This window comes from Lepidochelys kempii, chromosome 25 (genome assembly GCF_965140265.1).
Source record: "Lepidochelys kempii isolate rLepKem1 chromosome 25, rLepKem1.hap2, whole genome shotgun sequence".
NCBI classification, from domain to species: domain Eukaryota; kingdom Metazoa; phylum Chordata; order Testudines; family Cheloniidae; genus Lepidochelys; species Lepidochelys kempii.
The window spans coordinates 2235814-2355534 of record NC_133280.1 but is presented as its reverse complement, the minus strand read 5'-3'; the positions used below and the strand labels follow the sequence as shown (position 1 = coordinate 2355534).

General features: G+C 46.9%; 1 protein-coding gene across 5 annotated transcripts; it reads left to right on the top strand.

Annotated features, from left to right (window-relative positions):
- Positions 1–18487: 18487 nt before the first annotated feature.
- LOC140903365 (zinc finger RNA-binding protein-like) lies at positions 18488–111719 on the top strand. 5 transcript variants are annotated; one of them, XM_073324582.1, is made up of 19 exons: positions 18488–18983; positions 52981–53201; positions 53922–54050; positions 65283–65501; positions 65598–65890; positions 68265–68447; positions 73364–73595; positions 74651–74811; positions 77119–77238; positions 83481–83626; positions 85506–85644; positions 93866–94056; positions 94914–95085; positions 97026–97167; positions 97748–97845; positions 99119–99214; positions 107315–107426; positions 108111–108208; positions 109967–111719. In XM_073324582.1, exons 1-19 carry the CDS (start codon positions 18919–18921, stop codon positions 110144–110146), a joined length of 2997 nt encoding a protein of 998 aa, XP_073180683.1. In that variant the 5' UTR covers positions 18488–18918; the 3' UTR covers positions 110147–111719. The 5 variants fall into 5 exon arrangements, with proteins under 5 accessions (XP_073180683.1, XP_073180685.1, XP_073180684.1 ...); XM_073324579.1 differs by lacking the exon at positions 18488–18983 and adding an exon at positions 47803–48029; XM_073324580.1 differs by lacking the exon at positions 18488–18983 and adding an exon at positions 47807–48029 and having other exon boundaries at positions 52981–53200; positions 53936–54050.
- Positions 111720–119721: the final 8002 nt, after the last annotated feature.

The following is a 119721-nucleotide window of genomic DNA, read 5'->3' as shown; positions in this document are numbered from 1 at the left end:
CAAAATCGTAGCGAAAGCAATCTCGCTGCGGCTAGGGTCCGTGATGGCGGACGTGGTCCACCCAGACCAGACCTATACTGTCCTGGGTCGCAGCATTTTCGACAACCTCTTTCTAGTCCGAGACCTTTTGGAACTCGGGCGGAGAGATGGTCTGTCGTTCGCCCTCCTGTCTCTTGATCAGGAGAAGGCGTTCGATAGAGTAGACCATGGGTACCTCCTGAGCACTGTGCAGGCGTTTGGATTTGGACCTCAGTTTGTGAGTTTTCTCCGGGTGCTGTATGCCTCCGCGGAGTGTTTGGTTAGGCTCAACTGGACCCTGACTGAACCGGTCAGCTTCGGGCGAGGAGTGCGGGCCAGTTGTATGCTCTGGCGATCGAGCCTTTCCTCTGTCTCCTCCGCAGGAGGATGACAGGGTTGGTGCTGCGGGAGCCGGAGCTGCGGCTGGTCCTGTCGGCGTACGCCGATGACGTACTCCTCGTGGTCCAGGACCCGGGCGACTTGGCGCGAGTGGAGGCATGCCAAGCCATCTATTCGGCAGCCTCCTCCGCCCGAGTCAACTGGGTCAAGAGCTCTGGCTTGGCGGTGGGGGACTGGCGGCAGGTAAGCTCCCTCCCACCCGCACTTCAGACCATCCGGTGGAGTGCGGGTCCACTGCTCTATCTCGGCGTTTACCTTTCCGCCACGCATCCTTCCCCGCCGGAGAACTGGCAAAATTTAGAGGGCGGGGTGATAGAGCGGATCCGGAGATGGACGAGGCTACTCTGATGTCTCTCCCTCCGAGGGAGAGCACTGGTGCTTAACCAACTAGTCCTGTCCACGCTCTGGTACCGGCTCAACACCCTGGCCCCGGCCCCGGGTTTCCTGACCCACCTTCGGAGATTGATTCTGGAGTTCTTCTGGTCAGGAATGCACTGGGCCCCTGTTGGAGTTCTTCATCTACCCCTGAAGGAAGGAGGGCAGGGCCTGAAGTGTCTGTACACTCAGGTCCGCGTTTTCCGCCTCCAGGCCCTGCAGAGGCTCTTCGATAGTGCACGTAGTTCCGCGTGGAGCATACTGGCGCACACCTTCCTGCACCGTTTCCAAGGGCTTCGATATGACCGGCAGCTCTTTTATCTTTCTCCGAGGGGTTTTCCGCGAGACCTCTCCGGGCTGCCGGTCTTCTACCAGGACCTCCTCCGGACCTGGAAATTGTTTCTAACAACCAGGTCCGTGGCGGCCACCGTGGGAGCAGATCTCCTCACGGAGCCCCTGCTACACAACCCCCAGCTCCGTGTGCAGGTGGCGGAGTCCCGCTCGGAACGCCAGAGGTTGGTCCTGGCGGAAGTCACGAGGGTCGGAGACCTCCTGGACTACGATCGGAGAGACTGGCTGGATCCCCTGACGCTCGCTCGGCGCATGGGGCTCTCCAGCCTCCGTACCCCCCGGCGCGCACTTCAGGAGGTGAAGGCCGCCTTGACCCCCGCTGCTCGGGCTTATGTTAGCCGAGCCTTGTGCGAGGGCGCACCCCGCCCATCCCCTACCCCAGGCCCGCCGGACCTTTCCATTGGACCCCCACCCCGTAGATCCCAACAAACCCCTCACCCTTTCACTGCAAGCCGGCTGCACGAACTGCAGCCGGTTAGCTTTCAAATTGCTTCACGGAAATACTTATATACACTTACGCTTCACACCCTTCACGCCCACACCCTGGTGTCCCGCCCCGATACAAAGTGGCGGGATCTCCTGCCACCTTTGGAGGGTGAGCAACCTTGGTGGGCCAGCCTGTATTCCACCTTGGTCCCAAGGCCCGTCGGGGACATCAGTTGGCGGCTCCTTCACGGAGCTGTGAGCACGGGCGTGTTCTTGACACGGTTTACCCCCATTCCGGACACTTGTCCTTTTTGTAATGTGAGGGAAACCCTGGCGCACGTGTATTTAGAGTGTGCCAGATTGCAGCCCCTTTTCCGGCTCCTCACAAATATTCTATTACGCTTCTGGCTTCATTTTCCCCCCCACCTTTTTATCTATACACTTCCCATCCGTGGCCCCACAAAGTCGCGGGATCTTCTGGTCAACCTCCTCCTAGCTTTGGCTAAAACAGCCATTTATAAAACCAGAGAGAGGAGGTTGGCCCATGAAACGTCCTGCGATTGTGGGGCCGTTTTCCAATCCTCAGTACATTCACGTATCCGGGCAGAGTTCCTCTGGGCGGCGTCCACCGACTCCCTTGAAGCATTCGAGGAGCGGTGGGCACTGTCTGGGGTTCTCCGGTTCCCTCCGTCTGACCCTTTGATTGAGGGGAAGAGCGAGAGACCCCAGCCCCAGCTGTTGCCGCTGTGGATACCATCATTCCTGTCATCTAGGAGGGGTCCTATAATACATGGGTGTCTACCCCCCCCCCAAACCGCCCACCCCGCAGCCGTGCCCATCTTACCGGGCACTCTCAGGAGAGGGAGGATCGGTGACACTGGGCGCGGCACTGGGTAACTCGAGGGGGTGGAAGACCACGAGTGTCGAGGAAGCCCCCCCGCTCTAGGCCACCAGGTAACTCAGGAGGGTGGAAGACCACGAGTGTCGAGGAAGCCCCCCCGCTCTGGGCCCAGGCTAGCCTGAACACTTCTCCCTCCTGAAAGCTGCTGTGTTATACCTTCTGATTGCGTTGTTTTGTTGCATAGTTGTTTTGTTTCCTTTGGTAATTTTGTAAGCGTTACCAATAAACTTTCTTTCTGTTTCAAAAAAACCTTCCCTGTTACCTTACCCATGGAAAAGGGACCTACTTAGCCTGCTCTCCTGCTGCTGCCCTCTGGCCTGGGCTTTCCTTGCTTTTTGCACCTGCTTTTGGCTCCCCCGCTACTGGGCCAGTCGCTCTCCCCCCTTTCTTTGCTTTTTATTGTTTTTTTTTCTTTCTCCGCTGTTGCTAGAGTGCTGGCCGGCTGCCGGCCAGCTTTTAGCCTCCCCCCCCCCCCTCCCCGCCCGCCCTCGGACGCTGCTGCCGCTCCAGCTGAAACCAAACCACCACCCCCCGCCCCGAGAGAGGGGGGCCTGCCGGCCCGCTTCCCCAGAAGGGGGGAGTGGAAGGACCCAGCCCCCAGACCCAGCTGCTTGCTGTTTGTCTGTGGACCCGTCTCTGGCTGAGAGATTTCTTATCATCCGCTCCAGCATACCTGGAATGCAAAAAAGAAAGCCCGGAACAGACAGAGAAACAGCCGTCTACCGGAGGAACACCGCACAGGGAATCTACAAATCGCCGTGGAGGGGGCCCAAGACTGAGTAACTTTCGAACTGTGCTCTCGTGTGGGGGGAGGCCTTGACTGTGTCGTGACTGTGTCTGAAGGGACACAGGGGGTGTGGCACGGAGCTGCCCCCCGATCCACCTGTGTCCTCCCAACCCCCACACCACAATTCTCATCACTGCCCCCTCCATTGTAATTGCTGGCTGTTTAACATCTGCCTCTGGACTTAGCTGCTCACCCTGATTTCACCGTGTGGGCCAGAAGCACCAGCCAACCAAACAGGACTCTCTGGACAAGCGTACGGTGGTTCATGTGCCCCCCCCCCCCGAACTGCCCATCCCTCAGCCTGTCCCTTTTCACATGACCCCAACTCCTGTTAACCACCTGCCACCGCCCCCACTGGGGCATCGGCAATGGAGGGCACCGGGATGACCTCCGCCGCTGCCATGCCCACCGCCTCCCCAGACTCTAGGGGAGCCCCCCCAGCTGGTGGGAAAGGCCAGGGCAAGAAGAAGGGGAAGGGCCCCGCTAAAACCACCAGGCCCTCTATGGTAGGGGCCACCCCCACTGCTGCGGCCCCGCCACTGACCACGGTGTCCCTCCCCGCTGCCTGCTTCACCAGCTCTGCGGGTGTCCCTCCCTCACCCCCCAGGACGTATGCCTGGGTGGCGGCAGCCCCCCCACCTGCCGCCTCATCATCTCTCCCACCCACCGCCTCCGCCACCATCAACAGCGGCCGGGGCCCCTTCCCCACCATGACAAGGAAGCATGGTGTCTGATGCCTCCTGGTGCCCACCTCACCCCACGTGGAGACCTACGTGTGGGCGTTGGCGAGGGTGGTGGGGCCCTCAGCCATTGTAGCGGCCTCCAAAATCTATGGGAAGGTCGTTGTCTTCTTAGCATTGGAGGCTGCCGCCCAGGAGGCGGTGGAGAGGGGCCTGGCGGTGGGGGGGTGTTTGTCCCCCTAGAGCCACTAGAGGACCTGGGCATCCGCCTGGTCCTGACCTCTGTCCTTCCTTTTCTCCCCAATGCTGCCCTGTTACCCGCCCTTTCCACCCTGGGGAAACCTGTTTCTGTCATCAGCCCTCTCCCGTTAGGCTGCAAGGACCCCACCCTCCGTCACATCTTTTCCTTCCGCCGGCAAGTGCAGCTTCTACTGCCATCAGCGGCACGTGACGGAGAGGCACTCGAGGGGTCCTTCCTAGTCCCCCACCAGGGGGCCTGTTACCGGGTGTATTTCCACGGGGGAAGCCTGGTGCTACCTCTACCAGGCATCAGGGCATGTCTGGAGGGACTGCCCCTTAGCCCGGCAAGGAGGGGCACCTGGTATCCCCGAGACTCGGCAGGACATCGGCCCCGTCATTGCCGATGCCCCTGGCCGCCCGATACCCGAACCCGCCCCCCCTCCTCTTTGGACCACCACTTCTCCCGCTCAGGCCCAAGGGGCACCTCCTCTACAATGCCCAGACGAGCGGGAGAGCCGCGCCCTTGCTGCTGACAATCTGGCGGGGCCTATGGAGGAGGGTGTGGCAGAGATACCATCAGGCATGGGAGAAAGCCTGCCCCAGGGAGAATCCTCCCTCCCTTATGCCACCCCACCATCCCTCCCCCAAGTCCCTGAGCCATCGCCTTTACCTCCTGATACGACCCCTGATAACCAGCCCCCAGATGATGCCATGGAGGGCTGGGCCCTAGTCCAGGGGAAGCCAGGCAACCGGAAGGCTCGAGCTCCGCCTCATCTACCCGAGGCAGAGGCCCACCGGAAGACCACGAAGGGGGGCACCGATGCCGAACCTTCCGCTTTGCCCACGAGTGCGTCCCATCCACCGGTGTCAGCCAGGAAAGATGTGATAGCACCGGAAGGTAGTGTCTCCCCTCCACGGGAGACCCTCCCCTCTGAGACCCTCGAGGAAGCCCTTTCTGTCCTGACACTACCCGAAGTCTCCGTGAACCCCGAGGCAACCATCTTGGCGGGTGCCAGCGGGGAGAACCCCAGGGCAACGGAAAGTGTCCTCTCCTCCATGTTTGAGGAGATCAAGGCCCTAGATCTGACCCCAGTCGCCCAGGGGGAGGACGACCTTTTACCAGCAAACCTCAATTTGGGCAACCTCACTCCACCCCTCTTTTCCCCATGCTCCCTCCCCCTAACTGCTGCTTCTGCTCCCACCTCTGAGGAGCCCCTGGACTCCTCCACCGACCCGGCCACTGATGGCACCCCGCTGACGACCACCGAGTCTGCTCAGGTGACAGCCGGCACCACGCGGCCGGGACACAAGCCGCCAGGGGCACCCCCCGTTGGTGCAGAGCAATCGATTTCCTTCCCGGGCAGGGGCCCAAGAGAAGATAATCCACCTCCTGATGCTGTGACCGCTAAATCCACCATAGAATCATAGAATCATAGAATATCAGGGTTGGAAGGGACCTCAGGAGGTCATCTAGTTCAACCCCTGCTCAAAGCAGGACCAATCCCCAATTAAATCATCCCAGCCAGGGCTTTGTCAAGCCTGACCTTAAAAACTTCTAAGGAAGGAGATTCTACCACCTCCCTAGGTAACGCATTCCAGTGTTTCACCACCCTCCTAGTGAAAAAGTTTTTCCTAATATCCAAACTAAAACTCCCCCACTGCAACTTGAGACCATTACTCCTTGTCCTGTCCTCTTCTACCACTGAGAATAGTCTAGAAGCATCCTCTCTGGAACCACCTCTCAGGTAGTTGAAAGCAGCTATCAAATCCCCCCTCATTCTTCTCTTCTGCAGACTAAACAATCCCAGTTCCCTCAGCCTCTCCTCATAAGTCATGTGTTCCAGACCCCTAATCATTTTTGTTGCCCTTCGCTGGACTCTTTCCAATTTATCCACATCTTTCTTGTAGTGTGGGGCCCAAAACTGGACACAGTACTCCAGATGAGGCCTCACCAATGTGGAATAGAGGGGGACGATCACGTCCCTCGATCTGCTCGCTATGCCCCTACCTATACATCCCAAAATGCCATTGGCCTTCTTGGCAACAAGGGCACACTGCTGACTCATATCCAGCTTCTCGTCCACTGTCACCCCTAGGTCCTTTTCCGCAGAACTGCTGCCTAGCCATTCGGTCCCTAGTCTGTAGCAGTGCATTGGGTTCTTCCGTCCTAAGTGCAGGACCCTGCACTTATCCTTATTGAACCTCATCAGATTTCTTTTGGCCCAATCCTCCAATTTGTCTAGTTCCTCTGTATCCTATCCCTGCCCTCCAGCGTATCTACCACTCCTCCTAGTTTAGTATCATCCACAAATTTGCTGAGAGTGCAATCCACACCATCCTCCAGATCATTTATGAAGATATTGAACAAAATCGGCCCCAGGACCGACCCCTGGGGCACTCCACTTGACACCAGCTGCCAACTAGACATGGAGCCATTGATCACTACCCGTTGAGCCCGACAATCTAGCCAACTTTCTACCCACCTTATAGTGCATTCATCCAGCCCATACGTCTTTAACTTGCTGACAAGAATACTGTGGGAGACCGTGTCAAAAGCTTTACTGAAGTCAAGAAACAATACATCCACTGCTTTCCCTTCATCCACAGAACCAGTTAACTCATCACAGAAGGCGATTAGATTAGTCAGGCATGACCTTCCCTTCGTGAATCCATGCTGACTGTTCCTGATCACTTTCCTCTCATGTAAGTGCTTCAGGATTAATTCTTTGAGGACCTCCTTCATGATTTTTCCAGGGACTGAGGTGAGGCTGACTGTCCTGTAGTTCCCAGGATCCTCCTTCTTCCCTTTTTTAAAGATTGGCACTACATTAGCCTTTTTCCAGTCATCTGGGACTTCCCCCGTTCGCCACGAGTTTTCAAAGATAATGGCCAATGGCTCTGCAATCACAGCCGCCAATTCCTTTAGCACTCTCGGATGCAACTGGTCTGGCCCCATGGACTTGTGCACGTCCAGCTTTTCTAAATAGTCCCTAACCACCTCTTTCTCCACAGAGGGCTGGCCATCTACTCCCCATGCTGTGATGCGCAGCGCAGCAGTCTGGGAGCTGACCTTGTTAGTGAAGACAGAGGCAAAAAAAGCATTGAGTACATTAGCTTTTTCCACATCCTCTATCACTAGGTTGCCTCCCTCGTTCAGTAAGGAGCCCACACTTTCCTTGGCTTTCTTCTTGTTGCCAACATACCTGAAAAACCCTTCTTGTTACTCTTGACATCTCTTGCTAGCTGCAGCTCCAGGTGCGATTTGGCCCTCCTGATTTCATTCCTACATGCCCGAGCAATATTTTTATACTCTTCCCTGGTCATGTGTCCATCTTCCACTTCTTGTAAGCTTCTTTTTTATGTTTAAGATCCGCTAGGATTTCACCGTTAAGCCAAGCTGGTCGCCTGCCATATTTACTATTATTTCAACACATCGGGATGGTTTGTCCCTGTAACCTCAACAGGGATTCCTTGAAATACAGCCAGCTCTCCTGGACTTCTTTCCCCTTCATGTTAGTCCCCCAGGGGATCCTACCCATCCGTTCCCTGAGGGAGTCGAAGTCTGCTTTCCTGAAGTCCAGGGTCCGTATCCTGCTGCTTACCTTTCTTCCCTGTGTCAGGATCCTGAACTCAACCAACTCATGGTCACTGCCTCCCAAATTCCCATCCACTTTTGCTTCCCCCACTGATTCTTCCCAGCACCATAGAGCCCGCGCCTGGTATCACTGAGAGCTCCCTCCCCACCCCCTTAACCTTCGAGCCTGATCGGGAGGTGCCACCATCCAGCTGCTTGCCTCCCGAAACCCAGAACCTTGCCCCTGCCCATGCCCCAGCCCCTACCCCTATCCAGTCTACCTCCTGCGATGTTATCGCCGCCCCCGGGGCTGTCTCCTTCCCTTTCCCAACCGATGATCCCCAGGGAGTGGCCTTTGCGTTCTGCCCTGACCCATTAGGGGCTCCTTTTTTCCCTCCACCGCCCCCTATCGCCCCAGGGCTTGAGGCGGGCCTAAAAGCTCCAGCCCATCAGTCACCCCGTCGGGGGTCCACACCCTGCTTGTCCGTTTTAGTGGGACACGGGGCTGCACCAAGGGCCCCGCCGGGGAACAACCGGGAAACCATAACCCCACCCCCCATGAGCTGCGAGGAGAGCTGTGGAAATTTTTAGAGGATGTCCGTGGCTCCCGCAGCAAGGTTATAGCTTGCTCTCTAGCGATGGGGGGATTTATTTCAAATCCTCCGGGCCACAAGGGCCCTCATGGGGGACGGTAAAGGGACAGGGAAGCAGGATGCCGCGGCCTACTGGCAGGTCTGCATCTTCCGTGACCAATTATTCACCTACGGGATGGGTCAAAGACTGTTGCACGGCCCGCTGGGGGATGCGAGCATCCCTGCCAGTGAGGACCACCCCCCCGGCCCTCCCCATGACACCTCTCACCATCGCAACGTTGAACACCTGGGGTTGTAGGATGGCTCTCCGCAGGTCCCAGGTGCTCTCCTTCCTTCGGGAGGGAGGGTACTCTGTGATTTTCCTGCAGGAGACCCATATGGATCCGACCGCCGAAGATAGTTGGCAACTGGAACAGGGTCTACTTTAGCCATTCCACGATTCGGCAGGCTGGAGTGGTGACCCTGTTCTCCGCCGACCTACGGCCCGAGGTGCTAGGGGTCGCCGAGGCTGTGCAGGGTTGCCTGCTGCATCTCCAGGTCCGTATAGAGGGGCTCGTGGTTAACCTCGTTAACGTCTATGCCCCGACATCGGGCCCGGAGCGGCTACAATTCTATCAGCAGGCGTCCGCCTTCCTCAGCACCTTAGATTCTAAAAAGTGCCTGGTCCTGGGAGGGGATTTTAATACCACCCTTGAAGAGCGAGACCGCTCGGGGACTGAGCAGTGCCCGGCCACCGCGGACACCCTCCAGGAGATAGTTGAACACCACTCCCTAGTGGACATCTGGCGTGACAACCACCCGGATGACACTTCCACGTTCACCTTTGTCCAGGTGGAAGCCCATCGGTCGAGCCACTCCTGGTTGGACTGCATTTATTTATCACGCTTCCGTCTCTCACGAGCCCACTCCTCCAGCATTCGGCTGGCCCCATTTTCTGACCATCACCTAGCCACCGTGACAGCCTCCCTCTGTGTGGAGAAGCCAGGGCCAGCCTATTGGCATTTTAAGAACAGCCTGTTGGAGGATGAGGGCTTCGTGATGTCCTTCCAGGAATTCTGGCTGGCCTGGCGAGGGCAGCAGCGTGCCTTTCCCTCGGCGCGGCAATGGTGGGACCTGGGGAAGGTGCGCGCCCGGCTTTTCTGCCACGACTACACCCGGGGCACCAGCTGACGGAGAAATACGGCAATAGAACAGTTGGAACAGGAGGTCTTAGAGCTGGAGAGGCGTCTGGCCGCCAGCCCCGAAGACCCGCTCCTCTGCGGAGTGTGCCGGGAGAAGCTGGAGGAGCTCCGGGCCCTCGAGGACCATCAGGCCCAGGGTGCCTTTGTTCGATCCCGCATCCGCCTCCTTTGGGAGATGGATCGCAGCTCCCGCTTCTTCTATGCCCTGGAGAAAAGGAGGGGGGGCCAAGAAACACGCCACCTGCCTCCTGGCAGAAGATGGCACCCCCCTCATGGAACTGGTGGAGATGTGCGGGAGGTCCCGAGCCTTCTACGCAAGTCTTTTCTCCCCGGATCTGACCGACCCTAGCGCTTGCAGACTGCTTTGGGAGGAGCTCCCTACAGTCAGTGTGAGCGACTGAGGCCGGCTAGAGTTGCCTCTCACTCTGGCCGAGTGCTCGGAAGCCCTCCATCATATGCCCACTAATAAGTCTCCAGGCATGGACGGGCTGACCATGGAGTTCTACCGTGTGTTTTGGGATGTCCTCGGCCCAGACCTAGTCACCGTCTGGGCTGAGTCTCTGCAGAGCGGGGTCCTCCCTCTTTTGTGCAGGCGAGCCGTGCTCGCCTTATTGCTGAAGAAGGGGGACCTCCGCGATTTACGAAATTGGCGTCCCGTCTCGCTCCTCAGCACGGACTACAAAATCGTAGTGAAAGCAATCTCGCTGCGGCTAGGGTCTGTGCTGGCGGATGTGTTCCATCCAGATCAGACCTACACCGTCCCGGACCGCAGTATCTTTGATAACCTATTTCTGGTTCGGGACCTTTTGGAACTCGGGCGCAGAGACGGTCTGTCGTTCGCCCTCCTGTCCCTAAATCAAGAGAAGGCGTTCGATAGGGTGGACCACGGGTACCTCCTAAGCACTCTGCAGGCGTTTGGCTTCGGACCCCAGTTTGTGGGTTTTCTCTGGGCGCTGTATGCTTCCGAAGAGTGTCTGGTTAAGCTCAACTGGACCCTGACCGAATCGGTCAGCTTCGGGCGAGGAGTACAGCAGGGGTGCCGCCTCTTGGGCCAGCTGTTCGCTCTGGCGATTGAGCCCTTCCTCTGTCTCCTCCGCAGGAGGTTGACATGGTTGGTGCTGCGGGAGCTGGAGCTGCGGCTGGTCCTGTTGGCATACGCTGATGACATGCTCCTCGTGATCCAGGACCCCGGCGACTTGGTGTGGGTGGAGGCTTGCCAGGCCATCTATTCGGCAGCCCCCTCCGCCCGTGTCAACTGGGTTTAGAGCTCTGGCTTGGCGGTAGGAAACTGGCGGCAGGCGAGCTCCCTCCCACCCGCGCTTCAGACCATCCGGTGGAGCACAGGTCCGCTGCTCTCCCTGGGCGTTTACCTTTCTGCCACGCATCCCTCTCCGCCGGAGAACTGGCAAAATTTAGAGGGTGGGGTGATAGAGCGGCTCTGGAAATGGACGGGACTACTCCGATGTCTCTCCCTCCGAGGGAGAGCGCTGGTGCTTAATCAACTAGTCCTGTCCATGGTCTGGTACCGGCTCAACACCCTGGTCCTGGCCCCGGCCCTGGCCCCGGGTTTCCTGACCAACCTCCAGACATCGATTCTGGGGTTCTTTTGGTCAGGAACGCACTGGGCCCCTGTAGGGGTTCTTCATCTACCCCTGAAGGAAGGAGGACAAGGCCTGAAGTGTCCACACACTCATGTCCGTGTCTTCCACTTCCAGGCCCTACAGAGGCTCCTCTATGGTGCAGGCAGTTCAGCATGGAGCACGCTGGCACCGCATCCAAGGGCTCCGATATGACCGGCAGCTCTTTTATCTCCGTCCAGGAGGTCTTCCGCGAGACCTCTCCGGGCTGCCGGTCTTCTACCAGGACCTCCTCCGGACTTGGAAACTGTTTTTAATGACCAGATCCTTGGCGGCCACCAAGGGGATACATCTCCTCACGGAGCCCCTGCTACACAACCCCCAGCTCCGTGTGCAGGTGGTGGAGTCCCGCTCGGTGCGCGAGAGCTTGATCCTGGCAGAAGTCACAAGAGTCGGAGACCTCCTGGACTACGACTGGGGAGATTGGCTGGATCCCCTGATGCTCGCCTGGCGCATGGGGCTCTCCAGACCTCCTACTTCCCGGAGCATACTTCAGGAGGTGAAGGCCGCTTTGCCGCCCGCTGCTCGAGCTTTCCTCAACCGGGTCCTGCTCAAGGGCACGCCCCGCCCACCCTCTACCCCAGGCCTGCCGGACTTTTTAATTGGACCCCTACCCCGCAGATCCAATCGACCCCCTCACCTCTTCACTGCGAGCTGGCTGCATGAACTGCAGCCAGTACGCTTCCAAACCGCGCCAAGGAATCATCTATACACTCTCGTGCTCCACACCCTTCATGCTCTCACCCTAGTGTCCTGCCCCGACACAAAGTGGCGAGACCTTCTGCCACCTTTGGGGGGTGAGCAGCCCCGGCGGGCCAGCCTATATTCCACCTTGGTTCCGAGGCCCGTCGGAGACATCAATTGGTGGCTCCTTCACGGAGCTGTGAGCACGGGCACGTACTTGGCACGTTTCACCCCCATCCCAGATACTTGTCCCTTTTGTGGTGTGAGAGAAATCCTGGTGCACGTATATTTGGAGTGTGCCAGGCTGCAGCCCCTGTTCCAGCTCCTCACAAATCTCCTATTACATTTTTGGTTGCATTTTTCCCCTCACCTTTTTATTTATGCACTCCCCATCCGTGGCCTCACAAAGTCACGGGATCTCCTAGTTAACCTCCTCCTGGCCCTGGCTAAAACGGCCATCTATAAAACTAGAGAGAGGAGGTTGGCCAATGGAGTTTCCTGTGACTGTGGGGCCGTTTTCCAGTTCTCAGTCCGTTCACGTATCCGGGCGGAGTTCCTCTGGGCGGCGTCCACCAACTCCCTTGATGCTTTTGAGGAGCAGTGGGCGCTGTCCAAGGTTCTCTGCTCGGTGTCCCCGTTCGGGTCCCTTTGTCTGACTCTTTGATTGGGGGAGAGAGTAAGAGACCCCAGCCCCAGCCATCGCTGCTGTGGACACCAGCACCTTAGAGGGGTCCTTTCACACGTGGGTGCACGTGCCCCCCCCCCGCATTGTCCACCCCACATCCTGCCCGTCTTGTTGGGTGCTTTCAGAGAAGGGAATTGTTGGTGACACTCGGGCGTGGCGCCAGGTAACTCGAGGGGGTGGAAGACCACGAGAGTCGAGGAAGCCCTCCACTCTGGGCCCAGGCAAGCTTGAACACTTTCCTCCCCTGAAGCTAATGAGAAAACAATTGTGATTGGTTGCTGTGTTACACATTGTATATGCTGCTGTTTTTACTTTGTAAGTGTGTTATGCAAATAAAAACATCTTTTGCTTAAAAAAAAAAATTACTCTCCTGTAGGCCTCTGGCCTGGAGGAAGAAGGAGGGAGAGGGCTGTTGCTCCTTCTGCTGCTCGTACTGCTGCTGCTAGGCCCTGGGCTCTCTCTGCTGCCATTCCTGCTCCAGCTGCTCCCCTGGCTAGGCCAGACACCACCCCCCTTCTCTGCTGCTACCTAGTTGCTGGCTGGCTGCTGGACCCCCCCCACCCCACCCCACCCTCGGGTGCTGCTACTGCTCCAATTGCAGCCCCTTGTGGGGGGGACCTGCTGGCCTGCTCCCCAGAAGGGAGGAGTGAGGGATCCCAGCCCCAGCTGTTGTGGACACCACCACCTGAGAGGGGTCCTTTCTGCCTGCCTGGACCACCACCTGGAGTTCCTGGAGCTGCTGCTGCACAGGTTACTGCCTGGAGCTGCTGAAGCCCCGAGGAGGAGAAGAAGAGGACCATAGGATACAGAAGGACCTAGACAAATTGGAGGATTGGGCCAAAAGAAATCTGATGAGGTTCAATAAGGATAAGTGCAGGGTCCTGCACTTAGGACGGAAGAACCCAATGCACAGCTACAGACTAGGGACCGAATGGCTAGGCAGCAGTTCTGCGGAAAAGGACGTAGGGGTGACAGTGGACGAGAAGCTGGATATGAGTCAGCAGTGTGCCCTTGTTGCCAAGAAGGCCAATGGCATTTTGGGATGTATAAGTAGGGGCATAGCGAGCAGATCGAGGGACGTGATCGTTCCCCTCTATTCGACATTGGTGAGGCCTCATCTGGAGTACTGTGTCCAGTTTTGGGCCCCACACTTCAAGAAGGATGTGGATAAATTGGAGAGAGTCCAGCGAAGGGCAACAAAAATGATTAGGGGTCTGGATCACATGAGTTATGAGGAGAGGCTGAGGGAACTGGGATTGTTTAGTCTGCAGAAGAGAAGAATGAGGGGGGATTTGATAGCTGCTTTCAACTACCTGAGAGGTAGTTCCAGAGAGGATGGTTCTAGACTATTCTCAGTGGTGGAAGAGGACAGGACAAGGAGTAATGGTCTCAAGTTGCAGTGGGGGAGGTTTAGGTTGGATATTAGGAAAAACTTTTTCATTAGGAGGGTGGTGAAACACTGGAATGCCTTGCCTAGGGAGATGCTGGAATCTCCTTCCTTAGAAGTTTTTAAGATCAGGCTTGACAAAGCCCTGGCTGGGATGATTTAATTGGGTATGGGTCCTACTTTTGAGCAGGGGGTTGGACTAGATGACCTTCTGAGGTCCCTTCCAACCCTGATATTCTATGATTCTATGATTCCTGCTTCTTCTATGCCCTGGAGAAAAGGAGGGGGGGCCAAGAAACACGTCACCTGCCTCCTGGCAGAATACGGCACCCCCCTCATGGAACCGGTGGAGATGTGCGGGAGGTCCTGAGCCTTCTACACAAGCCTTTTCTCCCCGGATCTGACCGACCCTAGCGCTTGCAGAGTGCTCTGGGAGGAGCTACCTACAGTCAGCGCGGGTGACCGAGACGGCTCGAGCTGCCTCTCACTCTTGCCGAGTTCTTGGAAGCCCTCCGTCGCATGCCCACCAATAAATCTCCGGGCATGGACGGGCTGACCATGGAGTTCTACCGCGTGTTCTGGGACATCCTTGGCCCAGACCTAGTCACCGTCTGGGCCGAGTCTTTGCAGAGCGGGGTCCTCCCTCTTTTGTGCAGGCGAGCCATGCTCGCCATATTGCCAAGGAAGGGGAACTCCGCGATTTACGAAATTGGCGTCCCATTTCGCTCCTCAGCACGGACTACAAAGTCATGGCAAAAGCAATCTTGCTGCGGCTAGGGTCCGTGCTGGCAGACGTGGTCCACCCAGACCAGACCTACACCATCCCGGACCGCAGCATCTTTGACAACCTATATCTGGTCCTGGACCTTTTGGAACTCGGGTGTAGGGATGGTCTGTCGTTCGCCCTCCTGTCCTTGGATCAGGAGAAGGCATTTGACAGGGTGGATCACAGGTATCTCCTGAACACTCTGCAAGCATTTGGTTTTGGACCCGTTTGTGGATTTTCTTCGGGCCTGTACGCCTCCTCAGAGTGTCTGGTCAGGCTCAACTGGACCCTGACCAAACCGGTCAGCTTCGGGCGAGGAGTACGGCAGGGGTGCCCTCTCTCGGGCCAGCTGTACGCTCTGGCAATCAAGCCCTTCCTCTGTCTCCTCTGAAAGAGGTTGACAGGGTTGGTGTTGCGGAAGCCGGAGCTGCGGCTGGTCCTGTCGGCATACGCTGATGACGTGCTCCTCGTGGTCCAAGACCCGGGCAACTTGGCGCGGGTGGAGGCTTGCCAGGCCATCTATTCAGCAGCCTCCTCCGCCCGGGTCAACTGGGTTTAGAGCTCTGGCCTAGTGGTCGGGGACAGCTGGCAGGTGAGCTCCCTCCCACCCGCGCTTCTGGCCATCCGGTGGAGTGCAGATCCGCTCCTCTATCTTGGCGTTTACCTTTCTGCCACGCATCCCTCTCCGCTGGAGAACTGGCAAAATTTAGAGGGCGGGGTGATAGAGCGGCTCTGGAAATGGACAGGACTACTCCGGTGCCTCTCCCTTCAAGGGAGAGAGCTGGTGCTTAATCAACTGGTCCTGTCCATGCTCTGGTACTGGCTCAACACCCTGGTCCCGGCCCCAGGTTTCCTGGCCAACCTCCAGACATCGATTCTGGAGTTCTTTTGGTCAGGACTGCACTGGGTCCCTGCAGGGGTTCTCCATCTACCCCTGGAGGAGGGAGGGCAGGGCCTGAAATGTCTGCACACTCAGGTCCATGTCTTCTGCCTCCAGGCCCTGCAGAGGCTCCTTTACGGTGCAGGTAGTCCGGCGTGGAGCATACTGGCGTAGGCCTTCCTGCGCCGCTTCCGAGGGCTCTGATACAACTGGCAGCTCCTTTATCTCCATCTAAGAGGTCTTCCACCACACCTCTCCGGGCTGCTGGTCTCCTACCAAGACCTCCTCTGGACCTGGAAACTTTTCAACGACCAGGTCCATGGTGGCCACCGAGGGGGCAGATCTCCTTGCGGAGCCCCTGCTACACAACCCCCAGCTCCGCGTGCAGGTGGCGGAGTCCCGCTCGGTGCACCAGAGGTTGGTTCTGGCAGAAGTCACAAGAGTCGGAGACCTCCTGGACTATGACCGGGGAGACTGGCTGGATCCCTTAACGCTTGCTCAGCGCATGGGCCTCTCCAGACCTCGTACTCCCCAGCGCGTACTTCAGGAGATGAAGGCCGCTTTGCAGCCCGCTGCTCGGGTTTATCTCGATCGGGTCCTGCACGAGGGCATGCCCCGCCCACCCTCCACCCCAGGCCCGCCGGACCTTTTAATTGGGCCCTTGCCCCGTGGACCCAACCGACCCCCCTCATCCCTTCACTGTGAGCCGGCTGCACGAGCTGCAGCAGGTCTGCTTCCAGACTGCGCCAAGGAAACATCTATACACGGTCATGCTCCACACCCTTCACGCCGTCACCCTTGTGTCCCACCCTGATACAAAATGGTGGGACCTCCTGCCACCTTTGGAGGGTGAGAAGCCCCGGTGGGCCAGCCTCTATTCCACCTTGGTCCTGAGGCCCGCCGGGGATATCAGTTGGCAGCTCCTTCACGGAGCCGTGAGCACGGGCGTGTTCTTGGCGCGGTTCACCTTATCCCAGACACCTCCCCCTTTTGCGGCGTGAGGGAAACCCTGGCACATATATATCTGGAGTGTGCCAGGCTGCAGCCCCTATTCCGGCTCCTCACCAATATTTTATTCTGTTTTTGGCTGCACTTTTCCCTTCACCTTCTTATTTATGCACTCCCTATCCATGGCCCCACAAGGTCACGGGATCTCCTGGTGAACCTCCTCTTGGCCCTAGCTAAAATGGCCATCTATAAAACCAGAGTGAGGAGGTTGGCCAATGGAGTCTCCTGTGACTGTGGGGCCTATTTCCGATCCTCGGTCCGTTCATGCATCCAGGCAGAGTTCCTCTGGGCGGCATCCACTGACTCCCTTGACGCCTTTGAGGAGCAGTGGTCGCTGTTTGGGGTTCTCTGGTTGGTGTCCCTGTCCGGTTCCCTTCATTTGACCCTTTGACCACACTCCTGTCCCTGTTATTTCATTAGTTGTCCCCGGATTTATTTGGTGTCCAGGTCCTGTGGATCCCCCTCTTAGGCTGGGGGGGATCCTTTAGCAGTGGACAGGCTTCACCCGCCCTCTTCCCGGATCCCAATAGGATTACTCTCCTATAGCCATCTGGCCTGACCCTGTCACATATCCCCCCCTCTGCTCAACACTACGGGGTTAGGCAAAAAAAAAAAAAAATTACTCTTCTATAGCCATCTGGCCCAACCCTGTCACAGTAGTGATCAATGGCTTGATGTCTTGTTGGCAGCCAGTAGCAAGTGGAGTGCCCCAGAGGGCGGTCCTGGGACTGGTTTTGTTCAACATCTTCATTAATGATCTGGATGATGGAATGGATTACACCCTTGGTAAGTAAGTAAGCTGGAGGAAGAGGTAGATACGCTGGAGGGTAGGGATAGGGTCCAGAGTGACCTAGACAAATTGGAGGATTGGGCCAAAAGAAATCTGATGAGGTTCAACAAGGACAAGTGCAGAGTCCTGCACTTAGGACAGGAGAATCCCATGCACTGCTACAGGTTTGGGACCGATTGGCTAAGCGGCAGTTCTGCAGAAAAGGACCTAGGGGTTACAGTGGATAAGAAGCTGGATATGAGTCAACAGCCAAGAAGGCTAACAGCATATTGGGCTGCACTGGTAGGAACATTGCCAGCAGATCAAGGTAAGTGATTATTCCCCTCTATTCGGCACTGGTGAGGCCATATCTGGAGTATTGTGTCCAGTTTTGGGCTCCCCACTACAGAAAGAATGTGGACAAATTGGAGAGAGTCCAGCAGAGGGCAATGAAAATGATTAGGGGGCTGGAGCACATGATTTATGAGGAGAGGCCGAGGGAACTGGGATTATTTAGTCTGAGGAAGAGAAGAATGAGGGGTGATTTGATAGCTACTTTCAACTACCTGAAAGGGGGTTCCAAAGAGGATGGAGCTCAGTTGTTCTCAGTGGGAGCTGATGACAGAACGAGGAGTAATGGTCTCAAGTTGCAGTGGGAAGGTCGAGGTTGGATATTAGGAAAAACTTTTTCACTAGGAGGGTGGTGAAGCGCTGGAATGGGTTCCCTAGGGAGGTGGTGGAATCTCCTTCCTTAGAGGTTTTTAAGGTCAGGCTTGACAAAGCCCTGGCTGGGATGATTTAGTTGGTGTCCGTCCTGTTTTGAGCAGGGGGTTGGACTTGATGACCTCCTGAGGTCCCTTCCAACCCTGATCTTCTGAGTCTATGATGGTGACATTTCAACGACATGCAGCAATGATGGCTTCAGAGACAGCGCGGCAGCATCTGTACCTGTCATCATGACGTTGCAGCGCGGTGCGGTGATGTCACGCATGCAGTGATGGTGGTTGACAGAGTGGCACCCTAAGGCCTCTCCGGTGATGGTATCTGACGTGGGGCAAGGGTGTTGTCTGAGGCATTTGATCACGCGCGGGGACATCACACCCTGCGGTGCCGTGGGGGCGCTGCACGGGGATCTCAGCATGGCCCTGTGGGGAAGCCTGCGGCGACGGATGCCAGGTGGCAGGGCGGGGCTGTGAGCTGCCCCGTCACCAGCACCCTCTCCTGGCAGCACCCTCCTGCAAGGTCACCCCGGGGTGCCCCGCTCTGCTAGCCCCCCCATCTGGCAGCAGCCAGGCGGGGCAGCCCGCAGTGCCCTGCTGCACCAACTCCCGGCCAGGCAGCCGGGCTCCAGCGGCCTCCCGCCCAGTAACGGTCGCTCTGTGCACGCGCCCCTCAGAGGTGGCACGAGCCACCCCGCGAAAGAGCGAGGGGGTTTCACGGGAGCGCGCCCCCGCGAGGGGGCGAAGGGAGCGCGCGCGGCCGTCACGTGTTCCCGTGCTCCCTGCCGCCCCCCCCCCGCCGGCCGGTCCGCCTCCTGTGCCGCCGCCGCGGCCCCGCCGCTTTGTGCAGACGGCAAGATGGCGGCCAGTAACTACTACGGCTTCGCGCACGGGGCGGCCGCGGCCGCCGGGCCCCAGTACAGGTACGGGGCGCTCCCGCCGCGCGCGGGCCGGGTGGGGCCGCCGCGCCCCTCCGCCCCGAGCCGCGCTCAGGCAGCGCCTCTGCCCGGGGGGTGGCGCAGGTGCGGGGCGAAGCAGGGAACCGGCACGGGAAGGCTCGGGGCGCTGCCGATCCTCCGGCCCCCTTCCTCCACTTCAGACGGCTAAAATGGCGGCGTGGGGAGTCAGGGGGTCTGCCCCCCTCCATCGCTACCCTCCTGCTCTCCCCGCCCCCCCCCGGGGGTCTGCCCCCCCCCGTCGCTACCCTCCTGCTCTCCCCGCCCCCCCCCGGGGGTCTGCCCCCCTCCATCGCTACCCTCCTGCTCTCCCCGCCCCCCCCGGGGGTCTGCCCCCCCGTCGCTACCCTCCTGCTCTCCCCGCCCCCCCCCCGGGGGTCTGCCCCCCCGTCGCTACCCTCCTGCTCTCCCCGCCCCCCCGGGGGGTCTGTCCCCCTCCATCGCTACCCTCCTGCTCTCCCCGCCCGCCCCGGGGGTCTGCCCCCCCCGTCGCTACCCTCCTGCTCTCCCCGCCCCCCCCGGGGGTCTGCCCCCCCGTCGCTACCCTCCTGCTCTCCCGCCCCCCCCCGGGGTCTGCCCCCCCGTCGCTACCCTCCTGCTCTCCCCGCCCCCCCCGGGGGTCTGCCCCCCCGTCGCTACCCTCCTGCTCTCCCCGCCCCCCCCGGGGGTCTGCCGCCCCCCGTCGCTACCCTCTTGCTCTCCCCGCCCGCCCGGGGGTCTGCCCCCCCGTCGCTACCCTCCTGCTCTCCCCGCCCCCCCCCGGGGGTCTGCCGCCCCCCGTCGCTACCCTCTTGCTCTCCCCGCCCGCCCGGGGTCTGCCCCCCCCCGTCGCTACCCTCCTGCTCTCCCCGCCCCCCCGGGGGTCTGCCCCCCCCGTCGCTACCCTCCTGCTCTCCCCGCCCCCCCGGGGGTCTGCCCCCCCCGTCGCTACCCTCCTGCTCTCCCCGCCCCCCCGGGGGTCTGTCCCCCCCCATCGCTACCCTCCTGCTCTCCCCGCCCCCCCCCCATCGCTACCCTCCTGCTCTCCCCGCCCCCCCCGGGGGTCTGTCCCCCTCCATCGCTACCCTCCTGCTCTCCCCGCCCCCCCCGGGGGTCTGCCCCCCCCATCGCTACCCTCCTGCTCTCCCCGCCCCCCCCCGGGGGTCTGCCCCCCCCGTCGCTACCCTCCTGCTCTCCCCGCCCCCCCCCCGGGGGTCTGCCCCCCCCGTCGCTACCCTCCTGCTCTCCCCCGCCCCCCCCGTCGCTACCCTTCTGCTCTCCCCGCCCCCCCGGGGGTCTGTCCCCCCCTCCATCGCCACCCTCCTCATTCCCCTGCTTCCCCTTGCTCCATCGCTGCCCTGCTGGTCTCCCCACCCATCCTCCCTCGCCACTCTCCTCATCCCCCTCCTCCATCGCCACCCTTCTGGTCTCCCTGCCCCCCCTCCACGGGGGTCTGCCCCCTCCTCCATTGCTACTCTACTGCTCTCCCTGCCCCCCTCCATCGCTACACTCCTGCTCTCCCCCACCCCCTGGGGATTTGCCCCCCCCCATTGCTACCCTCCTGCTCTCCCCGCCCCCCCCCGGGGGTCTGCCCCCCTCTCCATCGCCACCCTCCTTCTCTCCTGGTCCCCTCCATTGCCACCCTCCTCATTCTCCTGCTTCCCCTTCCTCCATCGCTACCCTTCTGCTCTCCCCACCCCCCCCGGGGGTCTGCCCCCCTCTCCATCGCCACCCTCCTTCTCTCCGCGCCCCCCCGGGGGTCTGCCCCCCCTCCATTGCTACCCTCTTGCTCTACCCGCCCCTCCTGGGGGTCTGCCTCCCCCCATCGCTACCCTCCTTCTCTCCGCGCCCCCCTGGGGGTCTGCCCCCCCTCCATCGCTACCCTCATGCTCTCCCTACCCCCCTACGGGGGTCTGCCCCGTCCTCCATCGCCACCCTTCTCTTCCCCCTGCCCCTCCCACGGGGGTCTGCCCCCCTCCTCCATCGCTCCTGCTCTCCCCGTCCCCCCACGGGGGTCTGCCTCTCTCCTCCATTGCCGCTACCCTCTTCCCCCCCCCCCACGGGGGTCTGCCCCCCTCCTCCATCGCCACCCTCCTTGTCCCCCTGCCCCCCCACTGGGGTCTGCTACCCTCCTCGTCCTCCTGCCCCCCCACAGGGGTCTGCTCCCCTCCTCCGTCGCCCCCCTCTTCGTCCCCCTGGCCCTCCCGTTCCTCCGTCACCCCCCCTCGTCCCCCTGACTCCCCTCCTCCGTTGCCACTCTCCTCATCCCCCTGTCCCCACATGAGCATCTGCCCCCCATTCCTCCATCACCACCCTCTTGCTCTCCTGGCCCCCTCCATTGCCACCCTTCTCATCCCACTACCCCTCAGTTCCTCCATTGCCACCCTCCTCATTCTCCTGCTTCCCCTTCCTTCATCCCTGCCCTGCTGGTCTCCCTGCCCTTCCTCCCTCGCCACTCTCCTCATCCCCCTCCTCCATCACCACCCTTCTGGTCTCCCCGCCCACCTCCATCATCACCCTCCTCATCCCCTTACCCTCCCCATTCCTCCATTGCCACCCTCCTGCTCTGCCTGTCCCCCACGTAGGGGTGTGCTCCCCTTTCTCCATTGCCACCCTCCTAATCCCCTACCCTGTACATTATGGGGGTCTGCCCTCTGCATCGTGCCTCATCCTCTGCCCCACACAGGTGGAGTTCTGCCACTGGATCTGCCCTCACCTCTCTCCCCTTTTCTTCATTGTCATCTTCCTCATCTTCTGACCCCACATGCAAGGGTCTGCTCCCCTTCCTCAATCCTTACCCTCCTCCTCCCTCACCCCCCCCATCCTTGTTTCCTACTTGACTGGGAACTGTACCCCTATCCCTTATAATTACCCTGGCTGCTCCACCCTCATCTGTCTCAGTGCTTTCACACACTGGAGGCTCATTTCCTAGCTCCTCTCTTCAGACACACTGTGGTGCTTCCACGCCCTCAACCCTTCCTTTGCTTCCCTTTCCCTGCCTTCAGAGGATCTCACCATTTGCGCGCACATAAGTGGCTTTGCCCTTTCTTCAGATCCGCTTGCCTTGCTCTCTTCCCACATCTACTACCAGTGGGGCTCTCCCACGTGATCAGCCTTGTCCTCTCATTAATCCCCACCACAGTATTCATCCCTCTGTTCTCACATCCACTGGGGCGTGTCTGCTGATCTTTGTCTGCTCTTCATTCTTCACATGGTGACAGGTTTCAGAGTGGTAGCCATGTTAGCCTGTATCAGCAAAAACAATGAGGAGTCCTTGTGGCACCTTAGAGACTAACACATTTATTTGGACATACACTTTCATGGGCTAAAACCCACTTCATCAGATGCATGGAGTGGAAAATACAGTAGCAGGTATATATACACAGTACATGAAAAGATGGCAGTTGCCTTACCAAGTGGTGATGGGGGTCAGTGCTAATGAGACAGTTCAATTAAAGTGGAAGTAGTTTATTCTCAACAGTAGAATACCAAGGAAGGAAAAATCACTTTTGTAGTGGTAATGAGGGTGGCCTATTTCAAACGGTTGACAAAAAGGTGTGCGTAACAGTAGGGGGAAATTAAGTTTTGTAATGACCCATCCGCTCCCAGTCTTTATTCAGGCCTAATTTGATGATGTCCAGTTTGCAAATTAATTCCAGTTCTGCAGTTTCTTGGGGTTTGTTTTCGACTTTTTTTTGTTGAAGAATTGCCACTTTTAAATCTGTTATTGAGTGACCAGGGAGATTGAAGTGTTCTACTGGTTTTTGAATGTTATAATTCCTGATGTCAGATTTGTGTCCATTTATTCTTTTGTGTCGAGACTGTCCAGTTTGGCAAATATACATGGCAGAGGGACATGATGGCATATATCACATTGGTAGATGTGCAGGTGAACGAGCCTCTGATGGTGTGGCTGATGTAGTTAAGTCCTATGATGGTGTCCCTTGAATAGATATGCGGACAGAGTTGTCACCGGGGTTTGTTGCAGGGTTTGGTTCCTGGGTTAGTGTTTTTGTTGTGTGGTGTGTAGTTGCTGGCGGGTGTTTTGCTTCAGGTTGGGGGGCTGTCTGTAAGCAAGGACTGGCCTGTCTCCCAAGGTCTGTGAGAGCGAGGGATCGTCTTTCAGGATAGGTTGTAAATCCTTGATGATGCGTTGGAGAGGTTTTAGTTGGGGGCTGTAGGTGACAGCTATTGGCATTCTGTTACTTTCTTTGTTGGGCTTGTCTTGTAGTGGGTGACTTCTGGGTACCCTTCTGACTCTGTCAGTCTGTTTCTTCACTTCACCAGGTGGGTATTGTAGGTTTAAGAACACTTGATAGAGATCCTGTAGATGTTTGTCTCTCTCTGAGGAATTGGAGCAAATGTGATTGTATCTTCGAGCTTGGCTGTAGACAATGGATCATGTGGTGTGGTCTGGATGAAAGCTGGAGACGTTTAGGTAAATATAACGATCAGTAGGTTTCCAGTATAGGGTGGTGTTTATGTGACCATCGCTTGTTAGCACTATAGTGTCTAGGCAGTGGATCTCTTGTGTGGACTGGTCCAGGCTGAGGTTGATGGTGGGGTGGAAATTGTTGAAATCCTGGTGGAATTCCTCAGGGGCCTCCTTCCCATGGGTCCAGATGATGAAGATGTTATCAATGTAGTGCAAGTAGAGGAGGGGCGTTAGGGGACGAGAGCTGAGGAAGTGTTGTTCTAAGTCAACCATAAAAATGTTGGCATACTATGGGGCCATAGAATCATAGAATATCAAGGTTGGAAGGGACCTCAGGAGGTCATCTAGTCCAACCCCCTGCTCAAAGCAGGACCGATCCCCAATTAAATCATCCCAGCCAGGGCTTTGTCAAGCCTGACCGTAAAAACTTCTAAGGAAGGAGATTCCACCACCTCCCTAGGTAACGCATTCCAGTGTTTCACCACCCTCCTAGTGAAAAAGTTTTTCCCGATATCCAACCTAAATCTTCCCCACTGCAACTTGAGACCATTACTCCTTGTTCTGTCATCAGTTCCCACTGAGAACAGTCTAGATCCATCCTCTTTGGAACCCGCTTTCAGGTAGTTGAAAGCAGCTATCAAATCCCCCCTCATTCTTCTCTTCTGAAGACTAAACATCCTCAGTTCCCTCAGCTTCTCCTCATAAGTCATGTGTTCCAGTCCCTTAATCATTTTTGTTGCCCTCCGCTGGACTCTTTCCAATTTTTCCACATCCTTCTTGTAGTGTGGGGCCCAAAACTGGACACAGTACTCCAGATGAGGCCTCACCAATGTCAAATAGAGGGGAACGATCACATCCCTCGATCTGCTGGCAATGCCCCTACTTATACATCCCAAAATGCCATTGGCCTTCTTGGCAACAAGGGCACGCTGTTGACTCATATCCAGCTTCTCATCCACTGTAACCCCTAGGTCCTTTTCTGCAGAACTGCTGCCGAGCCATTCCGTCCCTAGTCTGTAGCTGTGCATTGGATTCTTCTGTCCTAAGTGCAGGACTCTGCACTTGTCCTTGTTGAACCTCATCACATTTGTTTTGGTCCAATCCTCCAATTTGTCTAGGTCCCTCTGTATCCTATCCCTACCCTCCAGCGTATCTACCACTCCTCCCAGTTTAGTTTAGTGTCATCTGCATAGATGCATAGCATGGGTATCGTCACAGAACCTAACCTCATCAGCCACACCATCAGGGGCTCATTCACCTGCACATCTACCAATGTGATATGTGCCAGCAATGCCCCTCTGCCATGTACATTGGCCAAACAGGACAGTCTCAACGCAAAAGAATAAATGGACACAAATCTGACATCAGGAATTATAACGTTCAAAAACCAGTAGAACACTTCAATCTCCCTGGTCACTCAATAAGAGACTTAAGTGGCAATTGTTCAACAAAAAAAGGTCAAAAACAGAGTCCAACGAGAAACTGCAGAACTGGAATTAATTTGCAAACTGGACACCATCAAATTAGGCCTGAATAAAGACTGGGAGTGGATGGGTCATTACAAAACCTAATTTCCCCATGCTAATTTCCCCCTACTGTTACGCACACCTTCTTGTCAACTGTTTGAAATGGGCTGCCCTCATTGCCACTACAGCAGTAATTTTTTTCCCTCCCTTGGTGTTCTACTGTTGAGAATAGCCTACTTCCACTTTAATTGACTTGTCTCGTTAGCACTGACCCCCCACTTGGTAAGGCAACTCCCATCTTTTCATGTACTGTGTATATATACCTGCTACTGTATTTCCACTCTATGCATCTGATGAAGTGGGTTTTAGCCCACGAAAGCTTATGCCCAAATAAATGTGTTAGTCTGTAAGGTGCCACAAGGACTCCTTGTTATTCTTGAAATGGGGGCTCTAACTCCACAGGAGTCCTGCTATTCCTTGTTATCTCCAGAGGACTCTGCCTTTTCCAGGGATTTCCTTACTAATCCATCATGCCCCAGGGTGTTTAGTCTGTTGCTTCCCCAGGGCTTTGCTTGCTTTGCTCCTGTATCTTCCCCCAAGTGCTTAGTCCTTCCTAGGGATCCCCTTATCTTAACTGATGCTTCCAAGAATCCTTTCTGTTCTCCCATCAATCCTTAGGATGCATTCTGTCACCTCTCTTCTCATCTTTAGGGGGTGCTCTGCCTTCAGGGATTCCCTCTATTCCCACATGTCGCAGGGTGCTGTACCTCCTCCAGAAATCTCCATTCTCCATGTTTTTGTCCTCCCTTTGTTCAGTATACTACCTTCCCAAAAATGTCCCTTCTTCCCTGTCTTTCTTCTCCAGGGCTCCTTTCCTCTTTCTCCTCCCAGGGATGCTCTGCCTCACCCCATATCCACCTCACTCCCTTGTGGTGCTAATCCTCTCCCTGCTTTCCTCTTCCAGCTTGGGCACTCAGTCTTCTCAGAGGATTCCCTTTATTTTCCCCTCACTCCCACCCTCATAGGTTTCTCTGCCTCCTTAAAGGCTCCATCTGCCCACCCACCTTTACATTCTTTCCTGCCAGTTCCCCCAGCATGCTCCAAGATTCCACCTGCCTAATTTCCCAACTTCTCTCCTTGGGGCTTGCTGCCTCTAATAACCCTCTGTAGCTATTCTCCCCTGAGATGCTCTGTCCAATGATGTCTTTGCCTGTTTCTCCTAAGCCCCACCCCATGCTTTCGTCCAACAATTCTTCTTTCCTTCATGTTCTCTGTATCCTATGGGTCCCCGTCTATCGTTTCATCCCCCTCCTGGAGGGCTCTTCCCTCTGCAGAGATCTATTCTGACCATCTCCCTTTCCTCAGGGTGCTTTGTCTCATGGCTGGGGTGGGGTTGCATTGCCTCAGAGTTTCTTGTCCATAGGGTATGTCTTCGCTGCGGAGTTAACTCAAGTTACTTTTAGCCTACCTCAGTTGAGAATTGGCACACTGCTGAATAACACTCAAGCTGCTTGTGTCCACACTGAAGCAGTGCTCATTTGTGTGTGGGACTAAGACCTTTCGGGGCATATCTCATGTTTCTTTGCATGCAGTAAGCTGAGCTGCTTCAGGAATTCTTTCCCAGTGAAGTGTGGGAGAGTTTGTCAGTTCTGTCTGAGCACATTTGGGGAATTGTGAGAAGGCATTGGAGTACTAGTGGCACTCAAGTAGAGCTAGCCTGGATTCACAGTGCAGAGGGATTGTGTTAGCACAACTTGTCATCTGCCAACTCTGCCAGCCAACTCTAAAGCAGTACCCCATGAAGGTAAGGGTTTTGTGTGTGGATGATCTCAAATTAAGGGCAACACTTGAGGTAACTTTGCAGTAAAGACAAACCTTAGTGATTGCTGCTTTCTCCCAGGATTTCCTTGTTTTCCATCTTTCCAGGATTCCCCCTCCCAGTTGCTATGCAACTACTGCTGTTTATTGTCCTTGAGTTTTGAAAACATTTTGCCGGACTCTAGCAGTCCTTTCTTCTCTCTCCCTGCCAAAACAGTTCCCAACTGGAGCTGTAGGGAGGAAGCAAACCATACAGTTGGAAACTCCTCTCCACCCCAATATTTCCAAGGAGGTTTGCATTTGTCCTTTTCCCAGTCCAGCTTACCGTCTATGAAATGTCTGACTAAATGTTGGTTTCTAATGCATTTTTGACAGGTGTTCATGCAGTTATAGCACTTAGTATAAGACTGCAGTGTAGCTTTTAACCTGTCCAGTGAGTTGGAAATGATTCACCAGTGCAATTAAAATCCTGTAAATTTGTCAACTTCTCCAGCAGAGTTGGTGACCACTTTCTTGGTCATGGAATTTTAAGATGATTTAGTTGGGGATTGGTCCTGCTTTGAGCCAGGGGCTGGACTCAATGACCTGAGGTCCCTTCCAACCCTGATATTCTGTGGTTCTAAGATATGTCCCAGAGTTGGTATAAAAAGGGTTTGGCTGTTTGTTAAGCATGTGGGATTGTGAGAAACACCAGTCAACTTGACAGTTTCAGTACTTTGGATGCCTTCCTGAAGAGTAATATTTTGCTACTACTGCTAGCAGCACATTTTCAGTAATGGAAAATGCACGTGCCACTGGTGTGTTTGGAGCAGCGTGTTTGACTATTTCAATTGTATTTGCATTCTCAATACCATTCTTGGCATGTTGCTTGCCAGTTCTAGCTTGTATATACAAAGAGACCTAGTTGCATACTATTAACCTGGCATAGTCTGCTCTTAAACATATTTAAGGACTGCATCTGTGTTTTCAACCTGATGTGGAAAATACTGTGAATTTGCCAATTTGTCAGTGAGAAAATTCAAACTATTTCTTGTCACTTCTCCACTGATAGAAACTAAGTTACTTAAAGCATTTGAAGATACTATACTGAGCAGTAATAAACATGAAAAACAAGCATATGTCTGAATTAATTCACTTGTAAAAATTTGAATGCAGCTGCATTCTCAGTATTCTGGTTTGGTTGGTAAAATGTACCACAGCTGCATGTGTGTGACACCACCGTTAGTATGCAGTTCTGAATGTCTTTATTAACTGCTTTAAGAGCAGTTTGAGATAGTAGCTTGTCAGTCTTGGAAGGATTGAATATTAATAAATTCTTGTGTATCACAGCAACACAACCTCAATAAGTAGAATCCTATAGAAAATGGATGTTGTGTGACATTTAAATAATTCAAATGTTTCCATATTATGTATTTCTGCTTGGTTGATGATGGTTGACGCTCTCACAATTAGCCCATTAAATTAGTTTACATAGGTACTGGACTTCCAAGTATATATTTCTCGTTATCTTAAGTATAAGGAATGTGGCGGTATGAACATCATGAAGATAACTTATTAGATGACTTAACTTTTATGGCACCTATTTACCATCTAACACATCTCTGACAATACCATGAAAGATAAACTCTCACAATTAAAATTGCTGCATTCTAATACTTTGAAATAACAGGGTTTCACACTTGCAACAAACTGGCTCTTAACTCTAAAGTGAGGATACTGCACAGATCTCATATCTTTACCTCTAAAGCCTTGGCTGTAACTATTTCTACCAGTGTAAGTCTGTAGAAGTTCAAAGCCCTGTTGAATCCAGTTTTGGAGTGAAATGAAATAGAGGGTATGAGAAACTTTGCAGGATGCTTGGCCATCCAGACTTATTAGGGCCTTAAAAACTGAAATGGAAACCTTAAGTGCTGAATACCTACCAACAGGCAGCCAGTGTGTAGTTAGCCATCAGGTAGACTTGCTCCACTCTTATCACAACCAGTTGCTCTGTTGCAGTCCATAGCTGACAGATCAGCTTCTTAGATAGCCCTATAAAAGTAGCACATTACACTAATTCTATTGTGAGGTTAAAAGGACTGTCCCACAGTTACCAGGTCAGAATGCAAGCAGAAGAGTTGCATTCTAGCAATATTACTGAGATGGGAAATTCCCACACACAGATGCTTGACGTCTGATCTTCTACTGTTAGCCCATATCAAGGCTAGATCCATCATCCTACTGAAGCACCTCCTTGTTTGAAAGTGGAAGGCATAGGGAAATACTATTCTGTACACATCACCTACTTGAACCAATCTGCATAATTTAAATCTTGCAAGGGTTCAGTGTTGGCCAGTTTGTCATTCAGTCCCAAACATGTCAGATACCACCATAGTCAAGAGATAAGAGAAATATACAGTGGGGTATCATCAGCATAGTAATGATAACCCAAGCCCTATCTTTCAAAAATCTCTCCCAAAGGCAATATATAGACATTGAAAAGCACCGGAGTCAAAACCGACCCATGGGGAACTTCACATGCAATCCCAGTACAGGCAGACGGAAGATCACCCATCGCCACCGACTGGGAGCACTCTGTCAGGTATGACTAAAACCAGTTCAAAACGGTCCTGGTCATACCCAGCCTGGCCTTCAGGTGATGCAGTAACATAGTGTTCCACAGTAGCAAATGCTGCAGATCCCATATCACCAGTAATGAAAGGCCTCTCCTGGTGAGATCCCTTACAACCTATGTTGACCAGGGCTAGCTTGGTGTGTATTTTAGGAAAAGTTATTTCTTTATCTAATTGCTGTGTCTGCTGCACCAAACAATACATACTACAGAAGACAGTATTGCATCTGTGATTTAAAATGTTTTAATTAAGAACTTCAGACGGATGTTACCTCATCTGACTATAAGATCCCAGGACACTATCCATTATAATTTGACCTGAATGCAGAACACGGTTTCTAGAAAAAAGTGTTCCTTATTTGGAGTTTTTAGGATATCTCAAATTACATTAGTAAATGGTCACCAGGTGTGTTTCTCCCACTTTTACAGGATATTTTAAAGGGAATTGACTGAGCAATCTTGAATAATGAAGGCACAAGAGAATATTATAAGAATTTATTATAAGAGAATATTGTAGGGTGACTGTTACAATCAAATTTCAAGGTAGTTGGGTAATTTATTCTTGATAAGTTACTGAATATAGTAGATTCATTTTTTTTAAAGAACTGGTAATATTTTTAATTCTTTAAAATGTTTACATGTAACTCAGTTTTTTTTTCTTTAATCTAAGATGCCTGTTTTGAAGTCTCTTCACAAACAGTGGCTCTTGGTATTTGTTCTCAAGATTCTTGCTTCTCTTTGAACTCCAAATCATTTGTTGATTAGTGTATTTTGGGGCTAATTCTTTTCATCAGCGTATAGAAACAAAATTAAGATGGAGTACAAGAACATCTCCAAATTAACATCTTTGATTATTATGTAGTGTGGTTTTTATTTTTTACTGGTTTCTGATGTTCCAAATATCTCATTGTGGGATAAAGTTAGGATAGTGCAGTGTCACATCTGAACCTGAAAAAGTTGATTTGAAGCCATAGATTATTCAATGACTCTCTAATTTTGATGTTTTAAAAACAGATTACTTGTCCATTGGTTTTGATGATAAAAACCTGTGGCTTCAAACCTACATGCATAAATATCACAGGTGCATCCAAGAGGATTGTCACAACAGTTTTTATCTTTCTCCCTAAACTCTTGAGTGGGAGTAGAAAGATGCATGATCTTGCAATAGAAAATGTGTTTCTTTGAAAAATGCATTTGCCCATGGTAAGTTAATCATGTTTTTTATAAAAAAAAAAAAAAAAAAAAAAAAAGCTTAAATTCTACAGAAATGTATTTTGTTAAGGTACCCTCAAGTTTCAGAAACTGTCCTGGCGTTAATGTGGGAATTGATTTTTCAAGGGGTGTTCATTGCTGCAGCAGAGTGAAATTAACAAGATTACATGGGTGTTAATGCAAAAAACTGTCAACAGCAATGAAACTGATGTTCATACTCCTGCTTGGAAAGATATTACTAGCAGACACTTGAGTTACTCATAGGAGAAAAGGGCTCAAAAATGGGAGTCTTGTGTAAGAGGTGGAGTAATGGAAACCCCTGGTATTTTGAGTTAACTCTTTGCAGCAGCCAGGAGAGAAGAGAGAACTCCATCTTCCTTATGTTAGAAACAGGATTTAGATCGAGAATTCGGAATGCCTGAAAACTGTCTCCAACTGGTCCATGAGCTTTATGAAGGTTGCACCACCACCATCCGCTCCATGGAAGGAGAGACGCCTAAAATTCCTATCTGTAGCAGTGTGAAGCAAGGCTGTCCGCTCAGCCCCATCGTTTTCAACTTAGCCATGGAGCTGCTCATTTGAGCCATCTCCAGCAGTTTAGATTGTTTTGATCTGTGCAGTAGTAGAGTGAATATCCTGGCCTACGCAGATCTGGTCCTGATTGCAGACAACCCTGACGGTCTCCAACAAATGCTCGATGTCACCAGCCAGGCTGCCAACTGGATGGGACTCCGCTTCAATGCTAGGAAGTGTGCATCCCTGCATATCGATGGCAGTAGAAGGAACCCGGTCCCGGCGACACCCTTTCAGATCCAGGGTGAACCATGATGTTCCTCGAGGACAGGCAAGCTTACCAACATCTTGGCACACCCTCGAGTTTCCTTGTCCAGCAGACACCTAAGGACACCATCATGGAGATCCTATAAGACGCGGCCAGGATCGACTCCTCTCTACTAGCACTGTGGCAGAAGATCAACGCCTTGAACACCTTCCTGATCCCCTGTATCTCATTTGTCCTGAGGGGTTCTGCCATGGCGAAGGTACCTCTTAATGCAGACAACACCATCAGGCAGCTAGTGAAGAAGCGGATATTTCTTCCCCAGAGGGCCAGCAATGAATTGGTGTATATGTTGCACAGACAGGGCGAAGCTAATGTCTCTCAAATGGGTGATCTGTGCGACGTTGTGGTGATCCCTCACGCCTTCTGACGTGCCCGGGTGCCATGGTGAGGAACATAGCAGAAAGTGCTATGCAGGATGTCATCAAGAAGCGAATTGCCAGGACCCTCTCCCATCAAGACGTTGCAACCTACCTGAGTGGCTCCCTGGAAGGTGAATTTGGAAGGGTGGGAGAGACTTGTGCCCGCAGTGCAATGACTGGAGAAGCATATCAGCTGCTGGTGGATGTGCTGCAAGGAACGTCAGGTGCTGGTAGTCCTGGTGCCACAGGTGAAGAATGCAGAGCACACAATCATAGATTAGGGTTGGAAGAAACCTCAGGAGGTCATCAGTCCCAGCCCCCTGCTTAAAGCAAGACCAGCCCCAACTAAATCATCCCAGCCAGGGCTTTGTCAAGCCGGGCCTTAAAAACCTCTAAGGATGCAGATTCCACCACCTCCCTAGGGAACCCATTCCAGTGCTTTACCATCCTCCTAGTGAAATAGTTTTTCCTAGTATCCAACCTAGACCTCCCCCACTGCAACTTGAGACCATTGCTCCTTGTTCTGTCATCTGCCACCACTGAGAACAGCCAAGCTCCATCCTCTTTGAAACCCCTCTTCAGGTAGTTGAAAGCTTCTATCACATCCCCACTCACTCTTCTTTTCTGCAGACTAAACAAGCCCAGTTCCTTCAGCCTCTCCTCATAAGTCATGTTCCACAACCCCCTAATCATTTTTGTTGCCCTCCGTTGGACACTCTCCAATTTGTCCACATCCTTTCTGTAGTGGGGGGGGAGGGGCCAAAACTGGACGCAATACACCAGATGTGGCCTCACCAGTGCCAAAGAGAGGGGAATAATCACTTCCCTCGATCTGCTGGCAATGCTCCTGCTAATACAGCCCAATATGCCATTAACCTTCTTGGCAACAAGGGCACACTGTTGACACATATCCAGCTTTTTGTCCACTGTAATTCCCAGGTCCTTCTCTGCAGAACTGCTGCTTAGCCAGTCCGTCCCAAGCCTGTAGCAGTGCATGGGATTCTTCCATTCTAAGTGCAGGACTCTGCACTTGTTCTTGTTGACCTCATCAGATTTATTTTGGCCCAATCCTCTCATTTGTCTAGGTCTCTCTGGACCCTATCCCTACGCTCCAGCCTATATGCCTCTCCCCCAAGCTTCATGTCATCCACGAACTTGCTGAGGGTGCAATCCATCCTATCATCCTGATCATTAATGAAGATGTTGAACAAAACCAGTCCCACTCCGCTTGCTACCGGCTGGCAAGTAGACATCGAGCCGTTGATCACTGCCCATTGAACCTGACAATCTAGCAAGCTTTCAGTCCACCTTATAGTCCATTAATCCAATCCATACTTCTTTAACTTGGTGGCAAGAATACCATGGGAGACCATATCAGAAGCTTTGCTAAAGTCAAGATATATCATGTCCACCGCTTTCCCCATATCCACAGAGCCAGTTATCTCATCATAGAAGGCAATCAGGTTGGTCAGGCATGACTTGCCCTTGGTGAATCCATGTTGACTTTTCCTGATCACCTTCCATTCCTCCCAGTGCTACAAAATGGATTCCCTGAGGACCTTCTGCATGATATTTCCAGGTTTCAGAGTAGCAGCTGTGTTAGTCTGTATCCGCAAAAAGAAAAGGAGTACTTGTGGCACCTTAGAGACTAACCAAATTATTTGAGCATAAGCTTTTGTGAGCTACAGCTCACTTCATCGGATGCATGCAGTGGAAAATACAGTGGGGAGATTTTTTATACACACAAAACATGAAACAGTGGGTGTTACCATATACACTATAACGAGAGTGATCAGTTAAGGTGACCTATTACCAGCAGGAGAGGGGGAAAAAACCTTTTGTAGTGATAATCAAGGTGGGCCATTTCCAGCAGTTGACAAGAACATGCGAGGAACAGTGGCCGGGGGGGGGGGAATAAACATGGGGAAATAGTTTTACTTTGTGTAATGACACATCCACTCCCAGTCTTTATTCAAGCCTAATGTAATGGTGTCCAGTTTGCAAATTTATTTCAGTTCAGCAGTTTCTCATTGGAGTCATGATTTTTCCAGGGACTGAGGTGTGGTTGACCAGTTTGTAGTTCCCTGCATTCTCCTTCTTCCCTTTTTTAAAGATGGGCACTATATTTGCCTTTTTCCAGTCGTCCAGGGCCTCCCTCAGTCGCCACGAGTTTTCAAAGATAATAGCCAATGGCGCTGCAATCACATCACCCAACTCCCTCAGCACCCTCAGATGCATTGCATCCGGCCCCATGGACTTGTGCATGTCCAGCTTTTCTAAATAGTCCTTAATCTTCGATGGCTGCCCCACCACTGATGGCTGCTCATCTCCTCCCCGTACTGTGCTACCCAGTGCAGCAGTCTGGGAGCTGACCTTGTCTGTGAAGACGGAGGCAAAAAAGCATAGAGTATTTCAGCTTTTTCCAGTCATCTCAGTAGATTGCCTCCTCCATTCAGTAAGGGTCCCACACTTTCCCTGACCACCTCCTTGTTGGTAACATACCTGTAGAAACCCTTCTCATTACCCTTCACATCCCTAGCTAGCTGCAATTCCAATTGTGCCTTGCATGCTTGAGTAATATTTTTATACTCCTCCAAAGTCATCTGTCAATGTTTCCCCTTCTTGTAAGCTTCCTTTTGGTGTTTAAGCTCACCAAAAATTTCTCTGTTAAGCCAAGCTGGTCACCTGCCATATTTGCTAATCTTTCGGCACATCAGTATGGTTTGTTCCTGCGCCCTCAATAAGGCTTCTTTAAAATACAGCTAGCTGTCCTGGACTCCTTTCTCCCTTACATTAGCCTCCCAGGGAATCCTGCCCATCAGTTCCCTGTGGGAGTCAAAGTCTGCTTTTCTGAAGTCCAGGGTCTGTATTCTGCTGCTCTCCTTTCTTCCTTTTGTCAGGGTCCTGAACTCAACCATCTCATGGTCACTGCTGCACAGGTTGCCACCCACTTCTACTTCCCTTACCAATTCTTCCCGGTTTGCGAGCAGCAGGTCAAGAGGAGCATGGCCCCTAGTTGGTTCCTCCAATAGTTGCACCAGGAAGTTTGTGCACTGCTGTATTGCTGTCCCACCAGATGTCAGGGTGATTGAAGTCCCCCATGAGAACCAGGGCCTATGATCTGGAAACTTCTGTTAGTTGTCCGAAGAAAGCCTCACCTACCTCATCCTATTAGTCTGGTGGTCTATAGCAGATGCCCACCATGACATCACCCTTGTTGCTCTCGCCTATAAACTTAACCTTGGACTGGAGCTCTGCGCAATCATACTGCTCTCTGACATACAGTGCAACTCCTCCACCTTTTCTCCTCCGCCTGACCTTCCTGAACAGTTTATACCCATCCATGAGAGTGCTCCAATCATGTGAGTTGCTCCAACTCTCAGTTGTTTATCATATCATAGTTCCTTGACTGTGACAAGACTTCCAGTTCTTCCTGCTTGTTTCCCAGGCTTCTTGCGTGCATCACTCCGAGAGCTAGAACCATGCTGGAGAGGACCTTGAAGGATGCCATCCGCTGCCAATATCTGGAAAACCTGAAACGGAAGCCGGACCAGGGCAAGGTGTTTGAGGAGACATGCAAGTGGGACGCCAGCAATCACTTCCTCCCCGGGAGTAGCTTTCCCCAATTTGCCGACTGGAGGTTCATCCACAGGACCCAGTTCAACTGTGTTCCACCGAACGGAACAGACTGTTGTGGAAACTGGGACAAGTGATGTAGGAAATGTGGCTGTGCCAATGAGACGCACATCCTGTGTAGTTGCAAGTCTCATTCCAGAGCCTGGCAGCTGCGACATAACATCATCCAAGATCGCCTAGTCAGAGCCATACTGCCACCTGTGTGGAAGGTGGCCGTGAACTCTGCAATCCTTGGAACCGACAGTCAACTGCGACCGGACATAGTCATCACCAACGAAGAACAGGAGACTGTCATGATGGTGGACCTCACAGTGCCCTTCGAGAACAGGACCCTGGCCTTCCGCAACTCCTGAGCTCAAAAGGTGGAGAAATGCACCCGTCTGGCTGAAACCTTAAGAGCTGAGGGTTACCAGGTTCAGACACACACACTGATCGTCGGAGTAACGAGTGAGTGTTTCGGGAATGTGGAATCAATGCTACGCTCAGCTGATGCAGCAGCTCATGGTGTTGGATGCCATCGGGTGATAGAGGGACATCTACCTAGAACACATCACCAGACATTGACAATACCAGGAGAGATGAGCTGGAGTGATGAGAAGCAAAATCGGAAAGTCACTGAAATACTTCTCTGATGGATTCTATCTACTAAGGTTGAACCCATCCTAAATGCTCAAATACTGAGAGACAATGTACACTCATTCATATATTTGTTTTCCGCAACCAACTCTTTGTATAAATTTTCATGAGTGATGTACTTGAGTATTTGGATTCTGATATCTAAACTCTATCATTAAATTTCTCTAAATTTGGGTTATTGCAGATATGTACCATATTATCTTATGAGTTTTTAAACAAACTTTGTGTTTGTATGTAATCCTAGCATTATACCCAGATGTACAGGCACTCTTTTCTTAACCTGTGTATTATATAATTTTTTTTAACATTAGCTTAAATAAAAGTTTTATATCCGAACTTCAAATCTGTGACCCCCTAGTAGCCAGAGGGTGACAGAAAGATATGGAATCACTAAACAGGATTAGGGGTGACATCCTGGTAGCAATTCAGCACTCTCTCCTATCCCCAAAGCTAAGTCTAACTCATGATATTGTATATGAATAAATTTGTAGTCTAACTAGTTGTAATCTAGTTTGAAAGTCTGAGAGCCTTTGGCCTAAAAACAGATGGTTTTAATCTATCAGTGTATGGCACTCCATAATGTTGTTACACATACATTAACTACAAATTAAGATTTGGAGTAGCATATAAATAACGAATGTCATGGCATCCTGATCATAAACTCTGTGGGATACTGTTGGTACATGGTAGCACATAATATCCAAAACATCCTAGAGAACCTAAGGTGCTCTGTGCCATACCTGAAACCTAATTAGTTAATTAAAAATCATAGGAGGTGCACTGTTGCAACTTCCTTAATGTAAATCAGTGAGTAATGAGAGAGAGACTCTCTTACAGGCACATGAACATATTTTTCATATTTTAAAAATCTCAAGTGTAACCAAATATTGCAAACTAAAAACTGAAAGCTTTTTTTCAGGTGTATGTTTCTTGAAGGCATGCATTCATTTATTATTTTAGGTTTCAGAGTAGCAGCCATGTTAGTCTGTATTCGCAAAAAGAAAAGGAGTACTTGTGGCACCTTAGATACTAACCAATTTATTTGAGCATAAGCTTTCATGAGCTACAGTTTCATCGGATGCATTCAATGGAAAATACAGTGGGGAGATTTATATACATAGAGAACATGAAACAGTGGGTGTTACCATATACACTGTAACCAGAGTGATCACTTAAGGTGAGCTATTACCAGCAGGAGAGCCGGGGTGTGGGGGGAAACCTTTCGTAGTGATAATCAAGGTGGGCCATTTCCGGTAGTTGACAAGAACGTCTGAGGAACAGTGGTGGGGGGGAGGATAAACATGGGGAAATAGTTTTACTTTGTGTAATGACCCATCCACTCCCAGTCTCTATTCAAGCCTAAGTTAATTGTATCCAGTTTGCAAATGAATTCCAATTCAGCAGTCTCTTGTTGGAGTCTGTTTTTTGAAGATTTTTTGTTGAAGTATTACCACTTTTAGGTCTGTAATCGAGTGACCAAAGAGATTGAAGTGTTCTCAGACTGGTTTTTGAATGTTATAATTCTTGATGTCTGATTTGTATCCATTTATTCTTTCACGTAGAGACTGTCCAGTTTGATTAATGTACATGGCAGAGGGGCATTGCTGGCACATGATGGCATATATCACATTGGTAGATGTGCAGGTGAACGAGCCTCTGATAGTGTGGCTGATGTGATTAGGCTCTATGATGGTGTCCCCTGAATAGATATGTGGACACAGTTGGCAACGGGCTTGTCTCTACGTAAAAGAATAAATGGACACAAATCAGATGTCAAGAATTATAACATTCAAAAACCAGTCAGAGAACACTTCAATCTCTCTGGTCACTCGATTACAGACCTAAAAGTGGCAATACTTTAACAAAAAATCTTCAAAAAACAGACTCCAACGAGAGACTGCTGAATTGGAATTCATTTGCAAACTGGATACAATTAACTTAGGCTTGAATAGAGACTGGGAGTGGATGGGTCATTACACAAAGTAAAACTATATCCCCACGTTTATTTCCCCCCCGACACACACACACTGTTCCTCAGACGTTCTTGTCTGAGGAACTGCCGGAAATGGCCCACCTTGATTATCACTACAAGAGGTCGTCCCATCCCCCCAGCCCTTCCACTCTCCTGCTGGTAATAGCTCACCTTAAGTGATCACTCTGGTTACAGTATGCATGGTAACACGCATTGTTTCATGTTCTCTGTGTATATAAATCTCCCCACTGTATTTTCCACTGAATGCATCCGATGAAGTGAGCTGTAGCTCACAAAAGCTTATGCTCAGATAAATTTGCTAGTCTCTAAGGTGCCACAAGTACTCCTTTTCTTTTATTATTTTAGGGTGGCTCATAAGGATTGGGTTACTGCCATAGTTGTATGTGCAGGTAGAGCATCATCTTTGGTGGTGGTAAAGGGGAGCGCCACAAAAAATTATATTGTCTTTGCAAGAAAATAGTCCTCTATATAATATTCAAAAGACAATTGTGGGGTCTGCCATTCTTGATAGTATATTTTTAGCAGTATTGCAAATCATTATTTAATCATTAGGGAGTTGACAGCCACAATTCCTCAACATATAGTAGCCTTATTTCACTAAATATTCTGTTTGGCAGTTACTAAAAGGTTGGAAGTATCTTGATTGGCTGATGAGCTTAGTTTTTACTCCATTTTGTTTCCTGCTGCGAACATTCACAGCAGAGAGGCAGGAAATAGAACAGGTGCTTTGGGGGAGGAAAGCACCTTTGGAGACCTCTAGCAATGCACTTGCAATAATGTATGTTTAAAGATATTCATACACCAAAGAGAGTCTACATAAAAACAGATTTCAGAGTAGCAGCTGTGTTAGTCTGTATTTGCAAAAAGAAAAGGAGTACTTGTGGCACCTTAGAGATTAACATTTATTTGAGCATAAGCTTTCGTGAGCTACAGCTCACTTCATCGGATGCATTCAGATGAAGTTCACAATGCACTGCATCTGCTACCTGTCATTTAGAAACAAGCACCATATGCAAGCATTACTATTTGTGTAAGTACTACATAACAGAAGTGCAGGACTCACCCAGTAGGCAGAAAGTTTAAAACTTCGAAAATAAGTTATGTTAACATCAAAATAACTTGTAGCATACTTCTGCATGCTGAATTCCCATAGCTCAGTAGCCTAATAGAAGAGTCTCATCTCCAAAATATATATATATATAAAATATAACTCACAATTAACCCACTTCAGTGTACAACCTTACCATACGCAGCTTTTTCATCTTAAACTGTTCTGGGATAAATACACAAATGTATATTTAAAAAATATTAATATGTCTAAAATTCCAAACAAATGAACAAATTTGTTGTAACTGGTAAAAGTCCCTAAAGAGGATTAATATCGGATTCAAAACTACAAATAGTGGGAAATAAATCCTACAAGAACACTGGTATCAAACAGAGGGCAGAACTAAGGTTATCAGAGTATGACCTTGGTGACTGGCTGAATAGGGCTGATATGCTAAAGAAATGGCCGGTGTATTAGAGAAGCTGATACATGTAGGTATATTGCTCTATATCACATTTCTTGGGGCTTTCTTGTGTTTGTATTGTTATCCCTCAGCACACTAAAGTGGTTTTCACTAAGTGTTCTTTCTTGTTTACAACTGGAGGGATGATCTAATCCTCAGTTCCGATCTTGATTGGAACCCTGAGAATCCTCTCATGAGAAGCATGAATGATGACCCTTTTACAATGTCAAATTCAGGAAAAATATATAATCACATGCACACTGATGATTTGCCAAAAGAGATAATTAAAATGGGAAGTTAAATAAACAAGGACCTAATGTTCATTAAAAAAGAAGAGGCAAGGCTCAGTTTCGTAAACCCCAAACATTCAAAAATCAAAGTGGGGTCCCACAAAATTGTGAGTTTAAAAAATATACTTGGGTGCCTTTTTATTTGCATTCTGGTTTTTGAGCCTTTAGGGTTCAGGTTTTCAAGATTTTCTCTGTAAGAATGAGGGCTAAATTTTTGTTTTTAATGATAGCTAATATTCGAATGTGTTCACATTCCAGGAGCTGGAGTTTTAAGCAAAATACCATGATACGATAAAATTGCAAGAGCTGGCAATACCGATTGGTGGTGACGATATATGAAATGGAAAGAACCTAGCTTGCCTCACACATTCTGTTTTGAGTTTGAAGTTAGAAAAATTCATTGTACTTGCAACCTAAATATTTTACATAAAAATCATTGAGACAACAAATATGATGGAACCCTATGGTGCCTTTTTCATTCTGTCTTCAGAGTATCTGCTTCTTGAAAACCAAAGAAGGCAAGAATTAGAAACTAGAAACAATAAAAATGATAGTTGGATGTAGGGTTAGGATAAAGTGAAAAGAGGGAGTTGGGCATGGGATTTTATTTATTTTATTTCTCTTCCCTCCCCTCATTTTCTGTTACCTGTCTTTATTTAGGCCCTGTGCTCAAGGTGTCAGTGAGGTGGCATCTGGCCACTCAGAACAGGTCTAGGCCCTCAAATGTTAGGTCTTCAGGGCATGGACCATATCTTTTTGCATATGTATGAATTAGCTAAAAAAAGGATAGATGCTGTAAGATAACAGAACTATTTTTTACAAAATTAATGCAGGGAGTAACTTTGAAACAAAGGGGAAATTATAATTTCTTCAGGTTTGCCACTTCCTGCTAGCAGTTTTAGAAACTCTATTAATCATGTTTCCTTCAGTACCTTGGGATACTGGCTTGGAGAATAAACTTACAAGGGCTGTGATTTAATATAATAAGGTGAAAGCTTCATTACAAAGCATTGAACTAATCTGAATGTTGATTGCGGGTTACCTTTATCACTTTACATCAACTAACTAATTTAGACAGGAGAGTATTTGATTGAGTTGGCGCAGCTTTAGCAAAAGTTGTTTTTTTCTGTGACGTAACAATAAAAGATGAGGCAGAGAAACTGTTTTCATGCTTGAATTCTGATTATCTATCCAGTGGTCTACCAGACTTTGTGTAGAGCTCAGTCCTTGCCTTTGGTGCTATCACATAGGAAACTTACACTCTGCTGTATTTGTTGGAAGGAAGAACTTTGTCAAAGCACGCGATTGAAACTAGCAAAATATAGTTTTGCCACTCGTTCTGATCTAGCAAGGACCAGAATGTATTGTTTGAAACAAGTAGAATGTTTGTTATGATTCTTCATATATTTTAAACTTTAACATTGATTAAAAAGTCCCCGCCCCTTTATCAGTAATACAATATATAAAAACTTGAAAGCTATTAAATTCTGTTCTGTAATGTTAAAGCTAAATTTTAAAATGCACTCCAATCAGTAATGCAAAAGATAAAAGGGCACCATGAATTTAAAAACAACACTTCTGAAATTATTTTATCTACTATTGTGATTTGACATAAGAACAGCCATACTGGGTGAGACCAAAGGTCCATCTAGCCCAGTATCCTGTCTTCCAACAGTGGCCAACGCCAGTTACCCCAGAGGGAATGAACAGAACAGGTAATCATCAAGTGATCCATTCGCTGTCGCTCATTCCCAGCTTCTGGCAAACGGAGGCTATGGACACCATCCCTGCCCATCCTGGCTAATAGCCATTGATGAACCTATTCTCCGTGAATTTACCTAGTTCTTTTTTGAGCCCTGTTATAATCTTGGCCTTCACAAAATCCTCTGGCAAAGAGTTCCACAGGTTGACTCTGCGTTGTCTGAAGAAATGCTTCCTTTGGTTTGTTTTAAACCTGCTGCCTATTAATTTCATATGGTGACTTCTTGTTCTTGTGTTATGAGAAGGAGTAAATAAGACTTCCTTATTTACTTTCTCCACACCGGTCATGATTTTATAGACCTCAATCATATCCCCCTTTAGTCATCTCTTTTCCAAGCTGAAAAGTCCCAGTCTTATTAATCTCTCCTCATACGGAAGCTGTTCATAATAATTTTTGTTGCCCTTTTCTGAACCTTTTCCAATTTCAGTACATCTTTTTTGAGATGGGATGACCACATCTGCACCCAGTATTCAAGATGTGTATTTATACCTAAGTATACTGAATGGTTTTTAGTTCTTGTGCATTTGACAGTGTTGTGTATTGTCAGTTTCCTCTGTTAGGTTTTTTGAGTAACTGTGGAGAAGAGAGGGAGATTTTTAAAATTGGTTGGAGGTATTTTGGGGTTGGGATAGTACATGAAACTATTTGTAACTTTTTTAAATTGACCAGATTTCTAGTTGTCTGTAATTCACAAAAAAACCTCTGTTTTACCCCTGGATACGTCCTTGTAATTCTCACAAAAAATGTTTGATTTTAGGTGTGCGTATCTGAGGGTGCCAATTGAATATTAGGGCATAGATTTTTATTTTCACAAATCTTTGTATTTAATTTTCTTGGCTTTTAACAAGAATGAAAACACTAATCTCAGACTTCACTAAGTACTTGTGCAGTTGAATAATTAGAAACTAGTGCAACTTTGGAATTCCATATGGAAAAAGTAGTTGAAAACCACGTGGATGTCATTAACATTGCTATATTTGTATAATCCTGTAACTCTGAATTTTAATGGAAACTTCATACTGTTCATGGGCATAACCTATTTTTTCCTCACTTATGCTACCGTTATTTTTTTGAAAATTGTACTGGAGATCAGCCCTCAGTGAGAAGAGCATTGTGTTGTTTACAGCAGGAAAAAGATTTTCTTAGTTAAAAAATGGAAGAAAGTATTTTAATAAAAGGGGTGGAGGGTTGATTGCTGCAAATGACTAAACTGTAAAATGAATCTCATGAAGTACAGCTTGTAATATGATTTTCTCACATCACTGATGTAGAGTTAGTTGACAATTCCTCTTTGCTCCTTTAGATCACATTCTTACCCACCCACTCTGGTAATTTTAAAATTACCTATGGGTGGTGTAATAGTTTGGAATTCTATAGTAGTACCTTCCATTTGAGAATTCTGAGTGGCTTTTTAAGCAATGAATTAAGCTTTACAAGACTCTTGTCAAATAGGTGAGCAATACTAACTTCAGTTTGTAGATTGAAGGGAAACCGATATGAAGTGACGTGGATAGGGTTGTGTGTCAATATTGGAGCTATGATTTAGAACCTAGAGCTCCTTACTCCAGTTCTGTGCATTGACTATTTGATACTCGGGAAGTAGAATACATATAAACCTATTCTTGGTGAAATAGTTGGAGATTTAGTTACTGGTCTGTGATTGGAAATCAGTCTTTCACCTGTGCAACTTCTATGTCCGCAAAAACAAAACAAAAACAAAAAAATACTCCACCCCTTAAGAGCTGAAGACCCGTTCTAATCCTAGAGGGATGTTTCCCCTCTGCAATTTGTATCCTTTTGGGAGAAAAATTCAGTGTACTTAATACAGTCTTTCATAGAGCAAACCTCTTTCGTGCAAAGAGGTTTACAAAACCTGTATCCCAGGTTACGATAGCCAGGCTCTGAAGTTCCTGCTTCAGGGCCCACTGTGACAAAACCTTTATTCATAAAAGCAGTCCCACTGACTTCAGTGGGACTGAATATAGTTGCAGAATTATACCTTTGGGCTTAATATCCCAGAATGCCAAAAGGAGTGCCTCTGGTGGTAGTTCACTGTAAGAAAATCCCAATTTATAAAGTGTAAACTTTCCTGGCAAAGAGCTTATATTGTTTTAAAAAGGGGGCAGAATGCTTGCACACGCACACACCCACACCTCCTTCCTTCTTGTGTTAATTGTGAATGGATAATTAAGCTTACTATAAGACTTTCCTAATTTTTATTAGTTGAATATTAGATGTCGTCATGTGATTTAGTGCAACCAGTCATGCCAGCTTCATTTCTTTGTTTAATGTTAGTTAACACATTTTAAAATATACATATAACCAAGTGACCACTTAGCATTTTGACAAATAATCATAGGTCATACTCACGATACTTTCCCATGCAGGAGACCGATATTAAGGAAAAACAGCAATCCCTGTTGATGTTGTCCCGTCAAGGAAGGTTAGAGAATGAGTTTGAGATACCTTCTCCCACCAAAGTTTCTGGTAGAAACCCTTGTCCAGCCTTTCTCCCTTTTTCTCCTCTCTCCCTGATCAGTCCCCAGTTCACTAGTCTCCCATTCTCTCACTTCCAGAAAGGACATATTCAGTTTGAGGAAGAATTTCTTCTTCTGTTCTTGGAGTGGTGATAAAAATTCCTTGAGTTTGTCATCACAGTTGACCAGTCTGGTGATAGGAATGAAGGGCTTAATATGCTTGCATGTATGTTGTCATAAGTCAGTTATAGTGTAGCTGGTTGCAGAAGTCCATTTTGAATTCTTGATGTGTGTCAATAACTTGCATTTATACAATGTGGAACTTTTCATCCAGAAGGATCCCAAGGCACTTTGCCAAATGATTATACATCCATTTCCAGGAAAAAGTGCGCCAACATCTTGGGTTGTGTACCTGGATGTGGCAACACTGCCTGAAGAAAACTGTTTAACTGAAATTGCAAGGAGAATTTTGCTAAGTCGAATATAATGAGCTGAGTTGAAATTGGGATAGGATAACTGTGTATTTTAAGGGACTAATTTGTGTAGTAAATTACGCAAAAATTCTTTTAGGAGCTGGCAGGAATTACCTGGGTAATCCACGTATTAACAATGTATTGTTGGACTTATGGTATTGCTGCCAGTTTCATAGCTGGTGCAGATATATTTTTGCTTATCGGGAAAAATTCTGGAAACTGGGAAAACAACTTTTATTTTTCTACAGTTCTGTTCTGATTTTATTTTATTTACACTGCCTTTCTGAGTTCATGTTGAAGATGCTTTTAAAATAACTCTTTTAGTGTTCAGGTTGTTTCTAGTACATCCCTTCAGAGTTTATTGGTGAGTGGAAGGAATCTGCTTGTTTGTATAGTGATAGATGTTACTACGGTGGAGTAAATACTAATCCTGCTTTGCAAAGCCCCGATCCATTCAGGCTTTTGATCCAAAATAAAAAAAAATTGAAATCTCAGGTATTTACACTATAATATATATTCTCCTTCACTGTTGACTTCCAGGATATTTGTGTGTTACTAGAACCTGTTTTTCTTCATGGTCTTCCTCCTAGTCATACCTAGTTTCATCAGAAATGTCCCGCTCTAATGTTTGTGATTGGTCAACATACTCTTTGGGAGATCCTACTTCTTTGATGTACTAATGTGGAAAATGAGATTGCCCCACATCATTGCTCCAATGGATTGTACACCACTACTAATAGAAGCTGCAAATAAACTATGTCTCTGCTTATTTGTCTTTACCAAGGGGCTTTACAGCAAAGTAATACATACTTACAAAAACTGTGTTATGTAGTGCTCTCCTATTTTAATAAACATTTTAAACTTCATCACAAAGATGGATTCTACAATGACCAATCTTGGTTGCATATTGATGACCTTTCCTTGTTTGTACTGGAACAATTCATTTGCATTGGCTGTTTGAATTTTGGGAGGATGGCTTTTAATTATATTTTAATTTGCTCTCCTTATGTTCAATAAACACCCCTTATTTATGTGTGTGTCTATGGATGCTTGATAAATAACCAACCATTGAGAAGGTGTTTGGTCACAAGCATGCTTTATCTTGGTTTCCATTTACATTATCTCTTTCTTTCACATACCCACACAAATATAAATGTTAAAAAAATTAGCTATCACCAGTGATACAATTTTTGCCTTAATTGGTACTTTTAGTGAAGAAGGATGAATGTAACTGCAAAATACATAATTTTTTTCTCACACTATATAACTCTTTCAAATGTACCAAACAGACAACAGTATAGTATGCACAGTTTGGACTGTGTCTGGGGGAGTAAGTGGCCATCCAGGCTATTTAAAATAAAACAGTAATATTGAATTCTAAATTCAGTGTGAAGAATATTCTGAATATACATATGTAGTTCCCATTAATTTTAGTTTTAATGGACAAGTGTGATCTTGAGGCATTATAGTACCCAGAATTCCTTGGACTGGAAGTGCAGTGAGAGGAAAGATGGGCCAATGGCTGAAGTGCTAGCCTGTGCTATGGAATAACCAATTTCAATTCCTTCACCTCAGACATCCTGTGTGACCCTGGGCAAATCACTTGGCCCTGGTCTATACTACGAGTTTAGGTTGAATTGAGCAGTGTTAGATCAATTTAACCCTGCACCTGTCCACATGACGAAGCCATTTTTGTCGACTTAAAGAGCTCTTAAAATCAATTTCTGTACTCCTCCCTGCTGAGGGGATTAGTGCTGAAATGGACATCGCTGGGTCGAATTTGGGGTAGTGTGGACGCAATTTGATGGTATTGGCCTCTGGGAGCTATCCCAGAATGCTCCATTGTGACCACTCTGGACAGCACTTTCAACTCAAATGAACTAGCCAGGTACACAGGAAAAGCCCCCGGAACTTTTGAATTTCATTTCCTGTTTGGCCAGCATGGCAAGCTCATCAACACAGGTGACCATGCAGTCCCAGAATCACAAAAGAGTTCCAGCATGGACCAAACGGGAGGTACTAGATCTGATTGCTGTATGGGGAGACGAATTTGTGCTATCAGAACTCCGTTCTAAAAGACGAAATGCCAAAATATTTGCAAAAATCTCCAAGGGCAGGATGGACAGAGGCTACAACAGGGACCCGCAACAGTGCCGCCTGAAAATTAAGGAGCTCAGGCAAGCCTTCCAAAAAACCGGAGGCAAACGGCTGCTCTGGGTCAGAGCCCCAGACATGCCACTTCTGTGATGAGCTCATGCACTTCTAGGGAGGCCCCACCACTACCCCACCCCTGTCTGTGGACTCCTGCAAGGGGGGAGTCTCGTGCAACAGGGATGAGGATTTTGGCGATGAGGAGGAAGAGGATGATAGTGCACAGCAGACAAGTGGAGAAACTATTCTCCCCGACAGCCAGGAACTGTTTATCATCCTGAAGCCAATACCCTCCCAAGGCGGGCTTCCGGACCATGAAGCTGGAGAAGGCACCTCTGGTGAGTGTACCTTTGTAAATATAATACATAGTTTAAAAGCACGCGTGTTTAATGATTAATTTGCCCTGAAGACTTGGGATGCATTTGCGGCCAGTACTGGAAAAGTCTGTTAACGTGTCTGGGGATGGAGCGGAAATCCTCCAGGGACATCTGCATGAAGCGCTCCTGGAGGTACTCCCAAAGCCTTTGCAAAAGGTTTCTGGGGAGGGCAGCCTTATTCCGTCCTCCATGGTAGGACACTTTACCATGCCAGGCCAGTAGCACGTAGTCTGGAATCATTGCATAACAAAGCATGGCAGCGTATGGTCCCGGTGTTTGCTGGCATTCAAGCAACATCCGTTCTTTATCTCTCTGTGTTATCCTCGGGAGAGTGATCATCCCAGAGAATTGGGTGGGTGTGGAGGGGGGGTGTGGTTAGTTGGGTTTGTGCTGCAGGTTAACTGGAAAACCACAGCCCCTCCTTTTAAATGGCTAACCCAATAGGTGCTTGGTATGGGAAAGGAGGGCGCTGCTGTGAGAAACCATTCCCACATGTTTTGAAGGTTGAAGAAGCCGAAACACTGTGGCTTACCATGGCTGCCTGCAAGCCGAATTCTGTTGCCCGGCCCTGTGTGTGTGATCTCTCACACCAAACCGGCAGGCGCTCAATATAAGAGGCAAAATGCGACCTTGTACCAAAAGCACATGTGCTATGTAATATTAACAGCTTGGTTCACTGTGAAAGAGTCTATCCATTGTTCTCTAAAATGTGTCTTTTAAAATACTACTCTCCCTTTTTTTCCTCCCACAGTTGCAGATGTTTCAATGCTCCCCTGATCATCTCTGTCCTAGAGGCTAGCGCAGATGATAAAGCGGAAAAAACGCACTCGCGATTAAATGTTTTCTGAGCTCATGCAGTCCTCCCGCACTGAAAGAGCTCAGCAGAATGCTTGGAGGCAAACAGTGTCAGAGTCCAGGAAAGCAGAAAATGAACGCGAGGACAGGAGGGATGAGCAGTATGAGAGGTTGCGGGAGCAAGAGGAGAGGTGCGGGAGGCGTGATGAGAGGAGGCAGGATGCAATGCTGAGGCTACTGGGGGATCAAACTGATATGCTCCAGCATCTGGTGGAGCTGCAGGAAAGGCAGCAGGAGCACAGACCGCCACTGCAGCCCCTGTGTAACCGCCCGCCCTCCTCCACAAGTTCCATAGCCGCCTCACTCAGACACCCAAGAACGCGGGGGGAGAGGGGCTCCAAGCACCCAACGACTTCAACCCAGGGGACTGCCCAAGCAACAAAAAGCTGGCATTCAATAAGTTTTGAAGTGCAGTGTAGCGTTGTCCTTCCCTCATCCACCACCTCACCCAGTGCTTCCCTCCTCCCCCACCCCTCTCGGGCTACCTTGGCAGTTATCCCCCTATTTGTGTGATGAATTAATAAAGAATGCATGATTCTGAAACAACAATAACTTTATTACCTCTGCAAGCGGTGATCGAAGGGGGAGGGCGGTTGGCTTACCGGGAAGTAGAGTGAACCAAGGGGGCAGGTTTTCATCAAGGAGAAACAAACAGAACTGTCACACCATAGCCTGGCCAGTCTGGTTTTCAAAGCTTCTTTGATGCGCGGAGCGCCCTGCTGTGCTCTTCTAATCACCCTGGTGTCTGGCTGCATGTAATCAGTGGCCAGGCGATTTGCCTCAACCTGCCACACCACCATAAACATCTCCCCCTTACTCTCACAGATATTGTGGAGCAAGCAGCAATAACAATGGGATTATTGGTTTCGCTGAGGTCTAACTGAGTCAGTCAACTGCGCCAGCACGCTTTTAAACGTCCAGATGCACATTCTACCACCGTTATGCACTTGCTCAACCTATAGTTGAACAGCTCCTGACTACTGTCCAGGGTGCCTGTGTATGGCTTCCTGAGCCATGTCATTAAGGGGTAGGCTGGGTCCCCAAGGATAACTATAGGCATTTCAACATCCCCAGCGGTTATTTTCTGGTCTGGGAAGTAAGTCCCTTCCTGCAGCTGTTCAAACAGACCAGAGTTCCTGAAGATGAAAGTGGCATGTACCTATCACGGCCATCTCATGTTGATGTCGGTGAAATGTCCCTTGTGATCCACCAGTGCTTGCAGCACCATTGAAAAGTACCCCTTTCAGTTTATATACTGGCTGCCTTGGTGGTCCGGTCCCAAGATAGGGATATGCGTTCCGTCTGTCGCCCCACCACAGTTAGGGAATCCCATTGCAGCAAAGCCATCCATTATGATGTACACATTTCCCAGAATCACTACCCTTCATAGCAGCAGCTCAGTGATCGCATTGGCTACTTGAATCACAGCAGCCCCTACAGTAGATTTTCCCACTCCAAATTGATTCCCGACTGACCGGTAGCTGTCTGGCGTTGCAAGCTTCCAGAGGGCTATCGCCATTTGCTTGTGAACTGTGAGGGCTGCTCTCATCTTGGTATTCTTGCACTTCATAGCAGGGGAAAGCAAGTCATAAAGTTCCATGAAAGTGCCCTTACGCATGCAAAAGTTTCGCAACCACTGGGAATCATCCCAGACCCGCAATACTATGCGGTCCCACCAGTCTGTGCTTGTTTCCCGGGCCCAGAATCGGCATTCCATGGCATGAGCCTGCCCCACTGCCACCAGGTTGTCCAATTTGCTGGGGCCTGTGCTTTGAGAGAAGTCTGTGTCCATGTCCTCATCACTCTCGTCACTCTGCTACCATTGCCTCCTCACCTGCTTTTGCAGGTTCTGGTTCTGCACATACTGCAGGATAATGCGCGAGGTGTTTACAATGCTCATAACTGCCGCGGTGATCTGAGGGGGCTCCATGCTTGCCGTGGTATGGCGTCTGCAGGAGAGCAGAGTTGCAGCGGAAGTGGTGGAGGACGACAGTTAGCACTGCGCACATTTCCAGAGAAAGAACACATATACCCTGGAGCCCATGACAGACAACATGGAGAAATTCGCTATTGAGACAATAGCAGCAGAGCAGAGTTGCAGGGGAAGCGGTGTATGACGACAGTTAGCAGTCCTACTGCACCATCTGCTGCCAGCAGCACCCAGGACACAACAGTGACGGTGTCGCTGAGCTGAGCGGGCTGCATGTATGCCATGGTATGGCGTCTGCGCGGAAAAAAGGCACAAAACAATTGTCTGCCATTGTTTTCACAGAAGGAGAGGCGACTGACAGCATTACCCAAAACCACCTGCAACAATGTTTTTGCCCCATCAGGCATTGGGAGCTTAACCCAGAATTCCAATGAGCGGCAGAGACTGTGGGAACTCTGGGATAGCTACCCACAGTGCACCGCTCCGTAAGTTGATGCTAGCCACAGTAGTGAGGACACACTCCGCCGACCTAATGAGCTTTGTGTGGACATATGGAATCGACTGTATAAAATCGATTTCTAAAAATCCACTTCTATATCGATCTGATTTCATAGTGTAGACATACCCTTGGTCTTCCTGTGCCTCAATTCCCTATCTGTAAAATGGGTTTAATAGTACTTCCATGCCTTCAAGGGTGTTGTGAGGATAAATGTGTGTTAAAGATTGTGAGGTGATGGAGGACATATGAGTACTTAAGATAGCATATTGCATCTATAGTATTTCTCTTGAGCACCTTTCTCTGGCAGAAGCTTGGAGTGGCTTCTTCAGAAAGAGCCATGTCTAGTTCACTTTTGTCAGAGAGAGAGAGAGAGAGATGTGGTGATGTTGCAAATGGAGAATCTTTCTCCAAAAACAGAGAGCGAGTGTCGTGGAAAATAATGTTGCCTGAATGTGTGGTTTATCAATGACTACATTAAGAACAAGTAGTACTGCTTAAAATTAAGTGGGGAATTTTAAATAAATTACACTTGGAATTGAGTGCTTCAGAGAATTGCTGGTTCTGTTATTGTCTGTCTTAATGGACACTAAACTTAAATTACTGGGGTCTCCTGGCTTAAATGCTGTTGGCTGCAATGTCTTGGTCTTTAGAGATTGGTTAGTATTATCTGTTCTAAACCTGCGTGGTGTCATGTTAACATGTTGATGAGAGCATGTATATTTAAAAAATGCTCTATAAATATAAAATGACAGTATTTAATATGTGCAGAAAAATGAGATTCATTGGAGAAGTAACCAATGATGAAAGGTAAACTGAGGAAACCCAGATCCTATCATCCTTGGGCCAGATGCTCACTGGTTTACATTAATTAAGGATATAGAATCATAGAATATTGGGGTTGGAAGGGACCTCAGGAGGTCATATAGTCCAACCCCCTACTCAAAGCAGGACCAATCCCCAACTAAATCATCCCAGCCAGGGCTTTGTCAAGCCTGACCTTAAAAACCTCGAAGGAGATTCCACCACCTCCCTAGGTAAAGCATCCCTGTGTTTCACCACCCTCCTAGTGAAAAAGTTTTTCCTAGTATCCAACCTAAACCTCCTCCACTGCAACTTGAGACCATTACTCCTCGTTCTGTCATCTGCTACCACTGAGAACAGTCTAGATTCATCCTCTTTAGAACCCCCTTTCAGGTAGTTGAAAGCAGCTATCAAATCCCCCCTCATTCTTCTCTTCTGCAGACTAAACAATCCCAGTTCCCTCAGCCTCTCCTCATAAGTCATGTGTTCCAGTCCCCTAATCATTTTTGTTGCCCTCTGCTGGACACTCTCAAATTTGTCCACATCCTTTCTGTAGTGGGGGGCCCAAAACTGGACGCAATACTCCAGATGTGGCCTCACCAGGGCCGAATAAAGGGGAGTAATCACTTCCCTTGATCTGCTGGCAATGCCCCTACTTCTCCAGCCCAAAATGCTGTTAGCCTTCTTCTCAACAAGGGCACACTGTTGACTCATATCCAGCTTCTCGTCCACTGTAACCCCTAGATCCTTTTCTGCAGAACTGCTGCCGAGCCATTCGGTCCCTAGTCTATAGCGGTGCATGGGGTTCTTCCGTCCTAAGTGCAGGACTCTGCACTTGTCCTTGTTGAACCTCATCAGATTTCTTTTGGCCCAGTCGTCCAATTTGTCTAGGTCACGTTGGACCCTATCCCTACCCTCCAGCATATCTCTCACTTCTCCCAGTTTAGTGTCATTTGCAAACTTGCTGAGGGTGCAGTCCACGCCATCCTCCAGATCATTAATGATGATATTGAACAAAGCTGGCCCCAGGACCGACCCTTGGGGCACTCCACTAGATACCGGCTGCCAACTAGATGTGGAGTCACTGATCACGACCCATTGAGTCCGACCATCTAGCCAGCATTCTATCCACCTTATAGTCCATTCATCCAGCCCATACTTCTTTAACTTGCTGGCAAGAATACTGTGGGAGACCGTGTCAAAAGCTTTGCTAAAGTCAAGGAATAACACGTCCACTGCTTTCCCCTCATCCACAGAGCCAGTTATCTCATCATAGAAGGCAATTAGATTAGTCAGGCATGACTAATGATACGGCCTTTTGTTCTTAGCCCTACTGCTGGATGAAGTTCTGTGTACACTCTAAGTGTGTTAGAGGCGAGACATTTTTCCGCAATGTTGTTTACACTCGTACTCTAGTACGACGGTTGTGGTACGGAAATGTAATTGGCCACAGAGCAAGATATATGTTGAATTAGAGGAAAGGATTCAAAATGGCTTGTTCCTGGATCAGACCATGGAAATTAATATTCTAAAATCAGGGAAGTTAAAAGTCTCCCCTTTACCCCAATAAAGCTGCTAGTTGATAATTGATGGTGTCAGATTGTACACAAATATATTGTTAGTACCCTACCTCTTCACATCCTTCCTTTCTTTATATGAATTCCAGTTTTGATCATAGTATTAAGTTTCAACATTGACTTTACGTATGTATCCTTTGATTAATACTGAAATAATGTGTACTGGCTTGATTGATGAGATGAAAATGTAGTGTCAGATTTTGTGTATGAAACCTATGCCCAGTTTAAAAACCTTGTGCTGCTGTAGACTTTAAATTGTTCATCTTGTCTTTCAGCACTCAGCCTGCTACAGCTTATTCCCATCCAACCACTGCGGCAAGCTACACTGTCCAGCAAACTCCTGTGACTCCATCTTATGCACCCCCAGTGCAGGCTGCCAGGCCAGTTGCAACTGCTGCCTATGGAGCATACCAGTCACATTCAGGACAGGACTATGGTTATGGAACTCGGCAGCAGGAACCTACCCCCCAGCCTACCACAACACCAAACTACCAGGTATCTATCCACAAAACCTTTTGGTGACACTTTAATTGGTAACTTATCTGAGCAACATTTGTCCACATTAATTGCATGGTATAAATTTTTGCCTGGGAAGCAGAATAAGGCTGATTTTTTTTGTTTTGTTTTGTTTTTTCACTTCATATATTTCCAATCTTTAATTGAAAAGGGGACAAGGACTGTCTTTTATGCTACATTTGTACAGGCTCAATGGATTCCAATCCTTAATTGGGGTTTCCAGGCACCGAGATAATACAGCTATTAATTATAAAATTAATATATTGGTATTAAAGGATTTTTCTGTTAAATTCTTCAAGATATTGGACTTGCGGGCTCTAGTATATTTGCTACCTTTTTGAATATACATAAGTGCTACATTTATATCAGTAAATGCTGAGGGATCAGACCAAATTACTAGAGAGCCAAAACAAGTGCAAATCTAAGAACATGCATAGTTTTAATTTCCTAAAGTCTAAGGACTATAAACTTTGAATCAATAGATGTAGAATGAAATCTGGGAGGCTTTTTGATTTTTTCCTACTATAAACTAACTTGTTCTTCCCAGTTGACATGAACGAATGCATAAAAAAAGCTTTTAGCCATTTTGGTAGAGTCCAACTAATTGCAATCAATTTTCTAAAGAATGCTTAATTTATCTATTTATTTTTGTAGCATTGGGCTGTGTGTTCATAATTTGGCTTCTTTTTTGTTCTGTTGGAATTTCATATACAGGATGGTTATAGTTATGGACGATCTACATCTGCAAGCAGCTATGAGAGCAAACAGTACTACCAGCCAGTTGCTACCCAGCCTCAACACACTGCCACAGACTCTTACTACCAGTCAAGTGAGTGCTACAGGAACCCAGTGTTCTCAACTTTAGTGTGTTATTTCAAAATATGTACGGTACTGGGAGGTTCAAAATGTTAAAGGTTTATTGGCAGCAGAGTATCAGTTGCAGGTAAAGTGTCAAAAGTAGCTTAATTAGACTTTTTAGCAACTTTGGAAAATGCCTTAAATCTTCTCTTAAGGGTGTGAAAATTTTTGTGAAATTGTGGTGGTGGTTTAATTTTTTCCAGTTCATTAAATGTCATAACTTGAACACAAATGTTACTTCATACTAATGTTTCAGAAAAAGATTTGTAAGAAACTGAATGCACAAATATTTATCCTCATACATGTAAGAGAAAGAGAGCTATCTACATATGACATGAACTGATAGAGTATAAATACAAATCACAGTGGTGACTTGAAACCAAGCTGGACATACTGTTGCTTATAGAGGATTGGATTTTATAAGAATGTGAAAGTAACTTATAACTTTGGAAGATCAGTCCTTTTATGGGTTAATGTACATTACTCAAATTTCAGGTGAAAAATAATTTACTAAGTGCCCATTAGTAGTTAGAAAAAATCAGGCCCATTCCTCAAGCCTCTGGCTGTATTTACATATTGAAATATAATTAAATATAAAAAAATATACAGCATGCCCTATTTGTAGAGAAAATTATAGTAAAAAATATAGGGACAGTGCATGTCACATTTTTGTTGAGGAGGCAAAAAGCACAAAACTGACTCCCGTGCATTTTTGCTTGCACAGACTTCGCTATAAACATAAGAACAGCCATACTGGGTCAGACCAATGGTCCATCTAGCCCAGTATCCTGTCTTCTGACAGTGACCAATGCCAGGTGCTTCAGAGGGAATGAACAGAACAGGTAATCATCAAGTGATCATTCCCTGTTGCCCATTCCCAGCATCTGACAAACAGAGGCTAGGGACACTTCAGAGCATGGTTTTGCATCCCTGCCCATCCTGACTAATAGCCATTAATGGACTTATCCTCCATGAACTTTTCAAGTTCTTTTTTAAACCCTGTTGCAGTCTTGGCCTTCACAACATACTCTGGCAAAGAGTTCCACAGGTTGACTTTACGTTGTGTCATCATAGAATCATAGAATCTCAGGGTTGGAAGGGACCTCAGAAGGTCATCTAGTCCAACCCCCTGCTCAAAGCAGGACAAATATCCAATTTTTGCCCCATATCCCTAAATGGCCCCCTCAAGGATTGAACTCACAACCCTGAGTTTAGCAGGCCAAAGCTCAAACCACTGAGCTATCCCTCCCCCCACCACTGAGCTATCCCTCCCCCCAAGAAATACTTCCTTTTGTTTGTTTTAAACCTGCTGCCTATTAATTTCATTTGGTGACTCTTCGTTCTTGTGTTATGAGAAGGAGTAAATAACACTTCCTTATTTACTTTCTCCACATTGGTCATAATTTTATAGACCTCAATCATATCCCCCCTTAGACATCTCTTTTCCAAGCTGAAAAGTCCCACTCTTATTAATCTCTCCTCATATGGAAGCTGTTCCATACCCCTAATCACTTTTGTTACCCTTTTCTTTATCTTTTCCAATTCAAATTTATCTTTTTTGAGATGGGGCGATCACATCTGCACACAGTATTCAAGATGTGGATGTACCATGGATTTATATAGAGGTAATATAATATATTCTGTCTTCTTATCTATCCCTTTCCTAATGGTTTCTAACATTTTTAGCTTTTTTGACTGCTGCTGCACGTTGAGTTAATGTTTTCAGAGAACTAGCCACAATGATGCCAAGATCTTTCTTGAGTGGTAACAGCTAATTTAGACCTCATCGTTTTATATGTATAGTTGGAATGATGTTTTCCAATGGGCATTACTTTGCATTTATCAGTATTGAATTTCATCTGCCATTTTGTTGCCCAGTCACCCAGTTTTGTGAGATCCTTTTGTAACTATTCGCAGTCAGCTTTGGATTTACCTACCTTGAATAGTTTTGTATCATTTGCAAATTTTGCCACCTCACTCTTTATCTCTTTTTCCGGATAATTTATGAATATGTTGAACAGTACTGGTCCCAGTACAGACCCTTGGGGGATATCACTGTTTACCTTTCCCTATTCTGAAAACTGACCTTTTATTCCTACCCTTTATTTCCTATCAGTTAAGCAGTTACTGATCCATGAGAGGACCTTCCCTCTTATCCCATGACAATTTACTTCGCTTAAGAGTCTTTGGAGAGGGACCTTGTCAAAGGCTATCTGAAAATCTAAGTACACTATATCCATTGGATCAGCCTTGTCCACATGTTTTTTGACCCCCGCAAAGAATTCTGTGGATTGGTGACGTATGATTTCCATTTACAAAAGCCATGTTGACTCTTCCCCAACAAATTGTGTTCATCTGTGTGTCTGATAATTCTGTTCTTTACTATAGTTTCAACCAGTTTGCTGGTACTGAAGTTATGCTTACCGGCCTACAATTGATGGGTTCGCCTCTAGAGTCTTTTTAAAAAATTGGCATCACATTCGTTATCCTTCAGTTATCTTACTCCAGGCCGAATTCTGTACCACTGCGCATGCACAGAATTTGTCCCCTGCAGATTTCTTTGCTTCCCCGCAGAAAAATGACTTTGACGGGGAACCAAAAGGAAGCCACAAGAGCGGTCATGAGACCCTCCCCAGCAGCATGTTTCGGGTGCCCAGGGCAGCCAGCAAAGAGGTAAATCACTGTGGGGCAGGGGGCGGGACTGGGGAAGACCCAGCTGGTGGCTCCTATGCTGTGCTGGGCTCAGCTTCTAGTCAGTTGGGCTGGGGAGGGTGGGACTTCCTCTTCCCCTGTACGGCATCCGGGGCTATGGCAGACCCACCCCAGATTTCTCCCCTGTCTGTAGGAAGCTCTGGAAACTCTCCCTTCCACGCTTCCTGCACCCATCAGCTGCAGGGGGAGGGATCACTTTACAAGGTGCTGCTCCTCCATCTGCCCACCCCCATGCATCCAGACCCCCTCACGCCCAGACTCTCCCTCCGAGCCTCAACCTCCCTGCCCCCTGGACCAATCCGCGGAACTACTTGCACCCAGATCCCCACCCTACCAAGCCCCAACCAGCTGCACCTGGATCCCCACCCCACTGAACCACATTCCCCCAGCATCTGGACCCCCGCCAAGCTCTATTCCTCCCACACCCAGACCCCCCGCTGCTGAGCCCCAACCACCTTCACCTGGATCCCCATGCAGAGTCCCATTATCATTGCACACAGAACTCCCCAACAACCCCCGTCCATGCAGATCCCACTGCACCCAGATTGCCTCACACAGCACCCTCTCAACTGACACCTGTATCCCCCTGCACTAACTCCCCCACCCCACACACACACACACTTGGATCCTGCCTTGTTGAGCCTGCCAGCTCACACCTGGTGCATCTGGCATGGAGGGGCAGGGCCCTGGGGTGTTTCTGGGGCAGGCCCAGTCCTTGCGCTTTGTCAGGGTTGGATGCAGCCTCACCACTGAATCCATGTCTCGGGGGCGGAGCAGCACAGTGATCTCCCACCCTGTGCAGCCAGTGGCCTGTGTTTCCCAGTGCCATGCTGGAGCCTCCAGATTTATTTGACAAATAAAAATTGCAGAATTTTGCAGAATTTTTTTTTTTTATTTATTTTTTTTTTTGCACAGAATGCCCTCAGGAGTAGTCATCTGGTACAGAAGCTGATTTAAATGATAGGTTACATACCACAGTTTGTAGTTCTGCAATTTCATATTTGAGTTTCTTCAGAACTCTTGGGTGAATATCATCTGGTCCTGGTAACGTATTAGGATTCACTTTAAAACCTGTGAATTCTAAATGTTTGTTTCATTTTTGTGACTGTATAGGTTCCCTCTAGTGGCCAAAATAATAGCTTTAAATTCCCATGGATAACTGACGAAAGCTTATGCTCTAATAAATTTGTTAGTCTCTAAGGTGCCACAAGTACTCCTTTTCTTTTTGCAAAGTCTCTTTAGCCCACTGGAATAAATCTGTATGATTCTGTTCATTTTTTGTTATTATAGTTCAAAGGTATTGAGTTCATCTCATGTTGAGGGTATATTTAATATTAAAAATTCTTCATGTTTTCTTGCTGCTTTTCCCTTCAGGATCAAATTGGGTCACTATATTTTCAGCTAGATTATCTTTCTGATTCAGAATTTTTTCATATTTAACTAAGCTAGTTAAATAATTCTATTTAAAAAGCAAATCAAACATACAATAATAAGCATTTTGTCATGAAGTTTTGCTCAAGGGTACTTTTTGACTAGAGGCTTTTCAAGGGCTCTACAAATCCATAACACACTTAAGGTTTTAGAACCAGTTGCTGTAGGTAAATGGACATAGGAAACTATTCACTTTAAGTCCTGAAGTCCTTTCTCAGACAAAATTTCTTTTGAAGTTGTTGAGAATTTTGCCTCATTTTTCTGGAATCCTTAAGGTCGTGAAGTAGAGTGAAAATGAATACATGTAGGATGATGGTTAAATCAGGCATTTTAAGAACATAGGATTAGCCATAATGTATGAGAACATTTGTCCTTCAAGTCTAGTATCTTGCTTGTAGCAATGATTATTTGAAGCTTTAGAAGAAGGCAAAAAAAATCATAAAACACCAGCTAATTGCTTGTATTCATGGTCGCGGTGGGAGGATTTATTCTAGGCCTCTGCAGTGATCATTGAAGGATGAAATTTGACAGTCCACATCTTAACATATGTAACTACAAATTATTATTGGTCATAAATTTATCCAGATCCTGTTTAAATCCAGCTGCAATATTTAGTTCTCTGGCTTCTTGGGGTAATGAATTTTACAGGTTAACTACATGTTCTGTGAAGAAGTGTTTCTCATATGTGGGTCCGTCGGTCAATCCAGAAGACTCACTGCTGGGTAGGTCTCTCCCACTCGTCCACAGAGGCAGCTGGCTCGACTTTTTGGTGGCAAGAGGAGATTCTGATAACCAAATGCAATTGAGCTGCCACTGTGCTCAGTGTTAGCTGTATTCTGAAGCACCTTGCTCTTCTTACCTTCTTGGCTGGCTCTTCCAGATTTACTCCCGCTGCTGGGAAGCCATCCCCATCTCTTGAACACTTCTGTCTCCTGCATTCTGTTTTTCCTCTGCTTTGCCGAAGTGGTGGTTGGGCCTCTGACGTGGTGCTTCAAAGGAGCTTCTTGGCTGAGCTGGCCCTGCTTCTGCACCAAAGAAACAGTTTGGCCGCAGCAACAGCTCTTCACTGACTGTTTTTCTCCTCTACCCTGCTTCAGGGAAGATTCCCAGCAATGGTCTTCCTCTACCTTAGTATCAGCACCACTGGGCAAGTTCTCCATTTTGTGATTTCTTGTCCCTCAACTTCAAGGTTAGGAGAAGAGCAGATCCAGTAGAGAAAATGCCATTTCCACCTTCCTGGGAGTGAGTATGTGGGGCTGTGATGACAAGGGCCTCTCCAAATGATAGCAAACTGTCTGTTAAAAGTATTGCTGCCAAAGACCATAAATATGCCTGCAAGTCAACTCAGCAGTGTCTGGCCATCTACTTCCATCCTTCTGCCATCTTAGTACACTAAAGTTTTCCCTTCAAGGCCAAATTTTAATTCCATCAAAAACAACTTGTTAAATGAAGTTGAAAAGTTGAGAGCTCTTAATCCCTTTCATCCAAAAGGAATAGCCATCTTTCCTCTTTTCCACCATTGCTAAAGAGGAAAGATGGAATGAAGGCAAAATCCAGAAAATCTTAGTAGTATAGAATTCCTTCCTTTTTAAGCAAACGTGAACTCCTTGACTTGGACGCCAGATGACTTTTGAACGGGATGATTTAGACAGCTTCTAAAGTGCAATTCTGCTCTGAAATTGAGTCTCTGTGTTACGTACACTTTGTTGGATTCCATGTTTGTCTCTCATTGATTATCATATTTGCTCAGTTTACAAAGGAAAAAAAATACTGTGTGACTGTCCGCTCTGCAAACTCAGCCTGGGCTCTTGGGAGTCTAGCTGGGTTATTTTTTCCCTTTGTGCATCACTGACAGTAATATATATATATATATATATATATTAGGCCATATTCTGCCCTCAGACCTGTGAACTTTATTAGCCTGTGTGAAATTTGCAGGGAGGACTGTTACGAAATAATATTTCTAAACTGCATAAATTTGATATGGAGACACAATAAATATGGAACTGCATGATGACATTTTTTACCCGCTTTTCAGAATAGAACTGCATTTAAGAAGACAACTTGCACTGTGCAGATAATGCTGACGAAGCATTCTTGTCTCTCAAAAATACATTCAAGATGAGGAAATCCAAGGGTAATGCAATATTCACTAGTGTCTTCAGAAAATCATGATTCAGGACTTCACCTGCCAAAAGGTTCCTCTGTAAGGCTTATTTTAAACTCTGCAAGCTCTAGGAAGACATATATACAGATACATTTTCAAATTACAGCTTCAGAAAGAGTGTCTATCCATACTGCTGGTATTAAGGCCTCTAAATTTAAAAAAATGCTAAAGTGAGGAGTAAGAGTTGCCTCAAGCTTCAATGACTTGGCGTAGTATTGTCAAGAATTCTCTGTCATGGATAAAAAGCTACCTTCATTTTGAGAGCTCTGTCCAAAATAACGAAGAGCTTTCATTGAGTTATAATGCTTGCTGTGACATAAGTTTTATTTTTCTGACAGATCACTTTTCTGCAGTGCTATAGCAAGAAAAAAATTGTAGTTTAGAACGTTGGCCATTGATTTGACTGCTAGCTGAAATCTCACCCAGCTTCATTTGATCTTTATTTGGAGGTTCCCAAGAAAAAGCTTTAATAACTCTTCAACATTGAGCAGTCTCTTCATAACAGCAAGATCATTGGGAGTCATTTTTTTAAAAATACTGATGTCAATCCTGATATCAACATTTGTATTTGTTAGGGCCTGATCTCGAGTCCTGGTCTTGAAGCCAGGCCCACTGGGTTCTTGGAAAACAACCGTGGCCAACGCACCACACCAACTCATCCAGTTAACAGGGACTTCATAGACTTGGGTGGGCCAGCTTCCAGCGTTCTGCTTCCTGTTTGGCCACACGATCTTGACCCTGGTTAGTGACTATAACACACACACACACACTCTCTCTCTCTCTCTCTCTCTCTCTCTCTCTCTCTCTATATATATATATATATATATATAAATAAACAAACTTCCTGCTTACTTTCAGGGCTTGTCTGAGCATCAAGCCATTGCCCATTAGTTGCTACATGGACCCGTTTGATTCTGTCTTGTTGCCCCCATCTCATCCTGTCTTGTTGTCTTGTCTGACTCCACCAGCTACTACACTGTACATTTCCCTTGGATTGGATCTCCTGGCTATTGGACCTCTTGCATGAACTGTGACCACTGACTTGGATGGACATTACAGTATTTATAACCAGCTCTTAATTTTCTTCATGCCTTCATACATGGGAAGTATATACGCAGTCTCTCAATGAGGATGTCCTGGGATCCTTTCAGGAACAGGGCTTCTCAGAATCTCTTTAATCTGTGCCAGCTCGTGGCCTCTCATTGTTTTGGAGGATTCCTAAAGATGTTTTGGTGCCTGGGTTGATACAACTCAAGACAAATAGGGACTAGAGGTGATAAGTGAAGGATATCTGATAGAGTTTCAGCAAATTCCTCTTTTTTTCCCCTCCTTTTCTTCCCCTCAAATTGAACTAAAAAATTAGCAGTGCAACAATCCATTCAGAACTTAGAAAAACTAAAAGCAGTAGCTCCAGTCCCTCTCCAAGAACAACGTTCAGGAAACTGTTCCAGAGTTGTGATGTCAAAACAAACTAGAGGCTTTTGCTGGATCTCTCTCTCCTCTGAACTAGGAAAAGAAGACTGAACGGAACTTTTTTAAATTCAGAAACAAGATGCCAATCGTTGCCTATCTCCATTTTCCCATCCAAACAATTTTCTCAAACGTCATAGTATTTGTAATGTCCAAATTATGAGATACAAATTTATCATTATCTTGACGCACTCAATAAAAAAAACAGTTCAAAATGCAGAAAGGCTTGTAAGAATCACCACGTTCAATTTAACTTCTATAGCAACATGGTTTTACTATCTATCCCAAAAGCTCATGGAATTCCCTCACAGAATGACTTCCATCTCAGGACAAAGTATCTCTCATCCTTCAGCACTGTAGTCTTATCCATGGACAAATTTGAGTAGTAGTATTGTCTAATTCAGCTTTATCACAGATCATCAAAAATGATGGTATGGACTATAACTGACTAGAATCTTAGTCATTTTGTAGAAACTGTTTAACGGGAAATTATTTACCTCTGACCTCTGTCAACTCTCCTCTGGCAGACCTGGAACTTCCAGCTACATAACTGGATCATGTGTTGACACTCCCATGAAAATGGTAGTTCTGGTGTTGGGAAAGCTCCTGGCAGGCAAACCTCATTCAGAACCACACCAGCTCAAGATGATGAAAATGCTTGTCAAGCTGGCATGCCCAAGAGAGATGTGAACCCTCGTACTGCAAATGTTCAAAAAGAGAGACTACCCTAAACATAACTGTCTAAACTTCAAAGCAGTTTCAGTTATTTGAAAATAATGCCCAGTTCTAGTAGAGTGATGATGATAATAGGAAAGGAGTACTTGTGGCACCTTAGAGACTAACACATTTATTAGAGCATAAGCTGTAGCTCACGAAAGCTTATGCTCTAATAAATTTGTTAGTCTCTAAGGTGCCACAAGTCCTCCTTTTCTTTTTACGGATACAGACTAACAAGGCTGGTACTCTAAAACCGATGATAATAGGGAGAGCCATGGTTATGTACACCAACAGGGAGATACCAAAAGTTGTTCTTAAAGTACACAAACAATGAAACTTATTGTAGCTAGCAATCAAAGCAATTTCCATCAAAAAAGTTAAACCATCAAGCCATCTGGCTAACCCATCGACTGTCCCTAGAGTACTGGGAGCTAGACCAGACTGTGTTCTGAAATGTATATCAGCCTGGGATGCTCCACACTTGGATCTCTCTGTCTCTCAGACAAACAGGACCATTAAGATCTTCTCAAAGCACCAGAGAGGCTCTTGCCACATGGACACCACCTTCATCTCGTGGACTGGCTAACTCCTATATACCTTCTAACCAAAGGTGCCAGGAAAAGTCAATTAGACAAAGCAAGAATGGTTCTTAGTCATTTTTTGGCCCTGATGGTTTTGTTTTTTTTACTGGATGCAGAGAAGCACCCCAACTTTCCAACCTCTCTCCTCCGTCCAGATCTTTTGAGGCTGGAATGCTTGGAATCTGAGGTTAGTTATCTAGGAAGAACTTTACCTTCTGGTCTTATTAAGGTATATTGAACATATTTTTTCCTTTAGTGTAGACTGTACGCTATAGATGTAACACCACTCTCCTGTGTGGGTTATTGGAAGCAGGGGTCGAACCTGGACTTCTGGGTCTTGTTGCACAAGACTTTACTGCTTGAGCTAAAAAAAGACTCTGCTAATGTCCAAGGCTGTATTAGGCTTATCTACCTCTATGTAACTTAGCCACCACTAGAAGGGCACAGAGCACCATGCCAAGTGGGTATGGGTTACACAGACCGCCTCTGGCACCTTCCAGTTCAGCCATATCACTGTTCCTTCTGGCCAGATTCAAGTAAGGCTTAAGCCCTATTTTCCTGTGTATTCCACTTTCAGCACTAAGATGTCTGACTTCAGGAAGGAAGTTAACAGTAATGCTCCCCATTGTTATGTGACATATTCCTTAAAAGCTGTATCTATTCCCAAGAATATTTCATATATTTTAAATTTGGAATATAATTTTAGTTCTACAAGCTACAACAAAGCCATCTGTAAACCCTTATCCAAATATTCTTTTATATACATTTCCTTAAAACAGCCTTATTTATGTCTCAGCAGATCAAATTTTACTGTTTGGGAGCATTATCTATCTGAGCAGTATCTGCATATTTTTCCAAACAAAATGGTCCTCAGACCTGCTGCAAATGTTGTGCCCATAGGTAATTTATCTTTCTATCTCAGAGATTGCCTTTCATTCATTTTTGTCCCAGACCAATTGAAATTCCTGCATATACCCTACATGTTTGGAGCACTCTAAAATACTACTTGGGTAGAGCCAAATCATAGAAGTCAGATGCATTGTTTGCCATACAAGGCACCTACAAGATAGGCAAGAAAACCTCAAAGGCTACAATTTCCATATGGATCAGACTGGCAATGAAGCCAAGGGTACCTCACACCTAGTAAAGATTTTTTCAAAGGATTCATGATGCACACAACAAGGCTGAGCTCTTCCTGGACAGAAAGCAATGGTGCTTTGAAGCAGGAAACTTGCAAGGCAACTACATGGTCTCTGTGTGTTCTTTCATCCAACACTGATGCAACCTTCAGCAATAGGGTTCAACAAGCTGCGTCTGATATTTAATAGCTTAATTAAAAAATTCTAGTGCATGTAATGTTCCCTGCCTTCCTTTTGGCCAATATCTTATTTCTGACAACATTCATTACCTTACTGCCTGCTAGATCCCAGCAGTGAGTCTTCTGGATAGCTGGATGGTCCTTGTGAATGAGAGAAGAAAATTTTTGGTTTCTCATAGTGGGGACATCCATCAATCCAGAGGAACCCTTCCTAGGTCTAGTTTTTAAAGTATGAATTCTTTTTATAATCATCTATTGTTTTAAGAAGAGAGTGTGTCTTATTTGGTGCATTTAAAAATATCTCTTTCCAGTTTTAACCAATTTGTATGAAAGCTTGAGAATAGATCTTCAGGGGTGTCTCATGTCCTGCAACTGGTTATTGGAGTCTCCCTTTTACACCTGAAATCAGAGCATCTACGTCCAGGAATGAGTGGGTGGAACCTACCCAGCTGTGAGTTCCACTATGAGAAACCAAACTTACAGGTAAGGAAAAAAAAAATCTCCCCTCATTTACTGTAGTTTTTAAACTTGCCTGCTATTAATCTGAGTGACCTCATGCTTTTTTATTATGAAAGAATGGAAAAGGGAAGGACTGATCAATTATTCATCCGTATCTTTCACTTCTTTTCAGCCTAATATGTTTTGCAGTCTTTCATCATATAAATTGTACCCAAATTGCTAAACATCTCCAGTGTCTTGTTTAGCAATTATATATTATTATTGAAGAGAGATGACTGTAATAGTTTAGAAGCACATGTATCTGTCTTCAGTTTTGCAAGAGGATGAGCTTGTGTGTTTGCTTTCTAGGCTCCAAAGGTGGCTACAGTCAATCTAGTGGTATTTATAGTCAGAGCCAGCCCCAGAGACAGGTGACTACAATTAAGCCAGTTCAAACTGTGAGCGCCACATCTTCAAGCTACAGTGCCTACCCAACAGTAACAACTGTTCAGCAGAATGCATCTGCCTCCTCCATCTCCTCGTACACCCCCTCTTCTTCATACAACTCCACTTCTGCATCATACTCTGGTAAGGAGATAGCTGTCAAGCAGGTGTTGCACTGTAATTCTCTTTGTTTAGACTATAACCCTCATAAAATTGCTCCCTTTTCTTTCTGCCTGCTAGGGTCAAATTACTCCAATTATGATGCCACCGCATACACAGCAGCTAGCACTTACTATCAACCACCTCAGCAGCCCCAGGCCCAGCATCAGCAGCCGCCACCCCTCCCACAGCAACCGAAATCCACGAGCTCTTCTTCATGGAGCAGCACAGGGAACAGCACCAGCACCAACTCTAGCAACAGCTTCAGCAAAAAACCACCTTTTCAAAACAAACAGCTGAAACCCAAAGGGCCCCCTAAACAGCCTCAGCTTCATTACTGTGACATCTGCAAGATCAGCTGTGCTGGTCCACAGGTTAGCAATCCCCTTTACCCATGTGTCCACTCTATATAACCTGCACTTCCTCCCCAGTCATATAGTTTAGCAGATGATGTCCTATTGATCTGCAGTATGTCCTCTTCAGTAACTTAACGGTGAAACATCTCCGAAAATAGATGGAACAAATCCCCCACTATTGCAAGATCTAGTGTTGTGGTATGCAAGCTTTATCTAAGCTTGGTGGTTTGCTGGATGTACTGTGAGCTTGGAGGCAAACGCCGTAGGCTCTCCAGGCACTAGACTGTACAGACTCTACCTTTCTGTGGATTTTCATTAGCGCTCAGATTTTAAGTAGTTAATGCAGGATTATTTTGCTACAACTGCCAGAAATAAAGAGTGAAAATATCCTAGGCCCAACTACTATTGACAGTTCCAATAAAGATCAAAACATTCCCTAACCCTGTGCCCTAGGCTGCCTGGCCACCTTTCCACAGCCATTTCCCAGGCTGCTGCCTCCAGCCTGCTGCATCTCTGCTCATAGGCAGCCTATATGTCTCTTTCATCAGCCTAGTCTCCCTGACCTTAGTTTGTACTTTTCCAGTTTGTTTGGCATTATGGAGCTTTCTAGTGGCTGAATTCTGGACTGGATAACATATTGCCCTCCGTTGGTTAGCCCCTTTCCCCGCAACTCAGTCAAGGTGTGAGGAAAGATACTTAATGAGCCAGCAGGTTCTCTAAGACTTAAACCAATATAGTGGAAAGAAAATTTGGAACAAGCTATTGACCAAGACACTGTTTTAAGTTTTTATAAACACTGATTTTATTGGACATGTGTTTATTAGATATGCCTGTGTAAATGCCTGACCTTTTTTAAAGCCGTAACTTCCCTCTGCTCTGTTTGTTGTTCTCACTCATTGTGGCTTGTCTCAAATTTAGATTTAGCTACTTGAGGCAGGGGTCTTATTTTTGTGTTTTTACTGTCAGACACTAGTGCATTCTTGGGGTGCTATTTAAAAAAGAAGAAGAATAGGCTTGAATATAAATGTGAAGTGGTGTTTGTCTGCCTTTGTTCTTGGAATTCTCTGCTTAGCTAGAGCATATAACATTTAACTGAAGAAGCAGACAGGGTCCTTTGGGAGAGAAATTATTGTCTCTTATAAACTGTCCTACAAGGTTTTAACAAGAGCAATACTAAGAAATATCATATAGACTTCTGCGGTGGGATCCTTCTCTCATGGTGACAGTAAAACGTAGCATATAAATAATCAGACTGTCCAGCTCTGAAAGCGTGGAAAATTCTTACACAGCTTAGAGACTCTGCAGTGTAGTAGTAATATTCTGTCCACTGCTTCTAATTGAATAAAACTGAAGCTAATTATTAAATATTTCTATCTAACGTTGCCTAAATCAGGATTGAGCCCCAATGTTTCAGGTGCTGTATAAATACAAAGGAAGTGGTCCCTGTTCCAAAATGTTTAGCCTGAAAGCTTATTAAATCCAGTAAAGGGAGCTGCCATTTTAACATGATTATAATAATTATTATTATAAATAATTATCAATTATAATCAAGCCATGGGAAATGCATCTTGCTATTGGAATGAATGAGAAAATCTGAGCTTTTTAGAGTTTTGTTTCGGAAACTAATTCTTTTAGATTGGCTAATATAGCATTTAGTACAAAAATTCTGTTTGTCCATTCACCACGGTCAAACTGTAATTCTTTTTTTAGTGGGTAAGTAAAATATTGGGGTTCCACTTCCCTACCTCCCAGTATCATGATGATGATAAAGAGCAGGTGAGTAGATTTGTTCCTGGCCTGGTAACATTTCTTGACCATCTTGTAGGAATGCTTTAAATCATTGTTAAACTCATATTTTTTTTTAAAAAAGAATATTAGTTACCTTTATAATAATTATAATAAGCTCAGTTGTCCCTTAATTCTGATGGTGACATGTATTCTCTGTCTGCTTCCTACCAAGAAGACCAATCAAATATCAGTAAAATAATGCCCTCTGAGAGAGACCAGTTTATCCATTGTATAGTGATAATGAAATGTGCCAGACACTTCTAAAAACTGTCTAAAATACTTAAACCATTCTTCCTATTGTCCTGTAAATATTGTGGTTATCTAAGCCTAAGTGGGTTTTGTAGTTGGACATTGTCTTCTGGCGGAAGTAAAGCATTATATATAAAAGAATCTGTTTGCTTCATAATGCCTCTAGATGCTGCTGCTGTGAGTGGTGTTAATGAATGGGACACTCCACAAAAAGGCTTTGAGTTGCACACATTTGTACCCTTAAAACTAGACAGATTATGACCTGTCTTTGCAGATGAATGGTTCCAAGGAAATGCTGGGGTGATATCAGTGTTTCACATAGCTGCTTAGAATGTATTTCCCTGTTTGACTGCAGACTTACCGGGAGCACTTGGAAGGACAAAAGCACAAAAAGAAAGAGGCAGCTCAGAAGACAGGTAACCTGGCAAACTGTGGCCCTCGTGGGGTGCAGACTCAGCTTCGATGCGAGCTCTGTGATGTCTCCTGCACAGGAGCAGATGCATATGCAGCACATATCCGGGGAGCAAAGCATCAGAAGGTATGAGAGCTTAACAGGACCATGGACGTTTCATGCAGAAATATACTGTGGAATATCTGATTTACAGAGGATGCTGGTTTTCTAAAAATGTTCACAGTAGCTCACGGATATCCAGGGAACATTTCTGATTAAAAAAACATTGAAGTAGAAATATATCCTACACTTCAAGATTTGATTGCAGTAGATGACTGGCTATCCAGAAATGGCTGGAGCACAAAAGACTACAGCACCAGGTTGCTTCAACACTAAGCAGTGTACTTGGGTACTGTAATACCAGAAACTCAGCTATCATAAAACCATGGGACTGGAAAGGATCTTGCGAGGTCATCTAGTCCAGTCCCCTGCACTCATGGCAGGACTAAGTTTTATCTAGACCATCTCTGACAGATGTTTGGAGGTTTTTAAGAGCAGGTTAGACAATGATGGAGATTTCACAGCCTTCTTTGGCAATTTTTTCGATTAACCACCCCGACAGGAAGTTTTTCCTAATGTCCAACCTAAACAGGGGGTTGGACTAGATGACCTCCTGAGGTCCCTTCCAACCCTAATCTTCTATGATTCTAAACCACCCTTGCTGCATGCAGTTTAAGCTGATTACTTCTTGGCCTATCCTGAGAGGTTAAGGAGAATAATTTTTCTCCCTCTTCCTTGTAACAACCTTTTCTGTACTTGAAAACTGTTATGATGTTCCCTCTGTCTTCTCTTCCCCAGGCTAAACAAACCCAATTTTTTTCAATCTTCCCTCACAGGTGATGTTTTCTAGGCCTTTAATCATTTTGGTTGCTCTTCTCTGAACTTTCTCCAGTTTGCCCACATCTTTCCTGAAATGTAGTGCCCAGAACTGGACACGCTGCTCCAGTTAAGACCTAATCAGCGCAGCGCAGAGCAGAGCGAAAGAATTACTTCTCAAGTCTTGCTTACAACACTCCTGCTAATACATCCCAGAATGATGTTCGCTTTTTTTTGCAACAGTGTTACACTGTTGACTCATAATTAGCTTGTGGTCCACTATGACCACCAGATCTTTTTCTGCAGTACTCCTTCCTAGGCAGTCATTTCCTATTTTGTATGTGTGCAACGGATTGTTCCTTCCTGAGTGGAGTACTTTGCATTTGTCCTTATTGAATTTCATCCTCTTTTCTTCAGACCATTTCTCCAGTTTGTCCAGATCGTTTTGAATTTTAATCCTATCCTAAAAAACACGTGCAGCCCCTTCCAGATTTGTATCGTTCAAAACTTATAAGTGTAGTCTCCATCCCATTATCTAAATCATTGATGAAGATATTGAACAGAACCAGACCACAACTGATCCCTGCAGGAACCCACTTGATATGCCCTTCCAGCTTGCCTGCAAACCACTGATAACTACTCTCTGGGAACGGTTATCCAACCAGTTATGCACCCACCTTATTGTAGCTCTATCTAGGTTGTATTTCCCTAGTTTGTTTGAGAGAAACTCATGCAAGACATTATCAAAAGCCTTACTAAAATCAAGATATTACCACATCTACTGCTTGCCCCCCATCCACAAGGCTAGTTACCTTGTCAAAGAAAGCTGTTAGGTTGTTTTGGCACGATTTGTTCTTGGCAAATCCATGTTGAATGTAGTTTATTACCTTATTTTCTAGGTGTTTTCAAATTGTTTGCTTAATTATTTACTCCATTATCTTTCCTGGGTATCTTTCCTGCATCCGATAAAGTGAGCTCTAGCTCACAAAATCTTACACTCTAATAAATTTGTTAGTCTCTAAGGTGCCACAAGTATTCCTTTTCTTTTTACGGATACAGACTAACACAGCTGCTAATCTGAAACCATTCCTTGGTATTGAAGTTAAACTGACTGGTCTGTAATTCCCTGTGTTGTCCTTAAGAACGACCATACTGGGTCAGACCAAAGGTCCATCTAGCCCAGTATCTTGTCTTCAGACAGTGGCCAATGCCAGGTGCCCCAGAGGGAATGAACAGAATAAATGATCAAGTGATCCATTCCCTGTTGCTCATTCCCTGCCTCTGCCAAACAGAGGCTAGGGACACCATCCCTGTCCATTCTGGCTAATAGCCATTGATGGACCTGTCCTCCATGAATTGATCTAGTTCTTTTTTGAGCCCTGTTATAGTCTTGACCTTCATAACATCCTCTGGCAAAGAGCTCCATGGGTTGACTGTGCGTTGTGTGAAGAAATACTTCCTTTTGTTTATTGTAAACCTGCTACCTATTAATTTCATTTGGTGGCCCCTAGTTCCTGTGTTATGAGAGGGAGTAAATGACACTTCCTTATTTACTTTCTCCACACCAGTCATGATTTTATAGCTCTCTATCATATCCCCTGTGACAGGTCAGGCCAGATGGCTATAGGAGAGTAATAGAAGGCAGATATATTAGCCCCAGGCTAAGTAGGTCCCTTTTCCCTGGGTAAGGGAACAGGGAAGATTCCAGAACAATCAGGAACCTTCTGGAGACAATTAAGACAGGCTGATTAGAACACCTGCAGCCAATCAAGAAGCTGCTAGAATCAATTAAGGAAGGCTAATCAGGGCACCTGGGTTTTAAAAAGGAGCTCACTTCAGTTTGTGGTGTGCGTGTGAGGAGCAAGAGGCACTAGGAGCTGAGAGTGAGAACGCGGACTGTTGGAGGACTGAGGTGTACAAGCATTATCAGACACGAGGAGGAAGGTCCTATGGTGAGGATAAAGAAGTTGTTGGGAGGAGGCCATGGGGAAGTAGCCCAGGGAGTTGTAGCTGTCGCATAGCTGTTCCAGGAGGCAGTCTAGACAGCTGTATTCCACAGGGCCCTAGGCTGGAACCCGGAGTAGAGGGCGGGCCTGGGTTCCCCCCAAATCCTCCAAACTCCTGGTCAAACACAGGAGGAGTTGACCTGGACTGTGGGTTCAGAAAAATGGCCAAGCTGAGGGCTGCCGTGAAGCTCTAAGGCGAGCAAATCCACCAATAAGTGCAAGACATACCAAGGTAGAGCAGGAACTTTGTCACGCCCCCCTTAGTCATCTCTTTTCCAAGTTGAAAAGTCCCGTCTTATTAATCTCTCCTCATATGGTAGCCGTTCCATACATCCCAATAATTTTTGTTGCCCCATTCTGAACCTTTTCCAATTCCAATATATCTTTTTTGAGATGTGGCAACCACATCAGCACACAGTATTCAAGATGTGAGCGTACCATGGGTTTATATAGAGGCAATATGATATTTTTTACCTTATTATCTATCCCTTTCTTAATGATTCCCAACATTCTGTTTGCTTTTTTGACTGCTGCTGCACATTGAGTGAATGTTTTTAGAGAACTACCCTACAGTGACTCCAAGATCTTTCTTGAGTGGTAACAGCTAATTTAGACCCCACCATTTTGTATGTATAGTTGGGATTATGTTTTCCAATGGGCATTACTTTGCATTTATCAACATTGAATTTCATCTGCCATTTTGTTGCCTAGTCACCCAGTTTTGAGAGATCCTTTTGTAGCTCTTCACAGTCTGCCTGGGACTTAACTATCTTGAGTAGTTTTGTATCATCTGCAAATATTCCCACCTCACTGTTTACCTTATTTTCCCTTTTTATAGGTTGGCTCTGTATTTGCTCTTTTCCAGTCCTCTGGAATCTCCACAGCCTCCTTGGCTGGGTATGGGGGACAAAGTAGCGCCCCCTCCCTTTTGCTTCTGGATGCCCCACCTTGGTGTTGATCATTGGAGCTGCCAGCAGGGGTTGGGCCCTGCCCCACTCTGGAGACACTTGGGCACAACACTGGAAGATCAGGCACCCAGTGAGTTCCCCACCCTCCCAGCGGTGGTGGGGCTCAGGCTTTGGGCCTCAGCCCTGGGGTGGTGGGGTGGTTTTGGGCTCCAGCTGCGTGGCAGCAGGCCGCAGGCTCCGGCAGCAGGGCTTCAGGCTGTAGCCCCCCACTGCCTCCCCTGGCCTCCCATCCAGGGCTTAATTTGTCCCCCGGCTTGAGTAAGTCTGCTGTGAAAAGTGATACTTGTATGTTTGTTAATATCACTTTTCACAATGGACTTACTAGCTACAATAAATAAATTACAATGATTTGGAAGTGTCTATGTGCATATTTATTTTTTTTCCTAAAGCTTAAGTAAGTATTTTAGGAAAAAATGAGAGAGGCCACCAGCAAGAGTTGGTGGCCACCCTCTGAGGCCACCAAAATTTTTGTTCTGAGAACCCAAATGTATTTCATCCTATCTCTTCTTTCTCTCCCCTCCCTATGAATGGTGACAGGCTTTTTCGTGCAACTCATGCGTAATGCAATTTGTTTTTCCTCTCGGTGAAATGATCTCTTTTGAAGATATCTGTTTTCTAGTTCTAATTCAGCTGGGAAGAGGGGGAGAGATTGTTTTTCATTCTTTGAAAGTTTCTTGTTAAAGTCTCTGCGTTGAGACATTTCCCAGCAGCAGTTCTCCCTGATCAATTGCAAGTTCTGTAATCTGTTCAGAAAAGACCTGGCAGTTGAGGCACTAATGTCTGTTATGCTCTGCCATTCTATGGGCGTGCATGCCACCTGGTGGGAAAATAGTTCAATACTTTTTGAATATTTTGTTACAGAGTACTGCTCTGTCTTTCAGGACTGCATACAAAACTGTAGATCTGTTATAAATATAATATTACAGTGGAGCAATTCATCTTATGTGTGTTTGCATCCGATGAAGTGAGCTGTAGCTCACGAAAGCTTATGCTCCAATAAATTGGTTAGTCTCTAAGGTGCCACAAGTCCTCCTTTTCTTTTTGTGTGTTTGTAGTATCACTTAGTTTTATTATATGTTTTTATTGGGTGTGGAGATTACCCCGGTCTTTCGGTGAATGTGTACACTTTCCAAGGAAAAGTTTTATAGTATTGCTGTTAACTTCTGTCCCTTTTTAGTCCTGCCCTTTCATATGACCACTGCATGTATTTCAGGTTGTTAAATTGCATACTAAATTGGGGAAGCCCATCCCTTCAGTAGAGCCTGTAGTAGTGAACTCTGGTTCAGGTCCTACCATCGCTGGAGCAAGTAAGCCAGCTGCCCATGCCCCTACAGCCGCATCTGTTACACCAACAAAACCAGCAGCTGTAGCAACTAACAGTGCAAGCAACATAAGCAAGCCAGTGCCAGTGAAGAAACCAGTTGCATCCAAGATAACATTTTCAGGTATGTCTCATTAAAATCCATTTTTAACTGTCTTGTTTTCGATGTATTGTCTAAAATTCGTCATCTCATATAGAAATGACAATTTGTTTAAAATGTATGATTCTTCCAAATGCTTGCAGGTGGGGCCTTTTCACATTCCCATCATTATCCAGGAAAACCGACCAAGGAAAAGTAATTGTACATCAAGCTCCTTAAATGACTCTGAAAATTTTTTTTTTAATTTTTAACCATTTGGCTTCTAAAATCTAAAACTGTAGCGTTCATCTTCCCCCTCTGCCTCCAAAAGTGTTCCAGAAACAGAACAGGGATTTTTGTGTGTTTCTTTACAAATCTGATGGCTTCCATATTTGCTTATTTTTTTCTTTTGAAACCTGCTGTGAGGAAATAGAGGGAGGGCTTCTGTCTGAAAGTTGCATCGCTTGGCTGTAGTATTTTAGCAGAATATCAAACACTGGGAATTATATGTTGTTGAAGTCTGTAGAAATCCTTCTTACTCTTGATATTAAACTGATTTTTTTAAATCTCTCACCATTGAGCCTTTACCTCGTTAAATTGTTTTGTATTTAAGTTCATCTTTAAGAACTGTAGTTATTGAAGTTCAGGTTTGTCACTTGTTCTCTTTCAAAAGAATTGCTACTATTAAAAGAACTTCCTTATCTTTATAGTAGTCTAGTCTGCTCATTCATAGTAGATGTTGTTTGTTTTAAACTTAACTATTGGTCATAAAATAGTGAAGACTTGTAGTCTGAATGGAAGGCTGATAAGAGAAACTTCCACTTGACTATCAATTTGTAACTTTTAATTATTACTATAGATATGTGGTTTCTTGGTGTCATAGAAATTGTATAGTGGAGCCATACATCTTATCTAGTTATATTTTTGGCAGCTGCCATAATGACAAAAAAGCCCTACAGGACAAGCTTTGGGATATTGTCATTTGGCATTATAAAGAGAAATTAACAATGACATGATGGATTTGTAATACAGGTTCTGATAAGGGTACTTTCACAGATTGTAAGAAATCAGGTTGCTTATTAATCCACCTCTTTATACAGGGACTAATAAGCTTCAGGCAACAAGCATCAAATTGGAGGAAGTGAAGGTGATGCAACCAAAATTAGAGCTACAAAATGAACAGCCCACGCATGATGGCTCTGGGGATGGCCCAGGGGGTTTACTTGATGTACAACCTGTGGGACATGACTATGTGGAAGAGGTAATGCTTGACTGCTTTTTTTCACAAATCACTCACATTTACAGCTGTATAATGTCAGGCTTTGAAGTTCAAATATACTTAAAGCATGTACAAGGCCCTACCAAATTCATGGCCATGAAAAATGCGTCACGGACCATGAAATCTGATCTTTTGTGTGCTTTTACCCTATACCAGCAGTTCTCAAACTTTAGCGACCCGAGGACCCTCATTTTGATTTTAAATTTTTCACGGACCCCCAAGCTTACTGCTCAGGCTTACAAGCTTACTGCCCCAGGCTCCTCCACCCCTTCCTCCAAGGCCTCACCTCTGCCCTTCCTCTTCCCACCCCCGGTCCACCCCTGCCCCTCCTCTTTCCACCCCTCCCCCAAGTGTGCCCATCCTTGCTCCTTCCTCTCCCTCCCAGCTCCTCCTGCACGTCGGGGAAGACTGTTCTGTGACATGCAGGAGGCGCTGGGAGTGGGAGGAGTTGATCAGCAGGGCCCACAGACCCCCTGGAGTGCCCATGTGGATGCCATGCGGTCCGCGGACCCCTGTTTGAGAAATGCTGCCCTATACTGTACAGATTTCACAGGGGAGACCTGCGTTTTTTAAATTGGGGGTCCTGACCCAAAAGGGAGTTGCAGGGTGATCATAAGGTTATTTTAGGGGGGTTGCAGTATTGCCACCTTTACTTGTAAGCTGCCTTCAGAGCTGGGCAACCAGAGAGCAGCGGCTGCAGGCCGGGAGCCAGCTCTGAAGGCAGAGTCGCCACCAGCAGCAGCGCGGAAGTCAGGATGGCACGGTGTGGTATTGCCACTCTTCCTTCTGTGCTGCTGCCCGCAGAGCTGGGCGGTCGGACAGTGGCGGCTGAGGCCCAGATCTGCCGGGAGCAGCAGTGCAACGGTAAGTGTACCAGCACCGCAACCCCCTTCTACAATAGCCTTACTGTGCCCCGCCCCCCGGCGCACACAACCCCTTTTGGGGTCAGGACCCCCTACAATGACAACACTGTGAAATTTCAGATTTAAATGGCTGAAATCATGACATTTCTGATTTTTAAAACCCTATGACTGAAATTGACCAAAATGGGCCATGAATTTGGTAGGGCCATATTTATGTATTTTCAACATTGAGCACCCTGAGAAAAATCATCTAGCTCAGTGGTTGGCAACCCTCAGCACGTGGCCTATCAGAATAATCTGCTGGTGGGCCACAAGACATTTTGTTTACGTTGACTGTCCGCAGGCATGGCCCTCCCGCAGCTCCCAGTGGCCACAATTCGCTGTTCCATGCAGCTGTTCCTTGTTGGGCAGCATGCCAGAGGCTGCTGACCCCTGATCTAGCTGCTGGCTTCATTCTGTGCCCTCCATTTCATTTGCTGTTGAATTACTGTGGCCCAATTTTCACATCTACATTTGGGCACCCAAATGCAGGGTTTAGACAGCCTATTAAGGAGCCCTTGTTTGAGAACTTTGTCTCTGCTCTGCCTACATACAGTTCATGAGGATGTGCCAAGTATCAAAATTATTTGGTTATATTAAACTGTTAATGTTTTAATTAGTCTTTAAAAAGTTCCCTTGCTCTTGAATCCCCAGTTCTGTAGAATTAGATTGGAAATCAGGATTAAATTTCGTCTGTATGACTTCCAGTGAAATTTTATTTACTTCAGTGTTGTCCTGTTTCCCATCCTTGGTAAGATTATAAACAAATAGTGGATGAACAGCAAACAGTTTTTAAAGTTTAAGAATCATTTATGGCTTGGAGCTGTTACGTGGTTGAGAATCACGAGCTAAGAAAGGTTGGGAACATGTTGGTGCTGCAAGAAGCAGTGCTGGTAGTCATGATTCAGTAGATGATGCTCTTTACTTGAGTCATGACTGTACTAGAACCCTAACATGGTGCTGAGGTCTGTTGTGTGGCTTGGAGAGCCCACATTGCAGATGAGCCATAAAACTGAGGTCCTGACCATATGTGTTCATGAAAGTTGTCATGTTGCTTTTCAGAAGTATTAATCCTAATGTTCAGGTTACATTTCTTCATACATGTGCTTATTCTGGGCCTCCGTAAATTTCTCCTACAGTTTAAATTGGATGTTGTATCTTCTCTTTCGGTCCTAAACAGCTCTGCAGTGTCACTGTGAGCTATTAAATAGATGCTGTGTCTCACCCAAGAGTTGACTGAATTTTAGTAATGGATAAATGCACATACTTTTACGTTTGTAAAGTGCCTTAGGCTCCACTGGGATGTAAGACTCTTCTTAAATGCAAGAGAATTTTGTTGTTGCCACAAACAGTGCCTATAAATATTAAATTACATATTTTGTCTCAGGTACGCAATGATGAAGGAAGAATGATCCGGTTTCACTGTAAGCTCTGCGAGTGCAGTTTCAACGATCCTAATGCCAAGGACATGCACCTGAAGGGGCGTAGGCATCGGCTCCAGTACAAGGTGTGAATGGGGACATCCTGTTATGGTGCTGAACAAAGGGACTTGGATGGTAGTAGCTTCACTCTCAACTCCTAAAATAGAAAAAGGGGGAGAAATCAGTAGCTTATTTTGTAAAAAGTTTTTTCTAAATAGAAGAAGGATTCTATCAGATGTAAAAGCAAATGGGGTGAGTCCAGAAAAATTTCTTGCAAACATTTTTTCTACCAAGAATTGTCCACTTCCAGATTCTCAGCTCTTAGGGCTTGTCTACACTACCCGCTGAATCGTTGGGCAGCGATCGATCCAGGGGGGGGGTCGATTTATCATATCTAGTATAGACTCGATAAATCGACCGCTGAGTGCTCTCCCGTCGACTCCGGTACTCTACCAGAACAAGAAGCGCAAGCAGAGTCGACGGGAGAGCGTCAGCTGTCAACTTACTGCAGTGAAGACGCCGCGGTAAGTAGATCTAAAATACGTAGACTGTTCACGTTGCTGAAGATGCATGTCTTAGATCAACCCCTCACGGTTGTGTAGACAAGCGTTTACTATATTTAGCATCTCTGACTGAACACTTTAATCTCCTTTTCATAAAAATATAAGGAAAACTACCATAGATTGATGATCGGTGCAGGTAACTCAATTAAGGTGAAAAGAAAAGGAACACTTGTGGCACCTTAGAGACTAACAAATTTATTTGAGCATAAGCTTTCGTGAGCTACAGCTCACTTCATCGGATGCATTCAGTGGAAAATACAGTGGGGAGATTTATATACATAGAGAACATGAAACAGTGGGTGTTACCATACACACTGTAACCAGAGTGACCACTTAAGGTGAGCTATTACCAGCAGGAGAGCGGGGGAGGGTGGAGGGAACCTTTTGTAGTGATAATCAAGGTGGGCCATTTCCAGCAGTTGACAAGAACGTCTGAGGAACAGTGGAGTGGGGGAGGTAAACATGGGGAAATAGTTTTACTTTGTGTAATGACCCATCCACTCCCAGTCTCTCTTCAAGCTTAAATTAATTGTATCCAGTTTGCTGAATTGGAATTAATTTGCAAACTGGATACAATTAATTTAAGCTTGAAGAGAGACTGGGAGTGGATGGGTCATTACACAAAGTAAAACTATTTCTCCATGTTTATCCCCCACACACACACATACACTGTTCGTCAGACGTTCTTGTCAACTGCTGGAAATGGCCCACCTTGATTATCACTGCAAAAGGTGACCCCAACCCACCCCTGGCTCTCCTGCTGTAATAGCTCTCCTTAAGTGATCACTCTGAATCATAGAATCATAGAATATCAAGGTTGGAAGGGACCTCAGGAGGTCATCTAGTCCAACCCCCTGCTCAAAAGCAGGACCCATTCCCCATTAAATCATCCCAGCCAGGGCTTTGTCAAGCCTGACCTTAAAAACTTCTAAGGAAGGAGATTCCACCACCTCCCTAGGCAACGCATTCCAGTGTTTCACCACCCTCCTAGTGAAAAAGTTTTTCCTAATATCCAATCTAAACCTCCCCCACTGCAACTTGAGACCATTACTCCTTGTCCTGTCCTCTTCCACCACTGAGAACAGTCTAGATCCATCCTCTTTGGAACCCACTTTCAGGTAGTTGAAAGCAGCTATCAAATCCCCCCTCATTCTTCTCTTCCGCAGACTAAACAATCCCAGTTCCCTCAGTTTCTCCTCATAAGTCATGTGTTCCAGACCCCTAATCATTTTTGTTGCCCTTCGCTGGACTCTTTCCAGTTTATCCACATCCTTCTTGTAGTGTGGGGCCCAAAACTGGACACAGCACTCCAGATGAGGCCTCACCAATGTCGAATAGAGGGGGACGATCCCGTCACTCGATCTGCTCGCTATGCTCCTACTTATACATCCCAAAATGCCATTGGCCTTCTTGGCAACAAGGGCACACTGCTGACTCATATCCAGCTTCTCGTCCACTGTCACCCCTAGGTCCTTTTCCGCAGAACTGCTGCCTAGCCATTCGGTCCCTAGTCTGTAGCGGTGTATTGGGTTCTTCCATCCTAAGTGCAGGACCCTGCACTTATCCTTATTGAACCTCATCAGATTTCTTTTGGGCCAATCCTCCAATTTGTCTAGGTCCCTCTGTATCCTGTCCCTGCCCTCCAGCGTATCTACCACTCCTCCCAGTTTAGTATCATCCGCAAATTTGCTGAGAGTGCAATCCACACCATCCTCCAGATCATTTATGAAGATACTGAACAAAACTGGCCCCAGGACCAACCCCTGAGGCACTCCACTTGACACTGTTACAGTGTGGTTACAGTGTGTATGGTAACACCTATTGTTTCATGTTCTCGGTATATAAATCTCCCCACTGTATTTTCCACAGTATGCATCCGATGAAGTGAGCTGTAGCTCACGAAAGCTTATGCTCAAATAAATTTGTTAGTGTCTAAGGTGCCACAAGTACTCCTTTTTCTTTTTGCGAATACAGACTAACACGGCTGCTACTCTGAAATCTTAATTAAGGTGGTAATTGATTTGAGTAGATTTTGTTGTAGGAAATAAATGTTTTCCAGCATCTTGTTAGAACTTAACAAATAGTAAGTCTAAGTTTCAAAACTAGTGTGAAATGAAACCAGATCTTGCATGTCTGAATGGAGATTTTCAAAACACAACTTTGACCATTTGTTTTGTATTTCATCTGGGTGAAATTCTTGCTCTCTAAAAGAATAAAATAATATTGTATGAAGTGAGGTTAAATTACCAATTCAGCCTGTTCTCAGACATCCTGCTGGAATACGTTAACTCTAGAAAAGACAATTCCCAATGATTTTTTTTTCAATTAGTAAATAGTTGTACAAAAATTTCTGAGAATTATCCAATAGAGCTAATTCCTGATCTCTCTCCCTTCCCCATTGCTAATAGTTTCTTGAAGAGAGTAGCCATACCATCTCTCTCCCCCAAAGCAATTGTCCGGAATGACTGTCTCCTCTTTCTGCCTTTAAGTGGAGCAGTAGACCAATTAGACATCCTTTTACAAGGAGTATTGCAGTTCAGGCACCTGAAACAGTGTGGCCAACAGTTTGCAACTTCCCAGCACTAATTCAAAATGCACTGGTCAATAACAAAATGAGTCTTGCATAGCTATTTGGACATATATGAAGGTGCTTAGTGATACTTTCTTCCAGGGAGGAGAGGGAAAGATCTTGTGATCACTGGAGGCAACTTTAAGATCAGTAGTTAAAGATCTGAGGAAGTGAGCTGTAGCTCACGAAAGCTTATGCTCTAATAAATTGGTTAGTCTCTAAGGTGCCACAAGTACTCCTTTTCTTTTTGCGAATACAGACTAACACGGCTGTTACTCTGAAACTAGTTAAAGATACTTATTCAGAGACTAAATGCTGAATTTAGTCAATTCATAAATGCTCAAGTTGCAGTGGGGGAGGTTTAGATTGGATATTAGGAAAAACTTTTTCACTAAGAGGGTGGTGAAACACTGGAATGCGTTACCTAGGGAGGTGGTAGAATCTCCTTCCTTAGAGGTTTTTAAGGTCAGGCTTGACAAAGCCCTGGCTGGGATGATTTAACTGGGAATTGGTCCTGCTTTGAGCAGGGGGTTGGACTAGATGACCTTCTGGGGTCCCTTCCAACCCTGATATTCTATGATTCTATGATTCTAATTTCCATATCCACCATTTACTCCCACGATATTAAATGACAACAAGGATACTTACACTCTCTGTGCCCAGCAGGAGGTATTGCAAATGGGGTGTTGCTCCCAACTGTTTCCTCCTCCTTTAGTGAAATGGCAGTCAGTTTGCAAGCTTGATGTTAGTGCCCAGTCGCCCATTATTCTGATTCATTAAAACAAACACAACAGAATCTGGTTTCCATGGAAGGAGCAAATTTTATTCAGAAACAGCCATTTAATGTCAAAAGGAATGTATCAAAAAATGTACCAAAAACAAAAAAACATTGCATTTAAGCACTTATGGGCAAAGCTCCGTTTTAGGAGTATTTTTAGTGAACACAAAGCATTTTGCAAGCTTTGCAAGTGCTATATGTTACAATATGTTGGGGGTGGCAAACACCATTTAAATCGAGCACAGAGGGATCTAAAAAGCATATTTTAAAATTCTTAGGTTAAAACCTCTTTAAGCCATCTTCAGTTGGTCTCTTTGGATGGTCTCTTTGAGTGTGGTGGGTTTTTTTTTTTGTCCCATTCTGAATATTATGGCATTGAGTCAAGTTTCCACATGCTCAGTCCATTGTTGGTAGCAGCTCTGCCCAAACTTGTTGTCACAAAAAAATTAGCCTTTGGTAAGGCTGACTTCCTAACAATTGAAGACGACAGTGGATTGCTATACTAAAGTTCTTGAAGTTGTAAGTAAGTGGCCAGTAGATGGTGACCTTGATTGGTATTTCATGAAATGAAGTAACTGTAGAAGACTATCCCACCTGTACTTAACCATTCTGCACTGTAATCCAGGGAGTGATGTTATAGTACAAATTAACCACTAACCAGTGGACATGCCTGGGATGGATTTATTGTGTTCAATGATAATACAATTATTGGAATTATTAATGTGAAGCCAAAGTTGTTGCACATACCACAAAGAATTGAATCCATCAAACTCAATTTGACTTTGGCGATTCAAATGTCAGTGAATACAGTCACTGTTTGTAGGCTTAAGTCATTTGGTGGGTCTGAGTTTCTTATATCAGAAGGATTCATCTTCACCATTTTAACTTCTTTCTTGCATTGGTTGACCTTAACATTGCATTTAAGCACTGGTGGGCAACGCTCCGTTTTAGGAGTATTTTTAGTGAACACAAAGCATTTTACAAGCTTTGCAAGTGCTGTATGTTACAATATGTTGGGGGTGGCAAACACCATTTAAATCGAGCACAGAGGGACCTAAAAAGCATATTTTAAAATTCTTAGGTTAAAACCTCTTTAGGCCATCTTCAGTTGGTCTCTTCGGATGGCAAAGCATATTTGGCTATTGAGCGAGTGGTACATGGAATATATTTTGTCATCTGGGCCTGTTCCAACTCCTGTTGAAGTAACATTTCTTGGAAGCAAGTTTAGGCTCTTTAGATCATTATTACCCCCAAATTGTCCATTCCATCATACACATTGTTTTGAAGTCATGCCATTGTCAAGTCCAGAACTGGCCAATCCTTATCTTACTAATATTTTGAAGCCTACACAGAGTAAAAATATTCTGCCTTTTCGTTCAGAAGTAACGAGCAGATTTCTCATTTACACTGACTATTAGCAAGACTGATGGACTTTAAAAAGCTCTGAGATAAAAAAACGTTCTGGTTGCCTGTCCACATTTTTTTTTTCTATTTTCAGTTGTTCATGCTTTAATCAGTCACGGCCCTTTACATGAGAACATGAGCTCTGTTTGCTACGTGTTCATCTGGTCCTGCTGCTTGTTCTTCGACTGAAATTACCACTCTTGTTTGTAGCATCTCTTCCACTGCCAGCAAATGCAACATCACAAACATTTGGTTGCTGTGGAAATGTTGCAAACATTGATTTAAGGTGAAAAAGAAGCAGCAGAAAATAAAGAACTTTTAAGAACTCATGTCCCATATTCAAGCAGATATTTCTCATTTAAATGAGGCTGCATTAATATAAAGTCAGATTAGAAGAATTATTCCCAGAACATTGAAATGTGCTTAATAATATCCCTGGGTTAGGCCTTTGAATATTGCTTTTGAAACATGTCAGGTTCAAGGCTTGGGTTTATGTGAAGCTGGAGACTTGGTCCCAGATTTTCAAACCTGGGTATTTCCATTTTGGGCTCCCTATTTAAGACACCTTGGGCCTCATTTCAGAGGTGCTGAGTATCCATAAACTCCAGTTTACTTCATTGGGAGTTGCGGATGCTCATCTCTGAAAATCAGGCCACTTTTATTTAGGTGTTTAATTTTAGGCATTTAAGTTTTACCCTTTGTCCTAAATCTGTTTTGGATAGGTCTTTTTGGCAATTGATGCTGGGAACTGGAATAGTTTACAAAGGCTTCCTTGTTCTGGGGGTAGGGGTTTAAGTATGTGTTACAGCTGCTCTTGATTAAGAAATGGTACAAATTATTGTTATACAACATGTCATCAAACAGTATCTAAAAACCCAAGTGTAATGTCAGGTTTATTAATTAACACTTGAATCATGGAACTACAGTAGTAGACTTTTTTTTAATATTGACATTCTACTAGCTTTGTGATAGTGTTTTTAAGATTTTCTAAAATGTGTTGTAACTTCCTTGTAGAAGAAAGTAAACCCAGATCTACCAGTTGAGATCAAGCCCAGTAACCGAGCTCGGAAAATGCACGAGGAGAAGATGAAAAAGCAGAAACAGAAGGATTTGGTAAAGAGACGCAGAGAGGAAGAGCAGCGTTGGCACATGGAAATGAGGCGAGTCCTCCCTCGGAGATCACTTTCACAGAAATGTGGATTTTAGGGATATTGCAAGATTCATACTTTTGTGTTAATTCACACCTTCCATTGAGTTTTGTTAGTGCAAGGGCTCTCAATCTGTGGGTCAGGCTCTTGAAGGTGGTCACAGATCTTCTGTTCTTCCCTGTCTGTGCAAATGCTTTCTTGTTAAGCTACTTGCACATTGTCTTCTTGAGATGCCAGAAAAACCCATGTCTTGACTTCTGTAGTGACAAAAGAACTGATGCAAAGGATTTGGGGCATATTTGAGGAAAACCCTGGTTGTGAAAGCCTTAATGGATGGGAGATAGGCAAAGTAGTCAAATTGTTTATGGAGTTATAGGAAGTAAAAGGTTGAAAAGCCCTTCCATAATAGAAAAGCTTATGACCTGACAGGAGTCTAAAGATGCTTTAGAGCTGTATCATCCAAGACCATTGCCTCTACATAGGGAAAGTGAAAGCAGATGTGTTGTCTTGTTCTCGCTGGCTGGTACTTTATCCTTGCTGTAACTGAACAGCATTTGAAGGGGAGGATGTAGGCCTGTTTTTGCAGTAAAGTGTGAAAGCAATGTAAGTTGAATGAATTAGACTGTGACTCGTATTTTGCCCTCACTTCTCTAGAGCAGGGTTCCCAAACTGTTTTCCCTGAGGCCCACCTGTGCAGCTGCAATAGGCACTACAGCCCGCTATTAACGTGCGTCTGTCAGGGAGAGAGGGGTCCTGTGAGGCGTGCACGGCCCCCTTACCTCAGCAGGGACCAGGGCCAGCAAGAGGGCGGAGGGGCCAGGCAGTGCCACCGCCAGCTCCCACCAACTCCCTCCACCTCAGCAGCCCGCTGAGTGCCTTGAGCTCGTCACCTGGCAGTCCTTCCCCAGTCATCCACCCAGCAACCTAGCGTGCCTCACAGGCACCCAGGGCTGGCCTCAGGGAAAATGGTGCCCTGGGCGAACTTGTATTTTGGCACCTTTGGCCTTCGCTGCCTCCCTGGGCTTCCCCCCCCTTACCCCCACTGTTTTTCTCTCTCCTTCTGCACCCCCGCCTCCGTTGCCCTAAGCTCCCTTCCATGTCCTTGCATACTAGGTCTGCCTCAGTCCTTACCTCTTGACCACGGCTGCTGGAAAATGGCGGCTGCTGGAAAATGGCAGCTGCTGGCTGGGTGGCCCCCAACTCCGCCGAGGGCAGACCATCTTTGGGCTGTGGCCCACAGTTTGAGAACCCCTGCAGTAGAGCACCAAGTGGAGTGGGACGACGGATAGCTTTTGTAATGCCTCAGAGTACATGCTGGATAGTGCTCCGTGCCATCTTTTTCTCCCCACCACACCCAGGCCCCATTATATATGGGCAGATAGTAGGCATATGGCACTGACAGTGCCACTCCCAGCTGGAGGATGCCGCTAGATATTAGTTCCTGTGTAATGCATTTTGCGGGGAATGGGTAGAAAAGGCTCCTTAAGCTTTTCTCTATCATCCATTCTTTGCAGAATCTTGACCTGTTAATAATTCATTTAACGCACTGATATGCAGTCATCTCTGGTGTGAAATACAACAGCTGTTTAAACAATACACAGCAGAGCTAGGGCAGGAAATGAGAAGATCAGCAATCTCCGATTCTGATTCTGGCTGCTTACACAGTTAATCCAATGTGTTAATTTTCTTCATATTCTCCTGATGCACTCTTGCTAACCTGATAACAAATAACGAATAATGATTATTTGTTAACTTACATACAGCATCATAGGCTTTTCCTTATCAGATGGTCAGAGGACAGTGACTGTATTGAGCCCAGAAGTACTTTAATACAGTTCATCTTTGCTTGGTGTAACTGTACCGCTTTTTTTTTTAATCTCTTTCCATTCAGGCGCTATGAAGAGGAACTGTACTGGCGGCGGGTAGAGGAAGAGCAGTTATACTGGGAAGAGCAGCGGCGGCGGATGGCCGCAGACTGGCATCCACCCCCACTTATGGGCAGACCTGGCATGCCAGTTCCTCCTCTCTTGGTGGGTAACCCTTGATTCAATTCCTGGAAGGAGAAATGTGAAGAAGTCTGGCATCTTTAAACTGTGTTTCAAGGCTAGAATGTGTGTTCCCTTATGTATTCTTTGAATATTGCAGGATTAATTTTTTGTGTCTCCTAAAAACCCATCACCAGAATTTGGAATTGGTAATGGACACAGATTAACTCTTTTAGTTGGTTGCAGCATTTTCGACAAATGCATATTTGAAATGTTGGACTGCTTGGCAGGGTAAACATATAAACTTCAGATCACTAATTTGTTGTTTATACTATGCAGCCCAAAGGGTACGATTTGCCTTCCCTGTCCTTATGTTCAGCAACAAAATGCCACTTGAAAACAGTTGTCTATGTCCTCTTAATCCCCTATGCCTAAACTCATAAGCCTCTTCAATTTTTATCACACCTATATTCTGCATATCTTCCCCTCCACTCATTTGTGCCCTGCACCCAGACACTCACCCTTTCTTTTAAAAACCTCCTTTTACATTCGGGCAAGAGATCACCACGTGATTGCACATGCGTGCGCACACACCTACTTGAGATCTGCTGCAAGGGTTCCATATGGCCGTGCCATACCTGCACTTGAGTAGGTGGTGCATTACAGTAGCAGGAGATAAAATATTTACTGGTGAAAATTCACTTTTTAAATTGGAAAAATTATTAGCCAGCTTTGCTAAATACTTTGTAATGTAATCTGTACATTTACACATGTTCCATTTATGTGCAGGTTACTAAAGTGATGGTTGTCACATACAAAACCCCTGTACAGTGAACTGCATTTTCTTATTATACTTTCCCCGTCCTTTTCAAACCATTTAACAAGTGTTTTTCAGGCAGTCTGACCTGGAGGTCAGATTTCTTTTTGTTTGATTCTCTGAGGCAGGCTTTAGTAAATGGGGTTTTTGTTGTAATCATAAGCATATAGCTCTAGACTTGCCTTTCACCACAATAGATGCTCTTTTTCCTGCCCTCAGTGACCACTTCCATTTAACCATACTATTCCTTTACTTTTTAAGGCTGTGTCTATATTAGGGCACCTCTCATGGAACCTTATTTATCTTAATCACTGGAAACTGGGAGGCTTATTTACCGCTCTCACTGAATCTTCTTAGACGAATCTGTCTATACAGACTGGGCCAAACCTCTAGGTATGAGGTATGGTGTCACTCTGTCCCAAGCCACCTGATACATTTTTAAAAAGAGAGGCCACATGTGGGGATCTGATTAGTGATTGGTTCTGTGATCACTGCTGGGATTAGGAGGTCTTTATAGTCAATGTGAATACACCATGACTTGAGAAAGCTGGCTAGGAAAACTCATGAGATTGCTCATTAACCGCTGCAGCTGAAGAACTTGGAAAATCACTTGTTAGTATAAATTTGAAGCTCCCTCTACTAATGTCTTGGTCCTGCTACTGTGCCATATACTAATCATCCTGCAGCTACATCGAACCTTTCATCCAAATGAATCCTCAAATCCCCTACTTTTACAAATTCACTGATGTAGCACTCATGTTAATTATCTTGCGCAGCATTCCATCCTCTAGGTTGGAACATGACAACTGTTTAGTGCGTAATAACACTGCACAACACTTCAGTATAGGAAGTGAAAAATATCTTATCCTGTTGAAATTACAGAGGAAATTGAGGGAGGGAGAATATAACTACCTAAATTGGAATTTTATCTGGCCACAGGGCACAAATGGTGCTGTGGATTCATCACATGTGGTCAGGACATTAGGTTTTAAAATCTGATTTACAAAACTTCACCTCCTGGAATCCAGCACCCCCTAATGCTGTGACGGAGCATTAGTGCAGTACTAATTCAGAGGGAAGAACACCTCCTATTGAGCCTCACTTTCTGCAGCAGCGAAGTTTTTCCCTACTGCTTTTCTAGCCTGACCCTTTGAGACTTGACAAAATTCCAGTTGCTTGCTCTGAAACCTTTGCTTTAATTGTTTTCACATAGTCTTCTGCATCTGTTCATGTAGTTGTGAATGTGTATACGATGTCTACTAGTGATGGCATCGCTAAGAATTTTTTTCGTTTTTCTTCGAGTGCTTGCTCATGTGGATTCCATTCTAGGTGTGGGCATGTCCACGTGCGCAGCCATTGGAGATTTTTGCCTTAGCAGTAGCCATAGGGCCGGCTGTGGCGACCCCTGGAGTGCTGCGCTCATGCCAAGGTATATCAGGTGTCGCTGGCCCTCCGCCCTCCCAGTTCTTTCGTACTGCCCATGGTGGTCATTCAGAGTGCCTCTGTCCCTTGCTTTGCAAGTGGCCAGCAGTTCCTTTCCTGTTTTAGCCTTGTTGTAAATAATTCTATTGTTTCTTAGTTAGTAGTTAAGTAGCTAAATGTTCAGTTAGTGTGGATCCCATCGGGGACTTTGCCCCCAGGCAGGGCATGCCCCGTTCTCCAGGTTTTAAGCCCTGCTCCATGTGTAACAGGCCTATGCCTGTTAGTGACCTTCACAGTAGTTGTCTACAGTGCCTCGGGGAGTCCCATGTGAAGGAGCATTGTTGCATCTGCAAGAACTTTTGTCCTCGGACACAGAGGGAACACGACATATGTCTCAGGGCCCTCCTGATGCAGGCAGCCCTGCACCCAGTTTTGGAGCCAGCTCGGCCCAAAATGGCACCCAGCACTTTGGCCTCAATGTGTAACACACCTCCGGCACTGGACTCCTCCCAGCACCAGGCAAACCTGATAAAAGTGAGCTGGGCACAGGACTCTGTTCGGGCCTTATGCCCACTCTTGACCTGCACAAGGGCTCCACCTTAGGGAGTTCCTCCCTTCAAAAAGACCCGACTCTGGGGAGGAGTACAGGGTCCAAGCTGATGGTGCAGTCGACGCCCGCTCAGCTCTTGGCGCCTGCAGAGTCAAGAGAGCTCCCACCACAGCTGGCACCATGTTCAGTGATGGAACTGGCCAAGGCTCCCTGCAAGGGCAAGCCTGCCGGTAAGGCCTCGTACAAGTCGAGTGAGTGCCACTGGTCTCCAGAGCCAAGGCAGAGCCCTAAGTTGCCACACTCTTGGTCTCTGCAGCCCAGGTCTCTGGCCCATCGTTACCAGGCATCGGTACCATGTACCCGGTCCCCATCTTCGCACTGGAGCTCTCCCAGGCATAGACAATCTCCCTGGTACCGGTCCGCATCACGTCATTGGTCACTGACGCTGAGACCTCATCGCCACTCCCTCACACGAGGCCATTCTCCCTACTCCTGGCACCAGTCATCATTAGCCACCAGACCTGGGCCTCGATGGCCCCGCCCTGGTCACCAGAGGGCGACAACTTCTCCGGATCAGAGGCACATTTCAGCCCCTCACCCAGGCAGCAACGGGAAGGGGCTCCAGGGGGTGTGTCTATGGCATCAGGGCCGGCCTGGCAGCAAGGCCAATGGCCTTATTGGAATGCCTGGGGGTTCCCATTATGCCATTGCCCCACTCTCGCCAACCCTCAGTTGCCATGTTGGACAGGCTGAAGTTGGCACCCATGGCACTGTCAGCACCAGGTTCGGTGCAGGATGCTCCAGTGACTGCCATGGATGTGGAGCTGGTGCTCACCCCAAGGCCACACTCCCCTTTGGGGGAAGATGTCGGCGGGCCTCCCCTGGTGGTCCCATCATCTTCCTCCCCGGGTGAGGCGGTGGTGGGCCCTCCAGAGCTAGCCCACCAGGCGATTTTAAGGAATATCAGGCGCAGCTCCGTAGGGTGGCTTTGAACTTGGGCCTCAAGGCAGAGGAGATGGAGGAGAAGACGAACACATTGTTCAATGTGCTCTCAGCAGCCACCCCAGCCCGGGTCACACTCCAGGTACATGAGGGGCTCCTGGACATTGCCAAGTCCATCTGGCAAACCTCGTCCTCTATTCCGCCCCACGTCTAAAAGAGTGGAGAAGAAGTACTTCATCCCTGTGAAAGGGTTTGAGTACTTATACAACCACCCGCCACCAGAATCGTTGGTCATGTCAGCAGCTAACTAGAAAGATAAGCAGGACCCCACCAGTTCCGCTCCTAAAAATAAAGACGCTAAAAGTTTGGACTTGTTTGGTCACAAGATTTATTCTATGGCCAGCCTCCCGTTTCGGGTGGTGTACCACCAGGCCCGGCTGTTACAATTTTAACTTACGGGAATCCCACCTCAAGTTCAAAGACTCCATGCCCCAGGATGTGACCCAGGAGTTTGCAGCTCTGGTAGAGAAAGGCACAACGCAGCTCCTTGCTCCCTCCAAATGACCTGGAATGTGGCCGATTCGGCTGTCTGGGTTGTCACCTCAGCGGTGGTTATGAGGCACAGTTCCTGGCTCCACACTGTGGGCCAGTCCCAGGAAATGCAGGCCTCTTCTCAGGACCTTCCATTTGATGGTGTCGGCCTGTTCTCTGACCAGGCGTAGACACAGCTGTATGGCCTTAAGGACACGCGGGTGACTCTCCACTCCCTGGGGATGCATACTCCTCAGGTGTTAAGACAACAGTTCCGACCTCCACCACGTCCACAACAGTGGCAGCTTGTCATGGGCCTACAAGGAAGCGGGACACCAGGTTTAGCCGCTGCTGCCGCTTGTCGTCCCACTTCCCTGTGCAGCCTGGCCCGGTGACGCACCAAGGGGTCCAGAAGCGCTCATTTTGAGGGTGCGCCAGGGAGCAATGCACCAGCCATCTGTCCAGATCCTTCCCACCCTTTTCTTGACTGCCTCTCCCCTTATTGTTTGGCATGGTCCAGGGTTACATTGGACCGCTGGGTCCTGGACGTAATTGCTTGGGGCTATACTCTGCAATTCTTGGTCATAGAATCATAGAATATCAGAGTTGGAAGGGACCTCAGGAGGTCATCTAGTCCAACCCCTTGCTCAAAGCAGGACCAATCCGCAACTGAATCATCCCAGCCAGGGCTTTGTCAAGCCTGACCTTAAAAATATCTAAGGAAGGAGATTCCACCACCTCCCTAGGTAACACATTCCAGTGTTTCACCACCCTCCTAGTGAAAAAGTTTTTCCTAATATCCAACCTAGACCTCCCCCACTGCAACTTGAGACCATTACTCCTTGTTCTCTCATCAGCTCCCACTGAGAACAGTCTAGATCCATCCTCTTTGGATCCACCTTTCAGGTAGTTGAAAGCAGCTTTCAAATACCCCCTCATTCTTCTCTTCCGCAGACTAAACAATCCCAGTTCCCTCAGCCTCTCCTCATAAGTCACGTGTTCCAGTCCCCTAATCATTTTTGTTGCCCTCCGCTGGACATTTTCCAATTTTTCCACATCCTTCTTGTAGTGTGGGGCCCAAAACTGGACACAGTAGTCCAGATGAGGCCTCACCAATGTCGAATAGAGGGGAACGATCACATCCCTCGATCTGCTGGCAATGCTCCTACATATACATTCCAAAATGCCATTGGCCTTCTTTGCACCAAGGGCACACTGTTGACTCATATCCAGCTTCTCGTCCACTATAACCCCAGGTCCTTTTCTGCAGAACTCCTGTTGAGCCATTCTGTCCCTAGTTTGTAGCGGTGCATGGGATTCTTCCGTCCTAAGTGCAGGACTCTGCACTTGTCCTTGAACCTCATCAGATTTCTTTTGGCCCAGTCCTCTTAGTTGTCTATGGCCCTCTGTATCCTATCCCTACCCTCCAGCATGTCTACCTCTCCTCCTAGTTTAGTGTCATCTGCAAACTTGCTGAGGGTACAATCCACACCATCCTCCAGATCATAAATGAAGATATTGAACAAAACCAGCCCGAGGACCGACCCTTGGGGCGCTCCACTTGATACCGGCTGCCAACTAGACATGGAGCCATTGATCACTACCCATTGAGCCCGACAATCTAGCCAACTTTCTGTCCACCTTATAGTCCATTCATCCAGCCCATACTTCTTTAACTTGCTGGCAAGAATACTGTGGGAGACTGTGTCAAAGGCTTTGCTAAAGTCAAGGAACAACATGTCCACCGCTTTCCCCTCATCCACAGAGCCAGTTATCTCATCATAGAAGGCAATTAGATTAGTCAGGCATGACTTGCCCTTGGTGAATCCATGCTGACTGTTTCTGATCAATTTCCTCTCCTCTAAGTGCTTCAGAATAGATTCCTTGAGGACCTACTCCATGATTTTTCCAGGGACTGAGGTGAGGCTGACTGGCCTGTAGTTCCCAGGATCCTCCTTCTTCCCTTTTTTAAAGATGGGCACTACATTAGCCTTTTTCCAGTCGTCCGGGACTTCCCCCTATCGCCATGAGTTTTCAAAGATAATGGCCAATGGCTCTGCAATCACATCCACCAACTCCTTTAGCACTGTCGGATGCAGCACATCCGGCCCCATGGACTTGTGCTCGTCCAGCTTTTCTAAATAGTCCCAAACCACTTCTTTCTCCACAGAGGGCTGGTCTCCTCCTTCCCATGCTGTGCTGCCCAGTGCAGTAGTCTGGGAGCTGACCTTGTTTGTGAAGACAGAGGCAAAAAAAGCATTGAGTACATTAGCTTTTTCCACATCCTCTGTCATGAGGTTGCCTCCCTCATTCAGTAAGGGGCCCACACTTCCCTTGGCTTTCTTCTTGTTGCCAACATACCTGAAAAACCCTTCTTGTTACTCTTGACATCTCTTGCTAGCTGCACCTCCAGGTGTGATTTGGCCTTCCTGATTTCACTCCTGCATGCCCAAGCAATATTTTTATACTCTTCCCTGGTCATTTGTCCAATCTTCCACTTCTTCTAAACTTCTTTTTTGTGTTTAAGATCAGCAAGGATTTTACTGTTTTACTGTTAAGCCAAGCTGGTTGCCTGCCATATTTACTATTCTTTCTACACATCGGGATGGTTTGTCCCTGTAACCTCAATAAGGCTTCTTTAAAATACAGCCAGCTCTCCTGGACTCCTTTCCCCCTCATGTTATACTCCCAGGGGATCCTGCCCATCAGTTCCCTGAAGGAGTCAAAGTCTGCTTTTCTGAAGTCCAGGGTCCGTATTCTGCTGCTCTCCTTTCTTCCCTGTGTCAGGATCCTGAACTTGACCATCTCATGGTCACTGCCTCCCAGGTTCCCATCCACTTTAGCTTCCCCTACTAATTCTTCCCGGTTTGTGAGTAGCAGGTCAAGAAGAGCTCTGCCCCTAGTTGGTTCCTCCAGCACTCGCACCAGGAAATTGTCCCCTACGCTTTCCAAAAACTTCCTGGATTGTCTGTGCACCGCTGTATTGCTCTCCCAGCAGATATCAGGGTGATTGAAGTCTCCCATGAGAACCATGGCCTGCGATCTAGTAACTTCCGTGAGTTGCCGGAAGAAAGCCTCGTCCACCTCATCCCCCTGGTCTGGTGGTCTCTGGCAGACTCCCACCACGACATCACCCTTGTTGCTCACACTTCTAAACTTAATCCAGAGACATTCAGGTTTTTCTGCAGTTTCATACTGGAGCTCTGAGCAGTCATACTGCTCCCTTGCATACAATGCAACTCCCCCACCTTTTCTGCCGTGCCTGTCCTTCCTGAACAGTTTATATCCATCCATGACAGTACTCATGTGAGTCATGTGAGTTATCCCACCAAGTCCCTGTTATTCCAATCACATCATAATTCCTTGACTGTGCCAGGACTTCCAGGTCTCCCTGCTTGTTTCCCAGGCTTCTTGCATTTGTGTATAGCCACTTGAGATAACTCGCTGATGGTCCCTCTTTCTCAGTATGAGGCAGGAGCTCTGCCTTCTCGCGCGCTCCTGCTCGTGCTTCCTCCCAGTATCCCACTTCTCGCCCTCCGTCCCCCCTCTTCCCCATCCCTCTTCAGGGACCCTTCTCACGAGCATCTCCTTGTTCAGGAGGTCGAGAAGCTCGTGGGTTTGGGGGCTGTGAAGGAGGTTCCTCAAGACATGGAAGGAAGAGGATTCTATTCCCACTACTTCCTAATCCCAAAGGCCAGAGTGGGCTTCAGACCTATCCTGGACCTGCATGGCCTCAACAAGTCTCTCAAGAAGTTCCGCATGGTCTTCCTGGCCTCCATCATTCCTTCCCTGCATCCAGGGGACTGATACGCGCACTTGACTTAAAGGATGCGTACTTAAAGGCCAAAAGTCTGACGGCTGCGCACGTAGGGGCATGCACACCTAGAATGGAATGGACATGAGCAACACATCTCGAAGAACAACAGTTATGAAAGGTAGGTAACCGTTTTTTCTTCTTCTCAGCTCCCAGATGGTAGTAAAGTTCGTTCTTTTCTGTCTCTCAGCCTACTAGACGTCCGGACTCTTCTGATGATCGTCACATCATGACAAAGCACTCCAGCATCTACCCAACAGAGGAGGAGCTGCAAGCCATCCAGAAGGTCGTCTCCCATTCTGAACGTGCTCTTAAGCTCGTCTCTGATTCATTGACAGAGCAAGACTCTGAAAGAGGAGAAGATGATGATGAAGAGAGGGGGTAACAAACTTTTATAGACTCTTTCCATAAGTAGTTACTGCAGTATTGTGGCAAGATGAGGTTGACACTTTTGGTGTGCTGGGAAAGCCATCATCCCAGAATAGCTGTAGAGCCTTTGAAGGGGATGGGTAAAGAGACCACATCAGCAAAATGAGAGTTTAAAAATGGCAAAAAGGAATCTTCCCCTCACTCTCATTTGTGCATCTGTATTTTGTTTGCCTAAACATTAGTTAGGGTAGAGATCAGAGCTTGCGATACATACAGAATTGGCTTCCTTACTTAGTGGCTTTAATTTGGGTTTTCTGTCCCATAGCACTGGTTGAAGCTAGATTAAAAAGGGTTACAGTAATGTCCCATTCCTGCAGAAAATGTTCCAGCTGTCCATAGCTGACACACCACTTGGCAATTAATAGTCACTTCAAAAGTAGTAAAACAAAAATAGTCTCCCTTCTGAACAGTTATACGTGGGGTGGTAGTGAAATTTTTATGCTATTTCAACGTAATATTTTAAATAAAATATTCTGGAGAGTTCTTGTATTTAGGTTTACATTAAAGGTTTCAAAATTACAATCAAAAGGCAAATGTGTTGCAAAGTAACTTATAGTGGACCTACCACTAAAGTTGCTTCAATGAATTTGCGCTGCAGCAGAACCAAAGAATTGCATGGAGATTTCAGTGTCTTTCTGTTTTAACAAATACAGTGCAGCAATTTACTTCAGTAGCCTTAATTATATTGTTAATTGCCTTTTAGTTCTGCTTTTTAGATATTTTGGGGCTTCCTGTGATAGATTTTTAAGGCTCAGATTCAGTGTAGATAGCTCTGTTTGATGTTTTCCCGTGACTTCTCTCCTCAACAGGAAAGCAGAAACTGCATCCCGAATTCTGAAAGGTGTAATGCGAGTTGGCATTCTGGCAAAAGGGCTTCTTCTCCAAGGAGACAGGAATGTTCGTCTTATCCTACTCTCTGCTCAGAAACCTACACACACCCTCTTAAAGAATATCACAGAGCAGCTGCCCAAGCAGCTTTCAGTAAGAGTGGATCCTCCTTCTTTGTTTCTGATTTCTAATGACTGTTTCTCCTTTGCTTGTTGTCAGGAAAAAGGATACCTAGAGCATAGAATAATCCAGTACTGCTTATTGAAGATTAACAATATCCTAGGCTATGTACAAAACAAAATGGAAAATACAGTTCCTGCCCTTAGAAATAGGCATTGTAAAAGGGAACATGTACTGGGTTTTTTCTGCATTCCATCTCAAAATGTCAATTTCCATTATAGTAGTAGGTAGCTTAGTGGCTTGCTGCACTTGTTTGCTTGGGGTTTTTTTGTTTTTTTTCTTCTCTCCCCCCCACCCCCTCTTTGCACACAAGAAATGATTTTTGGGTGTCTTAGTTCAGTCCTTTTAAGGCTCTTATATCACAAAGCTACTACAGTTTGGCATAATTTGCATGATGGGACAGTCTGCTCAGGAAAGTCTCAAGACTAGAATGACAGAGTTGCATGTCAAGCTTGAGGTACACTGGTAGAGCTGTGAGAAAGCACGGCCAGTAAGGACCTACTGCAAAAAAAAAAAAAACAGTATGCTGCTTATTCTATATGTTTGTAGTGTTGTTGTAGCTGGGGTCCTGGTCCCAGAATATGAGAGACACAAGGTAGGTGATTTTTTTTTATTGGACTGACTTCTGTTGGTGGAAGGGGCTAGATTTCAAGCTACACACAGCTCTTCCTCAGGTCTGGAGAAGGTAGACAGTGTGTCTGAAATAAATACAAGATGAGAGAGATTATTAAGTGTAAGAGGTTCACATATGCTGTAGGAGACAGCAATTTAAGGAATTGGGCAATTAAAGGTTAGCAGGCAGCAGAGTGTATTGCAAATTACTATAATAAGCCATAAAACCAGTGTCTTTGTTAATATCATGGTTTTTAGTGTCCAGCAGAGTTATGAATTTAAGCTCCCGGGCTTGTTGCTTGAAGGCGTATTGTGGGATTCCTTTGAGGACAAGGACTGAGAGGTCAGACATGGAATGATCACTTTGTGAAAAGCGTTCGCCAATGGATGATGTGGTGGTCTGTCGCTATCATTTTTCTGCATGGTTTCATTTAAGAGCTTAGTGATTGGTTTCACCCACATAGTTGTTGTTGGACCATTTGATGCACTGGATGAGGTACACCACATGTTGTGATTGGCATGTGTAGGATCCATAGATCTTGAAAGTTGTATGTGGGAGGTACTGATCATTAAATTAGTGGAGATAGATCTGCATGTTTTGCACCTGTTCTGGCTTGAGTTGGTGTGTCCTGGTCTGGTTGGAGCTTGCTTCTGAAGACACACGTGGTGAGGTTGGGGTGTTGTTTGAAAGCCAGAAGAGGGAGTTTGGGAAAGATTTCTTTCAGGATACAGATGTCTCCATGTCTGACCTCTCAGTCCTCATCCTCAAAGGAAACCTGCATAATACCTTCAAAAGATAAGCTTGGGAACTTAAATTCATAACTCTACTGGACACCAAAAATTATAGACTTAACACACACACACTGGTTTTATGGTGTATTACAACAATTTGTAGCACGCCCTATTGCCTCCTAACCTTGAATTGCCCACTTCATTTAAAGTGGTCTTATACTGCATGTGTGAACTTCTTATGCTTAACAACCTGTCCCACCTTGTATTTAGCTCAGACACTCTGTCTACCTTCTCCAGACCGGAGGAAGAGCTCTGTATAGCTCAAAAGCTTGTCCCTTCCTTCACCAGGAGTTGGTCCAATAAAAGATATTACCTCACCCATTTTTTCTACTAATGTACTTGAAACTGATGCTACATCATTCCTAGCTTTTAAACTATATTAGTCAATTTCTTTCTTGAACAAAAAATTCACCAAATAAGTTTTTTTTTAATAGTGGGGTGTAGAGGTAATGCTGGCACATGAACTTGAAGGTGAAACAAGTGGAGTTTTTGTTCTTTTAACTTTCTAGACGTTAACTGAAGATGAGTATGAAGTTTCATCTGATGCTGAGGAAGCAAATATACTCATCTGTTCATGCAAGGAACCAAAAATGCAGGTCACAATTTCAGTCACATCTCCTCTCATGAGAGAGGATGCTTCCACTGACGAAGGTGAGTAAATCATTGATGGTTTAAAATTACTTCATGTGTGAAAGTTTTGATGTACTAAATACGTAATAATTTCCAAATGAAATAACCATGGTGACTGAGCAGACATTTTGATACCTCTTGTTGATTTGGTTACTACTGTCGGAATACTTCCAAAGTGACAAAATCAGGAGGCTGAAATCCTCCTCAAACTCCTGTGCTGCTTTTTCCCTTCACCTTCCGGAATGGGGGGGAACAGAAGATGGATGGAGATAGCTGTGTTCGAGACTTAACTTTATGAATCTGCAGACTTAATTGTTGTAATCTGCTAATGGAGATTTTTGTGCTGCTCTCAATGCTTTCAGAAACACATTCTCATTTGAAAAAGCCTGCTTGCTTTTCATGGAGGAGACAATGATCTCTAATCGCAGTGCAGTCAGGCTTCTATCTGTGGATATGATTTAGAAACTACAGTATGCTAGTTTGATAGCTATTAGTAACAAAAAGTTATGCTTCTGTTATGGTCTTTTACAACAACTCTTGGTCGCAAAAGCTTTGTAAGTAAGTGGTGCAAAGAAAAATTCATATATTTCTTTCCTCTTAGAAGCAGCAGCAGAATCTCAGCCTGACCCCTGTGATATTTTGAGTCAACAGAAATGCCTAGAGTCATTGGCTGCCCTTCGTCATGCTAAATGGTTCCAGGTAAAGAGCTTTTCCAAGCACTGAGATGTGTTGTGCCATTTCCCATTGATTTACTAACCTAGTACAAGGAAGGAGGCACAGTTTTGTGCTGCAGAGCTGACCATGTTTATTCAAAGTGTAACTGATGCTATTGGGGGCATCTTCTGTATAGTGACCCCAACATTCTCGTGTACGCATTCCAACTCATCCTCTCCACAGTACAGTAACTTAAAATAGGAATATTTCTAGAATATAAATGAGCCCGTTATGTTTTTCATAGGGTTTTAGTGAAAATAAATCCTGCTGAAGCAAAATATTTTATCTTTATTCTGGCAGGCTAAAGAAGTCTGCGTATGTCAGCTCCTGTCAGTAAATGGATCTGAGAGGATCGTTTTATATGTCACCTTCACCACCTAGCTTAGAAATGCCCTTTTAGAGCCTAAACTTTCAAGTACAACTGACAATTGTATAAGAGCCACTGACCTTCCTTTGTCCTTTGACGGCAGAGGTGTTAACTTTCCAATTCATCTTGAGTGGTTTCTTACAACATATTAATTCCTTATGCTAAACAAACCTTGTTTTTAGCTGTGACACTCTTGTCTACCTTTCCCAGATCTGAAGAAGAGCTCTGTGTCAGCTTTCAAGCTTGTCTCTTTCATCAGTGGAAGTTGGTCCAATAAAAGATATTACCCCACCATGTCTCTCTAGTTGTTTAAGAAATACTTATAAAATCCACCACCATAATTAGCACTGTGCACAACCCCAACAGAAAATCAGGAGCTGAATAGCTCCTGAGAGATAACATCCCCATTGGTCTCTCCAGGACACTTGCGATGCATTGGCTAGTGGAGAACTGAAGCCTGCCCTGTCCTGATCATTCTTTACCTGCTTTGTGGATAAGTAGAGGATTTGAGTATTCAGAGCTGCCAATCTAACATCTTTTGCTAGCCCTGAATCCACAAATAATGTTGCTTACCCTGAGAGTGCTCAAAATCTTGAACACAATTGGTGTACCCTTCTCTTAACTAGATAGGTTAGTTTCTTTATCTCTTTTGGTTTTGTTCTACCTCACCCTTTTTTTGGCATGCCAGTGCCCCATTGCATTTTTACATGGCGTATTACACAGTGCACACTTTGCTCCATGTGAAGTCAAATGGTTTAATATTCAGATAAGGAGAATATTTTCCTCAGACTCTAAGATATTTTTAATGAGTTTTGTTTTGTTGCTTGTATGACCTTAGGTTTTTATTGTCTTAGGTATTTTCTGTTAGCAGTCTTGTTTCTTTCCATAAAGGCTAGAGCTAACGGTCTGCAGTCATGTGTGATTATCATCAGGGTTCTGCGAGATCTTTGCCAACGTGTACCAACATGGGGGGCACTTCCAGATTGGGTAAGAAGACCGAAGCCTTTTCTGTGACATCCTTCCTTTGATTGCTATCATGTAAGACGCTTCTTTTTAGCAACAGTGATGATTATCAGGGATATTGAAATGATGTAAAAGATAAGCTAAGCACACAAGTACAGTGGATACATAGGGCTGAATCTGTTGACGTCAGTGGTAAAGCCTGCTGACCTCAGTAGGTCCCAGAATATGGTCTACATTTACCCTCCCTTTTCTATAGACTAACAAGAAGACTGTTGCTCAGCAATAGGGAATCCATCCTCCATAGCCTCTTCACCAAAGCAAATGTATGTAGTTATTCAATTCCAGATCCTCTTACGGGGGTGGAGACTGTGACAGTTTAAAATAATTAGTGCATATCTGCAGTCATCTCAGATTTTCAACTTCATACTTGGCTATAACAAGTATGGTGCCTCAGCCCATGTCTGCAGGCCACATAAGCAGTATGATTTAGCTAGAGCACTGTGAGAAGAGGTCCCTTTCCTCAGAATGTGAACAGCAACATCAGCATGACTGTAGACACTCTATACAGAGTCAGATATGTGTATAACATACAAACTCCTAACACAGCTGAGCTCTAAATCCACTGTGCTGTTACGTGGGTTTACATGCTCCATGCAGACCTGGAACTCTCTTCTCTCACAAGGCTTCCAGGAGTCCTATTCATATTACGCATATCAAGACTCTGCAGAGAGTATGTCTATTTCAGAAAGTCTTAAACAACTGGGGAAGCTAGTTGGATTTTATTTATTGTAAACCATACAGTTCTACTTAGGAAACCTTCTGCCATACTAGCTACTGCATTAGTCTAACTTGTGGATTGCCTCAATAAATACTAAAAATATAATGTAGGAACACATTTTATCCCTCCGGTGTAATTGAACCCTGGTGTCAGTTATTGTTTTGGTCTTGTTCATCGGTCTTTGTTGCCTTTGTGCTGCTGGTTTAGGAGCAGTTGAGGGACTTGCTCTCATTATATTTGGCTGAAGAAATGAACCTAACCTTTGGAGAGAGTCCCCACTGGTACTTGCTTGTACAATAGTCCCCTCTTTCTACCCCCTCCTCTTTCTGCACATGTTCTGTTAACCTGTGGTAGGGGGATGAATTGGCTTCTTGAGAGGGAAGCACATTTGCTTTCTTCACATTGCTACCCCTTCTTTTCCAGCTCTTACCGCGGCTGGAGGATTGTAAGTACCATGGGCCCAGAACTGTCTTACTGTGTGTGTATTCAATGTCTAGTTGTCACGGAGTGTGGGGGAGTCCAGGCCCTGCACCCCTCTTCCTGGGATCCACTGAGACTCTCAGCCAGCCAGTAAAACAGAAGGTTTATTGGACAACAGGAACACAGTCCATAACAGAGCTTGTGGGTACAACCAGGACCCCTCAATCACGTCCTTCTGGGGGAGCAGGGAGCTTAGACCCCAGCCCTGGGGTTCCCTGTGTTCCTCTCCCCAGCCCCAAACTGCAAACTAAACCCACCCAGCAGGTTCCCTGCTGCAGTCTCCGTCCACATTCCTGGGCAGAGGTGTTACCTCCCCCTCCCCCTCCTGGCTCAGGTGACAGGCTCTCAGGTCTCCCATCCCCAGGGCACATTCCCAGGTCAACACTCCCCCCTCCCTGCTGAGTCACATCGTCACATCTCTCCCCCCTTCGAGACTGAACTGAGCGGGGTCACTGAGACCAGTGACCTGAGGAAGTTCGGGGCCCCCTCTCCGGGACAGCGCATCCGCTATCAGGTTGGCACTTCCCTTCATGTGGACCACGTCCATGTCGTAATCCTGCAGGAGCAGGCTCCATCTCAGGAGCTTGGCATTGGCTCCTTTCATCTGGTGCAGCCAGGTCAGGGGAGAGTGGTCGATGTAGACGGTGAAGTGTCGCCCGAAGAGATAGGGCTCTAGTTTCTTGAGGGCCCACACCATGGCCAGGCACTCCTTCTCGATGGCCGCGTAGTGTTGCTCCCGGGGTAGCAACTTCTTGCTCAGGTACACGATGGGGTGTCTCTCCCCCTTTTCATCCTCCTGCATTAACACTGCCCCCAGTCCCGTGTCGGAGGCGTCGGTGAACACCACAAAGGGCTTGTCAAAGTCTCGGTTTGCCAGGACTGGGCCACTGACCAGAGCCTCCTTCAGCGCCCGGAAAGCCTCCTGGCACTGCTCGGTCCAGACCACCTTGTCTGGCTTCCCCTTCTTGCATAGCTCAGTGATGGGGGTGGCTATGGCGCTAAAGTGGGGCACAAATCTTCGGTAGTATCCTGCCATCCCAATAAAGGCTTGGACCTGCTTTTTGGTGTGGGGAGCGGGCCAGTCTCTGATCACCTCCACCTTGGCTGGTTCCGGCTTTAGGCGGCCGCTCCCCACCCGATGGCCCAGGTAAGATACTTCCGCCATCCCCACCTTGCACTTCTCCGCTTTTACAGTCAGCCCAGCCCCCTGGAGTCGGTCCAGCACTTGTCTAACCTGGGACACGTGGTCCTCCCAGGTCTGGCTAAAGACACAGATGTCATCAATATACGCCACGGCAAAACTCTCCATCCGCCTCAGGAGCTGGTCCACCAGGCGCTGGAAGGTGGCCGGCGCTCCCTTGAGGCCGAAAGGCAGGGTCAGGAACTCATAGAGCCCCAGAGGGGTGATAAAGGCCGATTTCAGTCAGGCATCTGCATCCAGTGGCACTTGCCAGTAGCCCTTTGTAAGGTCCATGGTGGTAAGGTACTGAGCTCCTCCCAGCTTGTCTAGGAGCTCGTCCGGCCTGGGCATGGGGTAGGCATCAGATACAGTGATGGCATTGAGCTTCCGATAGTCCACACAGAACCGGACCGACCCGTCCTTTTTGGGGACCAGCACCACCGGCGAGGCCCAAGGGCTGGCAGATGGCTGGATCACCCCCAAAGCCAGCATGTCCCGGACCTCTCTTTCCAGGTCCTGAGCAGTTTTCCCTGTGACTCGGAAGGGGAAGCATCTTATTGGCGGGTGCAACCCGGTCTGCACCCGGTGGACAGTCAGATTAGTGCATCCAGGCTGGTTGGAAAACAGCTGTCGGTACGGATGCAGCACCCCCCTGACCTCAGCTTGCTGGGCAGGGGTTAGCTGATCCAAGAGGGGAATTGCTTCCGGGGGGGAACCAGCTCTGGTCCCAGGGAATAGATCTACTAAAGGGTCATCTCCCTGCTCTTCCCACTGTCCACACACGGCCAACACCACCTTCCCCCTGGCATAATATGGCTTCATCATATTCACATGGTACACCCGGCGGTGGTGCGCCCGGTTCGACAGCTCCACCACATAGTTTACCTCATTGAGCTGCTTGACGACCTTGAAAGGGCCCTCCCAGGCGGCCTGTAGTTTGTTCTTTCTCACTGGGATGAGAACCATCACCTGATCCCCGGTGGCGTAGGCACGGGCCCACGCCGTGCGGTCATACCAGACCTTCTGCTTCCTCTGGGCTCTGGCCAGATTCTCCCTGGCCAGACCCATGAGTTCAGCCAGTCTCTCTCGGAAGATCGGGACATACTCCACCACTGACTCTCCATCGGGAGTGGCCTTCCCCTCCCACTCGTCTCTCATCACGTCCAGGGGGCCCCTCACCCTCCTTCCATATAACAGTTCGAAAGGCGAAAATCCGGTAGACTCCTGGGGCACCTCCCTGTACGCGAACAGCAGGTGAGGTAAGTACTTGTCCCAATCCTGCGGGTGCTGGTTCATAAAGGTTTTCAGCATCATCTTTAGCGTCCCGTTAAACCTCTCCACCAGCCCATTGGACTGGGGGTGATAAGCTGAGGCCCAGTTGTGCCGGACCCCACATTTCTCCCACAAGCACTGGAGCAGGGCCGACATGAAGTTGGAGCCTTGGTCTGTCAAGACTTCCTTGGGGAACCCCACTCGGCTGAAAATGGTCAGGAGCGCATCGGCCACGGTGTCTGCTTCAATGGAAGCTAAGGGCACTGCCTCGGGGTAGCGGGTGGCAAAATCTACCACCACCAGAATGTATTTCTTCCCCGACCGGGTCGTCTTGCTGAGAGGCCCCACGATGTCCATGGCCACCTTCTGGAAAGGCTCCTCTATGATGGGCAAAGGTCTCAAAGCCGCTTTCCCCTTGTCCCGGGCCGTCCCCACCCTCTGACAGGGGTCACAGGATCGGCAATACTGCCGGACCGTGGTAAAGACCCCGGGCCAGTAAAAGTTCTGTAGCAACCTCTGCCGGGTGCGCCGGATTCCCTGGTGCCCTGCGAGGGGGATGTCATGGGCCAGGTACAGGAGCTTGCGCCGATACTTCTGGGGGACCACCAGCTGCCTCCTGATCCCACAGGACTCTACTTCCCTTGTGGGAGCCCATTCTCGGTACAGGAACCCCTTCTCCCACAGGAACCTCTCCTGGCAGCCTCTCCTCATGGTCCGTACCACACCAAGGTCGGCCAGGTCCCTGAGCTTCCGCAAGGAGGGATCTTTCCTCAACTCGGCCTGGAACTCAGCGGCTGGGGAAGGGATGGGGCCCGGTTCCCCCTCAGTGGTCAGGTCTCAGGCCTCAGCCTCTCTGAGCCGTGCCCCTCGGCGCTCCCTCCCCACCAGGGTAGGGTCCTGCGCCTCTGGTGTGGTACCCTCCCCGAGGTCAGGACGCAGTGCCCCTCGCCGGCTCTGGCTACGGGTCACTACCAGGGCGGTCTGGGGCTTGCTTGGCCAGTCCTCTATATCTCCCCCCATCAAAACTTCAGTGGGCAAATGGTGGTGTACCCCCACATCCTTGGGGCCCTCCTTGGCCCCCCATTTCAGGTGTACCCTTGCCACGGGCACCTTAAATGGGGTCCCGCCCACCCCTGTCAGGGTCAGGTAGGTGTTGGGCACCACCCGATCTGGGGCCACCACCTCAGGCCGGGTCAGCGTCACCTCCGCGCCCGTATCCCAGTATCCATTGACCTTCCTCCCATCCACCTCCAGGGGAACAAGGCACTCTCTCCGGAGGGACAGCCCCGCGCCCACCCTGTAAACCGAGCACCCTGAGTCCAGAGCCTCCAGCCCTCTGGCGGAGCTGGCCTGGGGTACTCTTCCCTCCTGAGCAGGTAGTAAACTGGTAGGCCCCCTTTCCTGGGTCGTCTGCCCCTCGTCCAGCTGGGTCCCTACCCAGTTAACCCTGGGTAGGTTGGGTCTGCTCACTTTGTCCCTGAGCCCGGGGCACTGGGACCGTACGTGGCCTCTCTGGCCACAGTGATAGCAGCTCAGGTCACGTTGGTCCCCTCGAGCAGGTCGGAGGGGCCCGACGACAGGCGTTCCCCTTTCAAGGGGGTTCTCCCTATTTCCCCGCTGGGAGGCCCCCTGGTGACTCTCTCTCTGCATCGGGGGGGGGCCTGTTCTTTTGGGACTCCTCCCGGCTACCCCCTGACCGACTGTTCACAAACTCGTCGGCCAGCTGCCCTGCGTGCTGGGGGTTCTCGAGCTTTTTGTCCACCAACCACAGCCTCAGGTCGGAAGGGCACTGATCATACAGTTGCTCCAGTACGATTAGGTCAAGCAGGTCCTCTTTAGCTTGGGCCCCAGCTGTCCACTTGCGGGCATACCCCTGCATCCGGTTGACCAGTTGTAGGTAGGTGACCTCAGGCGTTTTACGCTGACTCCGGAACCTTCTCCGGTACATCTCGGGGGTCAGCCCAAACTCACGGAGCAGGGCCTGTTTGAACAGTTCATAGTCCCCTGCCTCCGGCCCTGTCATCCGGCTGTACACCTCCACGGCTTTGGGGTCCAGTAAGGGGGTGAGAAACTGGAGCCTGTCTGCAGGGTCAACCCTGTGCAGCTCACAGGCATTCTCAAAGGCCGTCAGGAAGCTATCTATGTCTTCCCCCTCCTTACGCTGGGCCAGGAAGCACTTATCAAAGTTCCTTGCAGTCTTGGGTCCCCCCTCACCCACCACAGCCGGGGCCCCACTGCTCCTCAGCCTGGCCAGCTCCAGTTCGTGCTGTCTTTGTTTCTCCTTCTCCTGACGTTCCCTCTCCTTCTCCTCCTGCTCATGTTGACGTTGTTTCTCCTCATGTTGACGTTGTTTTTCATGATCCTCCAGCTCCCTCATTTTCATTCTCCCTCTCCCATTCCAGCCGCCTCCGCTCCAGGGATGGGGAGCTCCGCCGGGAGGATCCCCTGCTGGCTGCTGGGGTCAGGGTGCCCTCGGTATTCGCTGGGCTTCCCCCAACCCCTCCCCCAGACATAGGTAGGAAGGGTCTCGGGATGTACTGGGCAGCAGTCTGACCCCTCCCAGCCCGGTCAGGCCCCAGGGCCCACGCTGCGTCCGCCGGGCGGCTTCCCTCAGAGACAGGGATCGGGTCATCCAAGCGATCCCTTTCCTCCAACTGGGCAATCAGCTGTTCCTTGGTGGACCTCCCGATGCGCAGCCCCCTCTGCCTGCACAGCTCCACCAGGTTTCAGAGGAACAGCCGTGTTAGTCTGTATTCGCAAAAAGAAAAGGAGTACTTGTGGCACCTTAGAGACTAACCAATTTATTTGAGCATGAGCTTTCGTGAGCTGCTGTAGCTCCACCAGGTCGCTCTTAAGGCGTTTAGCGTACATCTCCCTGCTGGCCACTCGCAGGCCGGGCAGCTTCCCACGGTTTCCAGGAAAAACCCTTAGTGTGCCAGTCCTTCTTGAGGTCACCACCTCTTTGCCAGGGTCGAGCTGCGGACTCCTCCGCCCCTGGGACCGCTCGCTGCAATCCCCCGGGGGACCCTGTTACTGCAAAAGTCCTTCTCTCTGGTCACACATTCCCAGGGGTTAACCGCCCCCCGAAACCGTCTCTCTCTGAATCTTCAGCACGCCTGGTCCCCGTCAATTTCCCTTCGTTTTACTGTTCCCCAGTCACTTACTGCAGGAAGCGCCGTTCACGGGGTGCAGTAGATCCTACCGTTACCACCAGTTGTCATGGAGTGTGGGGGAGTCCAGGCCCTGCACCCCTCTTCCTGGGATCCACTGAGACTCTCAGCCAGCCAGTAAAACAGAAGGTTTATTGGACAACAGGAACACAGTCCACAACAGAGCTTGTGGGTACAACCAGGACCCCTCAATCACGTCCTTCTGGGGGAGCAGGGAGCTTAGACCCCAGCCCTGGGGTTCTCTGTGTTCCTCTCCCCAGCCCCAAACTGCAAACTAAACCCACCCAGCAGGTTTCCTGCTGCAGTCTCCGTCCACATTCCTGGGCAGAGGTGTCACCTCCCCCTCCTGGCTCAGGTGACAGGCTCTCAGGTCTCCCATCCCCAGGGCACATTCCCAGGTCAACACTCCCCCCTCCCTGCTGAGTCACATCATCACACTAGTACAATGGGATCTTGATTGGGAACTTATAGTGCAACTGTAATGCTACTGATGGTGATTGGACAAAACTTTCTAATACAGTAGTAATAGAATCATATAAACATCATAGGAAAGCTGGATAAAAGGTGACAAGGGTTTCACTGGTAGATGCCTGTAGGTTTACAAAATAATTTAATAAACAAGTGATGATAAACTTGAACATTTTTAGAAAAGAGCCAATAAATAACAGGGCTATTATCAACTAATAAATGCCCAAAGAAACCATAGAGGAGCTGGTCTAAATGGTCCCATGTAGCATACAGTGGTCCAAATCCTTTGGTCAGTCCTAATTTTGCTAAGAAAGTGACCAGACTTCCGTAAGTCCTGTAGGTGCAGAATTCTATCATGTGACTTGCTAAAGAGAGTTTTTTTAGAAAGAAGTTAGTAGCCAACTCTGAACTGAGTTGTGAATTCTCTTAAGCTCAGCCTTGCAAAGTTCTATTTGTCCATTCTCTCACCCAAATAATTTTTGTTGACAAGCAAGTAAAATGTTTTCATTATTATTGTCATAGCACAAGTAGACAAGAAGGGTTTTTTGCAGGAGCTTAGATGTTCGTGATGGTTTTACAAGGCTTCCTTAGCAGTATCTTGAGTCTCGTTTTAAAGAGCTAAAAAGCAAGACACAGTCCTAAGGAAAGGATTCTTTCCTTCGCAGAAGCTGCCAGCCTTTTGTGGAGGACACACCATTGCTTATATTTTTAAGAAATTGTATTTTAGCTTCATTTCCTCATTTAAAAAGTCAACCCTGATTTTGTCTTTCCTGCAGGCAATGGAACTTCTTGTAGAAAAGGCTTTAAGTAGTGCAACAAGTCCGCTAAGTCCTGGAGATGCCATGCGCCGAGTTCTTGAATGTGTAGCCACGGGAACACTCTTGATGGGTCAGTTGTAAACTTATATCTGTAATGTCACTCCACAAAATCTTTGAAACAGTGGATTGGGCCATCTGTATTGTCATCCCGCAGTACATGCTGCATTTTGTGATCGTTTCCCACTGAACAGATGATAAAGTATGACTGTTGGAATAAACTGTCCACAGCACTGATTCTGGGACTCAGTTGTATGTGCCTTTTTGATTGATGGGAAGGAGTTGATTATTTTTTATTTTGAAGTGCTTAAAGAGATTCGGATAGTTTAGGCCGAACACTTGTGTGTGCATTAATAATATTGCTCTCATTAAAACTTTTAAGCAAGATTTTACAAAATATAAACCCCAAGCACTTTAGCATTCTGTGTCAGTCCCTGAGAATGCAGAAATGAAACTGACTAGTGAGGTTTCCTTGTTCAAGTTGAGTGAAGTGCAAAAAAAGTAACCCATCATCATAACTAGTGAAAAGCAATGTCAGTGATACTGTAACTATGATGAAGTGAGCTGTAGCTCATGAAAGCTTATGCTCAAATAAATTTGTTAGTCTCTAAGGTACCACAAGAACTCCTTTTCTTTTTGTAACTAACACTGTACGTTTGGAAATTATTTACATGTGATTTTTTTAAAAACATCTTTTTCTTAAACCCTGATCATAGTGAGTTTTAGAGTTGTGGTTTCTTCTTCCCCTTGCATTCAGATGGACCTGGGCTACAAGATCCCTGTGAGAAAGATGAAATGGATGCTCTAGAGACTATGACCAGTCAGGAACGAGAGGATATTACAGCCAGTGCACAGGTAGATAAGACAGTTATTTCTAATAGCACTGAGAAGGAAACTTCAGTAGAAGCATTCTGTAAAGAGAAGCATCTGGTATACATTGGTATTTGAGGTTACTGTATCCTTTCCAGTTAAGGTTTTGAAAACAGCTACAGCTCCCATGGTAAGGGACAACCTCTGGTTTGCAATTTTATGTGTTTGTGACCCCAAAAGCCATGTTAACAACTCTGTGACTCTGAAAGCTGCACCTAATTTACACGCTTCTTTAAAAATAAAGAAATACATCAATGTGAAAAATACTTCATATTGAAGAGTAAACTTGCCTTTAAAGAGAGTTAAGTCAGTTTCAGTATTGCATTTGCCTCCAAGTCTCCCTACCCATTTTTTAGTTGTATTTTCCTATTTTCAAAACGGTTTTCTCTCCTGTGTGGCTTGGAGGGATTAAGGGGTAAATACATAAAAAAAACAAGGGGAAACTGACTATAGGGAAAACCAGTGAAATGGACTAGAAAATACAGAATTGTCAAAAAGTAAACGTAATGAAAAAATTACAATTTTTCTCTAATCTTGTTAGCCATCTTTATGGTTAGTGTAATGGTAACAGGTGAAGTAAAAAAACATCAAATGTAAGTCCATGTGTTCCTTAAGTTAATGCTTTAAAAATGTGCACAACCATATTTCTTTATAATACTATTAATTTTCTTAATGAACAGTGTGGTGATAGTTCTTTACATCCACCAGCCTCAAAAGCTGCCAGTTTAATCAGATTTTATGTGAAGAGGCAAGCTGTGGGCTGCATTTTCTGCTCTCAATATCTAAAATCTGCTCCTGTTGGCCACGTCAGCAATGGTATGAGTATCAGTCAAAAATTGTTAGGATGTTGGCAGGCAATGTAATGCAATTTTAAAATTAAAAAAATCATCTTGCAAGCCAGCCACTACATGGTAGAAAAAATTAAAAATGCTTTTAGTGTATGTAATCTTGCCTGACATCTCCAGAGCAGTAGGCTGAAGTCAGATATTTGGCTTAGGAATTCACACTGATCTCTGCTTCTGAGCCAAGTATTGCCTGTGTGTAGAACAACCCTGGTAGGCTTACCAGTTAAATATTGAATTTTCACCTTTCTGGCTTGTATTAAACTCAAGACTTTAGATTAGATATTCCTATGTGGCCTCTGTATAGCATTTTCTACTTAGACCCCAGTGAATAATGAGAGTACCTAACAGAGATGTCTAGGGAGGGAGTTAGACTAAAGGGTCGAGGGAGTTAGAATCACTTCTGTTGGTATAGCAGGCAGGAGATCATTCTAGGATGGATCAATGTGGGATGTGAGAAGACTGCTACTATTTGTACTCTGTTTCTTCTGCCAAACAAAGAACAGTGGTTTCTAGCTCTTTGTGGGGCTTTGGGAACAGTCTTTTTAAGAGCTAGAAACTATTGTAAAGATTGCCATTGACTTCAGCAGGTTTTGGATCAGGACAAAAAATGTGAGGCCAGATTTTTCAGAGGAACTGACTAGCTCAGCTTTCCCGGATTTTAATTGAACTTATGAGCTCTCAGCAGCTGTGCAGTAAGGTCCTTTGTACTTTGTATCTGTACTTGGTATTTAGAACATGTTGTTGTTGTTGTTAGCTTTAAACTCCAGCCTGCAGCGTGTGACTATAAAGGCTGCTGTACGCAGAAGATACCATAGGCTATGTGGTATCAGCTGTGTCATGCCTACTACTGTCCTGTCAATGGTACCATCCTTAATGTTTCTTCTGCTTCCTCCTCTAGCATGCTTTAAGGATGCTAGCTTTCAGGCAGATACACAAAGTACTTGGAATGGACCCTTTGCCACCTCCTAAAAATAGACTTAATGCACGCAACAGAAAAAGGAGACGAGACACCAGTGAGACAGCTGAGGGCGAGGGCGACGGGAAGAAGCACAAAAAAGAGGAAGATGATGATGCCTAACCACTGTTGTAGCATTTGCTGAGATAATGTTCACATGACTTTAATTTTTTATATATAAATATGAGTTGCTGTTTAGTCTGACATTTGGCAATTTTAGTGTTTTTTCCCTTGAAATAACGTACTGTAGATTTGTTTTAAATTGTGCTTAAATCATTACATAAATTGCATCATTCCGTAAGAGTAAAGTTGATTATGGCAACAGTCCCTCTCCCTCTATTACGTCCCCTTCCTGTGCGCCCATCCCCCCGTCCTCCCCCCAGAAGAAACCCTCCCCACAGCAACATAGATAGATTGAGGCAGGCACTTTTTTTAAACTCTGGTATTTCTCTTAAGCTTTAAATATGTCCCATGACATGTAAAGGAAAACACACATTTATTGGGTTTGTATCTTTAAAAAGTGTGTCCGTGTTCACTTTAGCTGTCCAGCCTGAAATGGGAGGCAGTTTCTAGCTGGATCTGGAGTGTCTGTCTGAAATTGACCAGTTTGATTTGATTTTTTTTTTTTTTTCTTTTGGAAGGGGATCTTGCACTTTGTGCGCTCCCACTTTGGGGCAGTGAAGTGGGTGCTGCATTGTAAAGAGGTACATAAGCTGCTTGCTCAGAGCCATTTTTGGCAAATCAGCCAACTTATAAATGACAGTTGGCAGTAGAAATGACAGAGTCTGCAATGTTTAATTCCCTTGGATTTATAGTTCTCCATTAGACACCTCACAGTGTAGTTAAAAACACCCCTGTAAAACATGCTGTCTAAAAAAGAGGGGGAAAAACTGGAACGGTTTCTCCTGTTTGGTATTGTAGTTTGCAACTTTGCATAGTTTTTCTCTTCCGGGAAAGCAAAAAATATGTGCCCGTCGAGGTGACACTATGAGTAGGGGGTAAGTGCTACTCTGAACAGTCTGAAGTGGTGGTGCTAAGAATAGGGCCAGCGTGCTAACTTTCTAATACCTGTTACATGACAGTATACTCACTAACCACAGAGATTCTCTGCATACCAATGAGTGCCTTCCAAAGAGAGGTGGCCAGGACCCACACAGGGAAAAGCTGTTGCCTTTTTTTTTTTTTTTTTAATCTGCACAGTTTAACATTTAGTCCATTTTTAAAGCCAGGCATTTCTCAGCAGCACCTCTCGGAAATAGAAAATTTCAGGCTTTGATAGCTCTGTTTGTTTGGATTACCATTCCGTAAAATCTTCTGATGCTGAGCAAAGGAAGGGTGTCCTAGCTGCACTGACAGAAACGGGGGTGAAGGGCTTGATCTCAGCACTTAGTGTATAGCCAGCAAGCCCATCTGGGAAAGCTGATAGCCTAGCATTGGGCAGCCAGTAGTGATTGGATCAACCTGTTTCTATGTGGAGGGTTTCTCAATTGGTTGCCCAATGGCATTTTTTTTCTTTTAAAGAACTTTTATTTTGACAACGTTGTGTTCTAGGGTCACTTGACACAGTTCATTTGGTTATTTTATGTGTGTTTAAAGGACGGCCTGTAACGTGGCTTTAATATTTGAATGTCTTTGTAGTGCTACCTGGAAAAAAGGAGAAAAATGAAAAAAATAAAATAAAGGAGTTATGCTTCCATTTACTATCTAATGTCTAGTATTTAACCAATGAATCCCACTAGCACAGTGGTCCCCAAACTTTTCAGGGTGGCACCCCCCTTACCCCATCAACCTTCCATAGCTCCCAGCGTGGGGGTGGGAAGGACAGATAAAGGGGCCACAGGTAGGGGTATATCTAGGCAGGGAGTGGGGCCAGGAACAGAGCCATGGCGAGGGGCCGAGGCTGAGGGCAGGGGTGGAGCCACAGCCTAGGCCATGGTGGGGGCCTGCAGCTGAGCCCACGGCCCCATGCAGTTCCACTCTTGTCCCCAAACTTGGCCCTGGGTCGGGAGCAGAGCTGCGGTGGGGGCCAGCAACTGGGGGTGGGGTTGAGCCGGGTGGCACGCACTCCCTCCCTAGGGAGGCTGGCCCAGGCCCCGCCGCAGCCTCCCAAAATGTTCCAGCGCCCCCCACAATTTGGGGGACTCTGGACTAGCAAGTGATCACAAGTCAGGTAGCTGATTGAATGGATGGTGATTATCCTAAACTCTCAGCACTTCAACTTCACACCCAGATCCTCATTTAAACCTTTTTTTATAAACTCCATTAATACTTTGGTTTGGGTTTTCTAACGTTATTCAGCATTTTTAATCTCAACAGCAAATTCTTGGATTATCTTTTTAACGAAAAATACTTGTTCTATTCACCATTAAATAGAACTCAGCCGTGCTTCCCGTTCCGAGCACATTAAATTGCTTTTCTCCTTGAACCCCTGGGGAGAAGACCAAAACCCTTTTGTATCTGTATCTCAAATTGGAGTGAATTTCTTCCCAAGAAAAGGGGTCAATTGGAACTGTAAACAAAGATTTAGGTTTATATTTGTGAAAATGGATGGATTGGCTGCAGTTGAGGATGAATTCTTTAGGACAGCAATTCTCAGCTCAGGTCCTGAGCACCAAGAAATCACAAACAAGACAGTATGGTGAGCTGAGAGTCTTGAGAGGACTAGAATTATTGCATTGCATGCCAAGGTGCTACAGAAATGCTCTATGGAGGTTATAAGGCAGTTCAGGGAACAGTAACGAATATAGAAAAATTTCTCTCTGTGCATAGACGTTCTGTGGCCTGGTTGGGGCTCTTTGAGTTACATTTGCATTCTCCTCTTCAGGCAGTTGTGACCCATCAGCGTTGTTTTGCTAGCGGATTGGCATATCCTATGAAAGCTGAAGGTTTCCTTTGGTAACCTCCTAGCTCAGGGCATGGTGTTAGTGAGGAAATGATATTTTGCAAATTAGTTCGTGTTTATATGCTGGCTTAAGATAAGAGTGTAGGGAGAAGCAGGAGAAGAGCTTCAAATTCTAAACACTGAAAGCAGATCAATGTGATCCAAGATGGTCAGCAGGTATGACACATCGTCTGAGACAGCACCACACCCTAAAACTAGTGTGTCCTGAGAAACTAGCCCTTGCTAATTTAGAGCTTATATATGCCATTTTTAGCTTATATTTGATTCAAGGCCTTCTCAGTTTACGGAAGAAGATTTCACTGGCACTGTTGAAATCCACATTAGGTTATTATTTAGATTGCATTAAATGAACTTCTTTGCGTTCTATGTACAATCCTGAGAGTTGTGCCAGGTAGCAGAATATTCCAGAATGATTAATGTACAATAATGTGGGTTTTGTTTTTAAGTTATTCCTTATTTCCCATAAATTGGCTGTTGTTTTTTCCATAGATGATGCTGATCCTGTGTTCTGAAGATTCTCCCGTGCACCCCTGCCTTGGAAAATGGAAAAATAAAAGCTTGAAACTCTCCAAAGTTTCAAATAAGAATGTAATGCTGTTCTGTAAATGGGTGCTGCACAGAACCATTTTTGGGTACAGTGATACGTCCTTTTCTGAGTTTTATCTTTTTGATCTTTTCAAAATAAATATATTTAAAAGGACAGATAAGAACTTTTTGTGCAGGTTGCTAAATAAATGCATTGTTTTTTTAACCAAAGCTGTGCTGCTTGCCTCAGATTTGCAGTGTGGGTAGCAACTAATGTGCACTCGCTCATTTGTACTGCAGAATCTCCGTAACTTGTCAGTAAAACCCTGATTCCGCCGTGTGTTGTCTTCCATCATGTTGTGAGCACTGTCTGTTCCTACTGCCATCAGTGGGAGTTGAGGGTGTGCATGACCCCTTGTCTGGATCAGCCCCTAAAAGAGGACATGACAGTTTATCATCCAGTTTGAAATAATAATAAAAGAGAATAGGAAGTAAAAGCCACGAGTGTGGATACAGCGATCCCAAACTTGAAAATCAAGTTGCCGGAGCCATAAAGCAGAAAGGAGCATAACTGCAGTGATCCCATCACAATTTGAGGTAGTGAGCTCACATGGCGACAAGGAAGGTGGGGAACAAGTACGGAGCTAGCAGCAGAACCTGAAAAGGCAAATACCAGTTCCAGCACATCCTCGTGAAAGTGCTTTTGGATTCGGGGGGTAAGGCGAAGCGATCACAACACATGCAAACTCAATATTATGGTGGTGAAGGCAAGATATGTACCTAAAGCTAACAGCTGCCAAACAAACTGCTCCTGGAGATGATAAACTGCCTGGCAGCCTTCCAAACCTCTCTCGCAGTTGTCACTTGAGTGTGGGGAGGTTTCCGCGATCCCATGCAAGCCTCACTTTTTCATTGGAGTATAAATTCACCTGAAAATATGTGCTTTAAGACATCTACAATAGGCTTATTTCTCTCAAAAATTTCCTTCCGTTGCGATGATATTTCACTTCTCCAGTGCTAACGCGTGTGGGACACTCGCATAGCTCCGATGCATACCAGCATTTTAAGCCCCGTGTCTCTCAGATCTGCTCTGAGTGAAGAGTTGAGGGAGTGTGGTCCATAAAACTCCAGCCGCTGCCTGGAGACTTGTCCATGCTAATGTTTGTGTAGCTACAAACGTCACTGAAGCCGAATTGGTGGCAACATTGGTAGGAAATTTTTAGTTTAAAAAACAAAACAACCCCCCCCCCCCTCAAGTTTAGATACCTTATTTTAAGTTTCCTGGGGTTTTTTCATTGTGTCCCTCAATTTGATTTTTGTCCAACGTTTGGGTCTAGTTAGTTGCAAAAGAGAAATGATTACAGCTTGTGAAACAAGGAATCTGCTCCTCTAGAGGGGATAGGGGGGATCGTAGTCACCTGCCTAACTGGCCTGGCCCCGTTGCTACTTGAGAACACACAAACTTGCAGAGTCTCCTGAGGAAGTGCCCCATGTTTAAAGTCTTTGTGACTGTTGTCAAGTTGTGGGCTTGGATTCCTATCTGGTTTCAGGAGTTCTGACGTTTTGAGTACAGTTTAAGTCAGGTGCGTGGGCAGAGGGACTGTGTGGACTTGGCTGATGTTGATCAAAAGTCAAATGGCTGAGAGCCAAGTCACCGTTTTGGAACGAGAGCATCTCCTTGGTACAGAAACCTTATGGGTATTTAACAATATAATCAGGTTGAGACATCCTTTGGGCATGTCTTGCCGCACTCCACCCATCATCACATTTTCCTTCCACAGTTCCTTGCAGGGCTCTGAGTCTTTGCTTCCCATTGTAGCTCTCCTTCTGTGGTCCCACTGAGAATTCCTTATTCATGAATGCTCTGCTGCTGCCGGAATCTCCTCTTCTGCTCTAAGGGCTTGTCTACGCTACGAGTTAAGTAGACATAAGGCAGCTTACGTCGACCTACCAGTAGAGGTGTACACGCTGCAATGTTCCTCCCGCCAGTTTAACTCTCCTGCCACACCGACATATGAAAACCACCTCAATGAGAGGCATAGCTGTTAGGGTGACATAGAGTAATGCAGTGTTGATGTAAACATGGCATTGCTTATGTTGTCCTAAGTGGTCTCCAGGAGGTGTCCCACAATGCCCAGCATGACTGCTCTGGTCACCGGTTTGAACTCTGCTGCCCTGCAGCCACGTACACAGGCATGTGCCCCTTCCCTTTTAAAGCCCTGGAAGTTTTTGAAATTGATCTTCCAGTTTGCTCGGCATGGAGAGCTCACATAGAACCTGTCAAACTGACCATGCTGGCTTCCCGCAGCAAACACTCCCCTGCATGGAGTACACAGGACAGGGTGGATCTGCTGGTCTGTGGGGAGAGGAGGCTGTGCAGTCACCGCTCCGCTCTAGCCGCAGGAACTTGGATGCCTATGGGGAAATTTGATAGTGGCATGGAGGAGAAGGGATAAAATAGGGACACGCAGTAGTGCTGGGCAAAAAATCAAGGAGCTGAGGCAGGCATCCCAGAAGGCAAGGGAGGCCAATAGTTGCTCTGATGCAGCACCAAACGTATGCAGTTTCTACAAGGAGATGCGTGTCATCCGTGGGGGCAGCCCCACCTCCACTGCCAAGAGCCCTGTGGATACTTTGGAGGGCTTGAGACAGTGGCCGGTGCTGTGAACCTCAAGGACAGCGTAGTGCATGAGGAGTGGAGTCAGAGGAAGATAGGGGACAGGGACATCCAGCGGTGTGGCAAGTCGGGCCTTTTTTTTTTTTTTTTTTAACTCCAGAGGGGTCTAGCCAGTCCCAGCACTCCAGTTCTGACATGCCTGATGTAGGAGAGAGAAGCTCCAGAAATTACTTCTCGTGCTTCAATATTGCAGGGAGACATGGCAATGTTCTGCTTTTTAATTGGGGTAGAAGAGGGATTGAAAAAAACGGTACAGTTTATATGTTTCTCATTCCTCTCTGCATCTAGACGCAGAGGAGTCCCTGTGGAAAAAGTTTGTTTATGCACACTGGGATATCCCGGGAATCCTCCATAGAGATCTCTAGGAAACTTCCCTGGAGGTAATCAGCAATCCTCTGCCCAAGGTTTCTTGGGAGGGCTGCCCTGTTTCTTCCACCGTGGTAAGAAACTTTCCTGCACAAATTGGCAATTACTTCTGCAGGCACCATAGCAGCATATAGGGGACCCAGTCTGCAGCCATACGCCTGCAGGAGCCACACCCTTGCATCCTCAGTTACCCTCAGGAGTGAGATATCAGCTGTTATTACCCCCCACCTGTGAAAACGGTGCCAGTATTCAGAACAGTAGCCCTACATGTTTGCAGTGATACCCCACTGAACCCGACCCACCCCCCTCCCCCATACTACGGTGCAAGAAAACAGTGCCTGGTTCAATACATTACAGAAACACACATTACTGTGGCTCATTGTCAAAATTCTCCTTTAAAGCCTCCCTGATCTGAATAGCTCCTGTTGAGCTCCTCCAACAGCCCTAGTATCTAGCTGTTCAAAAGCAGCAGCCAGTCAATCCACCTCAATGCTCCACCCCTGGGAAACTTCTCCCACTTAGCATCACAAATGTTATGCAGAGCACAGCAGGCTGCTATGACCATGGGAATATTTTCCTCACTGAGGTCTAATCTGCCAAAGAGGCAGCACAAATGTCCCCTTTAAGAAGCCAAAGGCAGCTTCAACAGTCATTCTGCACCTGTTGAGCCTGTTGTTGACGTGCTCCTTACTGCATTCAAGGTTGCCAGTGTATGACTTCATGAGCCAAGGGAGCAAGGGATAGGCTGGGTCTTCCAAGGTCACTACTGCATTTCTACATCCCCATGGAAATTTTCTGGTCAGGAAAAAAAGTCCCTGTTTGCAGCTTTCTGTACAGGCCAGTGTTCCTCAAGATGAGAGTGTCCTGCACCTTCTCTGACCAGCCTGTGTTGATGTCCATGAAATGACCCCAGTGATCTACCAGTGTGTGCAATACCATGGAAAAGTAGCCCTTTCTGCTGATGTACTCCTTCACAAGATGGTCTGGGGCCAAAATGGGGATATGTGTGCCATCTATCGCCCTGCTGCAGTTAGGGAATCCCACTGCCACAAAACCATCCACTATTTCAAGCACATTGCCTGCCGTCACAGGCCTTCCTAGCAGAAGGCGATTAATGCCCCTGCACACTTGCATAACTGCAACCCTCATGGTGGACATCCCCACTCCAAACTGATTCACAACTGATCGGTAGCAGGCTGGCATTGTCCACTTCTACCCAGTGATCACCACTCGCTTCTCCACAACTAGGGCAGCTCTTATTTTAGTGTCCTTGCACCAGAGGGCGGGGCAAGCGCCACACACAGTTCCAGGAAGGTGGCTTTGCAGATCCGAAAGTTCTGCAGTCACTGCTCATCATCCCAGACCTGCATCACGATGTGATCCCACCACTCAATACCGGAAACCTACTGACCGCTATTCCTACCTGCATGCCTCCAGCTTTCACCCTGACCACGCCACACGATCCATCGTCTACGGCCAAGCTCTGCGATACAACCGCATTTGCTCCAACCCCTCAGACAGAGACAAACACCTACAAGTTCTCTATGAAGCATTTTTACAACTACAATACCCACCTACTGAAGTGAAGAAACAGATTGACAGAGCCAGAAGAGTTCCCAGAAGTCACCTACTACAGGACAGACCCAACAAAGAAAATAACAGAATGCCACTAACCGTCACCTTCAGCCCCCAACTAAAACCCCTCCAACGCATTATTAAGGATCTACAACCTATCCTGAAGGATGACCCAACACTCTTACAAATCTTGGGAGACAGGCCAGTCCTTGCCTACAGACAGCCCCCCAACCTGAAGCAAATACTCACCAGCAACCACACACCACACAACAGAACCACTAACCCAGGAACTTATCCTTGCAACAAAGCCCGTTGCCAACTGTGCCCATATATCTATTCAGGGGACACCATCACAGGTCCTAATAACATCAGCCACACTATCAGAGGCTCATTCACCTGCACATCTACCAATGTGATACATGCCACCAGGTGCCAGCAATGTCCTCTGCCATTTACATTGGCCAAACTGGACAGTCTCTACGTAAAAGAATAAATGGACACAAATCAGACGTCAAGAATTATAACATTCATAAACCAGTCGGAGAACACTTCAATCTCTCTGGTCACTCGATTTCTGATCTCAAAGTGAGTATCCTTCAACAAAAAAACTTTGAAAACAGACACCAACGAGAGACTGCTGAATTGGAATTAATTTGCAAATTGGATACAATTAACTTAGGCTTGAATAGAGACTGGGAGTGGTTGAGTCATTATACTAAGTGAAACTATTTCCCCTTGTTTATTCCTCCCCCCCCCCCCCCCAGACGTTCTTGTTAACTCCTGGAAATGTGCTGGAAATGGCCCACCTCGATTATCACTTCAAAAGGTTTTCTCTCCCCCCACCCCACTCTCCTGCTGGTAATTGGTTAGTCTCTAAGGTGCCACAAGTCCTCCTTTTCTTTTTGCGAATACAGACTAACACGGCTGCTACTCTGAAACCTGTCATCACTCAATGCTAGTTTCTCGCACCCAGAACCAATAGTCCTGGTGCAGTTGCTCTGTGAATGCAAAAATCAACCTTGAATTGTTTCTGTCCATGGCACACAGCAGGGCAGACACCACTGGGTCATCGTCAGATTCCCAACTCATGAAATACTGCATATTGTGTTCAGAGCGCTAATCAGAGGACTGGAGAGCAGGCAGATCCATGCTTTCTGATAGAGATGGCAGGTGCACAGTTTACAGGGTCCCTTGAAGAGCAGCACGAAATGTACTAGGAAGCCCATGGAATGATGGGACAGAGAAAACTGCATCATGGGATGCTCAGCCTGCCCATAGGAGGCATTGCAAATCCTTCCCAGAACACCCAGTGGCAGATGGCCATGAGTTGCACATTGGGATTGCTACCCACAGTTCACTGGTCTCTCTGTTGATGCAAGAACACCTACTGTGGACATGCTCTGCTGACACAAGGTTTAATTGCAGCAGTGGATGAAGGTCAATTTAACTTTGTAGTGTAGACATAACTGTTCCCACTTCTCCCATTGAACCACACCTTCATCAGTGCATTGCAGAGTGATTAATACAGACATCCACTCCTTGTGGCCTCATGTTGACTCTGTAAGTATCTATCTTTAGTGTCTGTTTAAATTGCTTATCACCTTTGAAAGTGGATTAAAATAATTCAGAATAAGGCACACTTATTCCAGAATA

What these genes read in the sequence shown, in the direction of transcription:
- LOC140903365 (XM_073324579.1), top strand. Translation starts at nt 47,881, where the DNA reads ATGTTTTCTGAGCTCATGCAGTCCTCCCGCACTGAAAGAGCTCAGCAG. An exon ending in CACAACACCAAACTACCAGG is followed by an intron (nt 53,202 to 53,921) that starts TATCTATCCACA and finishes TTGTTCTGTTGG; the next exon opens with AATTTCATATACAGGATGGT. An exon ending in GACATGACTATGTGGAAGAG is followed by an intron (nt 74,812 to 77,118) that starts GTAATGCTTGAC and finishes ATTTTGTCTCAG; the next exon opens with GTACGCAATGATGAAGGAAG.